Source organism: Delphinapterus leucas, chromosome 3, assembly GCF_059928025.1.
Source record: "Delphinapterus leucas isolate spDelLeu-1000000601 "Yukka" chromosome 3, BTC_Dleu_Yukka2, whole genome shotgun sequence".
NCBI classification, from domain to species: domain Eukaryota; kingdom Metazoa; phylum Chordata; class Mammalia; order Artiodactyla; family Monodontidae; genus Delphinapterus; species Delphinapterus leucas.
This window is the reverse complement of record NC_143131.1, coordinates 58,593,397-58,737,575: the sequence shown is the minus strand read 5'-3', so window position 1 is coordinate 58,737,575 and position 144,179 is coordinate 58,593,397. Positions and strand designations below refer to the sequence as shown.

Genomic DNA, 144,179 nt, shown 5'->3' with positions numbered 1-144,179 from the left:
TTGGCCCCGTCAAACACCTACAGCTCACTGGGTCCCAAAGAATGAATCATTCCTCCCGGCATTTATAAAAAGGGGATGAGTCAGACCCCAGTTTAGATCTTGGCTTTGCCGTTTACTAGCTGTGTGACCTCAGGCAAGTAAACAACTTTTCTGTGCCTCGGTGCCCTCTTCTGTAATAAGGGAATAAACCGACCTACCTCAAAGGATGCCTGGAGGAGTAAGTTTCTGGCACGTGGCGGGCCATCAGTGGATGTATTGCGACTAGTCACCTCGTCTCCCATCTGCGGTTCCTCCCCCGTAACCTTCAGGAAGGTTGATCTGATGACGAATCCACAGAGAAGGTATAGAGATAGAAGAGGAGGGAGGTCCGCATGCCCAGTGAGAGCAAAGTCAGTTGTGTTGACTTCGAATGCTCAGTTTGCAATGGTTTGAGTCACTGCCAGCTCAGCTCACTTCTTCCTGAAGCATGTCTCCCAGTTATTTCTCAGCATCTTGCGGGTGTGTGTCACGTGATCTCAAAACACTAGCCGTCCAGGTGGTCACCCTGTGTTATCTGCCCTGTCGTTCTGCCTCTGCTCCACGACTGTCTGCTGCCACCCAAGCTTCTGGAAGGCGTCTTTGCTGCTGGTGTCCCTGGAGGGATATGGGGACCCTGCCAGGTGCTCCCCCAGCCAGCCAGTGGCCGGAGTTTGGGGTTCTAACTGCCTAACCTCTCCCAGGTCCATCTGCATGTCTCAGCCCCATCACTGTGCCCTTGGTTCTGCCCTCCACTTCCTGGCTGCCACTTACGATTCCAAAAAGAATTCAAATCAGTTTACAGTGTTTTGAAAATATAGCCAGATGGAATAAATATGAAAATAAATGAGAAGAAGAGTGAAAGAAAAGGTTAAGTGTATTTCCTGCCTCGTTCAAACAGCTCGCTGCTAATGTGCAGGGCGGGCTGGAAGCCTTTCGATGTTATGCACTCAAGTCATTTACCCATTTTAGGATAAGATCTGGAAACTTGTCTGAGACACTTAGAGATGACTCTCCAAATGGCCCAACCCAGACCCCTGGGAGTGGGCCATCTGACCACTGACGGTCCAGCAGGCAGGGTGCAGCCTCCCTGGGTGGCACTGGTCATCGCCTCACAGTCACACACCTGAGCCCTGGCTTCTCCTGCAGCCACTGCTGGCCCAGAAAGTGAAGCAATAAGAATTTGGACACCTGAGAGCCAGGCATCTAAAAAATTCAAGGTGGTTTGGCAGGAAGCCACCTCCTGAGTGCCCCGGTCCCTCGTCAGTCACAGCCACAGGATGCAGGTAAAGCTAGTGTTGATTCCAAAAGAAGGAAAAGAAAACTCTTTGGGTTTTTTTCTTGTTATCCTACCTCACAGGGTTATTGAAAGGATTCAATGAATAGAGAAAGACCTACTGTAATTTGTGCTTGGGTACAATTCGGGGAGAAATATTTCCTCCTGAATGGTGATAACAGCGAACCCCTCCCTAAAACCTGCTCTGTGTTTTCAGTGATGTCCATGTCTTAACCCACTTACCTTTCATGATAAGCCGATGAGGTAGGTATTGCCGTGCCCCACTTTACAGACTCACAAAGAGGTGAGCAGCTCCTGCCTTGCCAGGAAATGGTTGAGCTGGGCTTGACGCATCAAGTTTCTCCCCTCTCATGGATGAACCTCAAGAGCTGCCACAGCATCCTTCCTTGCTGTGCACGGGAGGTGAAATGGCTGTTTTTCAATGTCAGTTTAGAGTCATTCAAGGGCAAGCTAACAAACTCCCATTCATTCTTTAAGTCTCCAATTAAAGGTCATTTCCCCAGAGAGACTTCCTCATCTGAAGCAGCCCTGGTTCCCCACACTGTCTGTTATTTTCATAGTACCTGGTATTTTTCATTCAGGGCACCAATCACAAGCGTGGTTATTTACTATCCCTTTGGAACCACTTCTCCCCCACCCTTTGCTGTTTAAAGCACTGTGTCACCTTCTGTCCTTCCTGTCCCTGCCACTGCTCATCTCCCAAATCTCCTGTCGTCTAGCTAGGGTCTTGGCACCTGGCACTCAGTTTTCCTCCATTTCTAATCCCGCCTTAATCCTGGATGCTTTTACCCTCGCATGGATAACACCTGGCCTTCTCCTCTCCAGTTCTTTCTGTCCATCCACCTCAGGGGATGCCTCCCACCGGCTCACACCAGACCACAGTTGACCTGAAACAGCTCCTCCTGCAAATGCAGGCATTGGACCATTCCTGCTACTACCGTCCTGCACGCGCGCCCGGACCCTGCGCCTGCTCCAGCGGACTCCTCTCCTTTCTTCATGTCTTTCTTGTGTAGTTAGATTCCAAGGCCTGTGAGGTCAGTGGCGCTCTTTCTGTTGCCCTACATTCCCAGGCCTGCATCTTTTCGTACACCGTCTGCTAGCACGGCCTTTGCTCACCTGTGTGCTTTGCTCAGAGCCCGCACCTCTGCAGGTGAGTGCTGCTGGTGAAAGAACAGCTCTGGACTCGATTGCTATCGCTGTCCCCAAACCCAAGGGCCCTCGGCAGTGCCTGGCAACCCAACCACATTTTGCTCCTAGACTCACTTTCTGACGATGGTTTCAGCAGGTGGCCCAAGAGGAGCCTTTTCCTCCCGTCCAGTGATGCCTCTGATGGTCCAAATTCCTGCCTGGCCAGCACGGTTCTTCAAGAGAAGACAAGCACGGGTAAACCCTTGGCCAAACGGGCTCCACCTACGACGCCCCTGGCGTGGGGTCCCGGGGTTATAGCTCTTGAATTTGTTCTCAAGTGCTTGGTTCCTAAAGCAGGGTGGCTTCTAGGTCGAGTCAGGGGCTTCCAGCCCTAGCCTCCTGCTGTGCCAATGCCAGTTCTCCCTTCACAGTGACTTTTCCCTGACCCTGGACCCACGTCACCATTCTAGGCTCCCCTCACTTGGATGAGTTCTTCCTTGAGGGCACTAGCTATTTCCAGTCGAGGCCTAAGTCAGAAGCACCTCCATCCAACAGCAAGATGTAAGAGAGGAAAGATAATTTTCACTCTACTCTCCTGAGCTCTTGGCTGAAACCCTGTCATAAAAGAATATTAACAAGAGAAAAACAAACAGACGTTTACTATCATGGATACCTCACGGATACATGGGAGATACCCAGGGGAAAATGAGTAAGTCCCCAAGGTGGCCTAGAATGCAGGCTTAAATGCCATCTTAGTAGGGAAAAGGGAGGGGGAACGGTGGCTTCTTTGGGGAGAGTAAATGGTTTTTAGCGGGGGTGAATGGGCCCTTAGAGGAATAGATGGGAGGTGTGATAGTTTGTGACAAAGTTGGTTGGGTTGTGGTGTTGACCTCTGGAACTTCTCTTCTATGGTAAGAGTCAATCTTCCCTGACTGATGAAACTCCTGGAAAGGGGATTTATGATAATTGAGTTTCGTTTGGAAGATCTGTCTTCAGGGAGACCAGGGGAGTTCAGAGAAAGCCTCTTTCTGTGTTTGCTGTTTTTCAAGTGCCTACAGCACTAAGAATGATTTTTACACTTTAAATGGTTGAAAAAATGTTTGAAATGAGAATATTTTGTGATGTGGAAAAATATATACATATGGTTTATATTTTTGCAAAGCAAAATATATTTATTTCAAAGAAATATAGTACGGTGATTAATAAGAAATGCTCTTGTATAAAAATATTACATTAGGATAAAATTCTGTGGGGAGGAAGTATATGGAAATAAAAGTTTACAGTAACAAAACACATGTAAAATGTATTACTATTAAAGAAAAACTGGGACTTCCCGGTGGTGCAGTGGTTAAAGAATCTGCCTGCCAAGGCAGGGGACACGGGTTCAATCCCTGGTCCGGGAAGATCCCACATGCCACGGAGCAATTAAGCCCGTGCGCCACAACTACTGAGCCCACGTGCTGCAACTACTGAAGCCCGTGTGCCTAGAGCCCATGCTCTGCAACAAGAGAAGCCACCGCAATGAGAAGCCTGTGCACCACAGCGAAGAGTAGCCCCCGCTCGCCGCAACTAGAGAAAACCCACAAGCAGCATTGCAGACCCAACACGGCCAAAAAAAGTAAAAATTAAATTTAAGAAAAGAAAAGCTGGATAATTTTTACTGAGATTATGATCATGTCATGAACTAATAAGCTAAACCAACTTAATCATATACGCCTCTCAGGTTTAGCTACCAAAGATGTCTGAGGTACCCGAAGGCTAGCTACTCCCTCACAATCCCACTAACAGGTGAAAGCAAAGGCCTCAGACATGTTGGATCGAGTTCTGTGAGACATACAGACGCTTATTAAACACTGTTAACAGTCAGGCACAAAGCAGTTTATGCAGCTGCCCACCCATGAGCGTGAGGACACTGACCTCTGGAGGTGGCACCCCAGAGCCAGGATTTTCTGTGCTCAATGAGCATCAGGCCATCGGCCATCCTCGTCCATCGGCCGCTGGCTGCCTTGTCAGGGGATGAGCCTCTGCTGCCTTCCCTCTGGGCACATTGACCTTGCCTGGGTTCACTCTAGGGTAAGGGGTACCTCTAAAATCATAGCCACCCACAGTCCTGCATAGCTCTAATTCCCCAAAGAAAAAGCCCATCATCAACATTCATTGTGCCAGTTAACAGGCCACTACTTTCACCAATAAAACCACACTTCGGACCTTTATGCTAATTAGCTGAGTCCAGGTGTGGATTGAGATGAGACGCAGATACACTTGTGGAAGCCTCCTGGCCTGTGGCCTTTCTGATCTTAGCTGACTTTCTGGTACCCTAGCTGACCTGTTGGAGTTTAACCTGAGTAGCACACACACAGTATCACCCTTAACTGCAGAATTTTAAAATAAATCACAGACATTTATCAGTGAGTGTCACACCACTGAGAAGTGTATCCTCTTAGGGATCTTTAAAAATGAGGTATATTTTTATGTTTAAATGTCAATAATTTACAACATGACATAAGTAGAAATCCTGTCTATTTAAATTTATGATGAAAATTTTACATGCCAACTTTAAAGGAGCAAGGGGTACATAGTTTTAAAAATGACTTCACGGTGACCCTAGGCAGGGCTCTCTTTGGTGGTGGCGAAGATGTCTCCTTGGCCTTCTTGTCCTTTGTTCACCCTCTTTCTGGAGTGCTCAGAGCTCTGCGCTCCAAAAATCAGGTGGAGCAGACTTTACAACACAGCCAAGTTCCTGGGACACCTTCTCCCAGCAGAGGGGCCCTTCTGGCCTTACAGTTCACACCTGAGAGAGGCTCCTTGGCAGATTCTTCCAGAATGAAGATCTGTCCTATGTGGTGTGCTTCCTCCTCTTAAACTGAGTGGCACCGGTCACTTAAATAGCAGCTTTTCTCTTTAAAAAAAAAAAAAAAGTTTTACTTTACCAGTGCCCCCTTCACAAGGCAATTCTACATGTATTTGTTTTGTTTTAAAGATATGCGTGTCTTATTAGACTATAAGCACCGTGAGAGCAGGGACGTGTCCGAATTGCTTCCCACCATCTTCCCAGGGTAGAACCATGGTAGGTGCTCAATGAATATTTGCTGAATGAAGAATGAGACTAGGTGAGATGAGATGATGAGATGAGATGGAAATGAAACAGAACCAGGAGATCCCCTGTGTCAAAGCTGACAATGGAGGAGGAGCTAGGCCAGCAGTCAGCCAACCAGATCCGGTGGTTCTAAGGAAACTGGATAAAAAGCCTCTGAGGATGGAAGACAGAAGACAGGCCAGCCAGTCCTGGACCCAAACAGAGCAGATCAAGAATCCTGGCAATTCATGAGGCTGAGTCGAGATATGAATTTACGTAAATGGCTGAATGGCTTGTGACATAAATAATAATTCCTTCTTACTGGTCCCTCATGGCCGGGCTTCCGCGTTCCTCCGCTGCTCTCTTTAGCTGCGACGGTTCATCTTTCATTTCCTGCTTTCTTAGCCTTACCATGAGCTCCTGCTTGTCTTCATTCTGCTCTTGTTTTATGAAGGTCATGGCTTCATCAAATTTTTAAATTCATAATTTTATATTCGGTCTCATTTTTTTTTTTTTTGCAGTACGCAAGCATGTGGGATCTTCCTGGACCGGGGCACGAACCCGTGTCCCCTGCATCGGCAGGCGGACGCTCAATCACCGCACCACCAGGGAAGCCCTCGGTCTCATTTTTCATGTTTCTCAAATGTGTTTCATGGAAACCTATTTCAGGTGACTATACTTCACCTGCTATTTGTTTTCCCTGTCATGCTTCTCAATATTTTGTTCTCCCGTTTGTTTAACTATCACTACAGAGACATTTTATCTATTTTTATTTTTTTTAATTAATTTATTTAATTTTAACTGCGTTGGGTCTTCATTGCTGCGCACGGGCTTTCTCTAGTTGAGGTGAGCAGGGGCTACTCTTCCTTACGGTGCACAAGCTCTGATTGTGGTGGCTTCTCTTGTTGCGGAGTATGGGCTGTAGGCGCACGGGCTTCAGTAGTTGTGGCACATGGGCTCAGTAGTTGTGGCTCAAGGGCTGTAGAGCACAGGCTCAGTACTTGTGGCACACGGGCTTAGTTGCTCCACAGCATGTGGGATCTTCCTGGACCAGGGCTCGAACCCGTGTCCCCTGCATTGGCAGGTGGATTCTTAAGCACTGTGCCACCAGGGAAGTCCCAACATAGACATTTTAGATCATTACTCTCATTTGGATAAGGTGAGTGTTTCATGGGCAAGATATTTTTAGGAGTTATATATGGAGAGAGGATAGGCCTGAGCGCCAGTATTCTCCTATGATGTGATGTGAGGGGTGTGAGTTCATTCTTTTATACTTTACTCCCCCCAAACCAACCAAGATTGCAACTATAGAGCTCAGATGGTGCCTTCTGTGCAAATACGGCTTGTACATGTGATTCTACATATGACCCTTCTTCTCCACTATTCTTGGAGACAAATCAGGTCAGAGAAATTCCTGCTGCCAAGGCACTTGCTTGTTCGCATTGCTAAATAGCTCTTTAGTTCTGTCCTCTGAATGGTCGTCACCTGCTTTTGGAGAACCACGTATGATCAATTTTATTTAGGCGTTGCACTTACAATCCCAAAGGCACCCTTCCCACTTGAGGTATTTGCTTTCACCTGCTAATGAGGTGATGGGGGAGGAGCTAGCCTTCCCTCACTTCAGCGGCAGGACTATCCGGGATATTCTCATTCTCTGTTTGGCTGTAATTGCACTGATAGCTCTTTATTATGTTTTGTGATTTTGAGTTATACGCGTCCTCTAGCTTTGTCAAGGGGGTAATTTGCATTTCTGTTTCTCATTGTCATCACTGTCTGAGGACAGTTTTGAAAGGGAGAAGAGGGCAGCATTTGTTGTAAAGTAGGCATCTCCTTGGGTGGGTAGGGTTTTGAATGTCAGCGATGGGGGGGGAGAGAGAGAGACAGAGAGAGAGAGAGACAGAGAGAGAGAGACAGAGAGAGACAGAGAGACAGAGAGACAGAGAGAGAGAGAGAGAGAGAGAGAGAGAAGCAGGTATCACAGATGGAGCAAGAGACCGTGATGGCCAAAGGTCAGGGGTTTGAAGAGCGCTTTGGAGTCAATGACCAGATTGCTTTAGGCTAAAGTATTGCACGAGGTCAGGGGAAATGTGAGAGAAATTTGCTTGGAAAAAGTCAGAGGGATGATACTTTGGAAATCCCTCCCTGCCAGACGTGATATTTTTACTCAGTTCTCCAGGCAAAGGAGAACGATTGAAAGTTTGTAAGTAGTGCGTTAGCAGGTGATAGCTTGTAAGACAGATTGAAAGTGGAGGGGGCACCTGAGCAAAGACCAGTGATGAGTTGTCGCTGACACTTGGAAGAGAGGCGCTGCGGAACCGACCTCCCGTGCACCACACACACACACACACACACACACACACACACTTAAGAGTTTAACTGATTTATTCACACTATATAGTTCAACAAAGATTTAAGCTGGTTTACAAGACGTATAATCCGACCATATAAAGTGAAATGACAAGTGCCACGCTGTAGTATAGAATCCTGTCCACCCTACCGCCCTCCACCTGACTTGAGTTCTTGAAGACCAGACCAATGTGTCTTGTATGTCATTTTCCTGCCTTGTGGGAGGAGGATGCGTAAGAATGAATGGAGGAAAGGGAGAGCTAGCCTGACAGAAAGCCGCCTGCCGTCTCTCTCCTGCACGGACCTTAGCAGACTTAGCAGGTCAAACAAGGGCCACGGAAGGAGACACTGAGGGAGGCAGTGGACTCCCTTTCCTGGGAGGGACTTAAAAATGAGGCAGCGGAGTCCTCACGGCATCTCCAGGTGCCATTCCATGAGGATGTCTCTTGGACTCGTGGAGGCTGCTCTCAGGTGTTTGAGTTTAGGGGGAGGTGGGCTTAGGGACGCTGAAACTCATGCTCAGCCGGGAGTAGCACACACTGAAGGTGATGGGGTGGAAAACACCTCTCTTCTTGGCCCTGGCCTGCAGAAGGAGCCATTTCTGTGCCTTTTATGCAAACAGATAAATTTCATTTCAGACGTTATCTCTCCACCCCCGCTGGTAGATACTTATCCAGTGGGGCCTGCTTGCCTCAGCTGTATCTTAACCTGCTTAGATCTTTCTGGCCTTTTCAATTTAGGAGCCATTGTCTTTTCCCATGTGAAAACTCTTAGGTGGGATACCAGCTGGGGAACATCAAACAAACTTGTAAAACCTGTTTCTCTTTGGAGCTAATAAAAGGAACATGGATGGGCCCCAGAAGACGCAGGTCTCATCCTGGCTCTGAGCAGAAGCCAGGGAATTTGTTTAATCTTTCCACGCCTTACTTTCTTCGTCTGTAGAGTGCGGGGAGATGATCAGTTTCCTTGTCGGCCTCTACCCTGAGGCCATGGAAGAGAAGAACGCTTGCTGGCGTGGGAGGGGTGGCAGGAGCCCACCCAGCAGAAAAACCCTCACTGGTCCAGAGACTTTGAAAGGTGGGCCAGGTAGATCCAGGCTTGGGCCTCAGTCCTGTCTGCTGACAATTTGAAGTCATATCAGGAAAGAAATAGAGGGCACCAGTCATGCAGACCATGAACAGAAAGGAGCAGAGGCTCAGGACTCCGAATCCCAACTCTGCTGCTGCCTCACAGGGCGGAGGGGCAGGAAGGGCCCTGGAGCTCAGGAGCGGAAAGTCTTTTTTCAGCCCCAAACCATTTACTCAAGCTCAATCTTGAGTATGGACTACCAGGAAGGCCCAATGTGTAAAACAGATCTTGGGCTGGACTCCTTTGGAATACAGCTCGGTCTTATCTGACCTGCCCTTTTTTACTACACACAAGGAAACTGGGACCCAGCGAAGGCAATGCTTCCCTAAGCTCACACAGCTGGTTCATGACAAAGAACAAAAGAGAAACAGTCCAGACGTCTCCATGTTGATGAAGACAGATTTCAGGACCAGCCAGGAGAAGTGGGAAGACGAACTGAAGAGGCAGCTGGAGGTAAGAAAGAGTGAGGGAAACCTTGCCCAGGGAGGACAAAGTCCTGGGGGAAAGAGGTGACTTGACGGGTCCCTCAGGAAAAGGGGGCCCTGGGAATGGGGCCAAGTCCTTTGAAAGGGGGTGGTGGCAGGAAACAGCTCAACTTTTGCCATCAAGGCAGCTCTGTACTGGGGAAAAAATCTCCAGGACTCTTCCAACTGAGGGTTCCTTTAAGTGCGGGGCTCTTGGAAATTGCAGGGACTGGAGTTTACTATATGATATGCATGAGTTTGGTGGGTCATTAAGTATTATCATGCAAGTAAAGGCTTCCTAGTAGTTAAATACATAAACTTGAATTAAAGCTATTGAGAATTCAAGAAAAGTAAACAAGATCAAAATAATAAATGTGGTAAAAGCCGTAGTAGGGCTAACACTTATTAAGCCTTGCTCCTCCAATTAAATGAATTAATAGGTGGCCAGCAGTAGTGCTGGCTGTTAGGTATACAGCTAAGGCTGTTGGTTGAATAAACAGCCTAATGGGTTACATAGTTACTAATATAGGACTGAGTGGGATGGTTGTCCCTTAGGGCAGGAAATGGGCCATAAAGATGCTTCTGTTTTGTGGGGGAAGCGGTAATTACTGTTCCTGTTCATAAAGGAATAGCGATTCCTAGATTTATTGAGAGCTGTGTAGCAGGTATAAATGAATGTGGTAGAAGGCTTAGTAGATTTTTTGAGCCAATAAATAAAATATTGATAAGTGATGTATGAGGGATCACCTTTACTTGCATGATAATGCAGAGTGACCCACCAAACTCATGCTTATCATGTAGTGAATCCCAGTCCCTGCCCACTTAGAGGAGCCCTGTGCTTACAAGAACCTTCATTTGGAAGGGTCCCAGCGCTTTTTCCCAGTGGCAGAGCTGCCTCGATGGCGAAAGTTGTGCTGCTTCAGATGGCCATTATTTGTTTTGATGTAAGTTGAATTGTCATTGTTGGATAGAAATTACACGGTTATTTGTTGGTGAAGTATGGGAAATAAAACACTTGGGAAACTATTGGAATAACAATAGGTAATTCTGTTATTGTTTGGGTAGCGAAAGAGGCGAATAAATCTTTGTTCATTTTGTTTCTCAAGGGGTGTAATGTTTTGATGGTTTGTTTGTTTGTTTGTTTTGCGGTACGCCGGCCTCTACACTGTTGTGGCCTCTCCCGTTGTGGAGCACAGGCTCCGGACACGCAGGCTCAGCGGCCGTGACTCACGGGCCCAGCCGCTCCGCGGCATGTGGGATCTTCCCGGACCGGGGCACGAACCCGTGTCCCCTGCATCGACAGGCGGACTCTCAGCCACTGCGCCACCAGGGAAGCCCCGTTTTGATGTTTTGTTTTCAATTCTGAGTTGAAAGATAAGAATGTTTTGAAAGTTTTAACTGAAATATAATAAATAGTACTATAATTATAATAGTGATGAGTCACGTTAATGTATCTAGTTGTGGAATATCCTTAAGGGAAGGTTAAAATTCTCAGTCTTTAACTTAAAAGGTTTATGCTATTTAGCTTCTTAATGATTTTATAATTTGATGCCGATCATTTTTGAAATATTTTAGTGGAATTAATTCGAGGTCAGTAGGCATGAGGCTATGACATAACCCCCAAATTTCTGAATGTTGTCCACAGTATGAGCCTGGTCATGTAGAATTAGGGTTGTTTAAGGTGCCCTGCAATAGCATCTGTCTTGAGGCCTACGGAGGGAATAGCTCATGAGTGTAGGATGTTTTCGGGTGAAATTAGTATTTGGACTGTTATTTCTGTAGGTGAGACTTCTGCATTATATATTTGTAGTAGTCCTCCTGGTTTTACATCTGTTGTAGGAATTATATAGGAATCAATTATATAGGAATCAAAATTTAGAGCTTCATATTTTGTGTATTCACAGCTTCATTATCATTGGTCACCTAAAGTTTTTACAGTTAGGGAAGGATTATTAATTTCAACTATTATATAAAGAATTTGTAATGATGGTAGAGCACTTAAAATTAGAATAATAGCAGCTAGAATAGTTCAAGCTGTTTCTACCTCTTGTGCATCTATTGTACTTGTGTGAGTTAGTTTAGTTGTTAGTAGTGATGAAATGATGTAAATAACCAAAGAACTAACTGGGAAAGCAATTATAAGTGTGTAATCGTGAAAATGTAAAAGTTCTTCTATAATAGGCAATGTTGAGTCTTGTAAGCTTAGTTGGAATGGATATGGCACAGAGATGTAAAAGGTTTGAACCCATAATTTAATTTGACAAAGTTATGTAGTTTTTACTAATATCTTACTTATTGAGAAAGACAGTGGTTATGAAGTTGGCTTGAAACCAGTTGGAGGAGTTTCGATTCCTTCCTTTCTTTAATTTATGTAAGTAGGTTCTTCAAATGTATGATATGGTGGGAAATATCCATGCAACCATTTAAGATTGGAAGTTGTTAACTCCACTACTGATACTTCTTGTTTAGATGCGAAAGCTTGTCGTATTATAAAAGTTACTGGTATTACTGCTGTTAATGAAATGAACCTGTGGATGAGATGGTATTTCATGTTGTGTATGCATCTGTATATTCAGAGTAACATCTCGGTAGTCCTGAAAGGCCAAGAAAATGCTGTGGAAAGAGATTTATATTAATGCTTACAAATTTAATTGTAAAATGAAGCTTTGCTCAGGCTGAGTTGAGTCTATAGCCTAAAAATAACGAGAATCAGTGGACAAAGCCTCTTATAATGGTCAATACTGCTTCTATTGATATGATGTAGTGAAAGTGTCCTGCTGCATAGAATGTATCATGAAAAACACTGTCTAAGGATGAATTAGCTAGGACAGTTTCTGTTAAACCTCCTACTGTAAATAAGAAAATAAAACCTAAGGCTCATAATATGGCTGGTGATCATTTTATTATCACCTCCATTAGTTGCTAATCAACTAAATACTTTTACTCCTATGGGGATGGCAGTAATTAGAGTAGCTGACGTAATACATGCTCATATCAACATCTATTCCTACTCTGGACATGTGTTGAGCTCATACGAGAAAGCCTGGGGAGACATTATGGCTCAGACTATTCCTATATACCCCAAAGGTTCTTTTCTTCCCAAATGATATTTGATGGTATGTGATATTATCCTGAAGCCAGGTAAAAGAAGGATGTAAAAATCTGGGTGGCCAAAGAAATCAGAATAAATGTTGATATAAAATTGGATCACCTTCAGGATCAAAGAAAGATTGATAGACTGTGGTTATTAACAATAAAGTGATTCTGGCTGCTAGAAGTGGGAGTGGCAATAGTAATAGTATGGTCAGAAGTAGGATGGATCAAACAAACAGTGGTGTTTGCTAATGAGATATAGCTGGAGTTTTTATACTAATAACTGTGGTAATAAAATTAATAGCACCTAGAATTGAGTACACACCTGCTAAATGTAGGGGAAAAAAATGGTTAGGTCAGCCGAAGCTCCCATGTAGGCTAGACTGCCAGCTAAACATAGATATACTGTTCAGGCATGTTCAGTATGTTCAGCCTGTTAGCCTGTTCTAAAAATGGTGGTGGAAGAAGTAAAAAACTTATTTATTGGGAGAAATGCTATATCAGGTGCTCCAGTTATTAGTGGAGCTAGTCAGTTTCTGAATCCTCCAATTATAGTAGGTATGACTATGAAATTAGGTATAACTATGAAATTAGGTATAACTATGAAATTATTACAAATGCATGGGTGGTACAGCTACATTGTAGATTTGATCATCTCCTAATAAAGCTCTGGGCCTGGTTTGGCATGATTAAAAGGCTTAAGACAGTACCTCTATTCTGGCACAGGCACCAAAAAACAGATGCTCAGTGACTATAGCTTTATGGTTTGTTGAGAATAATCAGCAGTTTATGAACATAGTGAAATGGCTGAGCAAGCGTTAGACTGTAAATCTAAAGACAGGTTGAGGCCTCTTTTTGCCAAGCCCTGTGGTGAATGACATATTGAATTGCAAATTCAAAGAAACAGCTTTAATTCTGCCTGGCTTCTCCCCTGAATGGAGGCAGTAGATTGAAACCAACTGACTCGAGTATTTAGCTGTTAAATAAAATTCTGTGGGGTGAAAGCTCATCAAATCTAGTAAGAATTTAGTTTAATAAAAGAGTGTGATTTGCATCCAGTTGATGTAAGATAAAGTCTTGCAATCCTTATTTTCAGGAATTCAGTAAATACCACTTGCTTAGGACTTTGAAGGGTCTTGGTCTGTGCTAACCTAAATTCCTAATCCAGTACTGATAATATTGATGATAAGGGAAGAAACACTGTTGATATTATGATTAGTGGTGGTAAAAGTATTATTCATTTCGTGTTTTTGTATTGTCATTTTATTTCATGTTATTTATTGACGGGGATGTGGTTAGTGATGTAGAGCAGATTAATCATATAGATTGAGTAGTGCTATGATAGCTGTTAATGTTGGTAAAATATTATTTTTATTTCTTGAGTAATCATTCATATAGGTAAAAACCCTGAAAAGTGGTGGGAGGCCTCCTAATGATAATATAATAGTGAGAATAATTATAGCAATTAAGGGTGTTTAATAAATTAGCAGAAGGATAGCATTGTGGTGGATGAATTATATATAAATAATGTAATGAGTGTTATAAGTATAGGATTATTATAGTTGGATTATAAACTATAACAGCTGTTATTCAACCTGTGTAACCAATTGATGAGTAGGCTATGATTTTTTGTAGTGGGGTTTGGTTAAGACTTCTTCATCCTCCTCCTATGACTGATTAAAAAAATACAGCTCTAAAGAAGACGGGGCACATATATGCAATGGAATATTACTCAGCCATAAAAAGAAACGAAATTGAGCTATTTGTAGTGAGATGGATGGACCTAGAGTCTGTCATACAGAGTGAAGTAAGTCAGAAAGAAAAAGACAAATACCGTATGCTAACACATATATACGGAATCTAAGAAAAAAAAGGTCATGAAGAACCTAGGGGCAAGATGGGAATAAAGACACAGACCTACCAGAGAATGGACTTGAGGATATGGGGAGGGGGAAGGGTAAGCTGTGACAAAGTGAGAGAGTGGCATGGACATATATACACTGCCAAACGTAAAATAGATAGCTAGTGGAAAGCAGCCGCATAGCACAGGGAGATCAGCTCAGTGCTTTGCCATGACCTAGAGGGGTGGGATAGGGAGGGTGGGAGGGAGGGAGACACAACAGGGAAGAGATATGGGAACATATGTATATGTATAACGGATTCACTTTGTTATAAAGCAGAAACTAACACACCATTGTAAAGCAATTATACTCCGATAAAGATGTTAAAAAATATATATATATATAGCTCTAATTAGTAACGTGTTTAGATTAATGGATGGTGAAACTCGATATAAAATTGATAGTGGTACAAGTTTCTGTAATGTTAATAAAATTAGGACAGATATTAGTGGAGCTTCGGAAATTCAAAAGTGGAATGGGGAAAAGTCCAAGTTTTATGACAAGGGCTGTTGTGATAAAGGATGCTGTTGGATTAAACACTTTTATAATTGTTCATTGGCCAGAATATATTAGATTAACAAGTATAGATGTGATGGCTTGTGTCAAAAAATATTTAGTGGATGCTTCTTTGACTTGTGGGTTGAATTTTTTAATTAAAACTAGAATAATAGCTAATATGTTTATTTCAAAGCCAATTCAGATTATTAATCCATGTGAGCTTATCATAACAACTGTAGTTCCTGAAATGATAGTGAAATGATAATAAAAATAGGGGATTTATTAGTATGGGAAGGATATAAACCAACATTTTCAGGGTATGGGACTGATAGCTTACTTAACTGACCTTACTATAGAATATGGTGTAATATGGTAGCATGGAAATTTTTGAATTCTTAGGAGTAGGTTCAATTCCTTAATACTAGAAATAAGAGGATTTAAACCTCTATAATTTACTCCATCAAAGTAACTGTTTTGTCAGACATATTATGTTCAGTGGGATGCTTGATATAATCAGTAATGATATATTTCATATTCAAAGAGCTAGCATTAGTAGTAGGAAGTTTTTCATAGAAGATGTATAAGTTGGTCGTATTGGAGTCGTGGATAGAATGCTTGTATTCATAGGGAAAAAAGGATAGGAAGATGATTTTGATAATAAAATTGAGTATAGTTCTGGTACGTAGGAATAGAATTGTTGTAAAAAAATATTTATTATAATAATGTTGGCATATTTTGCTAGGAAGAATAGGGCAAATGGGCCTGCTGCATACTCAACATTGAAGCCAGAGACAAGTTCTGATTCTCTTTTTGTTAGGTCGAATGGAGCTTGGTTAGTTTCTGCTAGGATTGAGAGAAATCATATCATGGTCAGTGGCCAAGATGGAAAAATTAGCCATAAGTATTCTTGAGTAGTGATTAACGTTGAGAGGGTAAATGATCCATTAATTAATACAACTGATGATAGAATGATCGCTAGTGTTACTTCACATGAAATTGTTTGCACTGTTGCTCATAGGGTCCCAATTACTGCACATTTTGAATTTGAGGTTCATTCTGACGAGAGACTATAATACAGCTAATATAAATAGTATGCCTAGGTTTCTATTGATTAATGGATATGGTGTGGGTAACGGAATTCATATTGTTAGGGCCAATGTAGAGGCTAGGACTGATGCAATAATATACATATTGATGATGTTAATGGTTCTTTAATGAATAGCTGGCCAGCATTGGCAATGGGTTGGAGCAGGCCAGCACATCCAACAATGTTTGGTCCTTCATAGAGTTGTATATAGCCCAGTACTTTTCACTGGATTAGGATAAGGAATGCTGTAGCAAGTAGAATGGGAATAATTAATAAAAGAATGTTGATTATAACCAAATTGTTAAGGAAAGAAGTTAAATCTCTGGTTATACAGGTTTAAGTTTTATGCAATTACCAGGCTCTGCCACCTAATAAACCCTGTTCTTGGGCAGGGCTGGTGTAAATTAATTAAGATTAAGATTATGTCATCCATTAGTTTTGTAAAGTAGGCCTGATTTCTCTTGTCCTTTCATACTGGGAGAAATATGAAATATATAGAAATTGATCTGGATTACTTCGGTCTGAACTCAGCTCACGTAGGACTTTAATCATTGAACAAATGACCCATTAATAGTGGTCACACCATTGGGATGTCCTGATTTAATGAGGTTGTAAACCCTACTGTTGATATGAACTCCAGAATAGGATTATGCTGTTATCCCTAGGGTAACTCGTTCCATTGATGAAGCTTTTGGATCGATAAATGATAAAATATTTTGATCAGTTGGTCTAGGTTTTAATCACTTGTTTTACTCTCCGAGGTCACCCCAACCAAAATCTTAGTCCATTTAAAGTTTTGTTATCCCTTGATTTCATTAATTTTGGGGGAGGGGGTGTTGGACTAAATTAGTGCTCCATAGGGTCTTATCGTCTTATTCTGTCATTACGCTTCTTCACAGGAAAGTCAATTTCTCTAATTGAAAAGTAAAATACATTGCAACTCCCGCTTTCTTTTCATTTCTGTTTGAATGGATAAACAAGAAGGTCCTACTGTATCACACAGGGAAATATCTCCAATCTCCTGGGATAAACCATAATGGAAAAGAATATTTTAAAAAATGTATATATGTGAAAAACTGAGTCCCTTTGTTCTACAGCAAAGATTGGCACAATATTGTAAATCAACTTTACTTCAATTAAAAAAAAAGTAAGAGACAGTAAAACCCTCGTGTGGCCGTTCGTCAAGTCCGTATTGAAAGAACAAATGATTAAGTTACCTTTGTGTGGTCTGGATACCACAGTGGCTATTAAACATTTGTCACAGAGCAGTCAGTGCCTCTAATACTAGAAATGCTAGAGGTGATAGTTTTGGTAAACAGGCAAGGTTTGTGTTTGTGAGTTCCTTTTACTTTTAAAAATCTTTCCTTAAGCACATACCTGTGTTGGGTTAACAACTGATTTATTAAATAATTATTAGGTTAAATTTATATTTAACTATCAGTGATTATCCATTCTGATATAATCTTATGTGAGGAGAAATAATTCTTGTTATTCATAGTAACAGTATTGCTTCTGTTGATAGATTGATCCAGTATTACGTTAGGAGTTAGTTTTTATTAGTGGAATTAAGATAAGTAAACTGTTGGACTTGAATGCTTTCTTATTTGGTGGCTGCTTTTAGGCCAACTATGATATTATTAATATGACAATAACTATGATATTAATAATGATAACAATATTATTAATATAATAATAACTTCCTTCTAAGGAAGTCTGTATCCTGTATGTAAAGGGCTCTACCTATTTAGATTAATATTTAAATTTATGTTAGAATTGTTTCTTAGGTAAACTTAAAGTTGAACCAAAATTCTGTACTGGATAACCAACTGTCACCAGGCTCATTAGGCTCTTCGCCCCTGTCTACAAATCTCATAATTCTGCTACATAGATGAGTTTGTTCTTTAAAAACTGTTCATAGGTTTCATCTTACTTCGGGGCATTTGACTTCTTTTTCTTAAATTGTTCTAGTTAAATCATTATGCAAAAAGTAAAAGGCGTAAACTTCGCTATTTAATAATTTAAATACTTCTTTCACCATTCCCTTATGGTACTTTGTCTATAGCACTAGTTAAAATCTCTATCGCCTATACTTTTGTTTGTAAATAAATGTTTAATTTATATACTATAATTGAACTTGATTAGTTTGGACAGTTTTGGTTCAAAGTGATCATTTAAGATGAAAATCTAGTGGGTGTAAACTACATGATTTTAAGCTACACTTAGATCTGTCCAAGCACTTTCCAGTATGCTTATCTCTGACTGACCTGTCTCCTCTTAGATGTTAAATAGTTATAAATAAGTTGTATACATAGGTTTCGGTATTTGAGGAGGGTGACCATCTATGTGTGCATGCTTCATGGCCTAACTCAAGCCTATTTTTAAATTTACTGCTAAATCCTCCTTTAGTTTTTGATTTTATAAATACTTTTGTGTAAAATTTAATGTTCTTGAAGTAGAAAGTGTAGCCCATTTCTTTCTACCCCATAGGCTGCCTACACCTTGAACTAATAGTTTTATGTTGATGTTTGTGCTTACTATGCCTCCTTTTTAGGGTTTGCTGAAGATGGCGATAGTCTGTATTAGCAAGGAATGGTGAGGTTTATCAGAATTTACATCGATAGATTATAGAAAAGGCTCCTCTAGAGGGATAAAAAACACCACCAAGTCCTTTGAGTTTTACGCTATTGCAAGTAGTACTCTGGCATATTATTTTGTTCTAATTGTTTGGGTTGAGGGCTAAGCATAATGGAGTACTGGATCCCAGTATGAGTCTTAGCTATCGTGTAATCAGGAATATTAAAGTCATTTTTGTAGTTTATTTTAGCTGCAGCTTTTTACAGCCTAATTAAAATTTAACTTTATTGTATATATATATATATTTTTTTTTTTTTGTGATGCGCGGGCCTCTCACTGTTGTGGCCTCTCCCGTTGCAGAGCACAGGCTCCAGACGCGCAGGCTCAGCAGCCATGGCTCACGGGCCCAGCTGTTCCGCGGCATGTGGGATCTTCCCAGACCGGGGTACGAACCCGTGTCCCCTGCATCGGCAGGTGGACTCTCAACAACTGTGCCACCAGGGAAGCCCTACAAGAATATCTTTAACGTACTTTATACTGAAAATTTTATTGAGTTAATCATATGACCTTGGTGGCTGGCATGAAATTTTCCAACTCTAGTGAGTTAGTATAAATTAGTCAAACTTTTGTTTCTGGCTTAATTTTTATCACTGCTGTTTCCTGCAGGGTGTGGTTAATCTAGGTGTCATGAGCTCCTTTTTTTTTTTTTTTTTTGCGCACTATGCGGGCCTCTCACTGTTGTGGCCTCTTCCGTTGCGGAGCACAGGCTCCGGACGCGCAGGCTCAGCGGCCAGGGCTCACGGGCCCAGCCGCTCCGCGGCATGTGGGATCTTCCCAGACCGGGGCACGAACCCGTGTCCCCTGCATCGGCAGGCGGACTCTCAACCACTGCGCCACCAGGGAAGCCCCCATGAGCTACTTTTTAATGTGCCTGATGCCCGCTTCTTTTAATCATTGCTCATCCAGAGGGCTTTCTCACTTGGATGTGGAATACTTGCATGTGTAATTTTATTAAGAATTAATAGAAAGACTGGGACCAAACCCATGTGTTTATGGACTTAGTAAAGTCATCTAGGCATTTTTAGTGCCTTGCTTTATTAATTTACAGTAACAAGCTAGATGTAAGGGGATCCCTGTCCATCAAAATTTTGTGAATTTAAGTAGCATGCTAGTGTTTAGTGGAAGTATTTTAAACTACTGGAGAGGGAGTTTTTCTAGTCCATAGGTTTAAAGTCAGAATTTTTGGTGTTTGAAATTTTCATTTTGTTAAAAATCTTGGCTAAAATATGTCTTAATTTGTGATTTAGATATTTCTTATAGAATGAGGGAAAGTAGGCTTTTGTGTACTGTTATATTTTAATCTTGTTTTGGAAATGTCAAGATTGGTATTAAATATATACACTTTGAGGTCTACAGGGGCTAAGGGGAGTTTGCTAATTTTTATTTGGACATGTGAAGGTACACGTGTTTTATCAATTTTCTTATGTATTTTAAGCACTGACTAATAATACGTTATGGCTGTTGATGCTGTAAAATAATATTCAGTATAGGCTGAGCTAGATGTTGACTGGGGTGTTAAGGCCTCAGATGGCCATTGCTGGGTCACAGCATGCCCTCAAATTTAAAATATCAAATGTATGACACCACAGTTATGTGTGCACATGGGCTGATTAGTTATTAGTCCTTCAAGATGTCTTATTTAAGAGGAAAGCTTGAGAGATTCTAGGTAAGATGGTCCTGAAGTTAAGAACCAGATGCCACATACAGTTCAGTTCTAGAAACCCCCATGTTATGGGCCCAGAGCAAGAAGAGCATGTTTGTGGGATAAGCTGCCTATTTCTCAAAGCTTGGGATTAAGGAAAGTCGTTGGTTGTGATAAGTATGGTGATTAGAGTTGATTTGACTTAATGGAATTTGTACAATGAATATTTTGTTCTACATAATCATATAATCAAAGTTTGTACTCATACACATGGAGTAAACAGTGTATGATTATATATACAATGTATCATACAATCAAGTATGTATGTACTAATTGTAATGGGGCAGGTCATTTAATACACAAAGTACACAGCAATGGGATCCTCTAGAATTTGTTTTTAATACTGACATAGCACATAACAATAATATTTTACTATTTATGTGCAACTTTCAGGGAATAGTTTAGGTAGAATTTCTGATGGCGGAGTTGGAGCTTCTTCCTTGATGTTGTAGGGAGGTTCTTCTCCTTTTCTGGTTTATAAGACCAGAGTGATAAACTACGAACACTCTTCATTTTAGAAGATTATTTCCAGTTAAGGCTGTGAGTAGCGTTAAGTAAAGAATAAGAAAATAAAAGATTGATGCTAGTTGACCAATGATAAATGGGTGTTTAAATGGTTGTCCTCCAACTCATGCTAATGTTAGTAGGTCTGCTACTAGTAGTCAGAATAAGCATTGGCTGAGGGGTCAGAATACTATGCTTTGATATACGAATGACTGAGATAATTGCTAGAATTAGTATAGAAAATACTAGAGCTTATATGCCACCTTATTTATTGGGATGATATTGAGGAGATAACATCCAAGTTTCTGAAATTTAAAAGGCTCTTAATTTTGCCAAAAGCTACCCTGAAGACAGCCTTAACCACATCATACTTACACATTTCCTCTGTCCCTTTTCTGGATCATACTTTTTAAAAGAGATTAACTTGGGCAGAAAAAAGAACTGATACTATATTCACTTAGGTGAAAGAAATCAAGGCATTGAGCTTTGAGACCAAAAAAAAAAAAAAAACAAAAAAAGTAGAGCAGAAATCTACTTCCATACATTAATAAGCAATACAGAACAAAGTAGTTATATTGGTAGAACCAAGTGGAAGGCTAAGGCAGTGATCAAAATGGGAAGACCCTCATGTAAAGAGATCCTTGTACATTATTTACATCAACATAAAGTTCATCTTGCACTCTATTTCTAAAACTGTTTTTCAAAATAGAAAGTTTTTATTGTAAATGTAATACCTACCCATTATAAAAAATAAAGTGAAATTTGGACATTAAAGATCCTGTGGAAAGTAAAAATCCCATCACCCAGGAATTACAACTTGGTGCATATTTTTTACAAAGGTTTTTGTGTTAGGTGTATGCACTTTAAAACAGAAAAGAATTACCTTTTACCATCTAACAATCTCATAGCAATATTCCGTATCAATGACTATAAACGTTCATGATTATTTTAATTAATTGAAGTTGACTTACAATGTTGTTAGTTTCTCGTGTACAGCAAAGTGATTCAGTCATACATATACACATACTTTTTCATATTCTTTTCCATTATGGTTTATTACAGGTATTCCCTGTGCTGTACAGTAGGACCTTGTTGTTTATTCATGATTATTTTAAATACCTACATAGTATATCACTATATGGGAGCTATCAACTCATTTAATCCTTCCAATATTTTCATATAATAGACACATCTTTGCTTTTTTGTCTCATTGTTTTCTTATGACAAATTCCCAACAGTGATGAATTACTAGTTTAAATGATAAATAAGGTTTTTAAAGGTTTTGAATTCAAATTGCTCTCTAGGAAAGTTACACTGATTCACTCTTCTAAAGATAGAGAAGATTTAGAATACTTTCTCAAGTTCACCCTGCTCATTGCTGGATTAAAATTGTCAAATAAATTGATTGGGCTAAGTGCAGAGATTTAATTGGAAATATGCTATAAGGAAATATGCCTGTCCTAGTCAGAAATCTGGTGGCTGACCTGCTGGCCAATTCACCTTCAGCCATTCCCAGGCCCTCTCCTTTACTCACTTAAAAATAAAGGCTCCTTGGCTTTCTCTGCCTCTTACACAATTCTGGCCAATAGGAAGCAAGCAGAAATGTGCTGGAAAAGCTTTAAATCTCCTGACAAAAAGAACAGATATACCTGGAACTGCCCCCCTCCCAGCTTTGGATGTAAATATGTAGTTGGAAGCTGTGGCAGCCATATTGCAACCATAAGGAAAAAGCCAAAAGAATCACTTGTTCTGTCCAATACCAGCAACAGATAAACTTGCAGACTTCGTGATGCGGGGAAAAAACTTGTCTTTAGCTGTTTAAACCATTCTTAGTTTTGTTTTCTGTTACCTGCAGTTAAAAAATTACTGACAGATGAAACACTGCATGCTAAAGATAAGCAGTGGTTTCTGAGTTATCATAAGTAATCATAAATATCATATATGATTAGAGGAAATATGGAAATAATCAGATATATTTTAAAATAGGGGTAAAATATGTATATATAGCAAGAGATGATGGAATGAACCTTTAGTACTGAAAGCCACAGACAGCATTAAACGCACATTTAGGAGAAGGAATAACGAAAGATGACCAAACGGAGAAAGGGCAGGATGCGCGCCAGAGGATTACTGTGTTTGTCAAAATATGCTTTCTTTTCCTCCTAGGCACACAACCACACTATGTATTTCCCATCTTTCCTTGCAGTCAGTTAGTTGGAAGCACAGATCAAGTTCTGGCTAGAGGAATGTGAACAAAGGTCATGACGCCAGCTCTGCGCCCGGCCCATAAACTCCCAGTTTCTTTCCTTCCCCATCCAACGGCCAAATGGAGAGGATTTTGAGTGGAGTCACAAAAATGGAGGGAGCCTGTGTCCTTGAATTACTGTATGGAGCAGAGCTCCTTCTCCAACCTCCTTAGAACCGTGACGTGAGCAACATACTAGTTCACAGTGTTAAGTTCCCGGGATCTTATTTATCACAGCAGCTAGCATCATTCACTCTGAACAGGTGGGAGCAGTGCAAGTGGAAATAGAGAATAAAAGAAAAAAGATGAGCCTATGGTATGAATGGTAAGAGTGCTACCTGTTTGGTACACAGGTTCCCCAACCTGACCTAGATGAACTAAACTGCTCCTTTTCATGACACAGATTTAGCAAAATTTTCAATATTTAGGATGAAATCTTTTTTCCAATTCCTTTTTTTTTGCTCCTTTCTCAATCTGCTGGTTTTTGAGAGGCTTGACGTTCCTGATTACCTCCTTGAAAGAGTATGGTTTCAAAACTGTGTGATGCTGTGTTCCTAAGCAACTTGTCAGGAGGAAAGTCTTTGCTAAAGCTTAACATCAATTTAAGTATATTTAGAAACAAATAAAAATAATCCTTATTAAACAATTTACATACTTTTGGGTTATAGTCCAAATGAAGTTTTCCTGTATGATCAGTTAAAACTAAATAAGAGACCAATCTATATGTCTGTCTAAATGGTGATAACAAAGTTCAACACCAATTATTCTTTGCTTACCTAGCTTGCCTTGTCCTAAAGTCTATGATATAGCTATTATTACCATAAACAAGAGTACAAAAACACACAAACCAACTGATAAATTATATATTACATGTTTATTAAGGGCACAACTTTTATGTAAAATTTACATTTTTATGAAAAAATCAAAAATATTTACAAAATTTTGTAAGATTTGCCTTGTTCTAATTACAATTCAAAGTAGTAAATAACAATTCTTAAAAACTCACATTTGTTAGAGTTCTGTGTTTACAAGTCCTTGGTTAAAGAGGCAGCTACAAAGTTTATCACTATACATAAGCAAGAACCAGCTTGCTAAATACATTTCCGATTGAAAATCTATTGGTCTTTTTTACATCATTAGTGGATTTTTAAATGAAAAAATCAATATAAACTCATATGGCTTCAAAATTGTAACCTGCACCCAATACAAATTTATGTATCAGCACTTGGTATGAAGACAGTGGTAATTAGGAAAGTGCAGAAGTTTAACCATTTCACTAGTTTGTACATTGTAAGGTAATACTTGATTAAAAACAAACATGGTGAGTATAATGGTGTCTGAATTCCAACAATAAAGTATTAACTGCCCAATAAAAGCACTTTGACTGCAAAGCAGTTACAGTTAAGATTCCAGTAAGGGACTGTAATTGGCATTTAAAAGAGTACAATGTAAGTTAGAAATTCTAATTTTGTCCACTATTTAGTAAAGATGAAAATTTTAGCAAATTCTCTTATGTACTGCTTTAGTCAAATCTAAATTTAGAATTGGGCTAACATGGATATATTAAAAAGCACATTATTGTGTTATATATATTACTAAATGAGTAGGTTTTCTGCTGTATTTAATATAGCAAGATGTTACATAAATGTCTAGTAGGAGGGGTTTTATTTTCTGTAAAGCTTAACAGAACAATTAGTGGTTTTATATAAATTATCATATATAACACATTTTATTGCTTCTATGCAAAATGCAGGACACTGGTACTTACAAATAAATTTCCCATTTGTAAATTATGAAACTGTGTCCAAAATATTTAATTCCTTCAATTAATCAGGATTTGCTATAAAGTTAGGATTTTTACTATTTAATATCAGTAATATTAAGAAATGCTTAACCCAATCCATCATTTCAAATAATTTTCCTATTTTTAGCAGGTAGCAATTAAGTAAGAACAAGAACATACAAATTGGTAATTTTTCCAATTGTTGAAAATGCCAAAACTAATCTTTTCTAAAGTGTTCCTCACAAACTACTACAAAATTCATGCTCACAACACATTCAGGAAATAAATGTACAGATTTCCAATAACAGAGTGAAGGGAAATGTTAAATGGAGAGTTAAAATACCAGTTACCAATTTATCATTACAGTTTTGCAGAACTTTCTGATGAGGTTAAGGTGGAATATCTGAAGGTGATTTTTTCCCCCTGCAAACAAATGCCATTAGTTATTTCTCTAGTGGCTACAGTGTATCACTAAAGAAGCCAGCCAGGGTTCTTAAGTATAAATTGTCCTTTAGTTATTCTGAACTCCCTTCCCAATTGCGGCCAAAGGTATTTCTGAAAATTGCAATTATCTTGTAAAAATCCTTGACTACTCTAAGATTCCGAATAGAAGATCCAGACTGTTAGGAAGAAAGTGAGGCACATTAATGAACACAAACTAGATAGGCACATTTCTGGGTTTTGTTATTGTTTTACAAGGCACACATTATGCAATCCATATAAAAATAAATTAAATCTACAGCATTAATTTATCAAAACAATCACAACTTCTATAAAGTTAACTGCAGAAGTAAATTTCTCTGCTGTCTTTTGCAAGCTTATTTTAAAACACATTGCACTTGAGGATTAAAAAAATCATATAAAACACCATTTACACTTTATTAATATGTTTATATGAGAATCAAATTATAGATTTTGCAAACACCTTGGACTCTGGTCTGATTACTTTATGGCACAAAACTCAATTTGACTGAGTGTTATAAATGAACATCATCCCAAACTTAGAATTCACGTTCTGTCTGTATCCATTCAATATCAAAACTTATAAAATTTCAAAATTATCTCTGACTCTAAAAACTTATGGAAAGCTAAATTATTTTGTGCTTGCTCTCCTGAAATTTCAGGCCTGATATTACACTATAACCACAGACACTGAAGATAATTTAAAATTTCAGCCTATAAAAACTTCACTTTACTGACAATCTGAATAAATGTGTTTCCTGAATATTGCAGTTTATCATTTACAGCGTTGAAAATCATTTCAGTGCTATTTCTGTCGATGACTCACTTCAAAAGTGCAATTTAATGTTTGTAGTCAGCTCTTAAAGACATAATACAAGTTAGAATAGTGTTTGGAAAGAACAGATAATGCAGAATGGCAGGTTTGTACTACTCCTTTGAGCCAACCACTTTCCCAGGTCCATCAACAATCTGCCAAGTATCGTCCTGAAAAACACCAAGCAGACCTTTGCAATTATAATTTCAAATGAACTCGAAGGAGAATATTTTCACTGTGGTTACAGATACAAACCCCAGTTCCCATCTGCTGTTTACAATACATTAGAATCAGATCACAGGTGTTCAGCTATACTGACCATGAGTACTCTCTCTCCCAGGTGTGTCTCTATCTGGCACCTTGTACCAAAGGTCAAAGAAAAAATTTCCATGCCTTTAGACTATAAACTACTTGACAGTCGTTTAGTAAATGTCAGAATACAAATGTTTCCCATGTACATTATAAAGCTTGAAATCTCCCAACTTACCAGTGGCAAACCGCTTCTTTACTAAGGAAAGCCTATAGCCAGTGCCTACAAGTTCAATATCTACTCCTGAGAGGGTACTTCCCTCGCTGAGGAATTGCACTGCAAGTGTTGTGGGTTTACTGGGTCCTTCTGAAAGATCAAATTTTGCTCTGAGGGACCCAGAACCTACAAGGAAAAGAACAAAGAACTTATACAGGATAATATATTTCACACCAAAAAAGGCAAATGAGCAAGTAAGCTGAACTGTGTCTGTCCTATGCCAAATGCGTGAAATGTGTACAGCAAACAAATCAATGTCCTGTTTCCAAATCAGACTTTATTCAGTGAATCTGAATTTTCGTTAAGTAATCTTCATCCATGCTTCTCTTTGACTTAATTAATAATAATCTTCAGAGGCATTTACTATTGAGATTCCTATGCTATATGAATGTTGAAATGAGTCAAAAGACAAGTCTGAGGGCAGCTCAGAAGGAAGCCCTAGAAGGGATGAGTGGGAATAAAGTCAAAAGGAAAGGACTGCTGAGTACCATATCATGGGCGGGAGAGGTAAAGAAGCTAAGACAGCTAAGATTGGGAAGAGCTGTATCAACGTTACTATTTTGTATTCACCCTTCTTTTTTTTTCCCCGCCTATATATATATATATATATTTAACATCTTTATTGGAGTATAATTGCTTTACAATGGTGTGTTAGTTTCTGCTTTATGACGAAGTGAATCAGCTATACATATACATATATCCCCATATCTCCTCCCTCTTGTGTCTCCCTCCCACCCTCCCTATCCCATCCCTCTAGGTGGACACAAAGCACGGAGCTGATCTCCCTGTGCTATGCAGCTGCTTCCCACTAGCTATCTGTTTTACGTTTGGTAGTGTATAAATGGATAAAGAAGATGTGGCACATATATACAATGGAATATTACTCAGTCATAAAAAGAAACGAAACTGAGTTATTTGTAGTGAGGTGGATGGACCTAGAGTCTGTCATACAGAGTGAAGTCAGTCAGAAAGAGAAAAACAAATAGCATATGCTAACACCCTTCATTTTAAAATTTAACTGGTCTAACATCATGCCAATTATGTCTGAGGGGCTTTCTTTTCAATATAACCATTTATTCAACATAACTCAGTCTAACAGTGTGGCAGAAATAGTAAATAATTATGAATATTATAAATGCTGTTAAGGAAAAAAAAAAAGCTATGGGCACATAAAATGGCGTGGGGATGACAGGCCTGTATCTCAGGCAAAGGTGACTACAGGTACAGAGATGGCAGACCTGACAGAGCATGACGCATTTAAGGGAGCTACATCTACACCAGAAGAGCTGGAGAAGAGGGTACAGGTGGAAGAGAGTGGCAGAAGAGGAGACTAGACTGGCAGCAAGGAACGAGCTCTAAATATCTTTACAAACCACTGGAAGAAATAACCATAAGGAACCACCTAAGATATGGAAGACAAACATTTCAGGTAAGTCTCCTAGAAGGGCAGAAAGGTACAAGATGCAACGTAGGGAAACCACCTGAAGGTCAATAAAATAGTCTAGGACTCCAGGTGACAGGAAAAGGGGATCTGAACTAGGCTAAGGGAAAGGAAAGAAAGGAATGAATTTGAAAGATATTTAAGAGTTGAAATCAAGGGGTGAAAAGGCGGAGGAGTCTAGGAGGATTCCCGGGTTTCTGGCTGGGGAAAGGAGAACTGCCGGATAGTAGGAGTGACATTCTGTGATTCCCCGCATAGAAGCTGAACACTACAGAGAGAAATCTGGAAGAAAATATAACAATGACCCATCCTATACTATTGTACCTGGTGGCACAGATCAATCGGGAAGATGAATTGCTGTATAATTCTTAACGCTTGCCCAAGCCCTCCTTAAACTTTTACAGTTCTTGATATGCAAAATTCAATTCTGTGAAAGTTCCACCACAGGCCAAGAGCAGCCACCTTGGCAATCCTTAAACTTTAGAATTATTTACTGTCCCTCTTCTGGGCATAAAGGCAAAATAGAAGTAGATTTCTGTTTTACAGTATTCTAATTTGGAGATTTTTTTTTAAAGGCTGACTAACCAAATCAGAACCACATTTATAAGATGTTTCCATTTCCTCACACAGACACTCTGATACCTGAACAGCAGAGGGAAACTATTAATATATCTGGTTAGAAAATTTGTGTCTTATTTTTAAGAGAACAAACTCCTTTCTCGGTAAATATTTACAATAATACTGTTTCATTAAATATGGGGAAAATATACCCTTTCTTCCTTGCTAACTGGTTGTAAACCCTCAATTCAAGTAGCATTTCTGGTTTACTTCCAGTTTCAACTAGGAATTTCAGTTTTGTCTCCCATAGCCATACAGTTAGAGTAAAAATCAGTAGAGTTTACCACCTGAAAATAGGCAATCTTTAAGTACCAAACAGGAACAAAGGAACTAGAGATTAGCTAGGTTATTTCATACAATGTGTTGTTCTCTAGTAGTAAAAGTCTGGTTCAGCACAGCAGGTCTGAATGAACAGACAATACGAGGTATGTTCCTGGACTTTTATGCAGAAATACCTATGCGAAAAACTACTGATGATATGTTTTACATTTTGATCACATTATGCTTAAAATGTTTAAAAGGAAAAAGCTGAGCAAAACTTGAAACGCCAAAAAACCCTACTTAATAGGAAAAGTAACTGGAGATTAATTAGGCATTCAAAAGAGGGCAGGAGAACTCTCCTTTGATTAAGAGAAACTACAAATAAAATGTTAAAGACTTGGGCTTCCCTGGTGGCACACTGGTTAAGAATCTGCCGGCCAATGCAGGGGACAAGCCCTGGTCCGGGGAGATCCCACATGCTGTGGAGCAACTGAGCCCGTGCGCCACAACTACTGAGCCTGCGCTCTAGAGCCCACAAGCCACAACTACTAAGCCCACGTGCTGCAACTACTGAAGCCTGCGCGCCTAGAGCCCGTGCTCCACAACAAGAGAAGCCACCGCAATGAGAAGCCCGTGCACTGCAACGAAGAGTATACCCCACTTGCGGCAACTAGAGAAAGCCCGTGCGCAGCAACAAAGACCTAACACAGCCAAAAATAAATAAATTTTGAAAAAAAGTTAAAGTCTTGACTGTCCTGGGAATTCATTCTAAACTCAGTTAGGGGATATACTAGGAGTGATCAACTAACTCGCAGAGACTTTTTCTTTTTTGCATTGGGAACACAGATGCAGACATGGTGGGAGGAGGCGATTAACTTGCTTCTCCTTAAAATAATGATCACAGAATTAAAGGCTGTTAATGGTTAGTTTTAATAAGGGGAAATGACCAAGGTAAGGTTGTCCTGAGAGGGAAAAGACAGAGGGGCTTTTTAAGGCCGGGAAGCTTCTGCATGATTTCTGGGAGGCCAGGAGGACCCCAAGAATGAGCTAAACAGTGTGTTAATTAGTATCAATTAGTTTTCAGTTTCAATCAGGTTACCTAGACTTCTATAAATTTACTTTATTAGGTATCTTCTCTTAATGGTAGCAATGTGAACATAAGAAGCATTTATATAATATTTATAAAGCTATAGCAAAGCATTATTTTTCTCAGAGAAAGCATATTCAATCTAGAAGAAAAAAAATGTGTTCTGAATCTCAACTGGTCCACTCTTATTATAAGGTATTAACTTCCACCTAGTGGTCAGTTTTAGAACTGAAGGCATGAAATTCCAGGAGAAAATTTTCCATAAACATGCCTAAAAAATCCATGTGACATCACATTATAAGCAACAAAAAAAACATGCACACACTTACCTCTATTTTCTGATTTTTCTGAAATACCAGAGAGTTTCCAAAAGGCTTTCATCTGTTCTGCATTCCTGTAAGAACAAATGTTTTCAGATAATGTGCCTAGTATAGTACCTTGTACATAAGTGAACACTCAATAAATACATTTTAAATATTTCACTAGAACTATGGTGCTAGATTTACTTTGAATAGTATCACCTGGTGAAAATGTGTTTATGAGTAATATAAATATAATATCATCTTTATAAATGGGTATTTACCAAATTATGTAAATTCTTTTCATTTCTACTGATCAGAGAAAGGAAAACAATGCATAGGTGACCCAGTACCTTCATTGCTCAAGGAAAACACAGTTTTATTAGTAAACGGTGAAGCAACTATAAACGAAGAGTGGTTAGAGCCTATACTAACGTTAATGGAGGGAACAAGAGAGGTAGGTAAGAGATGTAAAAAATAATACTAAAGACTAACCAGATAGGTATTCCTATAGATGTGCTAGATGCTATATTTAATCCTATAAAATAATAATTACCTTTATTTTTAAAATGAAAAAAAAAAAGTTTAGAGAAATTACATACTTTGCCTAAGGGTAAAGTTGTATTGAATCATTCGAGTCTGGGTGGGGACAGCAAGACTAGTTTATTTTGGGTTGCGGCTACCGTAGCGTGACTAGTAAAATGTACAGTACCTTTTATAGCATGGTTTCTTTGGGAAAATACACTAACTTATAAGACAACTTTCAGAACTTAGGTTCTAAGACTGAGGGATTGCAACAGAAACTTAGTAGGAATTCAGAAGTCTACTTAATTTACCATATTGCAGGGGGAAGGGACTGCATGTTTGTGACTCCTCCATCCACTGGTACCACCACCTGTACGTTGGAAAGCACACTTGGTGCCACCATAGCTTCTGGGTTGTACTTATAATCCACTCTAAGATCTGTGGTGCCAGCACTACATTTCCAATATGTTGCAAGATTTAGAGGAGTGGACTGAATACCATTTGATGATACCTTTAAAGAGAGAAAAAAACAAACAATTGCCTTTGACCTAAAAAAGTAAACAAGTCATGTTAATGACATACACTTGAACACAAGAGCTCACACATTCAAAAATAATAATGAGGGAGCTGTCTTTTGCTAGGCGGAGTGAAGCAGGCTCATCTCACAGGTGTAAGTGTGGACCTGGGACTATTTACATCAAAATTTCTGTGGTGCTTGTTTAAAATGCACATTCCACTGGCTCCAAATGCAGAAAATCTGGAGGCACTGGTGATACAGGGGTTAGGATAGCTGCCTTCCAAAGGCAGAAGATCTGATTCAACTGCTTAGGTACAGGGCACAGAAATCAGCGTGTTATGTGATTCTTATTTATGCATGTAATGTTTGAGAACCTCTCAACATTCAACATAGAATTCTAAGCTTCTTTATAAGAATTCAGATTTAAAACAGTTAGAAAAACTGGGTCGCCATGCAGTTCTGCAAGCCTGGAGTTAGAATACTTCCAACTTGAAATGTTTAATTTTAATCACATGAACCACAGTAAATCGTGCAATTCCTTCCAATTCTTCAGTTCCTTGCTCAAATGACTTACTCCTTTTCAATGAGATTTATTACATTGAAAACTGTATTTTCACTCTTCCTTACCTTACTCTACAGACTTTCCTTTCTCCATAGCACAACATACGTTATTTACTTACTATGTTTACTGTCTATTTCCCTATGCTACTCACAGCAATTAGCAAGCACTGAATAATAAATATTTGCTGAATGAATGATAAATACTTGGAATAAACTTTAAGCCAACGTTAAGTGGCAGCACGTTTTTATCCTTTAAAGTATTTACTTACTAGAAACATAAGCCATTTTAATACAATTACCCTATTAAAAATTCAAATAAGACATAAATATATGAAATAGGAAATTCTTCTCTTGGCATTCTTACTCCCCACTGTTTTTTTTTTTAATTTTTAAATTTTATTTTTATACAGCAGGTTCTTATTAGTCATCCATTTTATGCACATCAGTGTATACATGTCAATCCCAATCTCCCAATTCATCCCACCACCACCACCACCACTTCCCCCGCTTGGTGTCTATACGTTTGTTCTCTACATCTGTGTCTCAATTTCTGCCCTGCAAACTGGTTCATCTGTACCATTTTTCTAGGTTCCACATATGTGCGTTAATATACAGTATTTTTCTCTTTCTGACTTACTTCACTCTGTATGACAGTCTCTAGATCCATCCACGCACGTCTCAACAAATGACTCAATTTCGTTCCTTTTTATGGCTGAGTAATATTCCATTGTATACATGTACCACATCTTCTTTATCCATTTGTCTGTTGATGGGCATTTAGGTTGCTTCCATGACCTGGCTATTGTAAATAGTGCTGCAATGAACATTGGGGTGCATGTGTCTCTTTGAATTATGGTTTTCTCTGGGTATATGCCCAGTAGTGGGACTGCTGGGTCATATGGTAATTCTATTTGTAGTTTTTTAAGGAACCTCCATACTGTTCTCCATAGTGGCTGTTATCAATTTACATTCCCACCAACAGTGCAAGAGGGTTCCCTTTTCTCCACACCCTCTCCAGCACTGGTTGTTTGTAGATTTTCTGATGATGCCCATTCTAACTGGTGTGAGGTGATACCTCATTGTAGTTTTGATTTGCATTTCTCTAATAATTAGTGATGTTGAGCAGCTTTTCATGTGCTTCTTGGCCATCTGTATGTCTTCTTTGTAGAAATGTCTATTTAGGTCTTCTGCCCATTTTTGGATTGGGTTTGTTTTTTTAATATTGAGCTGCATGAGCTGTTTATATATTTTGGAGATTAATCCTTTGTCCATTGATTCGTTTGCAAATATTTTCTCCCATTTTGAGGGTTGTCTTTTCGCCTTGTTTATGGTTTCCTTTGCTGTGCAAAAGCTTTGAAGTTTCATTAGGTCCCATTTGTTTATTTTTGTTTTTATTTCCATTACTCTAGGAGGTGGACCAAAAAAGATCTTGCTGTGATTTATGTCAAAGAGTGTTCTTCCTATGTTTTCCTCTAAGAGTTTGATAGTGTCCAGTCTTACATTTAGGTCTCGAATCCATTTTGAGTTTATTTTTGTGTGTGGTGTTAATCTTACTCCCCACTGTTAACATCATGGTACATATACTTCCAAACTTTCTAGGGATGCAAACATAGATCTGTCTCATTCTTTTAAATGGCCACAATAATTAATTTAATCAATCTCTTCCTCTGTGGATGTGTACTTAGGTGGTTTCCAAGCAATGCTGCAGTGAATATCCTTTCTACCTTCCCCACACCATGTCCGCCCTCTAATTTGTGTGATTTCCAAAGAACAGATTTCTGGAACTGGAATTGTTGAGTTAAAGGTTACATATACTCAATGATCTAACAGAGTTACCTTCTAAGAGGTTCTATTAATTCGTACTCCTGTCAACAAGTGGTCACGCCTCTCCTAATAGAGCAGTCTTTTTCATTTTTGTCAATCTAATGAGGACTAAAACTGGTATCTCACTGTTGTCTTAATATTCATTGTTCTGATTACTACTGACATGGAGCATCTTTCCATAAGTTAGCTACTGAGTTATTCATCTTCTATTTCTAATTTATAAGGGCTCTTTGGTCTATCTTGCAATATTACACACGCTTTTCCCTCAGATTAAATACTGATTCTGTTTAAGGGTTTGTGTGTTTTAACCAAACATCTTATAAACACACGTATTTCTTTCTTTTCGTCTCAAGTATCTCATTCTCTCATTGCATGACTTCTGGGTTTTGTATTGTATTCAGAAAGGTCTTCCACACTTCAAGATTAAAATATGTAATAAACATTTATAACACATATACAACACACATGCATACATACCCACAGACATATATATATATATATATATATATATTCATCCATGCTTTATTTTTGTATCTTTACGGCTTCATTTATTATTATTAAACCTTTGATACATGCAGATTTTATTTTGGTTAAAGGTATAAGCTAGGGATTCAGCTGAATTTTTTCCCCCAAATCTCCAGCCTGCTGCCCCAGTATCATTTACTGAAAAATTCATCATTTCCACATTGTCTTGAAATGCTACTTTGTCATAGCAAGAATTTTCCATTTATTCTTAGATCTATTTCTGGATACTCTAATCTGTTTCATTCATCTGGCCATCTATTGTTGTGCCAGTTCCAAACTATTTTAAATACTGTTGGCTTACAAAGTTTTCCCATGAAAACTAAAACGTTACTCCACATTGCTGTTTAAAACGTTTCTTAACTTAATTTTCTGAGCTTTATTCTTCTGAGAACTTGAAAATACTGTCAAGTCTCCAGACACAAATATATAAACACCTCCACTGAGTTTCTGATCAGTATCACATTAAATTTATAAGCTAATTTAGAAACAGCTAAGCTTTCCAGAATATGAGTCTTCCTTTAAATAAAGTATACCATTCTAACTATATTCAAGGCAGCAGAGATGATGTTATGTTTCTTAACTAGTTTAAAAAAATTTTTGTGTCTTCATTGTAGCTACAGGAAAGGATGCTGTAATAGATCTTTAAAAAGATTTTTTTTTAATTGAAGTATAATTGACACGTAACACTATATTAGTTTCAGGTGTACAGTGTAGTAATTTGATATTTATATACATTGTGAAATGATCACCACAGTAAGTCTAGTTACCCTCTGTCACCGTACATCCAAAGTATTTTTTTCCTGTGGTGAGAACTTTTAAAATATACTCTTAGCAACTTTGAAATATGCAATACAATATTATTAACTTTGGACACCATGCTGTACATTACATCCCCATCACTTATTTATTTTATAACCATTAGTCTGTAACTTTTGACCCCCTTCATCCATTTCACCCACCCCTAACCCCCTGCGCCTCTAGCAACCACCAATCTGTTCTCTGTATCTATGAACTTGGTCTGGTTTGTTTTTTAGATTCCACACGTAAGTGAGATCATACGATCTCTGTCTTCCCTTTCTGACTCATTTCATTTAGCATAATGCCCTCAAGGTCCATCCATGTGGTTGCAAATGGAAGGTTTCATTCTTTTTTAATGGCTGAATAGTATTCCATTGTATGTATACAGCAAATCTTATTTATCCATTCATTTATTGATGAACACTTGGGTTTTTCCATATCTTGGCTACTGTAAATAACACTGCAATGAACACTAGGGTCCAAAAATCTTTTCAAGTTAGTATTTTCATTTTCCTCGGATAAATACCCAGAAGCGGAACTGCTGGATCATATGGTAGTTCTATTTTTAATTTTTTGGGGAACCTCCAAACTGTCTTCCGTAGTGGCTACATCAATTTACAATCCCACCAACAGTGCACAAGGGCTCCCTTTTCTCCACATCCTTGTCTTTTTGATGACAGCCATTCTCACAGGTGTGAGATGACAGCTTATTGTGGTTTTGGTTTGCATTTCCTGATCATCAGTGATGTTGAGCAACTTCTCATGTATCTTTTGGCCATCTGTGTGTCTTCTTTGGAAAAATGTCTATTCAGATCGTCTGTCCACTTTTAAAATCAGATTGTTTGTTTTGCTATTGAGTTGTATGTTCTTTATATATTTTGGATATTAACCCCTTATCAGATATATTGTTTGCAAATAATCTTCTCCCATTCAGTATATTGCCTTTCCGTTTTGTTGATGTTCTTTGCTGTGCAGAAGCTTTTTAGTTTAATGTAGTCCTGCTTGTTTAATTTTGCTTTTGTTGCCTTTGCTTCTGAAGTCAAATCCAGAAAATGATCACCAAGGCTGATGTTAAGAACCTTACCACCTATGTTTTCTTCTATGAGTTTCAGGGTTTCAGGTCTTGCATTCAAGTCTTTAATTCACTTTGAGTCAGTTTTTGTGTATGGCGTAAGACAGTAGTCTAGTTTCATTCTTTTGCATGTGGCTATTTAGTTTTCCCAATACTATTTTTTTTTAACATCTTCCCAATACTGTTTATTGAAGAGACTGTCCTTTCCCCAATGTTTATTTATTCTTGGCTCCTTTTGTCATAAATTAATTGAGCATGTATGTGTGGGTTTATTTCTGAACTCTCTATTCTGTTCCACTGATCTATTTGTCTATTTTTTTGCCAATACCATCTTTTGATTACTATACCTATGTCATATGGTTTGAAATCAGGGAGCGTGATGCCTCTAGCTTTTTGTTCTTTCTCAAGATTGCTTTGGCTATTTGGGGTCTTTCGTGATTCCATACAAATTTTAGGATAGTTTATTCTATTTCTGTGAAAAATTGCCAGTGGAATTTTAACAGTTATTGCATTAAACCTGTGATTGCTTTGGGTAGTATGGATATCTTAACAATTTTAATTCTATCGATGAGCATGGAGTATCTTTTCATTTAGTTTTGTCTTTATTTCATCACTGTCTTATAGTTTTCAGTGTACAGGTCTTTCACCTCTGTGGTTGAATTTGTTCCTAAGTATTTTATTCTTTTTGATGCAATTGTAAAGGGGATTATTTTCTTAATTTCCTCTGCTAGTTCACTATTAGTGTACAGAAACACAACAGATTTTTATATATTTTGTATTTTGCAACATTACTGAATTCATTTATTATTCAGTTTATTCATTATTCAGTATTCTAAGTTTTTTTTCTTATGGAGTCTAAAGGTTTTCTACATATAATATGTCATCTGCAAAGAGCGATAATTTTACTTCTTCCTTTCTAATTTGGATGCCTTTAGTTTTTCTTGCCTAATTTATCTGGCTAGAACTTTAATACTATGTTGAATAAAAGTGGTGAGAGTAGGCATCCATGTCTTGTTCCTGATCTTAGAAGAAAATCTTTCAGATTTTCACCACTGAGCATATTAAGCTATAGGCTTGTCATATATGGCATTTATTATGTTGAGGTATGTTCCCTCTATACCCACTGTGTTGAGAGTTTTTATCATAAATGGATGTTTAAATTTTGTCAAATGCTTTTTCTGTAATCCACTGAGATCATAGGATTTTCATCTTCATTTGTTAATGTGGTGTATCATGTTGCTTGATTTCTGGATGTCAAACCATCCTTGCATCCCTGGAATAAATCCCGCTTGATCATGGTGTATGACCCTTTTAATGTATTGTTGCAGTTTGTTCGCTAATATTTTGTTGAGGATTTTTGCATCTATGTTCATCAGGGCTATCAGCCCGTAATTTTTTCTTGTAGTGTCCTTGTCTGGTTTATCAGGGTAATGCTGGCCTCATAAAATGAGTTTGGAAGTGTTCCCTCCTTTTCTATTTTTTGGAAAGAGTTTGAGAAGAATTGCTATAATTCTTTTAATGTCTGGTAGACTTTGGTAGTTAAACCGTTTGATCCCGGACTTTTGTTTGTTGGAAGGTTTCTGATTATGGATTCATATCTCCTTACTAGTGTTCTATTCATATTTTCTACTTCTTCATGATTCAGTATTGGAAAGCCGGCTGTATGTTCCTAGAAATGTATCCATTTCTTGTAGGTTGTTGGCAATTTGTTGGCATATAATTGTTCATAGTAGTATCTTGTGAATCTCTGTATTTCAGTGCTATTAGTTATAATGGCTCTTCCTTCATTTCTGATTCTATTTGAGCCCTCCTTTTTTCTTGGTGAGTCTAGATAAAGGTTTGTCAATTTTGTTTACCTTTTCAAAGAACCAGCTCTTAGTTTCATTGATCTTTTTAGTCTCTAATTATTTCTGCTCTGATCTTTGTTATTACCTTCCTTCAACTAACTTTGGGCTCCGTTTGCTCTTCTTTTTCTAGTTACTTGAGGTGTAAAGTTAAGTTGTTTGAGATTATTCTTGTTTCTTGAGGTAGGCATGTATCACTATGAACTTCCCCCTTAGAAATGCCTCTTAGAAATTCCCATGAATTTTTGGTATGTTGTATTTCCATTTTCATTTTTTTCGAAGTATTTTTTGATTTCTCCTTTGATTTCGTCATTGACCTGTTGGTTACTCAGTAGCATACTGTTTAATCTATCCATATTTGTGATTTTTCCAGTCTTCTTCTTGTAACTGATTTCTAGTTTCATACCGCTGTGGTCCTAAAAGAGATGCTTGATATGACTCCAATGTTAAATTTATTATGACTGGGCTTCCCTGGTGGCGCAGTGGTTGAGAGTCCGCCTGCTGATGCAGGGGACATGGGTTTGTGCCCCGGTCCGGGAAGATCCCACATGCCACGGAGCGGCTGGGCCCATGAGCCATGGCCACTGAGGCTGCGCGTCCGGAGCCCGTGCTCCGCAATGGGAGAGGCCACAGCAGTGAGAGGCCCACGTACCGCAAAAAAAAAAAAAAAAAAAATTTATTATGACTTATTTTTTAACCTAACATATGATCCTGAAGAATGTTCCATATGCAGTTGAGAAGAATGTGCACTCTGCTGCTTTTGGATGGAATGTTTTCTGTATATCTGTTAAGTCCATCTGGTCTAACATGTCATATAAGGCTGATATTTCCTTACTGATTTCTGTTGGGATAACTTACCTATTAATAAAAGTGGGTATTAAGGTCCCCTACTATTACTGTATTGCTGTCTACTTCTCCCTTTAGGTCTCTTAATATTTGCTCTATATATTTAGGTGCTCCTATGTTGGGTGCATAATTATTATTATTTTTTTTGGGGGGGTGCGTAATTAATACATGTTAAACATCTTCTTGTTGGATTGACACCTTTATCAATATGTAATGCCCTTCTTTGTCTCTTATTACAGTCTCTGTTTTAGTCTATGTTTTTCTGATATAAGTATAGCTACCCAAGCTTTCATTTGGTTTCTGTTTGCACGGAACATCTTTTTCCATCCCTTCAACTTTCATTCTGTGTGTGTCCTTACATCTGAAGGGAGCATCTTATAGGCAGCATATAAATAGGTCTTATTTTTTTAATCCATTCAGCCACTCTGTGTCTTTTGATTGGAGAATTTAGTCCATTTACAATTAAAATAATTATTGACAGGTATGTATTCACTGCATATTGTTAATTATTTTCTGGCTGTTCTGTTCTCTTTCTTTCTTTGTGGTTTGATGACTAGTGGAATGGTTAATTTCTTTCTCATTATCTTTTGTGTATCTGCTATAGCTTTTGCTTGGTTGTTACCATGAGGCTTACATATAACAACCTACATAACAGTCCATTTTAAGCTGCAAACAACTTAAGTTTGAATGCATTCTAAAGGTTTGCATTTTTACTCCCCCTCTATCTTCTGTTTTTGATGTCACATTTTACATCTTTTTATCTTGTGTATCCCTTCACTAATTATTGGAGTTATTTTTACTATTTTTGTCTTTTTCCTTTTACTATTTTCACTCTACGTGATTAATCCACTACCTCTACTATATATTTACCTTTACCAGTGAGATTTATACTTTCATACTTTTGTTACTAATTGGCACCCTTTTCAGCAAAGAAGTCCCTTTAACATTTCTTGTAAGGCTGGTTTATTGGTGATGAGCTCCTTTAGGTTTTGCTTGCCTGGGAAACTCCTTATCTTTCTTTCAATTCTGAGCAATAACTCTGCTAGGTAGAGTATCCTTGGTTAGAAGTTTACTTTGAATATATCCCTTCTGGTTTGCAAAGTTTCTGCTGAAAAGTCTGCTGATGGTCTTATGAGAGCTCCCTTGGTTTTTCTCTTGCTGCTTTTAAGATTCTTTTTTTAAACTTTTGACATTTTTTTTTAATGTTGAGCCTTCTTTTAATTAATTTATTTTTTAAAAATTTTTGACTGTGTTGGGTCTTCGTTTCTGTGCAAGGGCTTTCTCTAGTTGTGGCAAGCGGGGGCCACTCTTCATCGTGGTGCACGGGCCTCTCACTGTCGTGGCCTCTCTTGTTGAGGAGCACAGGCTCCAGACGCTCAGGCTCAGTAGTTGTGGCTCACGGGCCTAGTTGCTCTGTAGCATGTGGGATCTTCCCAGACCAGGGCTCTAACCCGTGTCCCCTGCATTAGCAGGCAGATTCTCAACCACTGCGCCACCAGGGAAGCCCTAAACTTTTGACATTTTAATTACAATGTGTCTTGGTGTGGGTCTCTCTGGGCTTCCTGGATCTGAATGTCTGTTTCCTTCCCCAGGTTAGGGAAGTTCTCAGCCATTATTTCTTCAAGTAAGTTTTCAGTCCCTTTATCTCTATTCTCCTTCTGGGACTGTTATAATGTGTACGTTAATTTACTTGATGTTGTCCCATAAGTCCTGTAAGCCATCTCCGCTTTTTAAAATTCTTTTTTCTTTTTGCTGTTCTGATTAGGTGAGTTCCACTGCCCTGTCTTTGAGTTCACTGATCCTTTCTTTGCTTCATCTAGTCGGCTGTTGAACCCCTCCAGTATATATTTCAGATCAGTTATTGTATTCTTCAGCCCAGTGACTTCTATTTGTTACTTAATGTTTTCTGTTTCTTTGTTGAAGTTCTCACTGTGTTTATCCATTCTTCTCCCAAGTGAGGTGAGCATTTTATGACCATTACTTAGAACTCTTTATAAGGTAAATTACTTACCTCTGTTTCGTTAAGGTGTTTTTCTAAGGTTTTACCTTGTTCTTCTTTTAGAATATATTCCTGTTTCCTCATTTTACTTGATTTTCTGCACTTCTTTGTATTAGATGAAATAGCCACCCCTTCCAGTCTTGAAAGAGTAACCTCGTGTAGCAGATGAACCTTATTGTTCAACCTCGCCTTAGCTCTTGGTTGCCTCTCAAACCTCTGTGATTGTACAAGCAGCCTATTTTATATTTAATAGCTCCTAATTGTCAAGGGTGTGCCAAGACCTGGCAGTGTTTCAAAGCAGGAAATCTGCCAGCACATAGATTCAGACTGACTAGGAAGCTAGACCCTCAGGCAGCAGCTTTTAAAGTATGCAAATACATACAGTTCTGTGAGACTGAATACAAATGTTAGCCCTGCTGGCCACCAGATCAGGTGATCTGGAGGTGTCCCCTGGGTGACAGTCATAAAAATCAGGGCTCCAGACGAGTGTATAAGTTCCTTTCTGGGAGATACTGGTGAGCTGTAGCAAGGCAGAGGGAGAGTGAATTGACTGCATTCCCCCAGGCTATGTTCCCTAAGAGCATATCTGTAGATCCCTAGATGTGTGTCAGACCAGAAGCCTGCCCCTTAGGCTGCTGCTCCAGGCCAAGCAAATGGGTCTCTTTCACAGAAACAGTAGGGTGTTTTTCAGTCTGCTTTCTGTGCATCGCCCTGGGGGCAGTAGCCTGCCAAAAACTGTCTCACTGATTGTTATAGTCCTGTGGGACCCAGAAATGCAAGCTCCCCTGGCCTCCAGAGCCAGGAGATCAAGGGTGTCCCCTGGGCTGCAGCTGCAAAAACTGGGGCACCAGACATCTATAAAAACTCCCCTCTTGGAGATACTGGTGTCACAGAAGAGAGTGCAAAGATGACACCCACTGAGGAAGGGGGAAAGAGGTCTTGAATAAAAAGCCAGCTTTAGCATGAGAGAGGGAGAGCCCACTGGTTGGAGTGTAAAGATGGCACCCACCAAGAGAAAAAGTCTACAGTAAAAAAATAAATAAAGTGGTGCTTGCTGGCTTTAGCAAAGTAGATGGAGCAAGTAAAAGAGGTGCCCTCCAGCACCTCACTCCCTGGAGAGTATCTCAACACGCCCTGGCCCCTCAAGCCGATACTTTAAGATCAGCAGATGAATCTCTTTCACATGTAGCCTGTGCACTTCTCAAATGGCCGCTTGCATGCTGGGACCTAGGGTGCTTGGGTTTGCACGCAAGCCCTTTAAAGCCGTTTCTCAGATCTCTACAGCCCTCTGGTTCCTGTGGATACGAGCTCCACTGGTTTTCAAAGCCAGATGTTTTAGGGACTCGTCTATCAAGTGCAGGTCTCAAAAGCTGGGGTGTCCGTGCAGGTTACAAACTCTTTGTTCCTCAGGGAGAAGCTCCAGATTTGTGAGTTCCATCCAGATGGTGGGTTGCCATGATGGGGTTGAGGCTTATGGTGAGACCGTGTCTCAGCCTCTCCTACTCGCCTCAGTGTGGCCCTTTTCTCATTGGCTGATGTGAAGGAGCTGTTTAGCTATCTTTCAGGTCCCTTTCAGAGGGAATTGTTCCACATGTATCTGTATATACACCATGTTGGTGTATCCATGGGAGAAGGTGAGTTCAGGATCTTCCTATACCATCTTGGACTACCTCTCCAGCTCTAATTAGTTTTTTTATTGTGAATATCTTTCTCCATTAGTTTTCCTAAGTGGCTGTTTTGAAAGCCATTAATTTTTGTATTAATTTTTTAAATGACCACTTTGCTAAATTCTCCTGCATCAGTTTTTCAGTTGATTCTCTTGAGTTTTCCAGAAATATATCACCTGTAATTAATATTATTTTTATATCTTCCTTTCCAATATTTATCACCACTTATTTTATTCTCCTGTCTAACTGTACTAACACATCCAGAAAAATCTTATACACTAACAGGAATAATGACTTTCCTGACTTTCAGTGCTTTAGGTATTTCATTATTAAGACTGATATGCTGGTCTTTCCAGGTGAAGGACATTCATATATTTATATTTGCTCAGTATTTTAATTGGTAATAGACAGACGGTGAATTTGATCAAATTGGCCAAAATCTCCAGAGGCTTAACAGATTTTTTGATTTTGAAACATCCTTGCATTGCTCGAATGAACTTCACTTGGCCATGACATATTATTCATTTAATGATATGCAAGATTCTGTTTGTTAATATTTTAATTAAGGATTTTTATAAGATGACACTCACCTGATACTTTAATACATCTACATTATAATAAGAAGCAGCTGGATTTTGCTCTGATAGCTTCTTGAGGTAGATAGTAAGAGCTTGCATGTTCATCCAAAAATCTTTTGTGTTAGAATCACATTGTGATGGATCACTGTATGTATAAGAAATATTTTCATTATTATTTATTATTATTTCATATTTATTTATTTATCTTTATCCTCTGCCTCTCTGTAGTAATTTGGTGACCTGGCAAAGACCAGTAGAAATGAACCAAAAGATGAGATGAGGTAAAACTAAACTTAGGGGATAAAGAACGGAACATAGCAGAAAGTTGCCTAAAAGATGAGAAGATGTACAGTAGAGAAGGATTTAACAATGACTACTACCACCCACCAGCACAAACAAAACAAAGACAGCAGAATCCTATTTAATCACAATAAATAATTTTGATAGTCTTCAAATTGAATTACTGTTGCTTTGAAGAAGAAAGAAAAAATTTCTTAAAAAGAAATTTCACCTTCAAAACAAAAGTATACAAACCTGGGGATTTCCCTGGTGGTCCAGTGGTTAAGACTCTGAACTTCCACCACAGGGGGCACAGGTTCGATCCCTAGTCAGGGAACTACAATTCCACATTGCCCCACAGTGTGGCCAAAAAATTTTTAAAAAACTGAAAAGTACACAAACCTGAACACAAGTTGTGCATTTGGAAGAATTTGTTCTAGTCTGTTGATATTTTTCACCCTGAAGCAGAGCACAGCTGGGGATGGATTACTAGTGAAGACTTTAATAACTCCGCTTGGAAATGATATTGTCATGTCACCAGTGATCTTCACAATACACCTGGAAGTAGGCATTTTGAAAAATTTAAATAGTTTAAATAAGGCATTTTAACCTCCATTTAAAGCATATTTAGTTTTAAAAGGGCTTTATTTATATATATAACCTTTTATCATAATTACCATGAATTATTTTTTCAATTATAAAAAATGATTCTATGTGAAATGATATATTCATCTAACACCAGTTTTTCCTAGAATTAAATTCCAAACACAAATGGAAGCACACTGATAATACTCCTTCACTTGTTTGCTAAAACCATCCCTGGCTGTCTCATAAGGACACTGTTTCCCTGGTAACACTATCCCCAGCTGTAGCTATTTTTCCTCCAAACCCCACAAAGCACTGAGCCTGATGGTGGCAGTGGTAGATGTCCTCCTTGCTTCTCATTGCCTCTTACAACTCTATATTCCTTCTTCCTTCTGAAAAACCACCAGCTTCATTTGAAACTCACACCATCAGATTATACTACTCGCTATCCCAGCCCTCCAAGTCATCTTCAACATTCCCTTTCATTTTCTGAAAATTATAGCTCCTGGCCCACTGTCAGTCTGTCTCTGCACAACTACTCCTATCATAAATTTTTAGTGATTTCAATATCCACACAGATAATCCTTTCAACACCTTGGTCACCTAGTTCTTCAGCCCCTTGCCTTCAATGATCCTGCCTTCCTTCCAGCCTACCTCAGCCATACTTCAGCCCCTCCATCATCTCAGTCTGATTCCCCACTCATCGGATAGTCTCTTCCTACTTCTCCAACTCATTCTGTCCAGTACTGCATGTCCAATCTCATCAAAAACCTCCATAATCCATTGTTCCTACCACCTTTTTCACTAATTTTCACTCTTCCTTCATATCCTCATTTCCCCCTATCTTGGGACTTCATGGTCCATCAATATACATACTCCTTTGCATAAACCCTCCCCTTGGTTCTCCCTCACTTGACTATGCTTGTATGGCAAAACACAGTCTTAGCTAAATCCAGCTCCTCACCTACATCTATATGGCCGAACATGACTAGAGGAAAACATATAATGATATAGCCAAAACTCTCAGTTGGGCCCCCTTAGTATTACCTGGAAATTCTACATCCCCTAGCTCTTTTCATACCTCCTCCTTTCTCCTCTAACTCTAACCTGCAAAATTCCCTCCCCCACCTGCAGTCAACGACTTTCCTTTAAATTTTACGGATGAAATAAAATCAGAAAAGAACTTCCTCATACTCTCACTACTAAAATCCTAATCTCCCTGACTCTAAAGGCATCCATACCTTCTGCCTTCCCTCCTGTTTCAACAATCAGTCTATGCCCCTAAGGTTAACTGTACTGAAGCACATCTCCTCTTACATACTGAAGGACTTCACTCATGCAATTGTCCCCTTTCCTGTAGATTCAGTTTTTTCCATAAATATTGGATTTTTTCCCTTTAGCATATTGAAATGTGTATCATCTTTAAAAAACCCAAAAACTAAAATTAATAAAGGCCTCCTCTGATTCTCCCATCTCTCTCCTGCTACCACCCTGTTTCTCTGCTTCTACTTAGAGCAAAATATCCTAAAAGAATTGCCTAACATTTGTGCTCTTCAAATACAGTTGTCTGTATTTGCACTCTTCAAATACAGTTGTCTGTATCTGCATCATCTCCTGCTCCTGAGCACCCTCGAAGCAGTCTACTAGAGCTGCTCTTGTCATTAATGACCTTCACGTTGTTAATGATCAATTTTTCTTGACCTGACGGAGAGCATCAGATACAGCTTCACACCTTCTTTCATGAAAGGGTTTATTCAGTTAGTTTCTGGGACTCTGCTCTACTGGTTCTCTTCTCACCTCTCTTGTTGCTTGCTGTCCCAAACTCCATTGCTGGATGATTCTCATCCTCCTGTTTTTAAACACTGAAGGGGGCCAGGACTTAGGTTCTCATCAGATCTCTTCTCTACACCCTAATGCCCCAGGCTTTAAGTATCATGTACAAATTAATGACTACCAAATATTTTAGCCTGCACCTATCTCTGAACTCCAGAATCATGTATTCAACTATCGTCAACTCAACGTCCCCACTAAATTGTGTTAATAAGTACTTCAAATTTAACAATCTACTCCCTCAACAAATCTTGACAACTCTGTTTTCAAAACACATTCAGAATCTCATTACCACTCACGATCTCTTCTGCTAATACCCTTATACAAGTCACCATCATCTCTCACCTGGACTTCAGTGGTTAACCCTTTCTCTCTGCATCTACTCTGGCTCCTTCTAGTTTATTCTCCATATAGCAGGCAGAGTGCTACTTCAAAAACATAAGTAACCTCATCACTTCTCTACTCAAAAGCCTCTACTTGCTTCCCACCTCACCCACAATAAATCCAAACTCCTTATCATGGTCTACAATGCCCAGCCTGATCTGTTCCCTCTATGGACTTATCTTTGACTACTTTCTTCCTTGTTTACTCCTACTCAGTGACATGGTTCTCTTTGCTATTTCGTAACTATGCCAAGCATGCTTCTACCTCAGTCCCTTACACTTACTGGAATGCTCTTCACTCACCTATCTGCATGGCTTGCTCCTCCCTCAATGTCTTTCAAAAACAACCTCAAAAAGGTTTTCACTGATCATTCTATCTAAAATAGCAGCCCTCTGTTGTAACTGTCTATCCCCTTACCCTGGTTTATTTTTCTTCATAGCATATATCAATACCTCTCCTTTTCCTAAGTAACATTATTCATTCATCAAATATTTGAGCGCTTACTATGTGTAAGACTCTGTTGTAAGTGCTGAAGGTACTTTAGTAAACAAAAGTTCTTCTCTACAGAGCTTGCATTATCTCAAGTGAAAACTAAGAAACTTTCACAACAATGCAAGCTTATAACAGTCTTACACATATTAAGCACTCAAATGTTTAATGAATGAATAATGTTATACATGAAAAATAAGGGTGGGGTGATGGTGGTGGGATGAATTGGGAGATTGGGATTGACATATATACACTAATATGTATAAGATAAATAACTAATAAGAACCTGATGTATGAAAAAATAAAATAAAATTCAAAAAAAAAAAAGAAAAATTAAGGGTGGTCATTCACCCAAAGATCATTTTCTTAATAGAAGGAGGTTAAACCAATCCTTCAAGAGTCTCCTGTAAATAGACATGCACTCTAGGTCTCTCCTGCAAACATCACACTTTCACCAAAGATATACATTAGGCCAAGATTCAGAGTTCTATCCCCATCTACATCAGCTGCCACAATCCCGTTGTGCGGACATGTCAAACAACAGATGTGTCATAGTGGTCACAAAGCCTGGGCAAAAACGTACATAAACTTAGAAAAAAGCCATCACTACTGATTATAGTGACTTCTTAAATTTGAAAGACAATATCTAAATGACTATAATTGATAGCAAAAAGCAGGTAAACAAGTAATAGAAAACTCTAATAGAGAATCAAAATGTAACTCTTAAAATTTACCACCAAGCCCCCTGCCCGTGAAACACACACACACATATACACGTATCTTTTAAAAACTAACTTGGTGGGATCTGCCCCTTTAAAGTAGGCATTAACAGATTCTGTAAGGGCGACTGCCACAGGTAAGGTGTCCTGATTTCCAAGGCTGACAGGACTGGGACCTCGTGACACACCTAGAATAAATACAATTCATTTGTTAAATCCTATAGAAAGATATTTATTAAATACCAAGACAGAGTAGACTCAAAATATTAGCTTGTCACAAGTGACTCTATTACTGGTTTCAAAGATGCCCCAAGTATAAATCTGGTTAAAAAATGGAGCATAAAACAAGTTGGACAAATAAAATATGACAGGAAAATATGTCACAGTGACTTCAATTTTAAATAGAATGACAAAGAAGGGTTGGGTTAAGGAATGTCAGAAGGAAAAAGCCCTTCACCTGAAGAGCTAAAATTACTAAAATATGGCTTCAAAACCATTCAGATACTAAATTCTTTCAGGTTCTACTAATTCACATATGTAAGATCATTAAACTGGATTTTTCTATTTAAGGTATTTCTATACGTTAGCTATTTCTAAATGAGCAGTGTAATGTAATCATGCACTACTCATTATTACTGTAATTCTCCTTTACCTCTTCTTTGTCTTATGCTTACATTATATTCCCATATTACCTTTCCTCAATAAACATGACTAATAACATCATTTTGAGGTAACATTCCTGACATAAAGTTAACTCAGTAAGATACCTTTAGAGTCAAATCATAGAAAGAGCAGTGTTTTAAAAGAGTAATAAAATGTAAACAAATTTAATGTATATGTTCAGGTGTTTTTTAAAACCTAAAATCTGGTTTATTTCATAACAGACAAATCCCTTAAAACAGTGCATTGCCTTTTTTTTTCTTTACAAATGTACTCTCTCCATTTATGCCTTACCATTATTGTTATCGATTGGAAAGTGGAGCATTTCATTTAATATACAATATATGATGAAATTTTGTAAAACTAAGTCAATCGGGTAGTTAATTATGATTACTCATTCTTAAAGAAAAATACGTTGACCTAGGTTATTCATTTATCTCTGAAATCTGAATGTATGTTTTTTGTTACATAAATGTTACACCATGTTCATAGCCATCAGATATTTTTATTTCAGATGTGAGCTACTTTTGAGATACCTAGAGTATTGTTAATTCTAACAAAAATCAGTACTAGCTTTCTTTGCCTCACAACTAAACCTGAGCTCCTACAAATAGTGAGAAAGAGCTTTTGTTACCTTTAGAGGCCAGGAAGATTCTGTACTGTTCAAGATTTTGAAGAATTCTGATTTAGAAGGTTCGTCATAGTTTAAAAAAAAAAATGACTCAGTGATTAAAAATACATGGAAACAGGAACTGCCGTTTCTAGGCCACTGGGAAAAGTAAACTCTCCCAAACAAGACAACTTAAAATTTCATATGAAAATAAACTCAATAATAAAATGTATTCACAAAATCACAACAGCTACTATCTACTAACCACCAATATATGCCAGACACTTTGCCAAAGAGGCATGAAAGAAATGGTGCCTTTCTGAACCACAAGTAGTTTTTTTCTGCAAAGCAGGAACATACTTTGTGGGTGATGGGCTGCAACAATGAAAGGACATGAAAATGTGTCTGGAGAAGTGTTTATAACCCAGATCAGGACATGGAAGACCTTAAATTTTATCCTATTGGCACTAAAAGCCACTGAAAATGTTTAAAAGAAACATGATTGTGTTTTTCATTTTGTAAGATCACTGAACACAGAGTGAATCCTGGATTGAAAAGAAAAATGACTTGGCAGAGATTCAAGTTTGGATCAGGTGAGAGATAATTAAATGAAAGCTAAGGGCTTGAGCAAGAGGCAGTAGTTTCTAGGATATGTGATTACAACTATGCAAATACATGTTTGTGCAGTGGGAAAATTTCACTATAAATCTAAATTAGTTCAATTTTTAAAAAAATATATTCTATACTAGGGTCACTAGAAATTCAGGAAAGCATATTTTCAGAGAAAGATGAAGGCTATAATAATCTTTTATTAGAAAAAATTCTATGCTCTTAAATCTGAAATTAATCTTTTCCCTTAGGTAACCTACACAAGTGGATATCTACACACAGTCATGGGTAACATTAATGCCTGCTAGGACTTTGACATTAAAAATCAAAAGAAACCTACAAAGTTATTCTTTTCAATTATCCAATTTGGGCATATAAAATGAGAATTCTTGAAATAGTTTCCCTGTAAATTGTTAAGCCTGTTACTGAAATATTGGCAAGAAGAAAAAAGTACTGGAGAGTTAGGAAAAAAACTCAAAATCCACTTAACATTTTGGCATATCCCCTTTTGTATATTCCATTTTTGTTTCCAAGATCATATTGTATATGCATCCTTCAAAAAAATGTTTGACACAGGAAATATGTGCTTAAGTCCCTAAAAAAGTCTAAGTGTGTACTATATTATTCAGAATAACTCACTTTTTGGAAAAAATAAATTCCTTGGATGTTCTTCTTTATAAGGATAGTATGCATGCATTCTAATTTTGGTTTAATTGTTGCATATTTACAATTGTGTATGTTTTGAAAATGCAGAGACATAAAGCTGAAATAAAGGGTACCTACCTTTGTAACAATCAGTGAATATTTCTGTGGAATTCCTTTCAGCTCCGGAGTAAAAAACAGGGACTCACCCCCAACTACTTCCTACCTCTTTGCTTCTAACTTCAGCTCACTGTATGAATGGTTTTCGTATGATTGATAGCCTTTGCTTTGTGGTTTTTATATTATAGTTTCTTTTTGTTAACTGACATATTCTTTCTGGTTCTTTCCTAATCACTTTTTCTCTGCTTCTAATAGCTTTAGAGGTAAGATTTGTTGATATTTCTTAATGTTAAGGAGAGAAGAGCAGGAGGGAGATGGAAGATAATGCAAAAATAATGTATGTTTTTATAATTTATCCACTGCTATCAATGGATCCTGTATAGAAACTGGACATAATTAGTACAAAATTGAGATAGTTAAACCTTAGAGTTATTCTTGATTTCTGAGACACCATAAATTGCTGGAAAAGGAAAAATTAGATAACAGAGTATTTTAGATACACTTTAGGGTCATTAGTTAACATATACATCTGCTTTCGATACAATACCTTGTGAAGTCTCACAGTGCTTTTCAATTTCAGAGAGTGTCCCAATCAAATTATCATCTTCTATCATATTTAAATAAAACAAAATATTGCAGGAAAAGAAAATACTTTCAAGAACAAGAAGAATCAAAAACTTAAATCTAAACAGGGAGCTGAATAAACATCACAATAAAGAAAGAAATTTTTAGGAAGATTTAAAGAAACTGTCATATAAAATCCACATTACATCACATCCTGCCTGCCTGTATCATCACCGTCACCTACTTGTCGTTCTCCTATTGCCAGCAATGGCCCAAACTACAAACAAATATGTACCAACTTAATCAAAATTAAAGTTTCCATCACAAATAGAAAACGTTCTGAATAATCTGGAGATAATGGGAAATGACTAAAGCAATTTTGGTTACCAGGACCTGCCTGATTTCTAACAGGACCCATCTATGTTCTTTATGATTAAAATACAGATTCTGTGGAAACAAAAGGTAACAAAACCACATATACAAACAAAATGTAAGAATAAGGTGCCTGTTACAGCAAACAAAAAGACTTATTGAATATATTGTTTACATAAAGTCAGAAGATGGGAAAAACAGTATGTTCACAAAAGTACATAAAATAAGATGGTAACATCATGTTTCAGACATTTAGAAATAAAATCATTTATCTCATTTTAGCCTCTACCACTCATGCCGTTTTTACAATGGCTACATACAGAAGGCCCATTTCTCCTGCGTGAGTTTTGACAAATCAAATTAAGTATAATTAAATCAGCTTAATTAGGGCTGGGATTCTTAAACTCAACATGCATCAGAATTGCCTAGAAAGCCTGTTCAAAGATTGCTAGCCCCACTCCAGAGTTTCTGATTTAAAAGGTCTGCATTTCTAGTAAGTTCCCAGGTGATACAGACAGATGCTGCAGGTCCCAGGACCACACTGCAAGCACAAAACCCCTTCCTTTCACTGAATCAGTTGCTTTTAAAACAAATTTTCTTAGGAATGTAAGTACCAATTCACAGTAGAAAGTACTGCATCATATTCTGCCTTCAACTATTTATATTGGTCAGTAGTTTATAAATTTGATGCATTCTTAACAGTGCTAATCATGGTTAAAATTCTCTATTCAGATAATATAAAATGTGAAAGAGAAAAGGAAAATGTGGCTAGTTTGATAATGCCAGGTGTGTTTCGAGAAAACCAAAATGTCTAATGCGTAACTCTTCACCACCCTCAGCCTGATCATATTTTGGATGTTAAATCTTGCATGTAACGTATGATAACCACTTACCTACTGGAGTATTGGCAGCACTGAGTGACGCAGAAGATGAGATAGAGGAAGAACTTTCTGCCCGGGCTAACGGAGCAGCAGGAGGTGGGCTGGTATTGGAAGTTATAGGTGGGCTGAATGGCCTGGGCTTAAAAACAAAATGTCATTTACCAAAATGCTAAAACAATTCCCCAGTTATCAGAAAAGATTTTTAGGTATCAGGAACATTAATTTTAAAATACTAAACCAAATTTATTGTGTTTCTTAAAACTCACAGTTAGAGATGCCTAGGTGAAATCATTTTCAAGAATATATTAAAAGCTGAAAAGGCTATTTTAAAATAATGCCGTCAAGAGAATCTTTGTATATAAAACTTTTTCTGTATTTCAAAAAGTATGCTTAAGATAGATTCTCAGAAGTTAAACTGTTAAACATTATGAAGGCTTTTCATACCTAGTGCCAAACTGCTTCCCATTTGGGTAACTCACTTTACCCTACTGCCTGTAAATATATGAGAATATTTCTCTGCACTCTTGCCAGCAATGAACAGATGAGCCTTAGAAGAAGGAAAAATAATAAAATTTAAAACCTTTTAGCTAATTCCGTAGATAAAAATAAAATTGGCATTTCTCTTTTATGAGTTGTCTGTTAGCTTTGCCTGATTTAGTTTGGGGAGGTCTTAGTATTATCTGAGCTTTCACTAACCCTTTTCTTTATTTGATGCAAATATTTTCTTCCTATATATTGCTTTACTTCTGGCATTTACAAATCTGTGCACATTTTCCTTATAATTCATTGTAATGCTTCCTCTTTGAGAAAGTTTACCCCATTCAGAGGTTTGAGAAAATCTTAATTCTACTGTCTTCCCACTTTTCTGGTTAAAAATAAAAACAAATATGAAAAATATGATTCCAATTCATTTATCTTTTACTTTGGTGAATTTTTTTTTCCTTCCAAATTCCTAATTGTTCCAATAATACATTAGCAACACTTCCTGAGGTGTTTCATTTTTAAAATATGGAATATTGAGCTCAATTAAAGAAAACCTTTTCCTGCTTCTAAAAGTTATAAGTAAATGCAATATTTATTTAGTGCCTATACTATGTGTCAGGTCTTGGGTACTAGATACAAAGCAGTGAAATAGACACTGTTTCTGTCCCCATCTATTTGAGGAACATGAAAAACAAGGCGAAAAACAACCAGCAAAACCCTATAAGCATTCATACACTAAAATTATTCAACTCTACTCGCATGAATATAAATTTATAGATATACACTCTTATAAAAATTAGGTTATACTGCCCAAAATATTTTACATTTAGTAAACCCTTGTGCCCCCAATTAATTATTTTTAAAGTATTAGTTCCAGAGAATGGCTTTTGGATGACTCATTATTATGGACAGCAGGTTGAAAAAACACAGCAAGGTGTAAAATGTGGCTGTGGAAATATACAGATGGAGGTGGTACAGGACATGAGGTGACAGGCATTATGTAAACTATTAAGGCATCAGCAAAGTATTAAGGATATGAAATTGGCTAAAGCGTAGTCCAGGGAAGGAAGCGTACACAAAAACAGTACAGTCATCCCTTACACTTTAAATCATCTCTAGATTACTTACAGTACCTAATACAATGTAAATTCTATGTAAAAAGTTGTACATGCAATGCAAATGCTATGTAAACAGTTGCTAGTGTGTGGCAAATTCAAGTTTTGCTTTTTGGAACTTTCTGGATGCCCCCCCCCCCCAATATTTTTAATCTGTGGATGTGGACCCCATAGATACGGAGAACTGACTGTGGGTCAACTTTATATACAATGTGATTGATGCACTAAAAGAAACATGAGCAAGTGTATGGGTATAAGGAAGAGAATGACAGAGGATGATTAAGTCCACTGTGGGGTGGAGAGGAGGAGTAACCATCAAAGAGGGCTTCACCTAGGTGGTGATATGTAGCAGGGTCTTAAAGAGAGCAGTTTCCTACATAGAAAACTGAGGGGTATTTCAGACAAGAGGGAGTACAATAGAGACATGGATACGTAAAAGAGCATGATGTGTTTGGGGAACAGTGGAAAGTTTCAAGTGGCTGGAACCTAGGTTGCAAAGAGGAGAAAACTGGACAGTTAGTATGGTAATGCAGGTTGTTGAGTCAACTTTATGAAGAGTCTTATAGATTCAGCTAAAATATTCAACCACGTGGATTATAGGTGTACCACTGTAGATGTATATATCAGGGGAAAAAGATTAAGCTTGACATTTAGAAATTTAATTCTGGCAATTAAACTGGCAAGTGAAAGATGAAAGTAAACCAGAACAGACTGAAGGAAAGAAGACTGGTTTGGGAGAGCCTGATTCTCAATAGAACCCATATATTTTCTTTCGTTATCTGACAACTTTCGAAGACCAATGCCTTTTTCTCTTTTTAAGCAATGTGTAGTTTTACAAGTCAATTAAGTGATGTGAACTCCAGACTGCTTATGTATAAAATAAAGAAAGCTGGACTAGATGCCCACCAGGACTCCCCTGGCAGTATACTTCTAGGTCTAAGAACAGGCCACCATTTTTTCCTTAATATTTGACTTTAAGCAAAATTATATCAAAATTGCTTCTTAATTTATGAAACAATGGGTACTGAATTGTATTTTTATAATGTGCTAACTTTCTCAGGAAATCTCTTTCCTCCTGAACAACGGTCTTGCTCCACAGGTATGATCACTGAGATAATATGGGGAAGTGAAGGAAGTATCAGCAGGGAAAACTTTTCTGTACTCTGAAGACTTGAGTAGAAAATTCCAAGCATTTAGCAGTAAAGGGACATACAGAGAAATATCATTTGCATATTAAATCAAAACAGTTATAATTAAAAAAAAAAACACCTGAGTACATACTATTTCATTAATCCCACTGAGTTTTCCTGAAGTAAGCTTTGGTCTGGAAGCAGGCCTTGGAGGTGGGACAATGGTACCTACAGAAAGAGGAGTTGTGGGCCTGGCTGGTGGGTGGAAAAAGAGAATTTGAAGAAAATCATTAGTATGTACCAATCCCTAGATAAAAACATTCTATTACAGAGAAACTATTACGATTCAAAGCTCATTTTTCAGAAGTTCTTTTTCTTTAAAATGTAATTATAGCTATTTGTGAAATGCTAGGAATGTATCAAGCATGCTTTTTTCGAAGCTACCAATAATATTCCTGAAAAAAAAATTAACTTTTCAATAAAACTGACATAAATTGTATTCCTGTTTCAATTATTTATACATATAAAAATTAATAAGTAAGCTGGTGAAAACCAGTTTAAGGCCTAAGGTCTTCAGTTTACTGCCAATACTTCTACTTTACAGTTATTTGCAAGACCAAGCCTTTGAAGCAACATCTTCAAAATAATAACATGAACTCTAAATAAAAACATTTACCTTAATTAAACTTGTAATCTCACTGTTAAGTTGAAACACACTGTGCCATTTTTTAGTGACAATCAAACATATCTTTATAGTTTCCACAAATTTCCACAAATCACTATAATTTTTGGTAAATATAGAAAATCATATATTGACTTCATAAATCCTACATAAATTTAGTGTTCAATGTTTTTCAACACTATTTGCAAATGTTGCAATTTTAAAAACCAGAAATACTAACCTCAGTATTCCTAATTAAAAATAACTCTCCAGGGACTTCCCTGGTGGTGCAGTGGTTAGGAATCCGCCTGCCAATACAGGGGACACGGGTTCAAGCCCTGGTCCAGGAAGAGCCCACATACCACGGTGCAACAAAGCCCGCGAGCCACAACTACTGAGCCCGCGTGCCACAACTACTGAAGCCCACGCGCCTAGGGCCCATGCTCCGCAACAAGAGAAGCCACCACAATGAGATGCCCACACGCTGCAACGAAGAGTAGCCCCCGCCTGCCACAACTAGAGAAAGCCCACGCACAGCAACAAATACCCAATGTAGCCAAAGAAAAAAACAAAAAAAACAAAAACAAAAACCTCAGCATGGTAGAAATTAATCAGTGAAATTCAAGTGTATATCATCAAAAGTCACACATGTATTAACATAATCAAAGCAAGAGTGTAGAAGCAAATACATTTAAATGATCTTTAAATTAATTAAAATGATCCTCAAATTCTTTTGGTCCATTCTAAAAGATGAGTCTATAATTCAGATTGAAGAATATAATATGGGTGTGAAGAAATATGTTTCAGTAAGTTCTATAAGTTTACAGATGTGCAAAGTTAAAAATATAAGAATGGGCCTTGTATGTACATGGGGAAACAAACAGTAAAGCTGAGGGCGCTTGGTCAGCAATGGAGGAGTGAAAGGAAGGAGCATGGAGGTGGTAGCAAGAGACCTAAAGTAAAAGGTAGTCACACCGGAGTGAAAGCAAATGCATGGGGGTATGGAATCATCTAGAAAGCAGATCATATGAAGAGATAAAAGATGCAAGCACCATTCAGGTTGCTTGAAGAAAACAGTAAAAACCTGGTAAGAAATCAAGTTCAGATTCTAAGCCTGCTGCCTTCTTCCAGTCAGCACCAGTTCTTTCACGCTGCGCCCCTACTTTAAGCTGTACATTGGAAGAAATGCACACTAACCTGAAGACTGTTACACTTCCCTGTGCTATGACATATTTACTTTAACGACAGTTCATTATCAATGAAACCAGCACTGACCAATACTCAAGTTATTTCAAGCTTCTGAGGGGGCTTAACATGGTAGAGACATTTACACCTGAAGCTTCATTACTAATCAAGTGGCCTGTCCAAATGGCATTTAGATTGACTCAATCCAAGCCTGGTAGAAGTGTTAAGTTCACCTTCTTCAAATAATCAGAATTTGCTTTTTGAGAAAAAGTAATAACAATGCTCATTAATATCACTGTTTATAAATGAATCAATTATAGTAATAAATTATAAACAAATCTATCTCCACATGCCAATTAGATACTGCTTCTAGAAGCCTCTGAAGGAGATGACTACAACTGTTCACAGGTTTAAGTATCTTAATTGTGTTTTGTGGTGGTGGTGGTGGTGCTCACTTCAAATAAATGTCCACTAGATGCAGTATTTCAAGAACATGAAGTGACTTGTAAAGTATAAAACACAGGCAAAAAGAGCTAACCGGGCTTCCCTGGTGGCACAGTGGTTGACAGTCTGCCTGCTGATGCAGGGGACACAGGTTCGTGCCCCAGTGTGGGAAGATCCCACATGCTGCAGAGCAGCTAGGCCCGTGAGCCATGGCCGCTGAGCCTGCGCATCCGGAGCCTGTGCTCCGCAACGGGAGAGGTCACAACAGTGAGAGGCCCACGTACTGCAAAAAAAAAAAAAAAAAAAAAAAAAAGAGCTAACCTACATCTGCTCTCTGACACTACCTAAGGGGAACAGATAAAGCATGTTTCCCATACCACCCTTCATCTGAATAAAGGCACAGACTAATCTAGGATACAGAAGCAATGATGATGATGCAGAAGAAAAACCAGCAGCATTGCTAGCTTCTTCTGTCAGTAGCTTTTCAAAACATTTAATATTATGGCAAAGGTCACGCTGATCCTCAGAGATGCAGCTGTTGGAAAAATCTCTCATCCAAAGCACCAGGGAACGCAAAGGTATTTTCAGCTTTACAATGCAATCTCTGGAATGCCTTCTGAGCTCCACTGGAGTCAGTAATTTTAACAAGTTCATCAGTAAAGGAAATCCACTGACTCTGCAACCATGAAGCAAAAGGAAACTTATTGTGCTCGCTGGTGGTGTCTTTACAGCAGGATAGCAGAGAGGGTTGGTGGAAAAGTCTGGTAATGGGTTTTCTAGACCTAAAATCTGACCTGGTTTCAAGTAAAGAACCAATTATCACACCCCCAGACAAATCAGTTTGGGAGAGAAAAGCAGAGTTCCTATTCTGTTCACTAAGGTCAGCAGAAGAAGAATAAAGAAACTGAAAACTAGAAGCAACAGGAAAATTCTAAAACTAAAATATAAATCTGCACAGCCAAATAGTTCTTATTTCAGGTTAATATTATTTCAATTACTCAAAACTAGAAAAAATTAATAATACATGGAACAAGAGCATGAGCTCAAACTTTATATTAACTGAGGAAAATAATTATGAGAATAAGAAACTTAAAGTATGTATGAGTAAAATTTAAGGTCCAAAAATATATAAGGCCAGAATTATTCCTGAGTTTCAGAGGAGCAAAAGGTAATGCTAACAGTCAGTAAAAGTCTAAAGAGGTTTGACAAGGTGTCAAAGTGATGCTGCTGGGTACATGTGTTCCTCAACAAAGTGCCTGACTAGTGATAAAACTTAAAACTGTCATAGGAAGTAAGACAGACAAAATCAGTGTTGGAGTTAATATAAAAAACCAGCCTAATATTTTTCAAAAGATAATTTTACAGGGGTTTTACAGAGCACAAGTGCTCAATTAACCCATGGGTAGAGAAGAAATGGTCTATACTAGCACTTATCAAAGGGAAGGAAGATATGAGCTATTTATATTAAATTTTATATACATATACTTTATCACATATAATTTATGTATATGTAAATTGTACATATATGTTTAAGAAGCAACTGAAAATACTTCTGTACCAAACTTTAAGCATGCTTCTTAAACATATAACAACACTGAAAGGTTTAACATATTAGTTACTAACTGATAGGAATTATTTTCTTAGACTGGTTTAGCTGAGATGGAGTGATTAATGAATTAAGATTCTGAAAGGGACAAAGGAGAGCAGGGAATAATCTGACAACCTGGCCATTTCTAAAATGTGAAAATGGTACCAGTGTAGACGATGTTAAGGGAGACATGCACTGTAAAAAGCAGTGGAAGAAAATTTAAGACAAAATGCCTATTTCACAATTTCACTTAGGGCCAGTCTTACAAAACAGGAGAATCATCATAATGTATTCATCAGTTTTATCAATAATTATATTCTGTCCAAGTGAAGACTTAATAATAATTACCACACAGCAGAGTGTCTCTTTTCAACATCACTAACATTCTTTGAAGGGCAAAATAATCTGACATTTTTAGACTTAATAGGAAGTTTTTAAAAGGCATAGCAAAATAAATTTTAAAATAAGCAAAAAAAAAAAAGAGAAAGTTTTATCATTCCCTACCTACTAAACATCAAATGACAACTAAATGAAACTCATTTTTTTACCTGAAGTTGAAAGTGATATGGGCAAAACATTCTTTAGATAGGTAGCAAGAGGAAAAGAGAGCACTTTTTTGAAAAGGAGATTGTGCTAAAGAAAATAGAAACGAAGGGTGGAGTTATGAAGAAATTTCTATATAACTAAAACTTCTGTGATAACAAAGTGAAAATTTTTATTAAAGATTAATAAAACCAATTCATAAAAGAATATTATCAAAATTAAAATTAGGACCTTCTCCATTCTAAAAACAGAACAAAACAGTATTCTGACATTTTTACTAAACAAAAAAAGAGACCTTAATACAACTTCAGTTTTTCCTATACAATTATTTTACTTATAAAATCTATTGTAAGATTAGTTAACTAAAACTAAATAGTAAACAAATGCCAATTGAGAAAGGCTATAATGCCACTTCAGAATATGTGCAATTACCTAATGACTGCTTCTTGCTGTTCAAAACTCCCAATTGTTTCAGGTTAAGGTTGCCTAAAATCCATTTATAATTTCTTTTTAAAACATTAGTTTCTAAACAGTCCAATTTTAAATACTAGTGTTTATTTTATTATTAACAGTAAAATGTTTCAACATGGCTTATTGTTTTGTTAATCTGCCAGAGTACAACGAATTGAACAAAGATTTTGGAATTAGTAAGATCCAGGTTTGAATCCATGCTTCATTTCCTAGTTATGTGGTGTTAGAGAAGTTCCTGATCTCTCTCAGCTTTACTTTTTCTATTTATAAAACAGGGACAATAAAAAGGACTTCATGCAGCAGTTAATGAGATGAAATCAAACAGAACGTGCATATATCCCAGCAAAGACACAGCAAGAACTCAATTCAAGTTCTCTCCCCAACATTCAAGCATTCCCTTAACCCCAAGTACTGCACGGCATTTCTGAAATCCCCAAGAAGGCTAAGATCAACCTAAAGTGATTTTATTTTCCTTTTTTGAACAAGCAGTTTTATTAAACACGCTTTGATGGTTGACTAGTGGGATTTCATATTTTGAAGAAAAGAAAAATTTAATATATTCTTGCCAAAAGAACAACTAAAACACATTCATAAAGTTATTTCATGTTGGGAAGTGCTAAAGCCTTTCTGGAAAGCAGTTTGGCAAAAAGTAACAATGGGCATATCTTGTGACTCATAAATCTTGTATTAATAAATTATTATAAGGATACGAGATGTGCACAAAATCTGCTGTATCTACGGATGTCCATAATACTAAAAACTAGATGCAACCTGAATGTCCATCAAGAATGGACTGGTTGTATTAACGCACATCTATGAAGTTGAATAATAAAAATTATTATTCGGGCATTGATATAGGAATGATGCCTAGAAATAAATATATTAAGGGAAAAAAAGCTGGTGTTTGATGAATTTTTATCGTTAAATCCATATGGTCTTTAAGGTAAGTTAACAAAATCAGTATAAAATCACTTTTATATGGCAATATGATCAGAGGACAAGTTAAATTTTTGATCATTAAGTACAACATACAAGTAATGGATAAATCAATTAGGAAAAAGTAACTACTGCATTCCTTTACAGTTACAAAAAAATAATAAATAAATAAATAAATAAATAAATATATGTGTTTACCTGATGTTGATGATGAAGTTAGTGAAGTTGAAGAAGATGAATCAAGAGATGGTCCAAACAGGGGGTCCCAAGCAAGTAAATCACTGGTCCCTTTCCTACCATAACATTTTAAAAATAAGGATTTTAGCAAATGTGTATTTTATTAGTATAAAATATAGTAATTTACCTTTATTTCATAGAAAGCTCAAATATATGATTAAAGAGTTGGACATTGTGCTTCACATATGATTGAATATGTGAAGAACATAATTAGCAGGTTTAATAAACTGATATTTGTTAACTGCTATAAGCAGAACCCACAATAACATTAAGTTCGCAAAGGAGAGTAGATTAATCCCCACTGATTAAATCTTGTTATATGCTAATAAATGTAGGGGCTGTCAGAATAGAAATAATTTCAGTTTTACAAATGAAAAGCAGCATGGAGAGTCTATATGAGCTGCCTAAGGACACACAGCTAATTAATTCTGTGGCACTATCAGATGTGCTAATTCACATCTGGAGCCCAGTCTTGGACAGATAATTTCTGAAGTGATACGAAATCAGATAGAATTTTTATAAGGCCATACTTATTATCAAAGATGAAGAAAAAGGGTAAAGGATTTTTTTCAAAGTACTTTTTAAGTACAGGATGGTGGCTTAAGTTCCATGTATATAAACGACTCTATACAAACTTCAAAGATCTGATCACTGCAGTAGATCATGCATAGGAGGAATTCTCCCTAGGTAATCCACTACCTGGGCTACTAAGGTTGGCTAGCAAAATGTATGGGTCATACATGTCTCTTTATGAGAGGTTACCAAGACTATGGACAAAATCAAGAGCATGAACATTCTCATTTCAAAAAACTCAATGTGCTGCATAACCAAAGATTTTCTTCCACTGACCTCTTGGAATCCTTCAAACTAGTTACTCTCAGGATTCAACTCTTGGCTCTTTAATGCAAACATAAATGTTTCTCTTTTCCATCTTAGTCATATACCCTTTTAGGATGCTTAATCTCTAGGATCTTGAGGACCTGACCTTTGCCACCCCGTCTTTTTTTCAAGTTAACTGCCCCAACTTTATTGAGGTATGTTTGACAAATAAAAATTGTATATATTTATGGTATAAAAAAAGAAAATCCCCATTTAAAAATAATCTAATGTATCAAACTACCATTATTTAAAATATTTTTTAGAAATCCTAGAAAACAGGCCCACTATAATGAAAATATTACAATCACCTATAAGCACGTATCTAGTATCTCAACATGCACCCACATGGAAGCACACTTACGATAAAGTATAGAATCACAACTGTATAAATGATTCCTAAAAACAAAGTCTTAAAACACTAAACTTATCTTTAAAAATGATAAATCAAATGAATACCTCCACTCTGCTCGATTAGTGCTTAGCTTTCAAAGTTTCCATTTTAAACTATTCATTTAGTTAAGCCTACTTTTACTCATACAAAAAACATTAAAAGAAAGTATTCTTGTTGATAAATACAGAAGTGAAAAAGGACCCATGCAACACTGGCTTAAAATATTTTCTCTTTTTAAGAAGAACTGGCAACATGTCTTCTAGACCTCTCCTTTTTCAATTAAGTTGAAAAGTTTCATAAAGTATACAGTCTATTTTACAAGGTCACAGACAAAATTGAAGGAAAACAGTGAGAGAATTTCCATGTGAGTTACTAGTTGAAATATAGACATGTATGAATTTGGGATACTATCATTTATTTAGAAGCAGTGAAGACACCAAGGCCAAATACAGCTGAATGGATTTTTTACAAATTATCATAGAAAGAAATACTGTCAAATGAGAAAATAATTTAAAACTTCTAAAAACTCTATATGACGTTTCACAGCTTAGGAAACAGGATGATTAAAAACAGTGTACTGGAATTAAAACTACAGAGATAATAAAACGAAGGATACTTAAAATTTAAATGTAGTGGGGAGGGAATAATAAATAGGTGGAGGACACAGGATTTTTAGGGCAGTGAAATTATTCTGTATGATACTATAATGGACACATATCAATATCCGTTTGTCAAAACTCATAGGATATACAACACCAAGAGTTAATCCTAATGTAAACCATGCACTTTGGGTGACAATGATGTGTCAGTGTAGCAAATGTGCTACTCTGGTGGGGGACTCTGATAGTGGGGAAGGTTTGGCATATGTAGAGGCTAAATGTATATGTAAAAAATCTCCATACCTTCCACTCAGTTTTGTTGTGAACTTAAATTTCTCTAAAAAATAAAGTCTATTTAAAAAAAATTTTTAACGTGGAACTTACTCATTGGATGAAGCAGATGGCTTTGATTTTGTTAACTCTTCACCTAATTAAAAAGTTGAAATATTATGAAAAAATTAATAATCCGAGTAATACAATATTTTAATGTAAGGAGAACTACTACACATACATCAATTTTTAAATTCTGGCATTAATAACATATATAAACAATTATGAAGAAAAGGAAAATAAGCCTTTAACAAGTCTTCTACCATGCTTAAAAATATAAAAATAGGGCTTCCCTGGTGGCACAGTGGTTGAGAGTCATCCTGCGGATGCAGGGGACACGGGTTCGTGCCCCGGTCCGGGAGGATCCCACATGCCGCGGAGCAGCTGGGCCCGTGAGCCATGGCCGCTGAGCCTGCGCGTCCGGAGCCTGTGCTCCGCAACGGGAGAGGCCACAACAGCGAGAGGCCCGCATACCGCAAAAAAAAAAAATTAAAAAAAAAAAAATAGCTGAATTTCTGTTAAATATTCATTTCTTCTAATATCTTTGATAAGAAACAACTTAAGTCAACTAAACTAATGAATAGTCAACTATTCATTAAACTGCTGTTCATAAAATAAAACAGGGGCTACAACTTTAAAAATCAGAACAAATGTTTAAATACTTATGTATTTAAATAACGTATGTAATAACTCAAGAATTTTAACTGATGAATCATGAAAGCATTTTTCAAGTTCTGATATTATTAATGATTATTTTATTGACCAAAAGTAGTTATTAATTCTTGAAGGACACCCTATTTTGAAAAATAAAATTTTTATAACAACAAAGGTCTCTTTATAAGGTAGTCTATTTTGCTACCTTCTGCATTTATAACATGAATCATTGCATAAGCAATTGGTACATGGAGGAACAGCATCAGTAATACAAAAGTCCTGCTGGTTAGTAAGCAATTTTCATTGCACCTTAATGTTTTGCATCACCAAGCAATAGCTGATGAATGCAAAATACATCAACATGGGTAATTACAGCAAACTATGAGGAATACAACAGTGTACATAATGCCCATTCACATCACATTCTCCCATTTGGCTCATTTCAGCTGTTTGTTTTGCCTCATGGTGCTTACTGTGGTGTTTGTCATCTTTTTGCATTTTGCCCTCATCTTGATAACTCAGTAGCCCCCTTTTATACTCATTTTCCTCACATCCCCTTATCATCAAGCTACTTACCATTTATGTTTTGAAAGTAAAAGCCTACTTTTAGTTTGGTATTTATTATGAATTTAATAGGTCTTTTTAATTGTGCTAGAATTTTTAATTACAATTGATGTCATGGTTTTTATTAAGCACTGTGTTCACAAAATTGCATAGCTTTTGTGTGGGCTGCCTCAACTCTATTTTCCCCACAACTCTTGTTATGTTTAATACATGATTCTGCAAATGGTGTTAACACCCCAAAAACATTTTTAGTATAATTTGAGTTACTGTACTAAAAATCTAATATTAGAAGTTGCAATTGTGATACGACTTAAAAATGGATCAAGCTAAAACTCATCTTTCTGGGGACTTCCCTGGTGGTCCAGTGGCTAAGACTCTGTGCTCCCAATGCGGGGGGCCCGGGTTCAATCCCTGGTCAGGGAACTATATCCCACATGCCGCAACTAAGGGTTTGTATGCCACAACTAAAGATCCCGCACAACACAACTAAGATCCTGCATGCTGCAACTAAGACCTGGCGCAGCCAAATAAATAAATAAATATTTTTTTTTAAAAGGTGCCTTCTGGCTCATGAGGATGAGTTATGCTAGTTAAACAGTTTTACGTGCTTAATCAGAAGCTGCTCTTTGGCTTTGTTGATTTCTGAAAAACGTTGTAGCCACGTATTCAAGTTTAAAGCATATCTCAAAACGAAAAGAAATAGTATAGATAAGTTGTCTTCTGTTGCAAAACAAGCATCCTTCTAGTCTGTCGTTATGGCTCATGATGAAAAAAGACCATTTCTACAACTACATATGTTAGGCTACAAGCTTAGCAAATTCCCTGATAAATTTTAATAGACTTAAATAACCAATTTAAATGTCAAACTTACTAGATGAATTCCGATTCATCTGCACCTAAAACAGAAATGCAAAAACTAAGTACCATTAAACAAATAATTTAATGCGGTAATAAAATATTTGATAAAATGTTAATACTGGAACATAATTTTAAGTTGTTTTTAATATACCTGCTCAATTATAAACTGTATTTACGTAAAAAGATTACAGAAAAATCTTTTTTGTAGTCAAAAAATAATACATGTACCTTTAAATCATTCAATAAAATGCTTTAAAATACTGGTATCTACAGCAACATACTATGACTTGCTAATTTAAAAACACAAATATTTTGAAAATCAATGTTCAAATATACAATTTCTTTTTAAGTCAATAGGTAAAAATATAAAATCTTGCACTTACTGGGCTGTGTCTCTAGTAGTACATGGAAGGAAAAAGAAAAACACAGTGTTTAAAAAAAAGGAAAAAGAAAAACATAGTATTTGCTTTAGAATTTAAAATATATTTCCTTGCTCTAATAATCTGTCTATTCTCTTCTTAATCATGTCTATTGATAAAATCTATATACCTTAAAACACATACACTGTTGGAGGGAAAACAACTTAAGCTAGATAAGCAAACTGGGCAACAAAGTATACTCTCAAGACCCCTCTTTTCAAATATTAACAATTAAAAATTTTCTGATTATTATTTATTTTCTGAGTATGAAGTTAACACGTTTACTTTTTTAAAAAAAAATAGAAAAGAGCACAAAGCATCAATTATCTTACTACCCAAAGACAGATGCTTAACATTTTGATATATATATATCCTCTAGGCTTTTATTTACTTACATATATATTTTAAATTAGTTATGCCCTTTACACAATAAAAAATGTTTAATGGCTTCACAACTTCCTACTTCAAATATAAACCATAATTTAATCTTGGCATTAATGTTAAATAGTAATGGTAGAATAAAACCTCACTTCAGAAATTTGGTGGAAAAAAGTTCTCAAATTAAATTCTAGAAGTGTATGACTGGGAGAAAAACACTTTTTCTAAACAAATACATAGAGTCTACTGAAAATATGTAATTAAATAAAATACAAAATGGTGAGAACTTTTATTCTCCATCAGCTACAATAAGTATGTGCAGATAAACTAAACTGACATTCTAAGACATGCTTTTTTCCCATAATTTAACATTTCTAAATTTAAGAGTATGACATCGATAGAAAGATTATGGTGATTTTTTTTCTCCCTCAAAAGCTATCAAGTTTAGTATCTCAGAATTGAGGAATTAACCACTACCACTAAGAATTCTTATTTGCCTTTTCCTGTATGAAAAGTATGGAAAAACAACAATTACAGTGACAGAAAAAAAAAAGCAAAGATATAATTTAATTTCACTTGAAATTGATTTTTATGCAATTCCTTTTACATAAAGTTCACCAAAAAAAATGGATGAAAAACTTTAACATTAGATGAGGAAAAGGTTAATATTGTAGTTTACAAAACTCTGCCTGAGACATATAGCACTATTTATAAAATACATCAAATGGCAGAAATAGTGCATTTCCCACATTTTTGTTTAAAACACATTCAAAAGGAAGCAAAACTAAACCAAACTCAAACATTCATCTGCCTGTATAAAAATTATAAACTGTATACCTCAATAAAGCTGAAAAAATTATAAATATTTCCTCATCCAACATGCTTAACTATTCACTATGTGATGTTTTAATTTTCGTTAGTCCTAAAACTAATCAGATGCAGGTAGATGAGCTTAAAAAACCAAAAAACAGAACCCCAAAGGCTTCTGTATAATGAGTGCAAACTTGCTTATTTTCTTACTTACAGATATTGCTGGGGAGAGCGTTATATTTCCTATAGATACTTTTAATTCATCCAAGGAAGCCATTGTGTGATGTGAGTTATTCGGATGCATAGGTTTGATTTCTATCCGATACTTCTTTGGTTCTTCATCCTCAGAATCAGAATCACTAGATGAGTAGAAATGGTTCTCTTTGGTATGTGAGTATCAGTTAAAGAATTGAGTTTTTAAATTATCTTAATGCACAACCAGTTTTTCACACATTTATAAAAAGGAACAAAAAAACTCTGAGATAAGATGTACTTTATCAGAAATGTAACTACTAACTTTTATTCACAGCATGTCAAATAAAGATCACAGAGGCACATTTTATTACAATTAATTAAAAATTTGAAGAGTCTTTATTAAATAATAGATTATTTTAACTGTCTACTTATATATGCCAACACAATCCATAAGACTATCCAGATGATGAAAGGATATCATTCTGATTTGCTTCTGGTTTTATACTATAGCCTTCTTCATCCACATCAGGAATGTTCTATGGGGAAGAAGAAAAACTTTACTGTAACAATGCCTCCAACTGCAAAAACATTAAAGGTTAGCAAAACAGCCTTAACTATTACCGAGGAGCTTTATCATTTATCAAATATCACAGATTAACAAAATTATTAACACTGGGAAATTATGTGTTTTTAGATAATTAGCTTCAAATGACACTCCACGCTTCAGACGTCTGAAAGAAAAAAGCACTGCAAAACAAACAGGATAAACACTGAAAGGAAGAGAATAGGTGTTTGGCTAGGCATGTCAGCAGTTCTGTGAATAACCAAATTTTTACCTAAATCTTCAAAGTGAAGAAATAAAAGCAAAAGATTGTATGCATCCACGGAAGAGAGGCGGTAAAATCAGAGGACTGACAGCTTAAGTAAATGGAAATACATATTAAAAATATAGAACAGGGCTTCCCTGGTGGCTCAGTGGTTGAGAGTCCGCCTGCCGATGCAGGGGACACGCGTTCGTGCCCCGGTCCAGGAAGATCCCACATGCCGCGGAGCGGCTGGGCCTGTAAGCCATGGCCGCTGAGCCTGCGCGTCCGGAGCCTGTGCTCCGCAACGGGAGAGGCCACAACAGTGAGAGGCCCGTGTACCACAAAAACAAAAACAAAAAACAAAAAATATATAGAACAGGGACTTCTCTGGTGATGCAGTGGTTAAGAATCCGCCTGCCAATGCAGGGGACACGGGTTTGAGCCCTGGTCCTGGAAGATCCCACATGCTGCGGAGCAACTAAGCCCGTGCGCCACAACGACTGAGCCTGCGCTCTAGAGCCTGCATGCCACAACTACTGAGCCCACATGCTGCAACTACTGAAGCCCACACGCCTAGAGCCCGTTCTCCGCAGCAAGAGAAGCCACCACAGTGTGAAAGAGTAGCCCTGCTTGCTGCAACTAGAGAAAGCCCATGCGCAGGAACAAAGACCCAACACAGCCAAAAATAAATAAATTAATTTAAAAAATATAGAGAGAGAACAAAAAAACAGAAATAAAAGACTACCAAGGGGCTTCCCTGGTGGCGCAGTGGTTGAGAGTCCGCCTGCCGATGCAGGGGACACGGGTTCGTGCCCCGGTCCGGGAAGATCCCACATGCTGCGGAACGGCTGGGCCCGTAAGCCATGGCCGCTGAGCCTGCGCGTCCGGAGCCTGTGCTCCGCAACGGAAGAGGCCACAACAGTGAGAGGCCCGCGTACAGCAAAAAACAAACAAAGAACAAAACAAAACAAAAAGACTACCAAGAAAATTTAAACTATACTAAAATACCACCTCTTTTCCATGAGACTGGCAAAAACTCAAGTTAAAAAATATACTCTGTTGGCAAAGCTGTGAGGAAATGTACTCTTATACTTTATTGGTATACATACAAAATAGTACAATTCCTACAGAGATAAATTTAGCAATATCTAACAAAAAATTTACGTGTTTACCCTTCTACCTAGGAGTTCCTTTTCTAGGAATTTACTCTGAAGATATGCCCCCAAGAATTAAAAAATACATATGCAACAAGTTTATTCACCAGAGATTATTTGTAACTCAAAATTATTGGAAAGTACTAAATGTCCAAGCATAGCTGAATAAACTATGCTGCATACACAAAGTGAAGTACTATGCAGCTAATTAAAAAAAAAAAAAAAGAGAAAAGTTTCCATGAACTGATATGGAGTGACTTCCAGGAAGTACTGCTAACTGAAAAAAGCCAAGTACAAAAGAATATATATAGCATACTACCTTTTAAGTAAGAAAGAAGGGGAAATTTAAAAACCATATAGATATCTGCATTCTTTATGAAAAAAAATTAAAAACAAAAAAACACTGCAAAGATAAATCAGAACACAATAAAGCTGGTTACCTAAGAAGGAAGGGTGGTGGAGCAGAAGGGATACAGAAGGGACACTTCTCTAAAAATGCTTTTGTGGTTAAGTAAGAGAATATAAAATTTATGCTCAAATGGATCAGAAAAAAATATACACACAAACACATGCACATACGCAGGGAGAATGGAACTGTTAAAGCAAATGTAGTAAAAAGTTAAAGGTATACAAGTGTTCTTTATACTATTTTATTCTTGTATTTCTTTATAGGTTACAACATATTTCTAAATAAAAACATTTTTTAAATGGGGGAGAAAAAGAACTGCCAAGAAAAGACAGGGTGTACCAGCTGGATATAACTGGGCAGCTAGTATCATTCTACTCCTAGAGTTTCCCATTCTTCCTCCAATCACTTGCTAAAGCTCAGCAAGAGAAATATGAAGGAATGCTAACCTGACAGGCACAGCACAAGGTTTACATAGTTATAGTTTCCAAGCTGAATAAACAGTCTAACGTAGTTAGCAGTGAGTTAACAGACTGGGTTAAAGTTTAGAAGTGAAATATCTAATATAGGGCAAAGAACAGATTCCACAGATAAAAAGATGACAAGTGATGTAGTTATGACCCTAGAAGTAGAGCACTTTCTTTGAGTTCTATATGCTGCTTACTAATATGCAAATAATACTTTAAAATACTTAAAAAATAAAGAAACTGGGGACTTCCCTGGTGGTGCAGTGCTTAAGAATGCGCCTGCCAATGCAGGGGACACGGGTTTGAGCCCGTGTCTGGGAAGAGCCCACATGCCGTGGAGCAACTAAGCCTGTGTGCCACAACTACTGAGCCTGTGCTCTAGAGCCTGTGAGCCACAACTACTGAGCCCACGTGCCACAACTATGAGTCCATGCTCCTAGAGCCCGTGCTGCACGACAAGAGAAGCCACCTCAGTGAGAAGCCCTCGCACCGCAACAAAGAGTAGCCCCCACTCACCACAACTAGAGAAAGCCTGCGCACAGCAACGAAGACCCAATGCAGCCAAAAATAAATAAATTAATTAAAAAATAAAATAAAATAAAGAAACCATTAGAAATCAGAATAAAAAAAGTTTTTTTCAAAATACTTTCTTCCTATTCCTGGTACCCTAGAACATACCAGATATTTAATCTCCTAGAGCTTCTTTTCATTTTGGCCACACCAAGTAGTATGCAGGATATTAGTTCCCTGACCAGGGATCGAACCCATGCCCCGTGCAGTGGAAGCACAGTGTCTTAACCACTGGACCGCCAGGGAAGTCCCTCTCCTAGAGATTCTATCTGGGATCTGCTACTGACACTATTTTTAAATTTGTTTACAGTACACTATACTATATGTTGTACTAATTTAAAATAATACTGAGCTGTTTTCTGTAAGACCAAATAAACTGCTTTTGAATCAACCTCCTGCAGATTACATCTATAAACTCTGGTCAAAATAAACATAAACAACTATCTGAAGTTACTGGAGAGTGACCCACAGCGACTATCTAAAAAGATACACAAAGTTATACACTCAAAAAAACAAAAAAAAAAAACCTATAAATAAATCAAATTCTAAAACAGGTTCAAATAACCCACAGAAAGGCAGGAAAAATAAAACAATATTCTGAGAGGGAAAGAGAGAGAGAGGAACAAATAGAGAACAAAAAATTAAATGGCAGACAAACCCCAACATGTCAATAATTACATTAAATATAAATGGTCTATGTATAACAAAAGACAGATTGGCAGAATGAATTTAAAAAACATGACCCGGCCATATGCTACGCGTGAAAAACTCATTTCAAACATAACAACATAGGTAGGTTGAAAGGAAAATGATAGAAAAAATATACCATGCAAACATTAATTTAAAAAATAAAAGACAGTGACTACCTTACTATTAGATAAAACAGACTTCAGAAAGAAAGTGACCAGTGTCGCGAGTGACCTTATGCCCACACAAAAACCTGTACACAACTGTTCAAAGTAACTTATTTCTAACAGCCAAAAATTGGAAACAACTAAACGTCCCACAATAGGTGAACAAATTCTGGTATACCTACATCGTGGAATACTATTCAGCAATAAAAAGGAATGAACTATTCATGTATGCAACAACCTGGAATAATCTCTAGAAAAGGGTGCTGAGCGAAAAAAGCCAATCTCAAAAGGTTACATACAGTATGATTCCACTTAAATAACATTCCTGAAATGACAAATATATAGAAATCGAGAAAAGATTAGTGGTTGCCAGAGGTGTGTGTGTGTGTGTGTGTGTGTGTGTGTGTGTGTGTGTGTATAGGGAGGGGGCGGAACAGAACAAAAGTGACTGAAAAGGAGCAATCAAAATGAAAGATCCTTCCAGCAATCACAGTCCTAGGTATTTACCCAGTTGATCTGAAAACTTATTTTCGCACAAAAACCTGCACACAAATGTTATTAAGCTGCTTTATTCATAATCACCTAAAAGAAGAAGCAACCAAAACATCCTTCAATAAGTGAATGGATAAGTAAACTATGATACATCTATACAATGGGATACTCTTCAGTGATAAAAAAGGAATGAACAATCAAGTCATGCAACAATATGAATAAATCTTAAATGCATATTTAATATTCCTGGTAAAGGAATCCAGTCTGAAAAGGCTATATCCTGTATGATCCCATTTATACGACATTCTGGAAAGGGCAAACATATAGAGGTGATAAACAGATCAGTGACTTCCAGGGATTTGAGCACTGGGAGAGGGTTAAATAGGTGAAAGGAAAAAAAAAAAAAAAGATCCTTGGTTAATGGAAATGTTCTATTTTGACTGTATGAGTATCAATATCCTAGTTACAATACTGTACCAAAGTTTTGCAAGATGTTACCATCAAGAGAAACGAGATGAAAGGTATACGGGACTGCTCTGTACTATCTCTGTAATGTTCTGTAAATTGACAATTATTTCAAAATAAAACGCTTTTTTGGTGTGTGTTTAAAAAAAAAAAAAAAGCAATGATTCTCACTGTACCAGGTTTTCAATGCTAGAACTATTCATGATATTAATAAAAACTTACACATTACCTGTTTACATCTTTGTCCATTCAATCCATGTTTTCTATATTAGGGCCCCATACTGCTGGAGCAAAGCATTAAGTCAAAAGCAGTACAAGAAGAAGAAAAGAGCATGTAACTTCAGCCAACAATCTTAAAGGCAGTTTTGGTGGATAGTGGTGGTAGTAACTTTAACAAAATATTGGGATAGAGCTTGCAAATCAATGGTATGTTTCTCAGTCTCAGTTTGGAGAGAGGAAATTGGTTAAAACTAAGAGAGCGATTTACACTTCCTTGGTCAACTTTCAAAACATGTAGTCACTCAAAATAATTTTTTTTTAATTACATACACAGACTTTTTAAAAAAGGAACAGAAAATGATGGATAATTTCCCTACCAAAGTAGCCTGTTGATGTTTAAGTAATAGTAAGACTAGCCATAAACAGGCCATAAATAAAAGGAAACAACAAAAAATGAAAGCCTCCTTTCCCTGCTGACCCCACTGTAATCCTTCTCCTCAAAGGTAACCACAATTCAGTGTCTTGTAACTCATTCTTTTAAAAAAAGAGAATACATATAATAGACACACATTTATTTTAAAAAACAACTACTTAAAAGATCACACTTGCTTTTATTTAGTAAGTTCTTCCCATTTCAACAGACACGAGCAACCTAGATCTATAACATCTATTTCTTCATCAAGTGAATGTTTAATAATTTAACCAATCCCCATTTTAATGGATGCTTTAGTGTTTCCAATTTTTTGCTAACATAGACAATGTTGAAATGAACATCTATCCCTATCCACCTTTTCTCCCTCCCCCTCTATATAAGCATATATCTTGGTCAAGCATACACACACACACATAAAGTTTGTGAATATAGCAGTAACAGTAAAGCCCTAGCAGCAGGGTTGCAGAGTCAAAAAGAATATACATGTCTTATTTGGGAGATACTGCCAACTATCCACAAGACAGATTATACCAATTTACATTCCTACCAACAGTATGAGTGTATCAAAACTTTTGCCAATATGATAGGTGAATATAGTAATTTCATTCTAATCTGCATCAGAATTAGGCTACTATTTTGAACATTTATGATTATTCACTACAACCTTTTATTTCTTCTTATGAAAATTGCCTTTTTATCTTAATGCCCTTTTCCTACTAGGATGCTTGATTACCTTTTAAACTAATTTGTATCAAAACTTTACAAAGGAAAATAATTAGCCCCTTGTTAAACATCTTGCAAATACACTCTGCCCAACTATCTTTAGTGATTCAACTCCTTCTATGGTGTATTTTTTCTAATTCTGTAAGTTTTTCATTTCTATACAGTCAAATTTATCAATCATTTCTTATATAGCAGCAGAATTTCGTGTCCTCTTTAAAAGTCCTTTTCTAATTCCAGATAAATACTGGCTGAAGTTCAAAATTGTTTAATATTGATCATTATAGAATAGTATCAATTAACTGAGAAAATTTAAAATATTTTATTTAAAGGAGTGCATATAAAACATGAAGTATTAAAATTTTTATTCAATTTTGCAATCAAATAAATGCTATAAATAATTCAGAAATAAAATGCATGATGAACACTAAAGTAAATCCCAAACACATCTGCTGACTTTTTCATTAATTAGTAAACCAAGGGTATCAAAACATGCAAGTGGTAAGGTAAACGTTACAACTCCAAAAACACTGATGATTTTAAGCCTAGAGCTCATCAGAAGTCTATTTCCTTATTTTCACTATAAATTTATTAATGAATAGTAATTTTCTTACTTTAAAGCTGAAATATGAAAAAAAATACTAGTTTTATCTTAATTAACATAAAACATAATGTTTTACAAAATATGTAGTTCTTTATTTTGGTACACCAATATGCTGTAAAAGACCATAATGTTTTGGAGCCAAAAGAAACAATAGTTACACAAGTAAGAACAATAAAAGAGACAGCCTGACTCTACTACACTTACCGACATGATCAGTGTTTAATGACCAATCTGTAAAACATATCTGTCTACACACTACTTCCATCATTTGGTAAACCTACTCTCTCACTGTAACCACAGGGAGCTCCATTTGATGTCTTCTTTAATTATATATGAAGAAATATATTTAAACAAGAAATATAAACAAACTTTCTTTAAAACAAAACAAAATAAAAAGCACAGAAAAGTACTAACCATGGTTGTTGCTACTTTTTCTAAAATGACAGTCCCCTAAACAAACCTTAAACACATGAACAGTTATAGTAGTATTTTAATAGATATAAGAATCAATTAGTAAGAGCACATTTTAAAATAAAGTTGGCAGGTTTGAAATCTGACATATTTCCCAAGAAAAAAGCAATATGCTATGGCTCCACTCCAATTTAAAAAGTAAAATGTCCACTTTTCAAAAGTAGTTAGAAATACCTTCTATTTAATAGGAAAGCATCTGACAATGTAAAGCCAAAAATACATTTGTAAAATAATTTTAATAGGGAATTTCTAATAACATGGTTAGTATTTTTCTTGGAAAGATTTGTAAACAAACTCAACCCAAATATGCTGGGTATTTCCTAATGAAAATAGCTAAACTGTTTATACCAAAGTAAAATCTACTTACAAGTGAATCTGCATCAGGGCATTCCCTATTAAAACAAACAAAATATCAGACATATTCAACTATTAGAACTATCTGGTAAATATACTATATCAAAAGTGTTTGCCTTGGTATTTAAACATAACTTTCATTTAAACTCTATAAAAATATTTAGAGAAATCAAATCATGAATATTAAAATATACCAAATGATTTTAAAATTCAAACAAAGACATTCCCCTATACTGATACTGCAAGACAAAATAAAACAAACAGCTTATAAATATTTGTAAAACTACTTTCAAAAATAGTTCTTTTCCATGAATATACACGTTGTCATGTCAAGGAAGCTGTCAGTCCTACGATTTCTAGTGGCTTTTAATCCTTCAGGTAGAGAAAGTTAAAAAAAAATTTTAACGTATTTCCTTTGAGGTACTTTCCATAAGCTAGTATATATAGAAGTGAAACCACTTTTTTCCAAATATGTTAGGTGAGTAGGTAGACTTCCAGCTGGAATGGTTGTTAGTCTAATGTAATATGCAGTTGAGCACTGATATTTTATCATTTGACTGATAAGTAAATACAAATTTGGACATAATCTATTGAAAACTATTATTTTAAATGTAAAACTAAAACATAAAGAAGACCAGCCTTCTCAACTAACCAAATAAAGCACTAGATATATAAAATTAAAGGCATTGAAGCCATGAGGAACAAGCTTAGAAGAATATATACGTATACATTCTAAAAGAAGTTCACAAACAAAAATTAGCATATTTTAAAAGGCATTGGATTAGGTATACTCTTTGGCTTGAGACAGTTATTACATATAGTATCAAATTCTGCCACTTTAATAACAGCTTGAAAACACACATATTAGGTACACCTTAAGAGCCAAATGAACAAAATAAAAAATACTAAATTATATAAGATAAACAGGTAATCTGTATCAATCCAGATACAGGTAATCTGTATCAATCCAGATATAGGGAAATCTATAAATTAAAGAACTTTGTTAAATATAGGATGGAATAGACTGAAAAAATGAAAAAAGAGGGAGATGACTATTCTGCCCTTAATACAAATGGGAGCACCAGGGTAAATGCAAACCCCACATGTCTTTATAGCTACTTAAAATTGCAAATTTTGAAAAAGAGCTTCCTTATAAGGAATATTATATCAAAAAAACCTATGCATACTCTGAGGAAATGATCCAGAAAAGCTACTGTAATAATATTCAATCCCTGTACAGAATCAAATCAATTAAGATGTTTGAACATTTCTTTCTTCTTTTTTTAAAAGATAAAGTTTAAATATAAAAGTAAGTATAAGAGTTCCAAACCATTTATTGTCTGGCTTTAAGCCAGAACTCTCCAGTCTTTGTGGTAAAGCACTCATCTGTTTGCCCTCACAGTGCGCAGTATGAGACCTGCAGATGAAGCCCCAGGAAGACCAAGCTCTGAGCAGGACCCCTTGTCCACAACTGCTGGCATTTCAAAAACCTTCAGGCTATGAGAAGAAGCATGCCAAGAGCCTTGGACATTTCAAGCAAAGTGAATTCTAACATTTTTCCTGCCAGGGAGTGTTGAAAGAAGGCAATAATGATGCAGTGATGTAGGCATTAGTTTTCTGACCTAGTATTCTTATTGGTTAAAATATTCCAATATCCAAGTGCCCTAATGATCATACTGGGAAATTACTGATCATGAAAAGCTATTTTAAAAACATGGAATATACAAAAATATTATAAGCTCCCTAAATGAACAGCTGTGAAAACCATCAATTATAAAAACATCTTAACTCTTTATAATGTAGCCACTAACAGATAAACTGGCTACATTTTAAAAATTTACTTACAAATCAATTGTTCAGACTTCAATTTCCAATGTTATAAAAGAGCTATTAGGTTCCATTCCCTTAGCAAAATACCCCTCTTCACAATGCTCAAAAAAGACATCTGCAGAAGAGACAGTAGCTATAGGCATACATCACTTTGCAAATAGTCTTAATTTGTTAAACCAAGTATCAATACAACTAGGGAGGAGGAAAGAAACAGACATTCAGAATGGCAGAAACTCAGATGATAAGCGTATAACCAGGGAGGAGGCAAGACCACCCAAAGCACAAACTGTTCTCTTATATTGAAAATATGAATGGCCATCAAAATATTAAACCTCGTGAGAGTTCTGCTGATTATGCTAGAGAAGTAGGGACTTGAAACAAATTTTCAGTCAATGTTACTGGGTCAACAAATCACTCAAGACTTTTGATTAGTGTCTCTTCATTCTAAATGGGTTGAATAATTAAGCAAAGAAAAGTTCCTTTATTTCCAATTTGTCTCCAGTTAATCAGAGTTCAATGATTCTCAACCCCAGGTGTATATTAAGAATCACACAGGCTGCTTAGAACAAAACAAAAACTATGCTGGGGCCTCCCGCCCCAAGAATCTGATTTAATGGGTCTGAAGCAGGGCCTGGCATAGATATATTTAATTTCTCAGGTAGTTCTAATGTACAGCCAAGGCAGAAAACTTGACTTAGCTAATACTAGTTTAATTCTTATATGCTAATTATATTTCTTTGTATACCAATTTATTTTTTAAAAAAGGTAAATGACATTTATACTCCATCTTCCATCTAAAAATGACGAATTAGTATAAATGTTTAAAATATGTTAGGACATTTTTCTCCCCCACTTAACGTTTTCCATTTATGTACACATATATCACTAATTTACTATATGGTTAGAGTTGTCTTGAAAGATTTTCATCAAATTGCTGACCATGGTGTTTTTCTTAGGTTATTAAGACTTAGAACAATTTTTAGTTCTCTCTGTACTTTTGCTTGATTTTTAAAAATATGCATGTATCACTTTATAAAATAAGAGTATCTTTAAAGTTTCAATTTCAAAACGCTAAAGCGTTCATCTTGAAATTTTAAAATAATAAGAAAAGTTAACACTTTTAACTAAAACTAGAGGAGCTGGCAAATGTTCTTAGAAAAGTTTGTATTTTTCACATCTTAGCCATATGTACTTTGGGTTATTTCCAAAAGAATTTTTTCTTTTCAAATTCATAACAATAGTCTTATTCTTAATTATTTATAACCATAGAAAGGATTTTGACAATATTTAATATACTTACACAGACTCTGTATCCTTTTCCTTTTTAATTATTCCTGGTAAACCAAAAGTCTTTCTTTTCCTTGGTCTTATACCTTAAAATAAATGTATATTGTTACAGAAACATAACTGTTCCTGATAAATATATTAAACTTATGAATGCATCTTGTATCTTGACACACAATTTGCTCATAACTGTTGATACTAAATTTGGATGAAAGAAATGAAAGTATCAACTGCTAAACCCTAATATTTAAATAAGTCATAGTCTGTTTAAATTTTTCTTATGTTGATATAATACAGCCTTTTATTCACCAAAAGGTTATACATAGAACATTGATTTGATCAGTGAAATCCTCTCTTCCCCTAAATCACCTCAGGCAAAATAAGCATTTGCAGATATCTTAAGACTTCAAAGAAAATACATTATTCACTATATTAGATTTTGTTATAAATGCAGGTCAAATCATGTTCCCGGTATAAAGGGTCACAAAATATAAATGTGTTGTTTTAAATGAAAAGTTGACAACAGATCCATTAACAGTACGACATGGGAAACTTATAATACGGCATTCTTTTGTCCATATGTTATCTCCAATACAAATAACGTTATAAATGGATCCAACCATAAATGAGGAACAAATACCATCTCTATTTTGCCAAATATGGCAGTTCTTCCTCTTCTTCTTGCATGACAAATTATTTTTTAAACGTCAGTCATGCTATCAATCGTCAACAGAATTCAGCACTTAAAGCTTAGCTACTTAACTCTTTGAGAACTAGAGTACACCTAAGCTAACCTCTCACCTTACAGATGAGGAAACTCAGAGTATTATTTTTGTTTTTTTAACTCAGTGTTATACAACTAGTTAACACTACAGCCAGAATTATAATCTAGGTGTCTTAGAATAATGTACTTGCTTTCATGCAAAACTAACTCCCTAAACCATTTATTTGCAAAGCATGTTATAATATTTTAAAAATAAATACATTTTTATTCTCACAGAGTAGGTGTTATTTATTATAAACATTTTTAAAGAACTTTTAAAATTCTTTTAAACTTCTGAAGAACTTTTAAAGTTTGAGTACACAGAACTTAAATAAGTACTGCTCTAAGTCAAACAGATGGTAATTATAAAAAGTCTAGGCCCCAGAGCTCGTTGACTGCTCAGTTAATAACCTTATACACAACAGCAAACCATTTCTCCATATTCTCACACAGGTCTTGGAAAAAAACGAAGACTGCTTTCAAATTATTTCTAGCAGCTCACAAAGTAACATTATAAAACACAACAAAAACTGCAAACATGTCTTGGGTTTCATACTATGAAAAACATCAATTTAAATAGGAAGGGTTGTGGATCCTTGCTCTAAGTCAAATCATTGCCTATTTTGAATGACAGTAACATAAGCATTAATACATAACCTTATTAATTACTGAAATGTTACCCATTGTAGAATAAGCAGTATACATCAATATGTAGTGATGAGTTTCATATTTATGACATTAGAACGTTTAAAGATTGATATCAGTGGAGAAAACAACCTCAATGCATATCTGCAAACAAATACATGTTATATTTAATCTTTTCAAAAATCTATATTCTAACACACTAATATTCCTTTGGGCAAACCTATTTTTATTAAGTAAAGATTAATATCTGCAGGTCTTCAAACCACATTCACATTTTTTACATCACTCCATAGACATGCTAACACCAATGGATAGCAGCCCCTCTATTCAGTAAACAGAAGCTATTAGCTAGCTCCCACACATTACAACTAGTCAATTTACCTTCAACTGCACTAGCAGGGTCACATTCTTCAAATTCAATAAGGCCTAAAAAGAAAAAACATGAACAAGTACTGGTTTAAAAAAAAAAAAAAAAAAAAGCTGGTAGAAAACAATCACATTAGATCCCATTACCTCTTTTTAATTGTTCTGAAACATGTTCCAGTGTTACCTGATAGTGTTAATTAAAATATCAATAAGTTAAAAGTCAAATAAGCCTAACACTGAAAAAAACCCGAGACTAGCCTATATCACGAACACAATTTACTGACAGCCCTTTATATATGATACCACAGAACTGGAGACACAGAGATTTAACATGTAGTTTCTGTTTTCAATAAATATCAGACTAAAAATGTATGTTCCACTAAATGGTCACTTTAGCCCTGCCTTATTAAATGGTAACTGGTACAACCTGCTACATCAAGAAATTTAAAAATAGAGCCTGAAGTAACGAGTAGATAATAGGGACTTGCCTGGTGGTGCAGTGGTTAAGAATCCGCCTGCCAATGCAGGGGACACGGGTTTGAGCCCTGGTCCGGGAAGATCCCACATGCTGCAGAGCAACTAAGCCCGTGTGCCACAACTACTGAGCCTTTGCTCTAGAGCCCGTGTGCCTAGGGCCTGTGCTCCGCAGCAAGAGAAGCCACCGCAATGAGAAGCCCGTGCACAGCAATGAAGAGTAGCCCCCGCTCGCCACAAAGAGAAAATCCGCGCACAGCAACAAAGACCCAACGCAGCCAAAAATAATAAATAAATAAATTTATTTAAGAAAAACCCAAACAGTGGATAATAGAGGATTTCACTACTGGTCCTTCTGAGATGTTAAGCTTAACTACAACTATGTGCAAATTCACGATCGGAGTTCTCACTGATCATTCCATTATGAAAGAAAACCACTAATGAACAAGAAAAATTTCTCTATTAAGTAGGAGCATTTAAAGTATTGGCTAAAGCGTCCTGCTTCTTACCCCCAAATCAAAGATTTACTTCCTCAGTTCCAGTTTTTATTCAAAGAGAGTAGATTAACATTTAGTGATAAACAGAATAAAAGTCATAAATGTGAGTTGATAAACAAGGTCTTAATCAATTAACTGGCAATACCTTCCCTACTGGGGCATTCTTATGACATATATCATATGACTGAAAAAAAAAAAACACTCACTACTTCCATCCAAAAAATTCTTACAGTCAGAAAACAGCCCAATTAAAATTTCAAGGATTTCAAGTCCACCCTGTAAATCTGCAAGCTAAGAATTCTTTAAATGAAAGGGTAATGAGCTTGTTCTTAGAATCCTTTAAAGGCCTACATTAACAGTTTACAAAGAGATGAGAACTGAAAGATCAATAAAGATAAAGAATTTTAGTAGTATGTGCATCTGATAAACAGCAACTTTTTGCTTGGTGTAAGAATTATTAAGAATGAAAAATTTCTACTTAAATTACCAACAGCTTATTATGTGCTATTAGTTTTATCACTTACTAACAAAGCTTGAGAGAATATAACCACCCATCAAAAAAATATATAGTATATATTAAGATCTTTGGATGTTATCATATATATGAAAATAGTAAAGGCATCCATTAACTCTATAAACATCAGTCCCTTCAAACAAAATTCTACATTTTTTCCTCACAAAACATCTCTCCTATACCAGATATCTTGATCACTGTTCTCTTTATCTTTTAAAAACATCCTCTTAAAATCCATTTGAAATAGAAAAATATCCAATAAAAATAAGCTATTCAAAATGACATTTTTGAAATATAAGATGCCAAATCCTTTCAAATTGTAAAATATATATTAAAACATTTTAACTGAGTTCTATCCACACATAAGCTTTTCTATTAAAAACAGAAACACTAACAGTTTCTAGAATAATAAAACTAAATATATACTCTTAAAAAAAACATTAAATCATGCATGAAAAAGATTTTGTTTTTCAAATGGCATACGCTCCACATGCTGCTTCACATGGCAAAGCTTTGCATGCCTGGCTCAGTGCCAGTTGACAGCTCAGCTGGATATCAATGCACATTCTGACCCCCCTTGTAGCATGTCACTTCTGAACTGTTTCACAAGTAGAAAGTTTATTCACCATTTCCCCCAAATGCAGTACACCGCCCATCATTCTGCTATTTAATCATAAGACAAGTTACTTTTTTTGAAAGTACCAAAGCCAGAGTGAGTGTCAGAAAGAATAGTTTGCTACCACTGGAATTTCAACTGTTTTAGGCTCAATTAATTCTGTTGTCAAAATAAATAAGTGTTCTTAGTGCTTAGATTTTATGCTGGGCTGCAAGGGCAATTTAGTTTGTATAAAAGCAAATAAGACCATTTTGGCTCTGTCTCCTGATGCTCTTTCATACATTATCTAAAAATGCCATCATGAGTTCAATTAAAAGCAGAAGAAATTAAAAGCAGACCTCAAAGAGGGCAACGATCCAAAGCAAGACAATTCTTACACATGATGCTTTAATCATATGTAGGAATAAATTATTGCTAGCAAAAGAAAAAGAGAAAGTCAATAACCTAAACAATTCATCCAAACCTAATTTGGATCAAAATTTTTAAGAAATGTTACAGAAGGAAAGAATTTATTTAACAGTAATCTTTAATCACTACATGTATTTAATCACTACATGAATGAGGTAGAGTATTAAAAAATGTTAAATACTGGGCTTCCCTGGTGGCGCAGTGGTTGAGAGTCCGCCTGCCGATGCAGGGGACACGGGTTCGTGCCCCGGTCCGGGAAGATCCCACATGCCGCGGAGCGGCTGGGCCTGTGAGCCAAAAGTTAAATATTTAATTAATAGTTTCCATTGTTTTGGAATCAATTCCAAATCTCAGGTCATCAATAAAATCTGCAACTTTGTCTAGCTATAAACTGGCCTCAGAACTCAAATAAGAAGTCTGGGCTACCCAAGTCAAGTATATTTCTGCATATACCCAACTAAAACCACAGAACACCAGTTCTAATTAAAAGCCAAAGTAAAACATACAAACATGGCCAGATCCCAAAGTCTAACAAAAAGTGATGATAATGGGAGAGGCGTGGGGGAGAGAGGAGGGAGAGGAAGGGACAAAGAGAAAGAAGGTGGGGGGAGGGTGACTCAAACAATGGGAGTCAGTGACATTTTCAAGCTTGCTCCTGGGCCTATGGAACAGAACACAGGCACATTGCTAGGTACCTGGGATGATGAACCGGGCAAGCTAACATGAAAAAGAACATCAAAGTCTAACTTGTGGTGGTGTGCAAAGGGCACGGAAGTTCAAGTCCTGGTTTTGCCACTTGCTTTTTGGCTGATTACCTTGGACTAGTTACCCTTTTGAACCTAGGTCTTATCATTTTTATGAATGATATGGGGGGTGATAATAATACTTTTTGTTATATTTGCTTTCTCTTTCTTCCTCTATACATACTCATACTTGTAGGTTTTTTTTTATTTCTTTCACTCGTTAAATCATTTGAAAGTAAGTTGCAACATCAATGCTACTTCATTTCAAGAGTATTTATTTTAATAGCGGGCTTGTAACAACAATTTCCTCAATCCAGTGGTTCCAAATCCCAAGTCCTAGCTGAATCTTCTAGAGAAATGCTTCCTGTATCAGAAACACCAGGAGGGCTTGTTAAGCCACGAATTGTTGGGCCCCACCTGCAGAGTGTCCTTTACAGAAGGTCTAGGTTGGCGTTCAGGAATTTGCATTTTAAACAAACTCCCAGGTGATGCAGATGGTCCTAGGATCACACTTTGAGAACTACAGTCCTAGGGATTCCCTGGGTCCACTGCCAGATATTCAGTAGGTCTAAACAGTGCTTCTCCAATTTTACTGCACATACAAACTGCCTAGGGATCTCACTGAAGTGCAGCTTCTAATTCAGTAGGTCTGGGGTAGGGCTTGAGAGTCTACACTTATAACAAGCATCCAGTGATGTAATGCTACAGGTTCTCAACAATGGCTGCATGTTAGAATCAGACGAGTTTTAAAATACAGTGATACCAAGGACCCACTCTAAACCAATGACATCAAAATTCCTGGGATAGTGCACTGGCTGTTCGTTTTTAAATTTTTATTATTTTTTTTAATAAAGCATTTAAAATATATATATTTATATTTATTTATTTATTTTTGGCTGTGTTGGGTCTTCATTGCTGTGCGTGGGCTTTCTCTAGTTGTGGTGAGCAGGGGCTACTCTTCGTTGCAGTGCGCAGGCTTCTCACTGCGGTGGCTTCACTTTTTGCGGAGCACGGGCTCTAGGCACACGGGCTTCAGTAGTTGTGGCACACAGCCTCAGCAGTTGTGGCTCACAGGCTCTAGAGTGCAGGCTCAGTAGTTGTGGCACACAGGCTTAGCTGCTCCGTGGCATGTGGGATCTTCCCAGACCAGGGCTCAAACCCATGTCCCCTGCTTTGGCAGGCGAATTCTTTTTTTGTTTGTTTGTTTTGTTTTTTTTGTTTGTTTTTTTTAGTCTGACAAATAAAGTTTTTATTTCAGACAGATTTTTAAAACCCGATGTCTCATCTTCATTCTTTTTCTTCTTGTATTAGACCACAGAGTGTATTCCAGCTTTACTGTTATCCAACCCAACCAATACTTTGTTTTTTGGCCTTTATTTTTCCCTCATCCACTTGCCTTATGGTGGAGAGAAACATATCTGTGTTGCATATTCAGGTCTCTTTCAAGTTTTTTATCACAACATACACATTCTATTTCATTAAACATTCAAGCAATTCTGAGTTAAGTGGACACCATAACATTATTCTATTTACTTCTCACAGTATCAGGCTTAATTCTTTGGCAGTGATGTTTGCAATTATCTATGTTTAATCCATTATGATCTAATGACTTTTCTCAACATAAATTTAATTAAATGTTCATAGCTTGACAACTGTCTGTGAAGCATGATGCAAGGGGGAACAAAGATCAATTTCACGTTTGCCCCAATTTCAAGCAGCATATCAGTAGTGAAGGAGACATGGGATACAATTATAGAAAAGACTATGATACAAGTTGTGTTACAAGTGATGTAATAAATGCACAGCTCCTTGGAAGCAGAGAAAAGAGAAATTAATTCTGGCAGGTGCAGTCAGGAAGAAAATTGTGTAGACTTTGGAGAACTGGCAAAATCTGGCAGGCGGATTCTTAACCACTGCGCCACCAGGGAAGACCCTGTTCGTTTTTTTTAAAAAAGAGAAATTAAAAGGAAAGGGAAAATATTTTCAATGAATGATTCTCACAGGTATCCAAGGCTTGAGAAGCAGTGATGAGGCAAACTTAGGAACCATGGTCTTAAATCAAAGGAATGGGTTTTTAACCATGGAATTTCAGTCACTGTTAAACCTTCTAAATTTTCATCTAGTTCTCCAAACACAGCATCTTGGCAGTGAAATATAATCTCCTCCTACATCGAAAATCTGACACTGCCTCCATACCCCCAGACTGAGTCATGTTTTCACTTTCTGTGATCCTCATGAAACCTTTAAGGCTTATACTCTGCTCACTATAATCTATTTTCTCTGGGAACTTCCCCCTTCCTCACGAGTGGTACAGAAGCCATGACCTAGTCAGAACTGACTGGACTAGAAAGAAGGTTACCCCAATCCAAGATTACCTAGACCAGTTTCTTTCTGGTCTAGAAGAGGGATAAAAACCTGCGTTAATTCTGAGCTGTGGCTACAATTAAGGAACAAGTGAAAATACCTAGAAATTACTAGGAGATCACTTTACATCATGTACCTGGAGAAGCAAAGAAAGCTATTCTGCAAATAAATAAATAAATAAAGCAGTAAAATGCAGAGACTCAATAAAGGAAAAATGATACCTAGTATTCCTACTGGTGTGGGTTTCCTTCTGCAGCCTGGCAATATCCCTGATTTTGAATCCTTGGGATACCTCAGTTTCTTTCCCATAAACTTCCTTTTAACTTCAGATTGATTTAACTTCTTTTACGTACTGCAAAAAACTGAAACTCTGTCCTAATTCTTATGCACATGTAAAAACTGTCATCAGCTTACTTTTTTACTTCTATTTTTTTGTCAGTGTTTAGACTTCAAGTTAATGAACTAAGCTTTCCTTAAAGCCTGCTCAAAACAGTTTAATCTTTACTTTACAATTTAGGATTCTTATTACGATGATCAGTTACTGTGCTGTGATACGACTGCAGATGTAGTTAGTGCAAGATATCAGATTAAATGATTTCTGAATCCAAGAAGAACAGCAGAATCAACTTTTGTAAAAAGATTACATATTGTTATGAGCTACACAATTCTAACGTATTATGACATACCTGCTACTATACTACACAAGAAGTACATTCCCTAACAAAGAGTTAGGCAAAGGTCTTCTGTAAAAAGTCAAGATGGTAAATATTTCAGACATTGTAGGTCATAAAGTCTGTCACAACTAGTGACCTCTGCTGTTGTAGTGTGAAAGCAGTCACAGACAGTACATAAACAAGTGTGGCTGTGCTCAAAAAAACTTTCATGGACGCTGATATCTGAATTTTACAATTTTATGTATCACAAAATACTGTCCCGTCCCCGCCCCCGCCCCCACCCCACTGCCAATCATTCTTTGCTGTAGGCCTCAAAAAAGAGGCAAAGCTCAATGTGGCTTGGTGGCCACAGTCTGCAGACTCCTGCTCTAAAAGACAATCACTATCAGGAGGCATATGCGTCCCACAGGGCAGAGTTCTATGCCTCTGTCCTAGGTGGTTAGGACACAACAGGTGAAGGTGTACTCCTTCATAAAGTGAAGCTTCTCAGTGTTATTTTCTTTGGGAGTTCTCCTCTTTTACTCTATTTGGGCTAATCTACATTATCCTGCTCACTAATCATCATCCATTCTTCTTTTCTCTTTCTCTAGTCATCCCCACTTGCTATCAAATAGAAGAACCAAGTAATCACAAAATATCTGGTGTGGTCTGTGGGTCTTTGATCTTCTTGGCTATTTTTAATTTTGCTTTCTACGAAAGGGTTTCTACTTCTCTGAATTAAAAAGAAAAATTTCATGGAGGGAATGGAAGGAGGTTCCATTTATAGGTTTGGCATTACTCTTAATCCTTGAGGGGTCTGGAAAGATGATCACTAGTGTTTTTTGTTTTTTTGTTTTTAATCTATATACTTGTACCCTATACTTTTTTCTTTTATTTCCCATTTTTATTGAGAAGTAATTGACATACAGCTCTGTATAAGTCTGTTATACCACGTAATGACCTGACATACGTATACTGTGAAATGACTGCCACAATAAATTGAGTTAACATTCATCTCCTCATACAGTTAATCCCCCCAATTGTTTCCCTTGCGGTGAGACCTTTTAGGGATTACTCCCTTAGCAACTTACAGATACACCATGCTGCAGTGTTAGCCAGAGTCATCATCTTGCGCATTACATCCCCAAGACTTATTTATCTTATAACTGAAAGTTCGTACCTTTTGACCACCTTCATTCAGTTCCCCAGCCGCACACCCCCCGTCCCCCTGACACTGGTAACCACTGATCTGATCTCTTTTCACTTTTTTTGAATTTTATTATTTTTTTTTATACAGCAGGTTATTGGTTATCTATTTTATACATATTAGTGTATATATGCCAACCCCAATCTCCCAATTCATCCCACTGCCACCACCACCCCCATACTTTAAAATAATATACCTAATGTAGAAGCTAGAATATTCCAAATATCTAAACTAATAAATTAATTTCACATTTAGCCGGTCTGACCACAAGAATCTCATTTTTCCCTTTCTCTTTGTGGCTGGCTGTTTCAATATTTTACGTCTACCTTTCTGGGGCTTTTTCTATTTGTATCTTTAAACACATTATAGTCCCTGGAAGTCCTCAAATGGAAGCTATAAACCTATATTATCATATAATGAAAATATAAATAAACTCTGCAAAAAAATCTTTTATTTAAACATATTAGACAATGGCCTACCAACTTTTTAAGTTATCTATCCTTGTTTCTTATAAATGGAAACTTGCTTAACTTTTATGAAAAGTATACAGTGAAATTAGCAGAATGACTGTAAAACAGGAAATTTCAAAAATATGGATCTTAATCTCCTTTTACAACTAAAACATATGAGAATGGGTAGAAATACTAGGATAATGTCGTTAGAACATACCAAGACATTCAAAATTAGAAAACACCTGTTTATTCATGACTGTTTCAGACCACAGGTGCTTTGATATACTCAAAGCATACACTTAAAGTGACTCAAATTCCAGAAGGCAAGGCACTACAACACTGAAAAAGTAACGACAAAAACAGTCTGGAGGTTCCACAAAAAATTAAAAATAGAACTACCATATGATCTAGCAATTCCACTTCTGCATATTTATCTGAAGAAAAATCACCGTCTCAAAAAAACATCTGCACTACCATGTTCAGTGTGGCATTATTTATAATAGCAAAGGCATGGAAACAACCTGTCTAATGACAGATGAATGGATAAAGAAAATATGGTGTGTGTGTCTCTATATATACATGTATATATATGTGTGTATATATACACACACACATACAAACAAAATATTCAGCCATAAAAAGGAAGGAAATCCTGCCGTTTGTGACAGCACAGATGGACCTTGAGGGCATTATGCTAAGTGAAATAAGTCAGAGAAAGACAAACATTGTATGATCTCACTTACATGTGGAATCTAAAAAAAACCTGGACTTATAGATACAGAGAACAGATGGGGGATGTCCCCCACTAGGCAAAACGGGTAAAGGTTGTCAAAACATACACACTTCCAGTTATAAGACAAAGTAAGTCCTGCAGATGTAATGCACAGCATGGTGACTTTAGTTAACAATACTATATTATGTATTTGAAAGCTGCTAAAAGAGTACAGTCATGCCTCAGTATCCAAAGGCAGTTGGTTCTAGGATCCCTGCAGATACTAAGTTTCGAAGATGCTCAAGTCCCTTACATGGCATAATGCAGTTAGCCCTCCATATCCGTGGATGTGGAATCCTCGGACAGACAGGGCCAACTGTAGTCCTTAAAAGTTCTTATCACAAGAAAAAAAAATTTTTAACTATGTGTGGGAATAGATGTTAACTAAACTTACTTTGGTAATCATTTTGCATTACATACATATATCAAATCATTATGTTGCATACCTTAAAGCTAATACAATGTTATACATCACTTATATCTCAATAAAAAAAAGTAATGACAAAAATGACACTACATATAATTAGTATAAAATAGTCTCAATGAATAGGAGAAAAATTTAATGCTCTCAAAGTGTTTGATTTACATAGGAGAATTGGAGACATAAAGTTAGAGGTTATATATCTCAACAGATAACTGACTAAAGAAATTTTTCAGCGCAAGAGAAATAGGTTAACTTTCAGTTATACAAAGTTTTTAAAGAACTGGGCCTCTTGTTTTCTTTTTAAAATGTGTATCCCGTAGGCCTAAAACCAGTTTACAGAGGAACTCATCCACCAGAGGGAGCCCTTACAAAACAGGAGAAAAAAATGTTAACAGTAAAATAGTATACACAACTCAAGGTTAGAATACTTCTTACAAAACAAAATCCACAATCACGTGTTACTTTTCTGAGAAACACAAAATTTCCATCACTGTAATGGACTCCCCTCTAGTGACATAAATAGAACAAATATGTACGAAAGAGCTGTAACTCTTCACCCACAAGTCAACTGGAGAAGTAATACTTATTCTTTCCATTCCACACCCACACCACTCCCTTTTTTCCCCTTAAATTAGTTCTAGGATCACTATTTTGAAAATCAGTCACATACACACAATGTCAACAGTCAGCCTGACATATACACAATGTCAACAGTCAGCCTGAAACAGTCACCTAATTCTGGGTTCAGTAATTCTAGGAAAGCCCATGTCACCACAATCTTCACTTCCCTCTTACCATTTAGTTACAGAAATTTTCTACATGCCATATATCTTGAGGTCATTAAATATAAATTTATAAACAATAATCAATAGTAGCTAACTATTAATCAGGTATGTATTAATTTTTAGAAAATACCATTTATTAAGTACTCAATAAAAACCTCACAACCACCCCATGAGGTAGGTACTATTATTATCCTCACTTTATAGAGGAGGGTACTGAGGCTTACAGGTCTCACTGGTAGTAAAGAATAGACCACAAACCACAGGGCTAAGTAGTGTGCTACACCACAGATAAGAAAGTAACTGAACTTTTTCTTGAGATAATTGTAGATTCACCGTACAGTTCTAAAAAAAGAAAAAAGAAAAGAAATACAGCAGGATTCCTTGTATACTTTGCCCAGTTTCCTGCAATGATAACATTTTGCAAAACTACAATACAATGTCACAAACAGGATACTGATAATGATACAATCTATCAACCTTATTCAGTTCTGTCTAAGGCATTTTTAACCAGCCAATACACATTTGCTTTTATTCTATCAATACTTCTAAATGCTCTATATAAAAATTCTTCAATTGTTTTTACCTCTCTTAACTGGTTTTCACTTACAATTTAATCTTTACAATGAATTTTAGGGTTTCACACTATTTTGTAGTTATGTATCTCAGCATCCTCATTCTCCTACATATGTAAACTTAGGTAGTTCTATTCTAATTTCTCCAAAGCATGGGCCTTGAGGTCAAGGATCCTGAAATTTAATCCCAGTATTCTGGCATGTACTTAGCTTTGGCAAGTAATTTAACCTCTCAATATTTCCATCATCTGTAAAATGGGAATAACAGTACCTACTTCAAAGAGTTCCTGAAGGTCAAAGTTTGCCTGCAAAGCAGTTGACATAGTACATGGCACAAAGTAAGTATTCACTAAATTTAACCATAATTACTTACTATTCCTTCACCAAGACTTATCTAATAGCAAATCCATCCATTCCAACCTCTTTAACATCCTAACCTTACCATATATGCCCATTTGTTCATTCATTCAACAAAAATGTACTGTTTACACATAATAAAGATAAACAGATGAATCAAAAACAGAACTTTTCTTCATAAAAGCACAATTACTAAAATTTAAGGTAGACAACAACAATGCCAAAAAAAGGTACAAAGTTCTCTGTTTGATGGTGGAAGTAACACATGACCTGGCTTTTCAAGAATTTGAAAAATGAGTGGGATATAGCATTTTCTAGAGTAGACATAAGGGCAACTAAGGTACCAAGGACAAAAGCGGGGTATGGATAGGAAACAGCAAGCCATTCAGGTTGGCTGCAATGGAGGGTGCCAGAAAAGAAAAATGGAAAGTAAGACTAAAGATTGGACAAGGGCAGGGGCTTCCCTGTTGGCGCAGTGGTTAAAAATCCGCCTGCCAATGCAGGAGACATGGGTTTGAGACCTGGTCCAGGAAGATCCCACATGCCGCAGAGCAACTAAGCCCGTGCGCCACAACTACTAAGGCTGCGCTCTACAGCCTTTGAGCCACAGCAACTAAAGCACGTGCGCCTAGAGCCCGTGCTCTGCAACAAGAGAAGCCACTGCAATGAGAAGTCCACGCACCGCAACCCCAAGTAGCCCCCGCTCGCCACAACTAGAGAAAGCCTGCACGCAGCAATGAAGACCCAACGCAGCCAAAACTAAATAGATAAATAAATAAATAAATCTATTAAAAAAAAAAAAAAAAGATTGGGCAAGGGCAGATCCCAAAAAGCTTTGAATCTAAGTCCAGAATCTAAATTTCATTCTGTCTATAATGAAAAGTCAAAGATTTATGAGTAATGCCATTATGAGTTCATAATTACATACCCAAACCATTTATGTGCTACAACATGTAAAACAGACTAGAGAAATCTCTACTGTGCCAGTATTTAGAAAGCTGCTGCTGAATTCAATGAGGTAGGTAAGAAGGAAGGTCTGAAGGGAAAAATACTAATGGAATTGAATCAATACAATTTGAAACCTAACGAAACGTGCGAAAAAGGAAGTGAAGATGATTTAGGTTTCAAGCCTTAGCTGTGAACTGCACTGAAGAAAAATGGCTCCCAGACTTCTCTACAAATCACATATTCATTTTTCTGAATTCTAAACTATACTTTAACTTCTTTACTGGACTGAATAATTTTTACCTGTGGAATGAAAACAAGTATCTTGCAAGAATATGGTAGAGTAACCAATAGATTCAAGAAATCTAGAAGACTTGGGACTTCCCTGGTGGCACAGTGGTTGAGAATCTACCTGCCAACACAGAGGACCTGGGTTCGATCCCTGGTCTGGGAAAATCCCCCATGCCGTAGAGTAACTAAGCCTGTGCACCACAACTACTGAGCCCGCGCACCACAACTACTGAAGCCTACACACCCTAGAGCCTGTGCGCCGCAACTACTGAGCCCACGTGCCACAACTACTGAAGCCCGCATGCTCTACGGCCCACGTGTTGCAACTACTGAGCCCGCGTGCTGCAACTACTGAAGCCCACATGCCTAGAGCCCACGTTCAGCAACAAGAGAAGCCACCGCAGTGAAAAGCCCGCGCACCACGAAGAGCAGACCTCACTCGCCGGAACTAGAGAAAAGCCTGTGCGCAGCAATGAAGACCCAGTGCAGCCAAAAATAAATAAAACAAAACAAAACAAATATAGAAGACTGTAAGTATGCTGAGCAGGAGAAGAGAATGGTGCTTATTATATTTGATATAACATAACATGCTTATTAAAAGTAAGATTAAGGAAACCCATAATCATTTGTTCATAAAATAGGAACCAGGATGCCTATACTCACTGGTATATTCCCGAGTGTCTAAAATGGCACCCAGAATACTATTAGCACCCAATAAATAAATTTGTTGAATATATATGTGAATGAGGAAAGAAAAAAGTTATTAAATTTTAAGAAATGTTCTCCACTTGCCTCAATGCTCTGAGGGCTTAATATTCTCTCCCACTCTTTGTCTCATTAAAATGGCCTTCTGTTGCTAACTCTACTTTTGAAAATATACACTGTAATATATTAATTTAGTAAAGGTATGATAACCACTTCAAGTAGTACTAAATTATTAACTACTGAAGGTCAAAACAAAAACCTAACATACCATCAGACACAAAGTAAATGATATCTGAGATTTCACACAGATTTTTAGGTATCTCCCAAGCTCCATTTTGCAATTTTGGAATTTAAAGGCAAACACATTTGTTACTGGATGGGAAATGTGAGTATGTTTCCTTGCAAAGTTCGTCATCTTACCAGGTCTTTCCTTCCCAGTGCCTTTTGACTCGGCAAATTTTTGTATCAAGCTTTCAACTGTAGTGTTAGCCATGTTATTCATAAATTCTTCATGGACCTATTAAAATAAAATAAAGATAAATTTTTTTCACTTTCCATAAATATTCTTACTGTATTTCAGACAAAACTTCCACAAAACAATTAAAATTCATTATACCAAAATATATATATTTTGACCCAGAGCCTTTTAGAACTTTCATTTGCCTAATATGCTCTGTTACCTAACTCTGTTCGTAGATCTATGGATACAAACCACTTTTTACATGAACCCTTAACGTATGGTCTCACAGCCTTAGAAGTCAAGGCAGTGTCCTGTTCCTATCTTTGAGTGTTTTAGGGACATAAATCTTACGATAAATAAAACTTATACAGCAATGAAAATAGTATTAGAACTTTAGTAACCAAGAATAACAGGCTTCATCTTTCTCTACTATATTTCAATGCACCCCAAATGTCATCATTAAGGCACTTTTATATTTTTGGAAATTTTCTAAGCACAAGCTCTATAACTTATTGAAGTTGCTATGCTAAATTTTAAAATAGTAAAACTTTGTAATAAAGGAATATTCAAAAATTGTTAACTTCAGAATTTTAACTCCATAATTAATTTAAATTATCATCCTTGATAGGATGGTAAAATCCAGGTTATTCTGTATTTAATACATGTAAATACATATTCTTTACCTGAAATAATTCAGTATCATGTTATGAGTTATGATTTTTAGAGTCAGAAGTGAACATAAAACTCTCATGAATCAGTTCGATAAAAGTAAAAACGTACCTGGCCTATTTGTAAATGAATTTCCTTTATAGCATTTGACAAGGATCCTATAATTTCTTTTATATGAATGAGATGAGTTTCTTCAATATCTTGAAATTTCTGGGTAGCGAATATAAAAAATTACACACATACAGATATATTCTGAAATCAAAACACTTTTTAGAAGTCATCTTAATACAGCTAACCAAATTTGTCAAGTTACATTAATATTTAACAATGCATCGAAAAATACAGCATCGAAAAAAGTTAACTTTTTGTTACATCATTTCTCAGGCAAATATGACTTTTTCAGAATCAGAAGATACCACAAATTAAAATCTATAATCATGGTCAGAAAATTAGAAGGAGACCCAGAAGAGAATAGTGTCAAAAAAACAAGGGAGAAGTATTTCAAAAACTGAAAAACAATTAGTTTGCAGAGCTAAAACTACAGTTGACTTCTTAAGACTTTACAATCTAGCCCATAGACTTTCAAAAAGGTCTAATTCTGGAAATGTTAATACATAGTCTCCAAAAGAGACAGTCTATGGTCAAAGAAATCTGGGAAAGCCTGTATGTATACTCTGTCTCAGCAGTTCTCAACTGAAGGTAGAGATGATTCAGATGACCTGGAGAATGTTTTCAAACTATAAAACAAATAGATCCTCCATGACTACTTAGGCAATGGGCTGGAAAGAGGTAAGAATGTTGTTTGGAAAAAAAAATCCCAGGTTATTCTGATATTTACTCCCCAGGAAGAAAACCACTGCTAGACTTGGCTTCACAATAAACGTATTAAAAACTGAAGTAACTGAGAAATACTAAAGTAACAAAACTTGTTTCACTCTGCTTAACCCAGTGTGTTCCAAATTTCTTTGACCATACAACCCTTTTTTTCTTCTTCTCTGAATATCTATTAATATCTCACAGAACAATAATATTCCTCAAAACAGGATTTGGGAAATGCTGAACTAGTCATTTTCAAACAAAAATACATTTGTCATTTCCAGTGCACAAACCTGATTACCCACTTTCTTGCCAAATTACATCAGTTCTAAGGAGCAGGCCTAAATGTTTGCTATTTTTCCCTAGTTGACCAAATTAAATTCCCTCACCCCATATTTAATGTCCAATTTTCTTCAGCACTGAGTTACGTGATCAGAAATCACTAAGCCAAATAATCATGTCTATATTTTTGTAAAGGGTCTGAACTTCTAAAAAAAAATCAGATATGGTGAAATTAGTTTTGGCAGTAATGCAACAAAGTCCAAAAACTTAAATCCATTTTATTCATGAGGAATGATGAGTTAAAATAGAGTGCTTGTCTTGACTAATTTTGACCAAGTCCAATGAGAATACCAATACTGCAAGATCCTGAATTACTCTTAAGAACTGAGGAACATTCAGGAGGAGCATGATCCTATTTTACGTTCATATTATAAGAATTCACCCTCTGCTTAAATTTCTGCAATTTAATGAACAAGATATTTTCTCATAGACAGGTAGTCCCAAATCCAGGAAAGCTTGGTCAAACAGGCACTAATTTCAAATGGATGATCCCTAATTCCAAGGAAACTTGTGCCTTCTTCTCATTCTCTTTTGAAACACCTACATTGAATAAGTCAGATCCTTAATAATTGAGAAATATCTTGAAGCATGAAGCCAAACAGAAACTAAAAGCATGATTCAGCTACAATCTTGAAACTGTGCTTTATTTTTGGCGGGAGGACTGCTAAATATCAGAATTCCTCAAAATTAGTGACTACGAAATAAGCTCAGAGTTATTCAGCAATGGGAATATAGTATCAAGTGTTTGAATATAAATGAATAAATCTTCTTGAACAAATCAGAGTTCTTCCTCCTTGCAATTTGAAATCCGCTGTGTTCATATGTACTGTTATATCAGTTTTTTTTAAAAGTACAATTCTGTCAGCCAGGAGAGATATAGAAAAGCACTCTAATACTAAAACTCCTTAATCTGAGGGTGTTGCTCAAGCAAATCTCAAATTTCCTTGAACTAGCCATCTAACTGTTCAAAGTAAACGAAATCTCCCTACCGTTTCAAGTTTTTTAAGTGTCATTAACCGACAGTGGTGAAAAGCATAAGCACAGAGTCACAATTTTAATCATGCTTATTCTCAACTCAAATGCAAAAACTTACATCACAAGTACTCCAAGTAAATTCTGACTTCTTTCACCCCAGGTAAATATATGTCCTGCCACCCAAATTTCATTCTCACTAGATTGACAGGCCCCTTCCCACTAGGATTAAGTCAACCTGCTTGGCCTGGAACAAAAGGAAAGTAGAGAAGCAAAAGAATTCTTTTCCCTTCTAAATAACCCAAAATAAAGTCTACTGTCTATTAAGAAACAAAAGTTAACCTGTCCTACAGTTGTGCGTGTGTGACAGACAGAGACAAAGAGGGAACACGAGAGAGAACACACATACACATCAGCACAGTATACCATCAACTTTATTTAAAAGCACCATGGTTAAACATCTGCTCAAACAAATTAATGTTTCCATCTTGGAACTGGCAAGATAAACAGTTAAAATGCAATTTGAAAAAATGTAATGAGGAAGCAGAAAGAGATAAGGAGAGGGAAAGATGAGTGCTGAAGACTCTTTATAAGGTAATATATACAAACAAAAAACACTGACTCTGGGCTTCCCTGGTGGCGCAGTGGTTGAGACTCTGCCTGCCGATGCAGGGGACACGGGTTCGTGCCCCGGTCCGGGAAGATCCCACATGCCGCGAAGCGGCTGGACCCATGAGCCATGGCCGCAACGGGAGAGGCCACAGCAGTGAGAGGCCCGCGTACCACAGAAAGAAAAAAACAAAAAAAAACAAAAAGAAACACTGACTCTAACAAATTCTAATTTGTTTTTTCAAATTAAATAACTGAAAGGCAAACATTTTCACTGATAGAAATTAATCATTTTGATAGGAAATTAACAAATCAATAATAACTGCCTTATAAATGAGTGTTCCTAATGATTTAAAAGATAAAAGAGAACTTGCTGAAGTCTACAATGACCTCAGTTGCTATAGAAATTGAAACTTTTTATCTCACTAGAGATGGAGCCTCATTTAACACAACTAAACCCTTCTTGAAACATTATCATTTCCGAGCTGCCATGACATTACATTTCCCAGTTTTATTCCTTCTCTGGCTTCTCCTACTTGGGTTTCAGCATCTCTTCCTCTCCCAAACTGACAATGATGAACCTCTCAGAGCTTGGCCATTATTTCCCCACACTCTATCCAAAGGCGATGTCATTATGGCTGTGTGTACTGTCCAGCGCCTATTTTATAAAGTCCCAATCCTTTATTCAAGACCTTTGGGACCAGTTGTTTTGGAATTTAAATATTTTGGATTTTTAAAAATAAAGATAACATGGTGTTACCATGTATCTCATAATACTACCAACAGGATCTGCAGTGGCATCTGTTTATCAAACACTAAAGGAAAACATGTATATTCAGTCTAAGTAGGATAAAGAGACTACAAATTAGCCTCACGTCGGTTCAAGTTTTGCTGCCAAATGAGTTCCAGGAAAAAGATTTTTGGTTTTCAGAGCTTTTGGAATTCAGAATTGTGGATAAGGGATGTGAATATTATGACCAGGCAAGATTACCTACAGCCTCCAAAACTGCCCATTTGATGTCTCCACTTAGGTATACGCAGCTCAAAATTAACATGTTCAAAACTGAGCATCTCATGCTCTTCCGACCCCTCAAACTAACAGCTCTTCATCTAGCCTTTGCCATTCATCTCTATACACATAGGCTTACAAGCCAAAACCTGGAAGAGATCTTGAATCCCTTTAGAATTCTCCCATTCACCCTACCCCTGCCGTCTCCAAATGCATTCACTTGTCTCCTTCTACAAGGCCACCACACTGACCCTCATCCTTCTCACTGGCCTATGATACTGCCTTCCAAATTGAACTCTTTTTTTTTTTTTTTTTTTTGTGGTACGCGGGCCTCTCACTGTTGTGGCCTCTCCCGTTGCGGAGCACAGGCTCCGGACGCGCAGGCTCAGTGGCCATGGCTCACAGGCCCAGCCGCTCCGCAGCATGTGGGATCTTCCCGGACCGGGGCACGAACCCGTGTCCCCTGCATTGGCAGGCGGACTCTCAACCACTGCGCCACCATGGAAGCCCCAAATTGGACTCTTGATTCTCCTTTGGCCTCACTATAATCCATTCTTCATGAAACTGTCAGAATTAGCTTTAAAAATGCAGACCATATCATGTCACGTCCCTGCATACAGCTCTTCAATGTATTCCAACTGCTCCTGGAAGAAAACCTAAACCCTTACTAAAGCCTGGTCCTTGATTATCTCTTTAACCTCATTTCTAACCACCATCTCTCCTTACTCAGTTTCAGTAAGCATTTTTTACTTTCTAGAATGTGATCTCTCTTTTACACATCTGGGTCTTCACATCCATGGTCTCCAAGGCCTAGAACACTCCTGCCCTAGAATGAGTCTCTTACTGATGCTTCAAGTCTCAGTTTTAAATGTTACTTCTCCAAAATGGACTTTCGTTAACTCCCTAATCCAAATTAGGTCAACCCCATTATTCTATCTCATGGAAGCTTGTTCTTTTCCTTTGTAACATTTATAGTAATTTGTAACTTTATATTTAAGCATATATTTAATGTCTGTCTCCCTCCCCTACACTGTATACTCCATGTAGAGCAGAGAGAATTTGTTTTATTTACATATATATTGTATACACCCAGCATCTAGCACAGTGCCCACAACATGGTAAGTAGAGATGGATGCATTATGCCTGCACACAAGCATGCAAGCCGTCTGTTTCTGAGGTGTGAATCATTCACCACTCCAAGCAAGAAGACTCCCTAGAATCCAAAAAGTCAGACTCATAAAGTCCTTCTTCACACTTACAGAGTGCCTACCATGAGCTGAAAACTGTTTTAAGTGCTGAGGAGACAGCAGTAAACAAATCAATCCCTGCTCTTACAGAACTTATATTTTAGTGGGGGGAAGACAGACAACAAAATATATGGGTAGAAGAGCCAGTGTGCCTCACCATATTTCTAGCCCCTCAAACGTGATGACTAAGAATGTTCTAAGAAGAGGTTCCTCCACCAGCCTCAGGGCCAGAGTGAAGAGCTAAGCCATGATGAACAAGTAGCATGATAAAAAATAAACACTTGCTATTGTAAGCCACTGAGATTTTGGGGGTTCTCTGTCACAGCAGCATACCATCCTATCCTGTCTGACACAGTAAATTAAATGCATGGTGTCAGATGATGACAGGTGCTAAGGAGAAAAACAAAACAAGAGGACAAGAGGTGAAGGTAGAAGTTTTGGGTATAATTCATAAAAGGCACCCATCTTAAATCTAGGCCTTTAACTAAGGCTCTAAGAACATCAAATTGAATATAATTTATCCCAAGCTTATAGGAGACAGACTTTTTTTTTTTTTTTTTCCTCGGTATGCGGGCCTCTCACTGTTGTGGCCTCTCCCGTTGCGGAGCACAGGCTCCGGACACGCAGGTTCAGCGGCCATGGCTCATGGGCCCAGCCGCTCCGCGGCATGTGGGATCTTCCCGGACCGGGGCACAAGCCCGTGTCCCCTGCATCGACAGGCGGACTCTCAACCACTGCGCCACCAGGGAAGCCCGAGACAGACTTTTTTTAACTGATTGTCTGTCTTCCCTTACTAAAATGGAAGTTCTATGAGAGCAGGGATTCTTGACGGTTTTGTTAGCCACTATACCCTCAGCACTGAGTCATTTCCAGTTTTCTTCTTAAGTATAAGTCAGTTTTAAAACCCATACATAACCATTACTGTCTCCATCATCTACCAATGTCCTCATTTTCTCCAATGCTCCTTAAACATTCTAGTCCAAGTGAATAATCCCTTATGATATTATAACTATTGATTCTTGGTCTTCAATCTCCAAAACAAGATGTATATTTTTAAAACAGCATTATTAAAACACTGAGATTGTGCATTTTAACATTTCCTAATACTAAAAATTTTATGACAGAAAAATTATATTATTTTTATCACTAATATAATTTATTATAATTTACAAACAATAAACACAAATATCCTGTTTTAGATTTAAAGCCTTAAAAATACCAACCTGAGCTGTTTCTGTCATTTTCTGTTCAAAATCAGCTTTTCCTAATGCATATTTTTCCACATAGAGTTTATAGGTATCTGTAGCTTTCTTAGATTTAACAGTTGCCTGTAACAAAACAGAAACATTTTGAACTATACAAAATATTTTTTATTTCCTGATATAAGTTTATATGAAATAATAATTTAAGTGCATTTTAAGAAATGAGGCCTATGTTGAGTTCAAGATGACAAAAACTAATACCTTTTTTTCAAGTCCTCCTTAGTGGTATTTTTTGTTACAGTCACAAAATAATGCAGAAATTAAATGCTAATTCTCTTGTCTGATGGAACGTGCTTTAAAAAGTTAAAATACTCTCATTTTATAACCCAGAGTAAGATCACACAACCACATAATAGTACGATGTTACTAAAAATTCAACAAACAATACTGTGACAATACCCTCAGAATATGCTTGACACTCCTTTACACACCTGAGTCTTTCTTCCTTCCACAACAGATATTCCATTTAATGTCTGATCAGTGACTATAAAGCTAGCTCAAAAGTTGAAAAAAAAAATCAATTTTCCTTGAGGTTTCTCAGTTTCCATTGTGCTCCGGAAAATCTATAAATTTGTTTTTAATCATTGCCTATTTTTCAAGAAATTGTTACTGCATTATTATAGTTCTAATTTTATCAAAGTTACTTACTCAATAAAAACTTAATAATATGTTAAATATTAGGCAGTGACGAATATGAATACAAATTATATAGAGATCTTTTCTTCAGGGACTTCATAGAAGAAGTATAACCCATGTACATAAACAGCTAGAAACTGGTGGAAAGTAACAAAGAAGTAAAAACAAATTTTATGGAAGATGGACATTAAGGAAGAAGAAAAACTATGTGTCACTTGTAGGTTGGGGCAGACATGTGGCTATCAAGAAATCTGATTATTCTCAAAGGATTGATCAATTTGGATACAGGAAGTTTGAAGGGAAGGGGTGTTGAAGTAAATAAGAGTTTAAAGAAGGTCAAAAAAAGAAAAGCTATAGGATTTCAAGATAAAAGATCTCCACTTTCTTGATGAGGTAAGAGGGGGTCTGCTACGAGTGAAGAAGAGTAGGGTAGGGTTGGGAACTTCAGGAGAATAAAGGAAGTTTCAAACCATGGTTGTGGAGGATGCAACTGGTAATAACTACAGGAGTAAAAGTCTTGCAAAGAGCCACTGAGGGCTAAGCTGCAAAACTTGGAATTTGTGCAGAGCCAATCAGAGCCAGTAGGTAATTATCTCCAGCTATGTTCAGGAGTCTAAGAATAAGTATTAGAAACAGAAAGTTGGGTTTACCTGGAGGTTTGGCGTTGGCAAGAGATGCATACAGTCTTATTCTCTAAAAAGGCAACTCTGTACTCTCTCTAAAATATAATTGCATATATTATATTAAACATATATGCTTTATGCTTGTGGGCCTTCTTAAATAAAGAATATAGGATGCCACTTTATCTTGTAGTGTATCAAAACGGTATCTTGTATCAGAACTGGTTTCGGAGCCAAAAGAAACTGGATTCAACTTTTAGCTCTACAATTTACTACCCAGTTTACTTTGAGTTTTATATAGTTCTCTCATTCCCAAAACGGAAATACCACAAAATTTTTTTAGAGCTTTGGCACAGATGAAATGTAATTTATGTAAATGCTTGGGACAGGGACTACAAAATAAATAGTATCTGCTATTAAACATCAACAGGAACATACATCATTATATTTTGCTGTTACACTTAGCTGTTATTATATCTAAGAATTGTTCTAAGCTCTGCCCCTAGAGTAAGTGTCTAGAACCTACAATGATTTTCTAGTTTGCTCCTATGGACCTTTTTTTAAACTCTCTTCCCACTGTCTAGCCGTGTGACATTATTTTATACTACCGTTAATACACTTCCTCTAACATCCTTGCCCTTTCAAACATTTAACAATTAGATGAGATGGATATTTAGAGTTTACAAACTACCTTCACGGGAAGTCCAGGTAACCAAGTTTGCTAGAATTTATTTTAAAAACAATTTTAATGCCATGGTTATCTGCGTTTCCTTTTGGATTTTGTTATGCCAAGAGACTTGGAAGAAGAGAATTTCTTCCAGCTACCTAAATTTTCAGTCTATACAAGAGTAACAAGCAACCCACAGTCCATGGAGTGATTTTTAATGACATAGTCTAGCAAAATGATATATTCCCACTGGGAGCCCCTCCTTCTTTGCTTCTTCTTCATCCTAACACTGCTCTTTTCCTCTGCTGCCTATTAAGTTATTGCCTTATAATTTACGTGTCGGCTATTGATAAACACATGAGCTGTGATCACTCCTAGAAGCATTTGAAATTTGAAAGGAAATTCATAAACAATGGAAAAGTCCCTCAAAATATAACTATAATGATTGTGTCCATACTTTTTTTAAAGTAATTTATTCCATTACAGGTTCTACACAAAATAAGACACCTCCCTTTCTAAACTTACCATTAAAACCTTTCTCTAGTAGCCTCTTGTTCTGTACTATTCAATAAGTCTTAGCTCCTCAAAAAGAAGGAAGCTTCTTGAAGACAGAGGGGATAATATGTACTCAGCCTTTAAGAACCTTCATAACATCTAGCATGATGACAGGCACATGGTAGAAACTAAAACATTTATTTACTATGGCATACAAATTCATAATCCAACAATCAGAAAATATGTGAATGAACCATTTAAAAAGGGAAGAACTGAGTCTATAGCCTATATTTAAAGTAAACTCTTAATTTTTATTATATTAATAAACAGGAAAAGTTCAAATAATATTTTGCTATAATGATATTTCCTAGTAGACACATACGTTGCATTGTAGACAACATAATGGTTTCTCACTTACAAAAAAAGAAAGAAGATACCCTTTATAAGTTCTAATATACTTTTTACATCAGCTTTCACTCTTCAAAGGTAAACATATGTCAGAATAAGGAAATTACATACCAACTTAAAGAAGCATCTTAGAAAACTGGCAAAAGTAGTACTTAATAATGAATAAATTTTTTTAAAGAGTTTATTGATTAACAAGGTATTTTAAGTAATGACAAAAAAATTTAAAGAAAACTAAGGGTATCCTATAAAAGAATATAGAGGCCACTTTAGAATGTAATCATATTCTGGACTTCCCTGGTGGTGCAGTGGTTAAGAATCTGCCTGCCAATGCAGGAGACACGGGTTCGAGCCCTGGTCCAGGAAGATCCCACATGCCGCGGAGCAACTAAGCCCGTGCGCCACAACTACTGAGCCTGCACTCTAGAGTCCACGAGCCACAACTACCGAGCCTGTGTGCTGCAACTACTTAAGCCCACGAGCCTAGAGCCCGTGCTCCGCAATAAGAGAAGCCACTGCAATGAGAAGCCTGCGCAGCGCAATGAAGAGTAGACCCCGCTCGCTGCAAACAGAGAAAGCCCGTGCACAGCAACAAAGACCCAACGCAGCCAAAAATAATAAATAAATAAATTTATTTTTAAAAAGAATGTAATCGTGGGCTTCCCTGGTGGCGCAGTGGTTGAGAGTCCGCCTGCCGATGCAGGGGACACGGGTTCGTGCCCCGGTCTGGGAAGATCCCACATGCCGCGGAGCGGCTGGGCCCGTGAGCCATGGCCGCTGAGTCTGTGTGTCCGGAGCCTGTGCTCCGCAACGGGAGAGGCCACAATAGTGAGAGGCCCATGTACCGCAAAAAAAAAAAAAAGAATGTAATCGTATTGGGAATATATATATATTTTGAAAGCAAGAAACATCTCTCATAGGAAATGACTATACAGCAACACTCAGATAAGTCAAAATGACTTTCTAAATAGTATCTTTGCTTAGTAAAACTATAAATTCTTAGGGTAGACTCATAGAAACTAAATGCCCCAGTAGTAACAAACTTGACCACTTTTGTAAAGTGATTATTAAAAGGGATGTTGGAGCATAGCAACTTATGCTTTAAAAGCAATAGCTACATTTCTTCTCATAAACAAAAGATTGGCCTTAATAGATTACCTACTGATAACAAAATAAATCCTACATTTTATTCATTTCCTTAGCATTATAAATAAGTTTACTGATGTACTACCAGAAATATTTCTGTTTAAGTGTCTATAATTTTTATAGTAAACTCCTATGAATCAAATATATACATATAAAATAAGTACTCTGTCACAGTCCACAAATATGAGTAACTTCTAAATGGTGCTTTATAAAAATAAGGGTTTGTGAATGAAGATGAGAAGCGTACTATGTCATAATAGCCAATAAGTGTTTATGTTTTCAAGCTCACCAAAGGAAAAACAGTTCAAAGATCTATGTTTAAAAAAAATCTACATTCATGTTAATAAAGAGCTTATTTATTACAGGCCAAAATAAATTTACTTAGGCTTGGATTTGAATATATATAAATCAGAGACACATTAACACATCTAGTATCACAAGCAAAGGTATCACCTCTGAGCAGAACAATTAGAAAAAAGCACCCCTTCCTCTTCTTTTCTTTTTGCTGATTGAGAAGATTTAGACTATACTTCTGTTCTCTCAGTAGTTATGCTTAATGTTCATGCTTGCAAAATGAACTTTCGAGATGCTCCTGAATCTTTTTTCACAGTCAGATTCTGGCCCTTCTCAGTTACTTCCAATTCAGGGACTGCTGAGGTCTGCTTTTTTCCCCACTTAGTATTATCTTCAATGTCACCAAAAGCATTACTGACAGAGCATTTCTTAAAAGTGTTCCACTATCATCTCCAGGTTTTCTTCCAAACATTGGTGCTCACATTTTCTTGATCTTACCAGGTCTCAACAAAAGGTTTTCAGACAACAATCAGAACTAATCCTTCCTCAATGCTCTTAAAGTGGTCTGTTAATTGAAACATCAACGTGTTGCAGTTGTCCAATCATGCCACCAGGTATATAACAACCAAGTTCACAGAGGCAGTGAAACTACACCACAAATGCCACCATGCCAACAGTGATTATATGATACTATCATTTGACGATGCATTCTGATTTCAGAGATGTGAGGAAAAAGATATACCCGGTAGCTTTTAATATTCTCTTTTTCTCTGGTGGCTCGTTCTGAATTTATCTTTATTTAACCTGCTTAATACCAAGAATGTACTTTTGATCTAAGAACGCCTGAGTTTTTTTAATTCTGAAATATTCTGATCTGTTAACTCTTCAAATATTATCTGTCTACCATCCTCTCCATTTTTTTTTTCTTCTGAAATCCACATCAGATGAATGTCGGTAACCTTTATTCTCTGTACTATGTTATGGGTGAGTGCCCAAATTCAATCTTTCACTATATTAGCTCTAAAGTTTGTCTTCTCTGTTGCTTTTTTTAAAATTTCAATAACCATATATTTCATTGCCAAATTTTCTGGTTAGCTGTTTTCCCATCTACTAGATCTTATTTCATTATCTCTCTTAATTTCTTTAATATAAATTTATATTCATTTGCATATCTGAACATCCTCAACATACACGAACGTTTCTGATCATCTATTTTATAAATCTAAATTTTATTTGGAGTGAATTCTTATTCTAATTGTTAAATTTATTGCCACCTGTCTTAGCAGAGGTATCCCCTGCTTTTCAAAAGTTTGTCTTACAAGTTTGTTTACTTTGCTTTTACAAAAGAATTATATTAGTTCCTGTTTTCATGAACTGAAAAACATTCAAAGAGGATTTTCACTTTTACAAAAACAGGTGAAAAGAAAAACAGCATTCAGCGTTTGCTTTGCAGGAGCCGTTACAGAGGCAGCGCACACCTTGAGAAGCAGTGAAAGCGGCACCACCAAGCTCCTTCCCAGGATCTACACTCAGCATCGGTCTCCAAAGCTTTGAACTGTGTCTGTAAGCATCTGTGCTTTATCTCAATTTATTTTGTGCATGCATTAGCAAGATGTGTTCTAAGGTACTTGCTTCTCTGCTTACACCATTTTGGCTTATGAAAGGTTTCACAGGAACACTCTACTGTTGTACAGCAGGGAAAGCTATATTAGCTATATTAGATTCCTTAAGATGTGCTTTTGCTCATTTCAGGTGGGAGGTTTCTTGTTTTTTCCCCTCTCTCTTCTCTCTCTCCCTCCATCAGTGATGCTGGAAAACTCTACAGAATACAAGGTAAACATCACCTCCTAGAATTGTGTTATATTCTATCATTTATGCTCACCCATCCCCATTTAGCAGTTTCAGGTTATCTCCTGCCAGCCCTCCAAGGCCCCAATTTAGTATCAGTCTTATAAAGGTAGCTTTTAATTAATTCCCTGGAAGAATATAGGGGATATGAACGAAACAGTCATGAACTGGTTCCCTGGCCTGACTGCCAGTCAGAACTGCATCCTTAAACCCCAACTTCCAATAATGCTTTAGCCCTTCAGCAGCTCAACAGTCTTTTTTCACTACTTATAGTTTCACCAAGTGAGTGGGGTTCCTTGGGCTTCATCTCAAGTGGGGAATATTTAGTCCCCTTTACCACACAAGAGCTAAATTCCACTGCCTAACTTAGGACTTTGGGTCCAACAGCCCTGCATAATCAATCTCTACGTGCCCTTTTGAGTTTCTGTTCCATTTCTGGTTCATTATGAAGATAATATTCTTCTTTTTGGAGCATGTTATTTTGCTTTATTTTCCCTTTTCATATATTTTATTCTTAACTGCTATGCCTGGAATGAAGAGCGTTTTAAAATCATGAACTTAACTGTGCCTCATTTTCTACCCCCTCCCAATTTTTATTTATTGCACAAAACACTAAAGGAAACATATTACCCCAAATTCCATCAACTGTTTTGATTTTTCCAGATGCTCTTCTGGTTTTTGCCCATGTATATACACTTTTATAATTATTATAATTGCAACATAATTACAGTTTTGTTATTTTTTAATGGCTATTTCAAATATTCTACAAAGCTTTCAAAATTATCACTCCCTATGGCTGATTCCTAAATGATATATACCACATCAAACAAGTGGATAGTTAAACTGTTTTGAAAGGGGAAAAATATCTACTTTCAATCAAAATGAGAGTGGGGGAAAAGGTTGTGGTTTACCGCAATACTACATACACAGGCTCAAAGTCAGCAATAAATCACCCACAACATATATTTAAAGTTTATCTCAAGTAACTATTGCCTTGCTAAATCTACCAAAGTCTTGCTTCAAAAAAATTTTTACCTCATTATTAAATCTTACACCAAGCAGCATCTCATCAATTATCTTATAAAAATATCCTGCAGGGCTTCCCTGGTGGCACAGTGGTTGAGAGTCTGCCTGCCTATGCAGGGGACACGGGTTCGTGCCCCGGTCTGGGAAGATCCCACATGCCGCGGAGCGGCTGGGCCCGTGAGCCATGGCCGCTGAGCCTGCGCGTCTGGAGCCTGTGCTCCGCAACGGGAGAGGCCACAACAGCGAAAGGCCCGCGTACCGCAAAAAAAAAAAAAAAAAATCCTGCAAATGTGTCACCAATATAAAGAAATCATTCCTTTTTATGTATTTGCTAATCTATCTACCAGATACAACATATTTTGTAAACCTACTTCTGTTTCACTTAGGTAAATCACTAACACTCAAAGGCACAGTGACTTCATCTTTAATATGAGATCATTCTTGAGTGTTTAAAGATTAAATGCAGTCTTGTATTTGAAAATGCTTGAAACCACAGAGGTATTATTTTTATCACAATTACCTTTTCTATTTCTCTTTGTGTAGCTCCTTCCTTTTTCAAACGTTCCTGTTCTACACATTTGGCATTGTAATTTTCCTTGGATTTCTGGAGGGCCTGAGTTATGCTCTGAATGGTTTGAACAGCTTCCAGAGTTCCTGCAACTTCTTCTTTAGTCTGTTTGGTATGAAATGATTCATCAAAATGCAGAACTACGAAGCATTCAATATCTGACCAATCAATCCTTTAACAAAACGGATACCTTTTTATGCGATTTTACTTGTTCTTCTCCATACTTCTGAACTTCTTTTATTAATTCTTGTAATTTTCTAACAAGATCCAAGTGACAATTTGCTAATTTCTCTGTAGATGTTTTGAACACATCCCACACTGGTGCAAATGTTCTAAAGCAAAGAAAACATGGGAATAATTTACTAACAGGAAGAAAAAGTTTAAGGCTCCAGAATAGAACCAATGGAAATAATGTTATATTCAGTAATTTTAATTAGTCAAAAGATGAAATTAAATTAAATCACAAATGAAACGACTGACAGCCTGACCTTGATTTTTTTTTAAATCCTTGGTTAATTACTTAAAATATTTTTATACCTCAGATACAGAGAAATGAGTTAATTCATATCACAGGTCTGGCCATGACCCTCCCTTAATTATAACGTGTCATTTTCTGAGTTGATTTGGTTATTTAGATTTGTATCAGAAGCCCTTCTAATCACTGTCTACTGTTTAAAACTAACTTATTATCAAATCTAAATTTTAGACTCTTCAGTGCTCCATTTAAAATGCTTCATCAAAAATAAAAGCTCCTGTGAATTCCCTGGCAGTCCAGTGGTTAGGACTCCGTGCTTCCAATGCAGGGTCACAGGTTCGATCCCTGGTCGGGGAACTAAGATCCCGCATGCCTGCAGTGTGGCCAAAAAACCCAAATAAATAAAATTAAGAAGATAAAAGCTCCTCTGAATTTAAACATGCAAAAGTCAAATTTGTACATGATTTTTAAGTGCCTTCATCATTAAAATTTATTGAAGAATGACTTTAAAACTGTTATCTGAAACTTTGTTTCAGATTTTACCCGTGTACTTCAACAAACACTAAGAGAGTCCCCTTTCTACTACACTTGGTATAGAATGTATGACATACTTTCCTACCACTTCTTCTCAACACTGAGAATTTAATATTTTCAACAGGTTCAAGTACTTCCAGGAGTTACTACATTATAATATTTTGAATAATACTTAGGATGCCAAAGGGTAGTTTAAACTAATCTGGTCAGTAGGGAATGATGTAAGAATAATTTTATCCTATGCTTTCCTCAGGTACTTCCTCAGAGATTTTCAACAGCACTTGCTTTGCTCTATGATAAAACAAAAACAAATAGCAACAATGATCATTAACGCAAGATGGTAGAGACAGAAATTACTTACCCTAATATGTACTCTGTGCCAGTTACTGCATTTCCTACCCAGTAGGAAAGCTAACTGACAACAATCATTTTAAGCAATAACAAAAAGTTCAAAGAGAATAATTAAAATACTTAAATAGGACTGTTCTGATTAGATCTTACCTCACACTTTTAAATCTAATCAGCATTAAATGTGGCAAGTAGTTAGATGGAAAATTTTGAGAGAAAAAAGGACACCTGAAAAGTATCCACTCACTACAGCACCAAAATACATGTACATCACTTCAGGTAAACCTGATACATGATAGTCTAGACTTTACAAAACAGGTAAGATGAGAGTGTCCCTTTACTTTACCCAAGGATTATTTACACTGAAAGGAGGTTCAACATAAGATTTCTTTAAATACAGGTTTCTTTAAGGAATTTCAAGTATCATTCCATTTTTTAAAGTTTGACATACACAACTTTTTTCTGGCCAGGTAATACAAGTTGATGTACAATGAGCACTAAGAAAGGAAATTGACCAATCCAAAATATGTCTAAATGCAACTAAATACAGAAAGATAAAATTCAATTCTTGCCTAAATATGCATCAGTAAACAAAAACATTAATATTTATAATCTTAAGTAACAACACTAACACAAAAAATAAAATATCACCTATTATTCATCAAAGACACATATTCCAAAGACAGAAATGTTTTCAGTAACTTTATTAGAAAACACATGTTTTTTTCTACCTCCCACCTGGTAACTAAAAATAAGAATTTCCTATATTAAAACCATGGCCTCATACTGAGTGAAGTAAGTCAGACACAGAAAGACAAATATCATATGATATTGCTTGTATGTGGAATCTGAAAAAAAGGTGGGGGTGTACAAATGAACTTATTTACAAATCAGAAATGGAGTCACGGATGTAGAAAACAAACTTACGGTTCCCAAGGGATGGGGGGGAGGGATAAATTGGGAGACTGGGACTGACATATACACTCTACTATATATAAAACAGATAACTAACAATAGCCTGCTGAATAGCACAGGGAACTCTACTCACTACTTTGTAATGGCCTACGTGGGAAAAGAATCTTAAAAAAAACAAAAACAGAAGTAGAGTCACAGATGTAGAAAACAAACTTATGGTTACCAAGGGATGGGGTGAGAGGGGGAGAACTGGGAGATTGGGGTTGACGTATACATACTAGTATATCTAAAATAGATAACTAATAAGAACCTATTGTATAGCACAGGGCACTCTACTCAATACTCTGTAATGGTCTACTTGGGAAAAGAATCTAAAAAAAGAGTGGATATTTGTATATGTATAACTGACTCACTTTGCTGTACACCTGAAACTAATACAACATTGTAAAGCAACTCTACTCCAATAAAAAGTTTTTAAAAATAATAAATAAATATTTCTAAAATATCAATCATACTGGAAACCTAAAAGAATGAGTATATGAAAGAAAAATAAATTATTTATTAAAAAAAAAACCAACAAACCATGGTCAATTGGTTAAAGCTAGCTTCTGTTACTTTCTGGCCCTTCTACTGTGGTCAATAAAGAAGAAATTACGTTTTAGAAGAGGCACGTCTACATGGAGGAGTTAGAAACAGGAGGCTGCCAGAAAAGTGAGGAGAGATATGGAAAAAAGAAGGAAGAATGAAGTTGTATTGTGTAGTTTAATAAAGGGAAAAAAGTAAGTTTCATTTACTTTGTGCTAACTGATTCAGCAAATTCAATTATACTTTCTATCAAGTTGAGAATATATTCACATATAGATGCATTTTGAATAAACACATTACATATTATTATATTTATGAACCATTTTATCCTTAATGGGAACCTACTATTCTCATAAACTTTGCCTAAATCAACATTGAAAGAGTTCTTCAAAGAAATTAACTCACCCAAGTTGTGAATAATTGCTTGCAGATTTTGCTAGTTTTGTCATTGACCTGGAGTACGCCTCTTCTATTGTAGCTCTGTTAAATCAAATTTCCATATTATAATAGCTCTTGTTTAATGACCAAACACATAGCAAAATTATTAAAATACAGTCACAACTGTAGAAACAAAAAGATAACTCAAAGTATATGTTAAAAATAAGTAGGTATGTGGTCATGAATTTCTGGCTTATCTTTAAATGGCTTTTGTGCACATCTACTTAAAGAACTAGTCTGGTATAGAGCTAAAATAATGTATTGATATACCACCAAAAACACTTTAGTGAAGTCACTCCTCTTCTTACCTTTAGTATCAATGGTTATCGGAACAGGAAGTACAAAAGTACTGTTTCTTGCATTCTCTCTATATACAAACTGATTCAGTGTGAAAGTCATTTGTGTTTAATATTTCCTTGGTGTACTTAATATAGTTTTATTATTCTTTAACATTGTGAATTCATTATTATGCACATTGAATGGAACAAGAGATTGAGGACAGCCATTTGCACAAAACTAAGTATGAATTATTAGCAAGTCTGAGATCCTGAACTTCAGTACTTAATCTAGTCTGTGATTAGATCTAAAACATTAACAAGTATTTCACACTAGGATACTGTGCTTTATATAACTGCTATACAGCATACAGAATTTTAGGCTAAAAAAATTAAACCATTAAATATAGAATAGAAAAAAATTTTCCTATAGGCACATAACTTACAAATGAAAACTATGACGTTGTCTTGGCCTTCATAACACTACAAAAATTAAGTTCTATCTTACCTCACCCATAATTACCCTGTCCCTTCTCAATCTGTGCTACCCTTAACAAAGAAACAGTCTACAACCGCCACTGCCTTCCAGTTACTTTGATAGCTTCAACTAACATTCTGAGATCAACAAATCCAGATCTCCACCCTGCTCTTGAAGCAAATCATCTGTTTAATATCTAAATGCCTCAAGCATAACTCTAGCTAGACATCTTAATCATCTCAAGCTCAGAATATCCAAACTAAGCTTATCTCCAGACTCTTCCCCAACCCCACAAAAGGTAGCTCTTAAACAAAAAGCAACTATTAACAGTAACTGCCTCTCACTGACTGCTCCTTTAAACTTCTGGGTGTCTTTTTAATACACTATATTACAAGGGTAGTACTTTGATACTTTTTAGAAAGTTAATACAGAAATAGTATCTCAATGAATAAGTTTAACAGCAAGGAAAAAATGGTTCATTTCCAGTACTAGTAAATTGATCCAAAAACCTTCCAATGAGAAAATGAGAAAAAGCTGGAGAGGTGGTGGGTGTGCCTAAAAGGCATCAGAGAACTAAAGAGGCAGTTAAGAATCAGCAGGCCAAGACCCAAGAGAAGGCTATCCAGAGAAGAGAGACAGAGAGGTAGGGCAGCTTGTCCCCTGGGGCATCTACAAGCAGCAGCTGATCCTGAGAAGCGGAGCAAAGCTTCACAAGGTAAGGGAGACAAAACTAGCTTCAGACCTGCCAAAGGTGGGAAGCATGGAAAATCCCATACCCTTTAAACTGAGACTCAAAGAGTAAGGATATAAGGAGTTAAGAATGAACCGTAAGTAGGCAAGCTCTCAAGGGGACTGCAAACATTATCTTTTCAAACTGATATTGGATCCTGCATGGTTGTCTTATATATACATTCATACAACCACCAAGTACATAAGGAAACAAGACAAGATGAAACACCAGCAGAAGCAAATTTAACAATGTTCCACACGCTAAGATTATAAAGTTTAGACTTTATGAGTTTATGCATTATGATCAAGGAGCCAGTCGATTAAATCAAGAATTTCACTAGAGAGCTAAAAATCATTTTTCAAAAGTGGGGGAGAGCACAGCAAATTTGAAAAAAATATAAATTCTATATCTGAAAAATACAATAACCAAAATTAGTGTCTCAATGGATGCAGTTTAACTATAGAGTCAATACACGGTAGTGAGACGTAAACTAGAGAGAGGTGAGAAGATCTGGATTCTGGATTAAAGCTCAGTGAAACATAAACTAACATAACATGGTAAATCAACTATACTCCAATAAAAATTAATTAAAAAAAGAGAAAAAGCTCAGTGAAACAAAAGAATGGAAAACAGAGAAGAGAAATAAAAGACAAAGGACAGAGCAAAAAGGCCTAACATGTGTAAAGAAAGTAAGAATGGGTCAGAAGAAATATATATTTGCAGAGAAAATGACAGAGGATTTTCCAAAACTGACCACAGATATCAAACCACAGGTTCAAGTAGCCCAACAAACCCTAAGAGGATAAATAAAGAGGTATGTACATCTAGTCACATCATAAGAAAACTGCTGAGAGTCAAAGACAAAAGGAAAAGCTTAAAAGCAGCTAAACCTTTCCCACCATCAGACGTTACCTTCAAAGGAACAATAATTAGCCTGATAGCTAACGTCTCAACAGTAGATAATGCAATGGTCTTCAAAGAATTTTTTTTTAATCTAGTAAAATGCAAAACTATAAAACTCCTATAAAATAACATAGGAGAAAACTTAGATGACCTTGGGTATGGCAATGTCTTTTTAGATAGAACACTATAGACATGACCTATGAAAGAACTCATTGATAAGCTGGACTTCATTAAAATTAAAAACTGCTCTGTGAAAGATGATGTCAAGAAAATAAGAGGACAAGCCACAGACTGGGAGAAATTATTTGCAAAAGACAAAAGAGAAATAGAAATGTTATCCCAAATACACACAGAACTCTTAAAACTCAACAATAAGAAAACAAACCTGATTAAAAAATGGGCCAGGGGGCTTCCCTGGTGGCGCAATGGTTGAGAATCTGCCTACTAATGCAGGGGACACAGGTTCGAGCCCTGGTCTGGGAGGATCCCACATGCCACGGAGCAACTAGGCCCGTGAGCCACAACTACTGAGCCTGCGCGTCTGGAGCCTGTGCTCCGCAACAAGAGAGGCCGCGATAGTGAGAGGCCCGCGCACTGCGATGAAGAGTGGCCCCTGCTTGCCACAACTAGGGAAAGCCCTCGCACAGAAACGAAGACCCAACACAGCAAAAATAAATAAAATAAATTAATAAACTCCTACCCCCAACATCATCTTTAAAAAAAAAAAAAAAATGGGCCAGGGCTTCCCTGGTGGCGCAGCGATTGAGAGTCCGCCTGCCGATGCAGGGGACAAGGGTTCATGCCCCAGTCCAGGAAGATCCCACGTGTCACAGAGCGGCTGGGCCCGTGAGCCACGGCCACTGAGCCTGCGCGTCCGGAGCCTGTGCTCCACAACGGGAGAGGCCACAACAGTGAGAGGCCCACGTACCGCAAACAAACAAACAAAAAATGGGCCAAAAACTTTGACACCTCACCAAAGACGATATACAGATGACAGATAAGCATATGAAAAGATGCTCCACATCATATGTCATCAGGGAAATGTAAATTAAAACAAGATACCACTACATACCTATTAGAATGGTCAAAGTGTGGAACACTGACAACACCAAATACCAGCAAGGATGTGGAGCAACAGAAATTCTCATTCATTGCTGGTGAGAATGCAAAGTGATACAGCCACTTTGGAAGACTGTTTCGCAGTTTCTTACAAAACTAAACTTATTCATACCCTACAATCTAGGAATTGTGTTCTTTCCTATATACTCAGAGGAGTTGAAAACCTATGTTCACACAAAAACACGCACAAGTATGTTTATAGCAGCTTTATTCATAACTGCCAAAACTCAAAAGCAACCAAGATGTCCTTCAGTAGATGAATGGATAGATGATGGATAAATAATTCATATCCAGACAACAGAATATTATTCAGCATATTACTAAGTGAAAGAAACCAACCTGAAAATGCTATTACATACTGTATGACTCCAACTAAGGCTGACCTTTGAACAACATGGGTTTGAACTGTGCAGGTCCACTTATACACAGATTTTTTTTCAACAAATACATACTATAGTACTAAATGGTCCACAGTTGGTTGAATCCACAGATACAGAACTGCAGATATGAAGTGCCCACTGTAAAGTTATATACAGATATTCGACTGCACAGAGGGTTGGCACCCCTAACCCCTGTGCTATTTAAGGATCAACTACATATGACATTCTGGAAAAGGCAAAACTATGGAGACATAAAAACAGAGCACAGACGATTCTAGGGCTGTGAAAATACTCTGCAAAATATTATAATGATGGATATATGTCATCATACATTTGACCAACCCATAGAATGTATAACACCAAGAGTGAAGCCCAAGGTAAACGATGGATTTTGGGTGATTAGGATGTATCAATGCAGGTTCATCCTCGGTTAAAAAAAAAAAAAAAAGGTACCTTTCTGGTGAGTAATGTTGATAATGGGGGAGGCTATGCGTGTCTGGGGGCAGGGGACATATGGAAAATCTCTGTACCTTCCTCTCAATTTTGTTGTAAACCTAAGATTGCTCCAAAAAAACGACTTTAAAAAAAACCTACCAACTAGAATTCCATACCCAGCAAAAATATAAATGAAAGTAAACCCCTAATAAAATAACAGATCTAGGTGATGAGCATCAATGGCTACTAACATCACAAAAGAGATATAACCAGATACTATACGCCTCTGATGGAAGTACACACCACCGCCGATGAAGTATTCTTGTCAAAATATTGAACTGAATTTGATCTAGTTGCTACATTCAAATAACAATTTATAAGAAATATAGGAGTAAAGGAAAATGTTAAATAAAACTATGAATATGCAATTAGCATGTTCCAGGATTTGGGACCCTCTATAGAACAAATAATTTGGTTTCTTAAACAAAAAAAAAGTAAGGAAGGAGTGAGGAGAACTACAGATTAAGAGACTCAAAAATCACATCAATCAAACATAGTGTATAACTCTTGCTGGGATCTTGATTAGAGGAAATCAATTATGTGTATCGTTGTGTGTATATGGCAATTGAGAAAAAGTGAGCACTGACTGGATATCTGGTGATATTAGGAATTAATACTAAATTTTTAGATAAGGTAACATGCTGTAGCTATGTTTTTTAAACAGCCCTAATCTTTCACAGACACAAATGAAATGCTAATGGATGAAATGCAATGTTTCTGAATCTGAGATTCACTTTATAACTATTCAAGAGTAGTGGTATGGGACTTCCCTGGTGGCGCAGTGGTTAAGAATCCGCCTGCCAATGCAGGGGACACGGGTTCGAGCCCTGGTCCGGGAAGATCCCGCATGCCGCGGAGAAACTAAGCCCGTGTGCCACAATTACCAAGCCTGCGCTCCACAGCCTGCAAGCCACAACTTCTGAGCCTACACACCGCCAACTGCTGAAGCCTGCACACCGCGTGCTCCACAACAAGAGAAGCCACTGCAATGAGAAGCCCGCACACCGCAACGAAGAGTAGCCCGCGCTTGCCATAACTAGAGAAAGCCCGTGCGCGGCAACGAAGACCCAACACAGCCAAAAATAAATAAAATAAATAAATTTTTAAAAAAATGATTAAAAGAAAAAGAGTAGTGGTATGGAATCGAAGGAACAAGCCTGGCCATGATTTGACAATGTTGAAGCTCAGTGATTGCAGCATGGAAGTTCATTATATTAAGTTCCTAACTTCTGAGTAGGTTTTATATATGTTTGAAAGTGTCCATAATAAAAAGTTTTTAAAATAAAGATAAATTAAAGATATGATCAGACTAACAAAAATTGAGAATTCATCACCAGAAAATCCACATTAAGGAATATTAAAAGATGTTTTTTAAAGAGAAGAAAAATGATCCAGGACAAAATATCAGAGAAAAAGTAAATAATTTTAATAAATCTAAAAAATGACTATATAGGGACTTGCCTGGTGGCACAGTGGTTAAGAATCCACCTGCCAGTGCAGGGGACATGGGTTTGATCCCTGCTCCAGGAAGATTCAACATGCCGCGGAGCAACTAAGCCCTTGCGCCACAACTACTGAGCCTGCGCTCTAGAGCCCACAAGCCACAACTACTGAGCCTGCGTGCCACTGAAGCCCGTGTACCTAGAGCACGTGCTCTGCAACAAGAGAAGCCACTGCAATGAGAAGCCTGCACACCGCAACAAAGAGTAGACCCCACTCACCACAACTAGAGAGAGCCCACGCAGAGCAATGAGCATCCAATGCAGCCAAAAAAAATTAATTTTAAAAAAAGATCAACTAGGTTAGATATTAAAAATATTTTTTAATTACCATTAATTTTGTTAGATGGGTAATATTATTGTCTTCTAAGTCACTAGCTGTTAGAAATACATACATAGGGACTTCCCTAGTGGCGCAGTGGTTAAGAATCCACCTGCCAATGCAGGGGACACGGGTTCGATCCCTGGTCCGGGAGGATCCCACATGCCGTGGAGCAACGAAACCCATGCGCCACAACTACTGAGCCTGTGGTCTAGAGCCGAGCCACAACTACTGAGCCCACGCACTGGAACTACTGAAGCCCATGCACCTAGAGCCCATGCTCCGCAACAAGAGAAGCCCACGCACTGCAATGAAGAGTAGCCCCCACTTGCCGCAACTAGAGAAAGCCCACGTGCAGCAACGAAGACCCAACACAGCCAAAAAAGAAAAAGAAAAAAAAAATCTATGGCCTACAGACCTGTCCATAGGATCAAGCTGCACATTAAAAAAAAAAAAAAAAAAAACACATACATAAGTATCTATGGATGCAATAATTTGATGTCAGGGAACTGTTTCAAACAAGACTGTCAAAATACTAAAAGCTGTTGAAACTATATTATAGTTCATTACTTAGTGGTTTGTAATACTTTCTCTATTTTGTTGGCTAAGTTTGAAATTTTTCAAATAAAAAGCTAAAGAAACACACAACAAAAATGGCATATAAGTGTATATTTCCACAATAAAAAGTGTTTTAAAAATAGAAAACTTTTAATTTCCAGAGTAAAAAGTTACACACACACACACAAATGGCATATAAAGCATGTAAGTCAGGGGGTGGTAGTGTTCTCAGGTTCCTGCATTTTCAGGAAGATGATAAAAGTGCCAATTATTATTAGAAATTAATACATCAAGGAAATATGTTATAATCTCGAGGATAACTACTAAAAGAATGAGGCTATTACTTCTAAGGTGATAGAAGAAAAAAAATTAATAGAATAAAAGAAAACTTTTTAAGGCCAAAAGGCAACAAAGAGGAGGACAAAATATAAAACAAGTAGGATAGGGCTTCCCTGGTGGCGCAGTGGTTGGGAGTCCGCCTGCCAATGCAGGAGACACCGGTTCGTGCCCCGGTCCGGGAAGATCCCACATGCCGCGGAGCGGCCGGGCCCGTGAGCCATGGCCGCTGAGCCTGCGCGTCCGGAGCCTGTGCTCCGCAACGGGAGAGGCCACAACAGTGGGAGGCCCGCGTACCGCAAAAAAAAAAAAAAAAAAAAAAAAAAAAAAAAAGTAGGATAAATAGAAAAAAAATACTAAAGGGGTTAGCAAACTGCAGCACCATCAGCAAATCTAGCCAATTGTTTGTCTTCATAAATAAAGATTAGAATACATCCATGCTCATTTATTTACGTGTTGGTTACAGCTGCTTTTGTACTAAAAGAACAGAGCTGAATAGTTGCAACAGAGACCAGACCACACACAAAGGCTTTACACAAAAAGTTTGACAACCTCTGACACAACGAATTTGAACCCAAATATATCTGCAAATATACTGTATGTAAAGGGCTAAATGCTCCAGTTAAACAATATAGATTTTGAAAGTGGCTTTAAAAACAAGAGAGAAACATATCTACACCACAAAAACACAGCTAAGGAAAAAAATGCAAACACTAACCAAAAGCAAACAGATGACACTTTAATAACAACAAAGAAGACTTCAAGGCAAAAACACTGCTGGAGACGTAAAAGGACACTGCATAATGAATGAAAAAAGTTCAAATCGCCTGAAGATGTCATAGTTCTAAATTTCTATCCATCTACTAACATGGCCCCAAATATATAAAGCAAAAATTGGCAGTACTACATGGATGAACATTCACAATCAATATGAAAGATTTTCAAAACAGCTCTTTCAGGAACTGATAAAATGAGCAGGATTCAAAAACAAAAACCAGTGAGGATATATTAGAATTAAACAACAGAATTCACAAACTTACCATAATAAATACATATAGAACTCAATACCCAACAGATACAAAATATTTTCAGGTACATAGAGATATTTAGTAAACTGACTCTACCCTGGTCCATAAACCAAGTGTCAACAAATTTCCAAACATTGAAATCATACAGGTATGTTCTCTAATCACAATGTAATTAAGCTTGAAATCAACAGGAAGAATATACCTTTACAAATCAACACATATTTGGAAATTAAGAAATGCACTTCTAAATAACCCACAGAGGCAAGAAAGAAAACACAATGAAACTTTAAAAATTTAAACAAAGTATAATGAAAATCCTATTTCTCAAAACTAGTGGAGTAGAACAAAAGCTATGCTTGAGAGAAATTTATAGAGTTAAATGAATATGTCAGAAAAGAAAAACAGTTGAAAATCATTAAGTTAAGCATCCATCCCCCCAAATTTAAAGAACAGAAAACTGAACACAAAGTTGAAGGAAATAAAGAAGTTAAGGAAACAGAATATAAATATATAAAAAGAGACAAAGTCCATAATTGGTTCTTTGTACACACTATTAAAAACAACAGGGCTTCCCTGGTGGCGCAGTGGTTGAGAGTCCGCCTGCCAATGCAGGGGACACGGGTTCATGCCCCGGTCCAGGAAGATCCCACATACCGCAGAGCGGCTGGGCCCGTGAGCCATGGCCACTGAGCCTGCACGTCCGGAGCCTGTGCTCCGCAACGGGAGAGGCCACAACAGTGAGAGGCCCGCGTACCAAAAAAAAAACACAAACAAACATCAAATGAGACTGATCATGAAAAAAGGGAGAAGGCACAAATAACCAATATCAGGAATAAAGTGGGATGTCAGTACAGATCCTGTAGACATTTTTAAAACTTCATTGAAGAATATTAAGAGTAACTTTTTGGCAATAAATTTGAAAATTTACATGAGATAGGAAAACTCCTTAAAATATAACTTATCAAACTCACAGAAGAGCTGTAATATCTGAATAGTCCTGTAACTCTTTAAAAAATTAAATATGTGATTTAAAACCTTCCTACAAAGACAGTTTCAAGCCCAGATGGATTTACCAGCAAATTCTATAAAACACATAAGGAAGAAACTATAATCTCCCACAAATTTTTCCAGAGAATACAAAAATAGGGTATACTCCCCAACCCCTTTTAATGAAGCCAACAAACCTTGATTAGTAAAATGTAAGAAGGATATTTAGAGAAAGGAAATTTTCAGGCCAATCTCACTGATAAATACAGATGCAAACATAAGAAATAAAATAGTAGCAAACTGTTCTACTAATGTATAAAAACAATAATACATCTCCACAAAGTTTGGTTTATACCAGGAAAGGGAAGTTAGTTTAACATTCAAAATTCAACGTAATTCAGACTAACAAAAGAAAACAAAAGAAAGAAAACATCCATTCATGATTTTTTTAGAAAGGAAAACAAAAGCCTTACCAAAATAGTATGTAGAATTTCCATAATCTGATAAATAGCAGGGAAAAAAACTAGAATAAATATTTAAGAGTGAAATGTGAGACTGGGAACAAGATAAGGATGCCTATCATCACCATTTCTATTCAGCATTACACTGGAGATATTTGCCAGGGCAATAAGAAAAAGAAATAAAAGGTATAAAAAGGTATTAAAAAGGGAGAGATTAAACTGTCATTTTCACAAGATGATTGCACACACAGAAAATCCAAAAGAATGTACAGATAAATAAAATTAACAGAATAAACAAGAATCACCAGGCTGCTAGACAACATATAAAACTCAAACTCATTTACATAAATTTGCAACACATAACTTACAAACTGCTTTTATCTAGAATATATAAAGAATTCCTTCAATTTATTTTTTAAAAGGAAGAAAAAAACCAGAAAAATAGGCAAAAGATGAAGAGATACTTCATAAAAGAAAAGATGCAAATGGCCATCTTTTCATAAAAGAAAAGATGCAAAAAGGAAAGATGCAAAGAAAAGACGCAAATGGCCATAAAAGAAAAGATGCAATATGAAAGGATGTTCAATCTCATTATTCATCAGGGAAACACAAATTAAAACCACAATGAGAGAGTACTACTTATCAGAATGGCTCAAATTAAAGGACAGACAAAACCAAGTGTTGATGAGGACATGCAGCAACTGGAACCCTCCAACAAGGCTGCTGTTGGTATAAACTGGTACAGCCACCTTGGAAAATTCTTTGGCATTAACTACTAGAGTTGAACATACACATGCTCTAAGACCTGGCAGTTCTACTCCAGGGTAAATCACTAATCTAAATATGTGTATACTGAGACACGTGTGCAAGAATATTCAAAGCAGTATTACTTGTAACAGTAAAAACACTGGTAACATCACAAATGTCTGTCAACAACAGTAGATAAATACATTTAGTAAATTTACATAATTTAATATTAAACAGCATTGTAAATAAATTATACTAAATTCAACATGAATCTCACAAAAGTGCTGAGTAACAGGAGTCAGAAAAAAGATCTACTCTATGATTAAATTGATACACTCATTACAAAGTTCAAAAAATAGATACAACTAACTTCCTTCAACAGATAAATTACAATATATCTGTAAATGGAATATTACTCAATAACAAAAAAGAATGAATTACTGATACATGCAACAACATGGACCAATCTCAAAATAATTATACTGAGTGAAAGCACTGGACAACCAAGTATATCCTATATGACTCTATTTACATAAAATTCTAGAAAATGCAAACTAACCTAAGTGTTGAAAGCAGATGAGTAGTTGCTTATGGATGGGGGCGGACAGAAGGAAGGTATTACAAAGGAGAGATGAACGTTCACTATCTTGATTGTGGTGATGGTCATGAGTGCATGCATATGTCAAAATGTACGAAATTGCACACTTTAAATATGTGCAGCATATTGTGTGTCAATTATACCTCAATAAAGCTGTAGGGAGGGAAGAAAGAAAGGAGCAAAGGAGAAAGGGAGGAGAAATGAAGGGAGCATGGAAGTGGGGAGGAGAGGATGAGGATATGAGAGAAAGAAAGTCTGAATGACTAAGTTAAGAAGTTATTTAACCTTTCTGGGTCCCAATTTTCTTATCTATAAAATAGGACTTAGAGTTTTGACAGTTAAATGAGATAATGTATGCAAAGTCCTTAGTGCATAGCATATGCTTATGTCTATCTTTTCTTCCTTTCTTTATCATTCACTCCTTCAAGAAATACGAGTATCCAATTATGCCAGGCTCTGTGCTAGGCACTGGATACAACAGAATTTTGTATACTGTTCCCCTATAAGGAACAGAAACAATAACAAAAATGAGTATTACAACATTTTATAAATACTACAAAGAGATATATGATGTTGAGAGAGATTACAATAAGTGATTTTGACCTAGTCAGAGAGATTAGGAAAGGCATCTGTGGAGAAGTGAGCACACTGCTGACCTCGTACGGTCAGCATGTACAAACAAGGACTAAGCATGTACAAAATCTGGACTGAAAAAAAGCCTGCCAATAAAATAGCCAATGTCTCTGGAGAGGAAAAAGGAGTCTGAATAAAGAGGAGTCTAGTGTGAGCTAAAGCTTGAAAGGCAATTTGGGATCAGACCACACAGTTCTGTCTTAAGAGCAATAGGAAGCTTCTGAAATGGTTTAAACAAGGAGTAACAAACTGATCTGTAGTTTGAAGAAAACAAAAAACACTCCAATTACAGTACAGAGAATAAGTTGCAGGAAAACAAGAATGAATGTAGATAGGCCAGTTAGGTGCTACTGCTGCAGTCCAGGCAACAATAATGATAGCTTGGATCAGGACAGTGATGTTAGAAATTCATTCTATCAAAAAATCTTTACTGAGGGCCTACTAAGGGCTGAGCTCTATCCTAAGTGCAGGAGAATGAACAATAAGCAAAAAAGACAAAAAGAGAAAATCCCTGACCTTGTGGGGTTTACAGTCTAGTGGGGAGAAACAGACAGACAAATAAATAAGTAAAATATCACTTGTATCTGGTGTTTGTTAAGTGCTATGAAGAAAAATAAAGTAGGGAAGGGGGAGTGAAAGGAGGTGTTGTCTCACTGCCCACAGAATCACTAAGGGGTCAGATTCTGAGCAAAGAAGGGATGACCCGGGAGTCCTGGACTTCTTAACTGACATAAATAGGGCTAAAAAGCATAATTACCACTGCTCTGTTGGTCTCAAGGTAGATAATTATAGTAGTGATGTAAGTATTGGGGGAGAAGGAGGCTAGGGGATGTGCCGGGAGATGCAGAGTACTAGAGTCTCTCCTTTTACTTTTACCAGTGACGAAAAGTGAGCCAGTGAGGGACAACTTTATCCATAGCACTTAGGGCTTTATGGTCCCCCTTTTAACTCCAGTAGAAAGATGGAAGTCAAAGAGGATTTGTCTAACATGGAATAGTTTGTTCCCCAATTCCTACCAGTTGACAAACTCCATGAAGCAGAAGCTGCCTCTTTATCCCCAAAATCCAGACAAGTGCCTGGCACACAGCAGACATGGGATATATATTGAAAAAATAAATGAATGAAGTACTGTATCTAAAGGCAAAGTATCCCTATATTAGCAACGTAAAGATTTTAAATGTGTTCACATAAAAATTACCAAGTGGGTCCAGCCACAAAATAGCCTTAATCAAATCAAATTATACTGATTTTATCATATACTAACGCATATATGTGGAATCTAGAAAAAACTGTACAGATGAACTGCTTTGCAAGGCAGAAATAGAGACACAGATGTAGAGAACAAACATATGGACACCAAGGGGGGAAAGCAGGGTGGTGGTGGTGCAATGAATTGGGAGATTAGGACTGACATATATACACTAATATATATAAAATAATAACTAATAAGAACCTGCTGTATAAAAAAAATAGAATTCAAAAAAAATTATACTGATTTTAATAGTTGGTAATTGACTATTGTATTCTAAGAGTAATAAAAAATTATGTTTCTAAATTTGCACAGTTTAAAAACATGTACTTAAGACTTTTTAAATATAAAAGTTATAATAATACATAATTAAACTACAAGTTCAGAAAACAGTCTTTTCAAATTATTTGAAAGGTTTGTTTAGCGACATATTTGTTTAGAGAAATGGTAATATCTTATCCTACAAAATTCCTCAGTTTTTCTACTGTATCACCTTGCTAGCATATTCAATGAAAAATATATAGATAATATTTTCAAGCAGTGATTTGCAAATCAGGAGTTTATCAATGCCACTGACAGCCACTATTTAGTCCTCAGTGTGTAGATGACAGAGAACCACTACTTTAAAGTATAACTATAGTATACTTTTTAAAAGTGTAACTGATTACTTTTATCTAAATCCGACTAAAATTTTCTCAATTATTTATATTCTGAAATTTATCTTGATAATGAATTGTTAAATGACTTATTAAAAAATACATACCTTTCTCTTACAAAATCTGCTAGTTCTTTTGTCGATATCTGTCCATATTTCATATTATGGTAAAGGACATCAAAGCCACTATTTTTTTCCCCCTAAAATTTAAAAAGATTTTTAGTTTAACAAAGAGATCAAAATGACTTAAGAATAACTAACATGCAAGTCTAATGCTCAAATGAGCTGTTTTTCCTTAATTTAACCATTGTTGCTCTAACTGTATAACTTTAAACTGTATCAAAGGGATACTGTATGCTTTGATACAGTTTACAATATATTATATACACATATACACACAATACACACATATACATTCTATAATCACTCATAAAGATATATTAATGAAATTCATCTGAAATTTTAATAAATAAATGCAGCATAATTTAGAAAAGATAAACATGGACCTTTTAAAATATATTACCAAATCTCATGTCAATTCCTTTAACCTGCATTGAGAGATTCCTGATTATTTAACTCAGAGTCTGTACTTTAAAATAACTGAATCTTGACTTCTGAGTCAAGACAGAATTTACTAATCACATAAGCACTAAATACCACAAAACACTTTATAATCACTAATCTAAGTCTTTCAATAAACTTAAACAACTTGAGATGTGAGAAAGGAGATAAAAGTTTAATAAAAGAGCAGTAACAGTCTATTGGTTAGTCCTCAACTAATGGGAAATTAACACAACTAGACTACTACACAACCCTAGAAAATCCTAATGCCATTTAATCCAATATAAAGCTAAATTAGCAAGTCATAACACAGAAAACATCAGAAATATCAATTTTATACGTGAAATGAAAGACTATTTATAAACTAAGCTCAACAACTCTTTTTGCAGTTAGCAGTTTTTATTTTTCTTCAGTGACAATAATGAAGAATTGAATATATTTGTTGGAAATAGAAAGCAATGCCGTAAGCAAGTGTTATGCAAACTGAAACTTAATTTTCCACAGTCCACCAAAAACAGGAAACATAGGAACTTCCTGCTAAGCTGAAGTGATCCCTAATAAACCTGTCAGCTAATATAGCAAGTAATTAGACTGTTATACATACAATGAATTAAAACATCATGTTTGTAATAATACAAATAATATCCCGAGCATTTGAACATCCATTTCCATTTATCAAGAATATAAAATAGGGCTTCCCCGGTGGCGCAGTGGTTGAGAATCCGCCTGCCAATGCAGGGGACACGGGTTCGATCCCGGGTCCAGGAAGATCCCGCATGCCGCGGAGCAACTAAGCTCGTGTGCCACAACTACTGAGCCTGTGCTCTAGAGCCCGTGAGCCACAACTACTGAGCCCGCATGCCGCAACTACTGAAGCCTGCGCGCCTAGAGCCCGTGCTCCACAATGAGAGAAGCCACTGCAATGAGAAGCCCGTGCACCGCAACGAAGAGTAGACCCTGCTCGCCGCAACTAGAGAAAGTCCGCGCGCAGCAACGAAGACCCAACACAGCCAAAAATAAATAAATTTTTAAAAAAAGAATATAAAATAAAACTACAGTCTCCTATAAATCTAAACACATCCATTTGGCTTCTACAATTTTTCATGTTTAAAATAAAGAAAAAATCTGTGATCTAACTTTAGTTATTTACTTTCTCTGGGTTTTTTCATGCAAATTTATTCCAGTCAAAATAATATTCTCTGAAATAACCATTAACACTAGTCTATAGCAAGCAAAAATAACATCATCATGCAGATTAGTAAATTTATAGACAAAATAATCAAGGGCCTGAATCCTCCAAGGGATCCATTCCATTACTTGAATATAATAAAGAAACTACAAATAATTAAACTATCCACCAACTCCCATAACATAGTCATGAACCCTGAAAAAAACAAATCTGAAATCTAAAACTATAAAATCCAAAGTCTGGAGCTCTCAGTCCCCAAAGTTCTCCCCTGACAACTACCAGTTTTCATTTGCACATAATTCTAACAAGTCAGGTTACCTGGGTTCCCAATGTGTATTATGGATATTCATCATGCATATTCAAATTAGAAATGAGCTGGTACTGAAGGGCTATTCACACAAGCACACAGACTATTAGAAGAAATAATATTTACCATCTCTCTTTTTAAAAGAAAACAAGAAAACTTGGAGATCATCTAGTAACTGGGGCAATAAGGTCCTGAGCATTTTGTTTCACTGTTACAGTACTGTAAACATTAATCAATCAAGGAAAGGTTAAAAAAAAGCGGGGGAGAATTTCCTGGCAGTCCAGCGGTTAGGACTCCACGTTTCCACTGCAAGGGGCCCAGGCTGGATTCCTGGTTGGAGAACTAAGATCCTGCAAGCCGCGCAACCACAGCCGAAAAACAATGGTTAAATTACATTCAGAAATCTAGGTTCTTATTAAGAAGTTCTCAAAAAGTAAGCTCTTTATTTGGGAAGTTCAGATATGCAAATAGCATATTACTTGAAATTACCAAGAGAGGAAATGAGATTTATTAATTTCTTTACCATTCAATATAACAATATTATTACAGTAACAGTAATATAATATACCTTAGGAAACAGTACTAGCTATTCCATCCCTCAGGTCTTCACTTGGAAAGAGAAGGAAAAATACCAATGAGGATGTGAAGCTGAAAAGGTCTGCTCCAAGAGGCACTAACGACTACACATAAACACGCTGCATGATTACAAATCCATGTGTCATTTCTTCCTATTTGGGTATTCATTCATTTACTGAGTTCTAAAAAATGTAATACGCCTGATCCTAGGCACTGTTTTCTTAATTTCATAAATCTATTAACACAAACATTTATTGATCATTAACTTTTTCTCTGGCACAAACTAAACAAAAATTGTAATACTTCAAATAGCTCTCTCTCTCCACATACACACACACACACACACACACACAAATATACATGTATCTTTAAAAAGAAAAAACTTCAAAGTCAAATACCAAGAACCCAGGCCTATTGTCACCTTGTCAAAAACTTACTTTACAGCTTTTCATAAGAGATGACAGTGTATTAAATACACACATATCTATACATATGTCAAAAAATACAGTAGGAGACAAGTGGCTTCAGTGTCTTCACCTGAAAAATAAATGGAAATTCTGGGGAAATGGGGAAGACCACTCTTGAAACTGGCAATCATAACTCATATTTCTGTCACCATCTGCGATTACCCAGGTTTTTTTAACTAAAAGTACCCCCATGTAGGTTCTATTAATTTTTTAATAGCCATCAATGTTTTTAGCCTAATTCAAAGACAAGTAAAATAACAGTAAATATTTCTGAATTACATATCCATTTTATCACCCTTGACCTTGAAGTGGATATGTTCCTATCATTTTCTCTTTTTTTAATTTAATTTTTATTTTATATTGGGGTATAGTTGATTTACAATGTTGTGTTAGTTTCAGGTGTACAGAAAAGTGATTCAGTTATACATATAACTATACCCATTCTTTTTCAGATTCTTTTCCCGTATAGATTATTTCGGAATATTGAGTAGGGTTCTCTGGGCTATACAGTAGGTCCCTGTTGATTATCTATTTTCTATATAGTAGTGTGTGTATGTTAATCCCAAACTCCTAATTTATCACCCCCACACACACACCTTTCCCCTTTGGTAACCAGAAGTTTATCATTTTCGACACAAAAAATTTTTTTTCTTAACATATTCTGTTAACTCAAGCAAGCAGAACTTGCTTTTTCTTGGCTAACTAAAATACACAAATGTACAAGTAAGTTGATGACAGAGTTTTATTATCAAAAAGAATTATAGCTAAAGATGTTTTCTGGTCTTCAATATTTTACTAAAATTGTAAATGTGCACACCCTTTAATCCAGCAATTCCACTTTTAGAAATCTATACCACAAAAACACACATACAAAGATAAATGTGGAAAAATATGCACTGCAGTACTGTTTATAATTGCGAAAAAACAGAACTCAGAAACATCCATTAACATTACTGGTTAAACAAATGATAGTATATCCTACAATGAAATACATATAGTGTTTTTTAACTGCAGTAAAAAAAAAAATTGCAGTATATTTTTAAGTATTAATTTCTTAAATCTGCCCAGATATACATAATGTCAGTGAGAAAAAGAGCAAGTTGTAATTATTCATAAAAGCCAAAAATAATCTAATGTTGGGAGCAACCTAAATGTCCCAAACTGATGAATGGAGAAACAAAATGAGGTAGATCCACACAATGGAATACAAATCAGCAATAAACAGGAAAAAACACTGACACATGTGACTTTATGGATTAACCTCATAAAAACTTTACTAACTGAAAGAAGCCAGACACAAGAGACCGTATATTGTATGATTCCATTTATACGAAATGTTCAGAACAGGCAAATCTATAGAGAAAGAAAGCGGATTAGTGGCCACCTAGAGCTGAGGGTAGAAAAGAGCATTAACTGTCAAAGGGCATGAGGTATCTAATTATTGGGAGGATGATCATGTTCTAAAATTAATGATTACTGCACCACTCGGTAAAGTTACTAAAAATCAACGAATTGTACACTTAAATTGGGTAGATTTTATGACATGTAAAATGTGCTTCAATAAATTTTGTTTTAAAGCATGGTATGAAACAGTATACGTAAAATTTCTTTTCCATTGAAAAAATAACAGGTTGCATATATGCATACAAACAGAATCTGAAGGCATATACAGCAAACTATTAACAGCAAATTATCTCTGGAAAATGGAATAATTTCATTTCAGAGCATAGGTTAACTTTCTAATAAAAAATAATAATAAACAGGTCAAGTCTTTAATACAGGAGTAACAGAGCTAAAAGCTATACTGACAAGCAGTTGTAAAATGCAATCTTCTCCCAAGTACACTACAATTGTTGATATAAAATCTTGATTATCAATGGCCAATATTTTTTCTTCTACTGATCAAATTTTTATTCTTTTTTTTTTTTTTTTGGCGGTACGCGGGCCTCGCACTGTTGTGGCCTCTCCCGTTGAGGAGCACAGGCTCCCGACACGCAGGCTCAGCGGCCATGGCTCACGGGCCTAGCCGCTCCACAGCATGTGGGATCTTCCCAGACCGGGGCACGAACCCGTGTCCCCTGCATCGGCAGGCGGACTCTCAAACCACTGCGCCACCAGGGAAGCCGTATTCTTTTTAATAACAATTTTATTGAGATATAATTCACACACCATACAATTTGGCCATTTAAAGTGTACAAGGCAAAAAATGTTAGCATATGTACAGACTTGTGCCACCATCACTGCAATCAATTTTAGAACACCAAAAAAAATCCAAACCTGAATAGCTAGATTTTTAAGAGTAGGTATTTACTCATCAGTGATGAGCTTATTTTCAGCTAGCTTATTCATTAATCAACATGTAAGAAATTACGTATGTCCACAAAAAAATCAGTACACTAATGTTTATAGCAGCATTATTCATAATAAAGTTGAAAACAACCCAAATGTCCATCAACTAACAAATGGATAAGCAATGTGATATACCCATGCACTGGAATTTACTCAGCCACAAAAGAAATGAAACATTCGGTTTCGAGCCTGGTCCAGGAAGATCTCACATGCCGCGGAGCAACTAAGCCCGTGTGCCACAACTACTGAGCCTGCGCTCTAGAGCCCGCGTGCCACAACTACTGAAGCCCGCGCACCTAGAGCTCGTGCTCCGCAACGAGAAACCACCACAATGAGAAGCCAGCGCACCACAACGAAGAGTAGCCCCTGCTCACCGCAACTAGAGAAAGCCCGCGCACAGCAATGAAGACCCAACGCAGCCAAAAATAAAATAAATTTATAAAAAAGAAAACAAAAAATGAAATATTGATACATGCTATAATATTGATGAACCTTGAAAACATTATGCTAAGAGAAAGAAGCCAGTCACAAAAGACCACATACTATGATTCCCCTCCTATTCAAGTCCAGAATAGAGAAATCTATAGAAACAGAAAGTAGATTAGTGTATTGCTTGAGGTGGGGTGAAGGTGAGACATGGGGTGATAAAAGGTACGGGATTTCTTTTTGAGGTAATGAAAATTTTTGAAGTAATTTAAGACTGACTGTGATGATGGTTTCCACATATCTGTGAACATTACCAAAACCACTAAACTATACACTTTAAATGATGAACTGTATGGTTCACAAAATATATTTCAATAAAGTTGTCAAAAAAGTTAAATAAATAATATTTTATCCTTTTTAATCAATAAATTCTAGCACGGAAATTTTCAGTATTAACTGACAAAAACAGCTACTAACACCACTGCTGACCCAAGGAGGACAATTACAATGAAGGTTTACACCAAGACAGGATCTTTTCTCTGCCAATCTCAATGCACTTTGCAAAGAGGTAGCATTTCCATACAAAGCTTCCCGAATGTGACTTGAGCTAAATAAAATCTTGTTATAATCCAATATAAACAGGTGTAAAAATCTTTTTAATAATTCCTAATATGAAGTGGAAAAAAAAAGTTTTATCATCCTTTAAAGATGGAAATCCAGAATCATACAGGTCCTTTAAGAGAACACAAACTTAGTACCTTTGTGTCCCCTAAATACTCTAATTGAAGTAAGATGACTGCAATTAACAGTTTGATGTATATCAGTCCAGATTCCTTTTTGCATACATATATAATATTTTACTGCTTAATATGAAAATGAGATCATGTTATGCATATTGTTTTGCATCTAAATTATCAATTAAAGTGAAATTTAGCTGAAAAGATAACTAAGTTATAAGTAAGGTCACCAAGTCACTAATAATGTACAGATTTTTTTCTGGTCTAATATAGAGTCGACAAGTGAGATATCCTTGAAATTTCAAGTTAAAAAGTTTAAGTCATCAAATCTATTTTGGTAACTCAAAACATCTTTTTCTGGTTGATCTTATAACTTTATACTTAAAAAAAATTTTAATAGACATAAAATACAATCAAAATATTTCCACTTGAAGAAAAAAATGCACTCCTCTATTAACAATGCTATGAAATTCCTATTTTAAAGAAAATGGAACTGTTAACATATCTGGGTTTTAGAGAGCCACGGAAAGTAATAGTGTAAAAGCACAAAACTATAAATCCCATAGATTTTAATTAAGGCTTTGAAACTTCTCCTTCAAAGACCTTTTAAGAGCAACAGTAAAACCAACACTAAAATTAAAAACATGGATATTCTTCACTTTTGATAAGTCCGAGAACTAGAAAAACAGGCAAAAGATTAAGTGTGTACACTGTATAATCAGGCTATTCATTAAAACGTTGATTTTACCTCGTTTCCTTTTTAATCAAAAAAAATTTTTTTTGGAAGGAGAAAAGAAGGGTCAGGAGGTACTATCATGTGAATAGCAGTAACATGCCTAAGCTTCCTCTCAACTCTAAACTGCCTCAAAAATAAATAAATAAATATCATCATTTCCTACCTCTCTGCATTTTCCTTTTACTCTAGCTCTTACTGACATTTATTAGGTAACCTTGGACAAGTCACTGTAAAATATACCATTAATGTGTGTTTGATGTAATCTCACTTTATCCTGCCTTCTCTGAAAAAACATGATGAAACATTTAACTAATTCTGGAGGTATTTTTTTGCTTTGAAGAATGGCCCCTCTAGTGAAGAATCTTCTAGACATTTTTGATAGGAATTCAACAAATATGCAATGACAGCCCTCCAGGTCTATTTCTGCCTTGAAAACTGCTAGGAAGAAAAGAATAAAATACATGCACACAGTTTTTCTACAGGCAAACAGGACATTCAACCACAAGTTATAATCTCTTCTAATCAATGTTCTATTTATGTATTAAAATTTTCACACAAGATCACTAAAACTATTCTTCAGAGCTCTTGGCAAGATATTGCTAAAGCAGAAAACAGTGATTAAAACCTAGAATGAACATTGCTCAGCAGTCGGAACAAAGGTGACTCAAACACATCTGTCGACAAATCTTATTACTTAAAAAAAAATCATTTTCTCACCCCTCAAATACGCCTCCCTAATCTTTTAAATTACAACTCAGCTCTTCCAATTAGTTAAACCCTTCAAGCCATCTAAAAAGATACCATATAGACACAACAAAAATAGCAGAAGCAAATAGTTTTGAGCTAATTTTTTATTCTTTTATCTTGCAAATTTTCTGTAATATTCTGTAAATAAATGTAGTTTTCATTACTTTCAAAATGAAAAATAAAATAAAACAACAATTTCAGCTTTCTTAAAAACTTTTCAATCTATGCTTGGAAAGACACACAAGGCTACCTTCTTAATCTGACATTCTGTTCACCTTAACACTTAAATCTCCAGTCCTCATAATTCATAAATGGAAAAAAACAAAAACTGCAAGTAACCTAAATGTCCAAAAGGGGAATGCTATAAAAAAATTACATCTTATCCATTCCATGAAACCTATACTGAAAATATTTTCAGAGAATACTTAATCACATGAGAAAAATGTTTTGATGTTAATATCATTTGAAATTACCAAGATACAGAACTATATAGTAGAGCCTGTTTTGAATTTTACATTTCCAAAGAAAATCTTAGAGGACAGAGTAAAAGGCTTTAGGTAATTTTTATTTTCTTATGTGTTTTAACGAGCACATAATAAGTTATAAATAAAAAAGAAAAACATCTTCACTGGCTGTTATTTCAACCAACTAAAAACTAACACTTCTTATTTAAGGCCCCAGCACCACCAATTTGCTTTACTTACATTACACCTTCCTATCTTTTCCCTAAAGTCAAACAAACATGCTTGTCATATCTTCCATAATTTTACTCCTGCAATTCCACTAAGGAGCATGTGCATGATGGAAATGAGGGAATTGTGTACCTCAACTTCATCACACAGTTCACTAATCACTTCCCAATTTAATCCTCTCTGCCTCTGGCCATTCCAGCAACATTCTCTAGCCTCTACCAATAGATAGACAGCTGACCCTTGAGCAACATAGGTTTGAACTGCGCAGGTCCACTTACACGTGGATTTTTTCCAACAGTAAATACTACAGTACTACTTGAATCCACAGATGTGGAATCGCAGTTATGGGGGAACCACGGATAGGAAGGGCCAACTATAATAACTATAAGTTATACCCTGATCTTCAACTGCACAGGGGTCAGCACCCCTAACCCTCACATTGTTCAAGGGTCAACTGTAATTACAGGTCTCCATTACTGTTTTGCTTTTGTTTTCCCTCACATCTGACCAATTTTTGCTTGTCTCTCTGGACCAGATTCCTACTAAAATTCTTCCAATTCAAATATCTTTTCATTTTTCCACACTAGATAAATTGAAAGCCAAGCCTTTATTCCTTTTTCTGTATGTCTCCATGCCATTATATTTGTATACAGGCTTCTTAGGGTGCTTCTGTTAATTGTTTGAGAATTATAAAATCAGGATGTGGATAATCTCAGGAGATATCCCGTGACTCAAAAAACTCCTTCCAAAATATGTGTGTGTATGTTTGTATAAAATATGTATTTCCGGGGGCTTCCCTGGTGGCGCAGTGGTTGAGAGTCCACCTGCCGGTGCAGGGGACACGGGTTCATGCCCTGGTCCGGGAAGATCCCACATGCCGCGGAGCAGCTAGGCCCGTGAGCCATGGCCGCTGAGCCTGTGCGTCTGGAGCCTGTGCTCCGCAACGGGAGAGACCACAACAGTGAGGGGCCCGCGTACCACAAAAAAATATATACATATATATGTATTTCCAAAGGGCTTATGGTAATCAAAAGTGCAGGATGACATAAAGCATACTCTTCTCCCATGCGTTTGCCAAAATAATTTTAAGTAGTTCTGAAAGGATTAGAACCTTTAGGATTTCGTCTGTAGGGCTGGAAAAGAACCCAGACAGCAAATTTTTATCAGTCCTCTAAAATCCTTCCCCTAAATTAAACTTATGCACACTAAATCAGCATCAATTTCTCAATTTCAATGATTAAGGCAAAAACAAACAAAAGCACCCTCCCACCGCCCCCCCCCAAAAAAACCTAACGGCCTGACAATAACATTTAGTTCCATCTAAAATACTATAATTTTCGGCTTCCCTGGTGGCACAGTGGTTAAGAATTCACCTGTCAATGCAGGGGACACAGGTTCAAGCCCTGGTCTGGGAAGATCCCATATGCCGCGGACCAACTAAGCCCGTGTGCCACAACTACTGAGCCTGCGCTCTAGAGCCTGCGAGCCACAACTACTGAGCCCACGAGCCACAACTACTGAAGCCCCCGTGCCTGGAGCCCATGCTCCGCAACAGGAGAAGCCACCGCGATGAGAAGCCTGCACACCGCAACGAAGAGTAGCCCCCGCTCGCCACAACTAGAGAAAGCCTGAGTACAGCAACAAAGACCCAACGCAGTCAAAAATAAAATTTTAAAATAAAGAAGTAAATTAAATACTATAGTTTTATAATATCTACCTATCAAGTCTATTTGAACCAAGTTAGATGAATCTGTAGTTTGAATTTTCATAGCTTGTTGCAGTTGAAAATAGTTTGGGCATGGCTAACTGGCTAACAGTTATACAATAACACATTTTAACATGTATGTTATTTGCTTGTATATACAGAGGTTATTTCTGGAAAGCTACATAAGAAATTGGTAACACTGATTACCTTTTGAGAGATCTTGGTGAGTGGATAAAAGGGAGATTTTATACTACATTCCCTTTTGTACCTTTTAAATACTAAACCACGTAAATTTTGCAAATTTGTTAATTACTGTATATATGTAAATATACAAACCTACACACTTTAAAAATTTTAGTATATCATCTGATGGGATCAGATCCTAAGCAGGTACCCCAAACTACAATATTTGGAAATTTCAAGTAATAAAAAGTCTATATTCTGGGTTTCTATGGTTGCCTCAACTAATTTTTTAAAGATGTATATTTTTAAATTTTCATATGGATAAAAACCCCAAAGAATATGTGTGTGTGGGGGGGGCTGTTAGTCTCTCATGTAGGATACTAAATTTCAACTAAATAACCAAGCAAAAATATAATAACGTTTTGCATTCCAAAGTCCTATTAATAGCAACTCCAGATTTTTAAAAACATTTTAATCCTCCCAGTTTATCCATGTAATGACAGATCAAATTTTGGATATACGGTATTATGCCTCTTATATAAGGGACTTGGGCATCATGTAGATTTTGGTATTGGTCCTGGAACCAATCTCCCAAGGATACCAAGAGAGAACTGTATAACCTAGTGCTCTGAATTTATTTAAAAGTAAAGCATGACAATACCAGTGAAATCAATAGATAAATGGTATGAGACTTCTGTACTAGTTAATCAGAAAAAAAAATTTTTTTAAAAAGAAATAAGGAAAAACTTCAGAACAAAAATACTGAAGATAATTATTCATTCATTCTTGATGTGCTTAATGGAGATCTTTGGAAAAAGTCACCTAACTAAAAATGTCATTTCATTACAATGTGATGTATGCTAAAGAATACCTGGTGTCTTTGGGGGAATACTTTATATCTTATATAGACTGGGATTACTATGTAAAATGAGGTTTATAAGGTATTTAAATCAGGTATGCTGTGCTCACTTGTTTTTTCCCCTTAAGTAATTATTGCTATGAAATCCATTCCTTAAAAAAAACTTTTTAACTCTTGAATTAAATAATTTGGACTTATATAAAAATATATAAAGCCATTTTAATCACTATACTGTAAGGCTGACATATATAATCAAGAGTATTATAAACTAGTACTTGACTCTTTGAGAAAGAAGCAGCAGATGGAGAAACTTCTTCAGTGCAATATTTGTCAATACCTTTTTGAAGTTAAATAATCTTTTGAAGGACTAACTGTTCTTATATATTAAAGGTAACAGCGTGGATTTCTGTTATCAACATTATTTTTGCTGTCCAACTTTAATAGAAAGAAAAACATTTTAAACTTGATTATCTTTGTAACACTATACTTTGTGGCAAAAACTGACTTATCAGCAACAAAACACCTGCTGTGTAGGAAGTTTGGGATATTTTTTTTTCTTCAAAGTATAGTATTAGGTAAAGGAATTTGTAATGTAGCATATAGTTTTACTTTAAGAAAAGCTATAAAGAAACAGGCAGGATGTGCTGCTTTCAAAATAACTTGAAGAGAGTTTGAATGATTCAAATTTTCCTCTAATAAAATGCCACAACAAAAAGATCTGTCTTTTTATATGTAGGGAAAAAAAGAATTAACAGCTTGTTTGGTTAGAAACCTAAAACTTTAAAGGTTCCCATTACCTCACTTTGACAAGTTTTATTTTGTTTTGACAGTGCCACTTTAAATATTAGGGGAGAAAAGTGAAATTAATATTACAAATTCTTTATTTTAAGAAATTTTTAATAAATGATTCAGAAATAGGTAAATTTTTAAGTTGTCTTAAATAGACAGCTAACAAATTCTGAGAAGTTATTTAGTTCCCAGGGTTTCCTAATTCATTTAGTCCTCCTTTGGAGCTTTTTAAGATCCGATTTAGAGCCTTCATCCCCAACCAGGAAGTAAAATAAAATGCAGTATATTTTAACTATTTGTACTCAATATTGGAAGTGAAGGCAAACACTAAAACACAAACTAGACTTGGGATTCTCTCTAGATTTCAGATAACCAAATTTATTTCCATGCCTCTACTAAGTGGGAAAACAAGGGGCACACAAAAACCTGCAAAAAATGTTCATAAAGCATTATTCATAAAATAGCCAAAACATCAAAAAAGGCTATGTTCAAAACTCAATGAACACAAAACAAAAGATAACCTTAAAATGTTAACGTGCAATTTTGAATTAAGTTAGCAAATTTCAAAAACACATTCATGCATCCAAAAATACAAAACAGGACTTCCCTGGTGGTGCAGTGGTTAAGAATCCAATGCAGGTGACACAGGTTCAAGCCCTGGTCCTGGAAGATCTCACATGCCACGGAACAACTAAGCCCATGTGCCACAACTACTGAGCCTGTGCTCTAGAGCCTGCGACCCACAACTACGGAGCCCACGTGCCACAACTACTGAAGTCTAGAGCCTGCGCACTGCAACAAAGAGTAGCTCCCACTCACCGCAACTAGAGAAAGCCCGCCTGCGGCATCTAAGACCCAACACACCCATAAATTAATTAATTAAAAAAAAAATACAAAACATTCTAACAACACCAAATTTTAAGTAATCCTTATAGAAGTTTTACAAATTGCCATTGTAAAACCTGAAGTCTAAAATCAATAGGCTAAATATAAAATTCATATGGAAAATCAAGGGACCCAGGAGAGCCAAAATAATCTTGAAAAAGAAGAACAAAGTTGGAGCACTTGCACTTCCCCATTCCAAACTTACTACAAAGCTACAGTAATCGAAACAGTGTGGTATTAGCATAAGGATAGATGATGGGATACCAGTGAAAATCCAGAAATAAACTCATACATCTATCGTCAACTGATTTTTGAAAAGAGTGCCAAAACTATCCAATGGAAAAAGAAGAGCCTTTTCAACAAATAGTGCTGGGACAACTAGATCCACAGGCAAAAAACGAAGCTGTACCTCTTCCAGCACCGTACACAAAAATTAACTTCAAATGGATCATAAGCCTAAATGTAAGAACTAAAACTATATATAAAATCCATAGAAATAACATAGAAGTAAACCTTTGTGATCCTGGGTTAGGAAAGACTTCTTAGATATGACAACAAAAGCATACGTGACAACAGAAAAATTAGACAAATTGGACTTCATCAAAATTTAAAACTTCTGTGCTTCAAAGAATACCATCAAAAGAGTGAAAAAGACAACCCACAGAATGGGAGAAAATACTTACAAAATCATGTATTGTAAATCAAAACCACAATGAGATATTACTTCACACCCAACGCTACAATAAAAAAGATAACAAGTGTTGTCCAGCACGTGGAAAAACTGGAAACCTCAGACATTGCTAATGGGATTGTAAAATGGTGCAACCACTTTGGAAAATGTTTGGCCCTTCCTCAAAACATTCAACAGAGAGTTACCATATGACCCAGCAATCCCATTCCCAGAAGAAATTAAGACATACATCCACATAAAAACTTGTACAGAAATGTTCATAGCAGCATTATTCATGATAGCCAAAAAGCACAACCAACCAAATGTCTACCACTGATGTATGGATAAATACAATGTGAGATAGATAGATACAGAGACACACCCACACACCCACACATGCAATGGAACACTATTTGGCCATAAAATGGAATTAAGTACTGCATGCTACACCCTGGATGAACCTTGGAAACATGCTAAGTAAAAGAAGCCAGTCACAAAGGACCACATGTTTGAACCCATTTATATGATTATGTCCAGAACAGACAAATCTACATAGGCAGAAATCTATAGATTAGTTGCCTAGGACTGAGGCAAAAAGGAAATGTAGAGTGACTGCTAATGAACACTGGTATTCTTCCTGAGATGATGAAATTGTTCTAAAAGCGTGGTGACATTTGCACAATTCTATGAACAGACGAAAAATCCTTGAATTGTTAACTTAAATGGGTGTATTATACGGCAGGTGAATTGTACCTCAATAAATCTGCTAAAAAAATTTTAAAAAAACACCCTAACGTCTAGTATTTATGTCGATTGTGGAAAACAAGGAACATTCAAAACAAATAACTATGAACTGATTTCATTACTAAGCAGGACCATGCTTGAAACACTCAGAAATTAAGAACTTAAGACATACCTTATTCACTTTAAGAGTACCACTTTAAATATTTCTACGTCTTAACTAAAATGGAATTGTGACTCGCAACTGTCAAGCCATAAAATGGGATTCCTGAGATACCTGAGTACACATACTACTTTCCTGTACATGGCTGAACTGTGCTTCCCATTACAGCAAACAATAACTGCAGAAAAACACTCCACAGGGAGACTGGGAACTCATTCTCAGAGAACCACCTAACGCTAATACTGAGTTAAAAGGAGGGTGTGGAAAGAATGAGGAAGGGGAAGGAGCACGGAGAACAGGGAGACGTATCGGCGCATTTAAGCCCAAGGAATCCAGTTCCATTAAATTCAACTTTTATACGCTTTGTGAACAGGCCCAGAGGCAAAGTCCTGGGCGCAGACCAACGAGCCGAGCTGCGAGGCCGAGAGGAAGTGCTGATCCAGCCCAAGCCCGCCCGGGAATTCGTGGGGAAATGGTGGGGGGCCAAAGGACTAAGATGGGGGCCTGCGGGGTGGGAATGAGGGGAGCCCCTCCGCCCGGCTCCAGCCCGCACTCGCCGGCAGCGCGCAGCTGGGGGCGGCCGCGCCGCGGGCCCGTCGTCCGCGTCCAAGCCGCGGAGCGCGCCCGGCGCCCGGAGTCTCCGGCGGGGCCGGGTGCCGTCTCCCGCCCCATCCGGCGCTTTGTCCCAGCGCGGGCGGCGGGCGGCCCCTCGGCGTCCCCACCGCGGGCTGAGGGGCCGCGCTGACAGCCCCCGCCCCCCGCAAGGGCGGCAAGCCAGCGAATCGCCCGACGGGTTTCATCCAGGCGGGACACAGCAGGCGGCGGTCGGAGGACGCCGGCCCTGCCCGCGGAGCCGCCGCCGCCGCCCGAAGCGCACGCAGGCCGAGGTCAGGCGCAGAAACCCTCGGACTCCGAAACCCACACAATGTCCAACATCCTTCTCTTACCCAAAAATTCTCAACGAAATGCGCCATGACCATCCTGCCGCCGCCGCGCTGGGCTCCGCGTTCGCGCCCTCCCGCCGCTCCGTAAACACTGGCCCGGCCCCCACGGCGCCCCCGCCTTTCGCCGCCGCGGCCGCTGCCGCCGCCGCCGCCGCCGCCGCCGCCGCCGCCGCCGCCGCCGCCGCCGCCGCCGCCGCCGCCGCCGCCGCCGCCGCCTTCTTCCCGGAGGCCGGCCCGCACCCTCCAGGAAGCATGCGCCACCTAGCGGCCGCCGCTGCGGAGCGAACACTCAAACGCCTAGGCTGGGTTGCGCATGCGCCTCGGGCCCCATTGCCGGGTCTTAGTCCGGTCCTTCCCAGTCCAGCTCGGGCTCGTCTGAGAAAGAGTATTTTCTTGGGAACGGTGGAGAACGCCGCACCGGAGCAGTCACCCGGGAGACTGTTCGCACCCTTCGCGGTGCGATGGGTACTGGCTGAGGGACGGAGCGAAGAGAGGGGCCGGCCAGGAACAGTGGAACCCACAGCCAGGCTGCCCCCTCTCTTCCTCCTCGCCAAGACTCGCTTCCTGAGCTTTCGAGTATCTCGAAGGTTCCCAAAGTCGGTGCAAACTGGAATGGGGGAAACTTGGCCTCTAGCCAACATGAGGAGACGCTGAGAAATGGTCAACAGGGTGCCTTTCCTTGATAGGGAATTAAGAACCAAAACAAAACTTTCCGAGGCCGGAAAAGGAGGAAACGCCCTGTCGCCTGAGAGCCCTGGGAGCTGCGCGAGACCCAGGCACCAAGTCCTCGGCGGAGGCCGCTGACCTCTAGCACGCCCGGAGCAAACCAGCCGGGACTGCCGACAGCAGGAACGTGACCCGAAACCAACGAATTTCCCTAACTCAGCCAGTTTTGCCTTTTTTTGTTGTTGTTAAGTCTCTTGCAGGACTTGTTCATATAAATCCATGGTTCTCCTAGCAACTTGTACATTTTGGAAAAAGAAACAAGTTCAAACACGCCTCGGCATAACAGAGACACTAAATCCCCTTCCCACACCTTACTTTCCAGAGGTTAAGGGGCAAAAATTAAACCAGATCATTTAGGTCCAAAATATGCAGTTCTTGAAGCCAAGCCCGACAAGTAGATTTAGTGTAGCTTTAACTGCCCATGCACATCACACCTCCTCGGGTCTTGTGACTTTCTAACACGGTGAACACTGTACCACTGTTTCTTCTTGGCAGATTATTTCCATCCTCAAAAGTAAAAACCAGACAGTGGGGCTTCCCTGGTGGTGCAGTGGTTGAGAGTCCGCCTGCCGATGCAGGGGACACGGGTTCGTGCCCCGGGCCGGGAAGATCCCACATGCCGCGGAGCAGCTGGGCCCGTGAGCCGTGGCTGCTGAGCCTGTGCGTCCGGAGCCTGTGCTCCGCAACGGGAGAGGCCACAACAGTGAGAGGCCCGCCTACCGCCAAAAAGAAAAAAAAAAGAGTCATTGAGGGAGGAGGAATGGGTAGGGGTAAAAGTGAAACAAGATTGACCATGAATTGGTCATTCTAGGAGCTAGGCAATGGAAACGTGGTTCACAATATTACCCTCTTTTTGGTATATGTCTGCTTTTTCCTTTCTTTAAAAAGTCTTCATAATGCTATCATTTACACTAGTTTTGGGGAAAGTCAAACTTAGAAATTTGCTACAATTGTCTAAGCCATTAGTCTAGCATTGTCTTTTTTTTTTTTTTTTTTTGGCTGCATTGGGTGTTCGTTGCTGCGTGTGGGCTTTCTCTAGTTGTGGTGAGCGGGGGCTACTCTTCCTTGTGGTGCACAGACTTCTCGTGGTGGCTTCTCTTGTTGCGGAGCACGGGCTCTAGGTGCGCCGGCTTCAGTAGTTGTGGCGCACAGGCTGTAGAGCACAGGCTCAGTAGTTGTGGCGCACGGGCTTAGTTGCTCCGCGGCATGTGGGATCTTCCCCGACCAGAGCTCGAACCCATGTCCCCTGCATTGGCAGGCGGATTCTTAACCTCTATGCCACCAGGGAAGCCCCAGCACTATCTTTCTTGATGCTGAAGAAATTCTAAGAAAAATACAGCCATCTAGATCACCCGGCCGATGTGCTTGGCATTAAATTCCCAGCATCACTAAGCACTACTGCACTTAGACCTGGGCAGGAGAGGCCCCTGTCCTGCACCCCATGCTTTAAAGGACCTTACAGATCACAAATACACACATTAATTTATTTAAAAAACTCATGAGTGCCTCTGCTACAGTTGCTGAACACTTGACGCATAACTATCAATACCCTCTCCCATGAGCAACACTATTCAGGCTCCTAGGAAACATTTATCTCTTGCCTATATCTTCAAAACAAAAGGTGGAATCCCAAATGCAGTGAAAATTTGTGGCTGCTATAGCTGTCCGTATCAGAAATAGACTGCTTTGGAGTTCAGGCAGAATCTGAGCAGCAAAAGTGCTTAGATAAGAGAGAAGACAAATTGGTTAACTTATGAAGCCTTCCTCTCAGCTTGAGTGCAGTAAATTCTTGCATAACAAAATATATTTTTTTGCATAAGAAAATAGTGTCTAGCAGAGATTTTCCTTGTTTTAGTGTTCCAATTTGTGGTTCCAACACTGAAAGTTTTGCACAGTATTCAAATAGTTGCACAGGGTACACTGACTTCCATTTCGTACTCTTACCTCTGGTCCCATAAATATTAGACGCAGGCCTGCCATGAAGATAAATCTTCTGTATATTTCGGGTATTTACAAGGTTCGTCAGGGTCAAAACACCATATGCTGTAATTGCCTGGTATTTAAATTGTGGGACTTCATAGTAGTGATTAAGGTGACTAATGGTGTAGTAGAAGAATGGGGATGGTATTAGCCACATTCTGACCTCTCAAGTGAGGTTTCCAAGCATGCAGAGTGTAGATAAGACCCTAAGCCAGTAGCCTTATTCATATGCCTTAAAGTATTTGTGCCCCAGATGCTTAGGCCTTGCTTATCCAAACACATTCTGAAATTATTGAAAACGTACATAGGTAACAACAGTATTCCACTCACTGTCTATAATACCTAGCGCTTAATAGTCACTCAGTAACTGTTCAGTGCAAGAACGGATAAATGATTGAGCCTATCAAAATGTCAGGGTGGATGGACTTTGGCTATTCAATAATTCCATTCTTCTCTTAATAACTCATATTTTTAATTGGTGCTAGATCTTATAAAAATGTCATTATTTAAGTTCTACTTGATTTAATTTTCTCACATTAAATATTTTCAAAAGAATTTGGGGGGGCTTGAGTATACTTCTTAAAGGATAAGCTACCTTTTGTAATAAAAATAAAATAAAATTGAAATAATAATATTCAAGATTGTCTCTTGGAGGAGATCATCTGTTGGGAAGGGGCCCCTAAACAATTTGGCCTTCAATTTTTGGGTGACCCACACCTGCAAAGTCATCTTCCTCTTAGGAGCCCTCTCTAATTATACCTGCTATCCATATGCTGGCTTCCAGGGCATCCTCCTGGTACCCATTAAACTCTAGCTCAAGCAGTTATGTTATAGCCCCGTTAAAAAGAAACAACAGGTCCAAAATGGAGTCATGGTACATTTCGTTAAGAATTTTGAGGTAACAGAAGGATTTTGGAAATTATGTGAGTTTTGGAGTCCAAGGGTTTCTGCGCTTGACCTCAGCCTGCGTGGGCTTTGGGCAGTGGTGGCCTCGACTTGCAGGTTCACAGCCCTTGTGGGGGGTTGGGGGCTCTCAGTATGGGGCTCCTTTGCTAGTTTAATCCTTTTCCCCAGTCCAAAGATCCATGAGAATTGTTGTTGGTTACCAGCTGGGATCATACTGAGTTGATTTAAAAACTGGACTGGGTCCAGTAAAAGCTACTGCTAATGGGGATCTTGGAAGCCAGAAAACCTAAAAAATTGGTGGGTATGGGTTGCACATTTAAAAGCTATTACAGTACTTGCCACCTCAAGAAGACTTCCGTGATAGGATAAGTTGGTTATGGAATAGTTTGCTTTGATGCTAAGTCTCCCACCAGCCTCAAGGAAATTTCTGTGCAACAAGTTACACTGTGAAACACCCCACAATTTCCAAAGACAAGCATATCACTCTTAGGTATAGTTTGGCTCCACAAAACCCAAAGGCCTAGTTAAAAGAAATGGCATC

General features: G+C 37.0%; 1 protein-coding gene across 9 annotated transcripts; it reads right to left on the bottom strand.

Moving 5' to 3' along the window:
* Nucleotides 1-23,973: 23,973 nt before the first annotated feature.
* FCHO2 (FCH and mu domain containing endocytic adaptor 2) lies at nucleotides 23,974-140,145 on the bottom strand. 9 transcript variants are annotated; one of them, XR_016392679.1, is made up of 29 exons: nucleotides 140,030-140,145; nucleotides 124,409-124,500; nucleotides 110,815-110,889; nucleotides 107,743-107,884; nucleotides 107,505-107,657; nucleotides 99,809-99,913; nucleotides 98,871-98,975; nucleotides 93,702-93,800; nucleotides 92,882-92,978; nucleotides 79,698-79,742; nucleotides 77,925-77,997; nucleotides 74,808-74,832; nucleotides 67,258-67,315; nucleotides 66,799-66,974; nucleotides 65,361-65,372; nucleotides 64,991-65,015; nucleotides 62,956-62,998; nucleotides 60,664-60,758; nucleotides 54,789-54,892; nucleotides 51,922-52,048; nucleotides 50,640-50,699; nucleotides 47,528-47,639; nucleotides 43,847-44,002; nucleotides 43,178-43,310; nucleotides 31,246-31,445; nucleotides 30,440-30,504; nucleotides 26,665-26,829; nucleotides 26,190-26,347; nucleotides 23,974-25,324 (listed from the first exon to the last, which is right to left on the bottom strand). XR_016392679.1 is itself a non-coding variant. In XM_089908989.1 (28 exons), exons 1-28 carry the CDS (start codon nucleotides 140,060-140,062, stop codon nucleotides 26,325-26,327), a joined length of 2,598 nt encoding a protein of 865 aa, XP_089765115.1. In that variant the 5' UTR covers nucleotides 140,063-140,145; the 3' UTR covers nucleotides 23,974-26,324. The 9 variants fall into 9 exon arrangements, 8 of the variants coding, with proteins under 8 accessions (XP_089765115.1, XP_089765114.1, XP_089765119.1 ...); XM_089908989.1 differs by having other exon boundaries at nucleotides 23,974-26,347; XM_089908988.1 differs by lacking the exon at nucleotides 26,190-26,347.
* Between the last annotated feature and the right edge of the window lie 4,034 nt (nucleotides 140,146-144,179).

Coding starts and splice junctions, on each gene's coding strand:
- FCHO2 (XM_089908988.1), bottom strand. CDS start 140,062: ATGGTCATGGCGCATTTCGTTGAGAATTTTTGG. Junction 98,976..99,808: donor AAATGACAGAAACAGCTCAG/GTTGGTATTTTT, acceptor TTTTCTCCTTAG/CACCTGTCATCATCTGACAC. Junction 47,640..50,639: donor GCACTGTGAGACTTCACAAG/GTATTGTATCGA, acceptor TATTTATTCTAG/GTGTGTCACGAGGTCCCAGT.